This window comes from Lemur catta, chromosome 10 (assembly GCF_020740605.2).
Source record: "Lemur catta isolate mLemCat1 chromosome 10, mLemCat1.pri, whole genome shotgun sequence".
Classification (NCBI taxonomy): domain Eukaryota; kingdom Metazoa; phylum Chordata; class Mammalia; order Primates; family Lemuridae; genus Lemur; species Lemur catta.
The window spans coordinates 69699069-69843247 of NC_059137.1; the positions used below are offsets into that span (position 1 = coordinate 69699069).

Below are 144179 nucleotides of genomic sequence, written 5' to 3' on the forward strand. Positions count from 1 at the left end.
GACACACTCAAATAGGTTTGTGGAGGAGAGTTTAACAAAGGGACTTTTTACAAAGTTACGTAAAGCATTAAAAAAATCGATAAGAGATGGTGCAGTAGTCCATGGCTAGTAACATTAGGAAGACTTTGCCACTTACTTGGCAAACAGGGGCAAGAGGAGGGAGTAGTTACTGGACCCAGAATGCTTATCCATAAGAAAGGAGGTGGCAATTGGCAATTGCTAGACAGGAGCTGTGACCTTTAGCAGAGCAATGGAGCTAAGCCACAACAACCTGACAAGGAGAAATTCAGAGGAGGAAAACCACGATCCTGCATTTTCCCATCCTCCAAACACATGTTGGCCATATCCAGCTGGATGTTACAGGGCAAATGAGCCCTGTAATCCTGTCCATAAAGATCATCCTCCTGAGCACAAGGGAAGGGAGAGCAGAATACAAGGACAAATGCCAACTCTCCAGCATAACTGACCCTACGGAAGGAAATTAAAGATGAATATGGGGGCCATTTTGAAGCACTTATTCCACCTCAGAATGTGGATTAAGTCTGGGTAGGAAGTAGGACTGACGTATATAGGACTACTGGGGACAAAACGATCCTGAGTTCTCTCCTCCCCAAAACATAAAACAGAAAATCTTTCCTAATAGTGTTAATTCAAAAACTTAATCAATCCAATTTTAGAGTATATATTTTGGGCAAGACTTTGTATTTACATTCCAAGATTCATCTTTCCAGCATAGTGGTTTATTCCTGTTAAAATTTTAATAGCTCTGGTTGGACAACCTACTTAACATGGTTTAAATATTTTAAATCCCCACATGAAAGAAAAGTCTGAAGTGATGATGAGGACTAAGAGAAGAGAGGAAAGAGATATCTTCCCCAGGAAAGGGCATAAAAAGGTAAGTATAGAAAGACACTATACCTACTTCTCAGCCTCCATAGGGTCAGTTGATTTCTACACTAATAAAACCAACAAACAAAAACTCTTTACTTTATATTCACTATAAGTTATGCAATATATGATATGAAACGGACATCAGCTATGCCACTGAGTTGCTCACAGTCCTGCCAGGTAGATACACCCAAAGCTGGAATGAAACCCAAGCAAGAGTATCAAAGAGAGCAGCCTCTAGTTTGATTGTACTGATGCCTTCCTTCTCAGTTCTTGAATATATTCATTGGAATTTTTCTATCACATTTTTTAAGATAAACATGTTTCTAAGTATCTGCAATTTTTTCTGATGTATAACTTGTGTATACTTTCATTTTTATTAGTACTCTTTTGTTTTTCTTGATCTTGCTTTTTCTTAACCCTCTCACTTTTGAATTTACACTTTACATCATTACGCGCATTACTTCATTAATAACAACGACACTTAATGCTCTGAGTCCCCTCCCTGGACATATACATGCCCACATGCAGGGCATTCATTATTGCTATTTCTGAAGTTTGTTAAGCTTTACATTTTTATTTAAAATTTTACCCAACATTGAGTTAGACATTTTTAACTTCAAAGTAGTTGGATTTCTTCTTTTCTAAATGTATTTTTTTAACTAGTTGATAGTTTTATTACCCAGTAGTAATAAAATGAGGTCCATATAATTCCTGCTTTCCAGTTTACATATATCTGGTCTCAGAACTTCTTTACACTCTTAATCACTGAGAATTATATAAAGCTTTTATTCATATGGGTTATTATCTAGCAATATTTACTCGATTAAGAGTTAAAACAGAAAAAAAATAATAAATCTATTGCATGTTTTGCCAGCAATAACATTTTTTTTTGGAAAAAATTACTATATTTTCCAAGATTAAAAAATGGTAAGAGTGGAATTGTTTTACATTTTTTCAAATTTCTATAATGTCAAATATAATAGAAGATAACTGGATTCTCATCTCTGCTTTTGCTCTCAATCTATAGTGAGAGGTTGCTTGAGTTGAAGTATATGAAGAAAATTTGGTCTCATTCAGCTACTTTGTTAGAAAAGAAAGAAGTATTTTAACAGACTTTTCAGATGACTGTAGATATTTTTATCTGATAATACACTGAAACTTAACAAGAGGTTTTAAAGACAAATTTCTTAAAGTTTAGTTACAATGTGTATAATATGGAATCTAAAAATATATCAAGGAATCTTTCACACTCTGTTGTATTGAAATCCATGTATCTATCTTGCAGATTGACATTTTGTAACATCGTATATTGGTCACTTAGAAAATAAACAACCCATTGAGTTATGCATTTTTTGGTTATAAAAATACCAAAAAATAATATTTATTAATAACATCACTAATCTCATCAGAAAAATCTGCGAAGCTGTCAAGTGCCAGTACGGAGTACATGTTTTCTAAAATTCTAGTTTTTACTTCCAGCCTTAAAATTTACTTTGACAAAATTACCATCAGTTGTTTTCTAAACAGGTTCAGTTTGTTTATTTTCAAGGAAATGTCTAGTGAATGTTCAAGTCTGAAAGTCCATTGTTTAATGTCAGTCTTTCTTTCAAGCATGAATTATGTCCCACAAAAAAAGTGGCTAGTTCAGTTTGCAGCTCAAACAACGGCACAAGTGCTTGCAACAACTATTATTCTTCTATATTTAGCAGAAGTTCCTGATAAATATTTTCAATTTAATCACACAAAGCATTATAAAGATATGTTATTAAAGGTTGAGCGTTAATAAAATTAATAATTTTAACCACTTCGTCAGATACATTCTGAAATAAAATTGCGTTTTTTTCACTTTGAGTGCATAATGATAGGAATACAATGATTATTTTACAGTATGATGCCACTGTCTTGATTTATTTAAGGTGCCAACACTTTTACTAACCTAGTTTTTATAGGCATAATCTAAGATTTTTAGTAAGTTTATTGTTTCCAAGTTATCATTTCTAATATTCTACTTAAATATTTTATTTAAAGGACTATTTATGATATATAATTTTATGTTTAAACAAATTCAGTTCTTACTATATTCACTTCTATGTCATGGCTTTTTTATTTGAGAGTTTTTAATACTGATTTGTTAATCATTTGCCTAAATTAAGTCCTTGTGCACTTTCTTAATGGAAGGAAACATAAGCATGGTATTTATAGAGATTGTATGCCTAATTTTTTAAATTTTCTTACATATTAATATCAACCTTAATGAGAAAGAATATCTTTGCTTTCTTCATTGTCCTTTTGAAGCTGTGCAGATATTATTAGTCTTTTCTTCTTGCATTTAATGTTGAAGAAATGTTTGGAGCCCTAACTAATATTTATTTTTTTGTAGATAATTTGACTTTCCTCATGAATTCTTACAGAACTCTAACATTTCAAAATGCTACCAGGGTATGTTATTTCTTCACCTTCCCTTCCCCTGGCAAATATTTTAGAATATTCCTCTGAAATGAACTGGATAAGGTCACTTTTGATTACAGTCCAGTGATCCAGAAATCTGAGGGTCCCTAAAGCTGATGCAGTCCAGGAAAGGAAATGGCAACGCTGTGGTTCCTTCTTTGGATTTGTAGAAGCTATTGCTTCTTTAGGAAGCAGAAACTTCCTAAATCAAATTTGATATTTAGTCTGATGTACTCCAGATTTCAGATTTTCAGCCTCTTTTCTGATACTACAGAATTAAACACCTTCAGGTAAGAGTCCAGGAGAAAGAGAGAAACCATACCTCTCCCTGGGTTTCCATTTAGCATGGTTATGTTTGCCTCTCGACAAACGTTCTCAAGCATAGATGTAAAAATCATAGGGGACTTTCTGAAAATGTACCTTCTTAAGCCTTAGACCAGAACTTCTGCATCAGAATAGCTGGGTGGGACTTGAGGGTCTTGGATGGTTTTTGTGTAGGCAACCCTGGGACTAAGCAATGGAAAACATTGCCCTGGGACCTCATAACACAAACTATTTGGGGTGTCCGTATTCCAAAATATTCCTTTATTTCTATTCCTTTGTCTCACGGGACTACAATACTTAGAAGTGTTTGCCAAATTCTTATTAAGAACATCCCTCAGCACTGCACCATTTTCTCATGAAAGAGAAACTGTACATGAGTCCTTGGTATCACCCTTGTCCACACTCTGAAGCTGAGAAAGGATGGAAGGAAGACTTCCTTGCCAACAGCATTTCCAGTGACAAAACAGATTCTCTATTTTCTTACTCCTTTTGTCATTATTAGCCAAGGTATGCATGAATAGAACATTAGGAGGCTGAACATGCATTGAAATCGTATTCTAAAAACTTTTCTAATGCAATATGAAAATTTTAAAAGTCCATGTCAATTGATTCCTGAGTAAAGTGTATCTTCCAGGAAAAGATGCTGTTTATAATAATATAGAGCTCATTCTGCATGAGTCAAAATGCCAGCTCTTCTTACATTTATGTCAACTAAAAATCTAAAATAATTCCATTCCATCTCTTGCTTGCAACACCAAATACGGCCACATCTTACCTTAGCTAACTACTATCTGTCACATATTACACACCTCGAACATCAATTCTATTTAAGCATGAAAAGAACCCTTCAAAATTATCAACATTCTCAAGAAAAATAGGGCCCAATGACATCTTGATAAGAATAACAAGTTCTGGGTGTTGACATAATCAGATGTTTTATTGTCTTGTCCAGGCAATGATATGAATGGGATTTCTAGAACTCATCTGCAGTGTCACTACAATAAATGACCTTGCTGCTTATTATCACAGAGACAGTCACCCTATATAAATGATGTGGATATTATTATGGATGTAAAGAAGCTGGTCAGTGGTGGTGGGGGGAAGGGACACCGAGATTCAAAACCTATTTGTTCAGATAGTAAGACAAAAACAAGGCAAGTTCCAGGAACACTAACTACGTATGGCAAGAGGAATACAGTGGGGGGGGGGGAGGGGAAAGAAACATTGCAATAAAGGCAGGGCTCCAGTTATCCAGGTCTAAGGGTGATAATTTTATAATCACACCAAGTTGCAGGATACAATAGAAGCGTTAAACTAGGTACAGCATTAATTGAGAACATTTTAAGCCAAAGTTACTCCTTTAATTAGTATTGTCCAGAATAAAGTAATTGAGAAAGTATCTGCCCCCATAACATGAGAGACTTTTAGGGACTCCAATACAGGACAAATTACTTCTCTAGTAGAAAATTTTAGGGAGATATTTTGATGATCTATTTTTGTAGGACAAATTACCACAAAACATAAAGGTTTAAAGACTTATTAATGTAGGTAGGTCCCCTCAAAGCATAAAAATAAATAATACCAGGTCTTCTTAAGGCTTAGACATGGAACTGGCAAGCAGTTGTTTATGCCACATTGATTAAAGCACATTACAGGGCCAGCCCACAATCAAGCAGTGGGGACCATATGAGGGCATGACTACCCAGAGGCATAGTTTATTTGGACAGGACCCAACTAACAACCACAGAGGGAAAAATCTTCCTTTATATCTGGGCATGTATGGATGAATATCTAGCTGTCTAAAGAAATGTGTCTGTATTTTAAGTATTTCTTTAGAAAGTCCTATTTCTAGTACTCAGTGTCATTGAGCTAATATTTATGATTGGATACTAGCATAAATGTTCTGCAGAAAGAAAGTAACAATAAAAGTTTGAGATTGCATTATGCAAGTCAGAACAGCAAATAAAAAATTAAAGTAGTAAAAATTTCAACAAGGGTCATCTTAAATTTCATTCACAAGCCTCTCAGAGAACTGTAAAGAGAAATAAGTTGATGTAAATGGCTTTATATACTATAGTAACCTAAAGTAAAATGAAATCAAATCCATACAGTTAATCTTAAAAAAAAAAAAGCATGAGCATAATGCATCTCCTTTCTGTTCTTTTTCCTTTGACATGTGTGTCTTTGAGTAATGTGACTATTAGATTTAGCTCCCAGGAATATATTCCCAAATAGCATTAGGAGAGAGTATTTTTTTAAGCCAAGAAGGGAAAAGCCTAAACACACAGAATCTGTCAGGATCTTATGGAAAAGAGTCAAACAATTTTTAGGTATCTAAGAATAATCACTAAATTAAATATGTAGGCAAATAGCACTGGGACCAGGCTTATGTCGTGCTGTATTTAAGATAAAACAGTTTGAAGGCAATTTGTAAAGAAATATAAAATGAATTTTTAAAGAAGCAAAAGTATTAAGTATTATAAAACTTTACCCAAATTTGTTGGGGAATAGAGTTTTCTGTTCCACTGAATATTATGTTAATGTAACTTGAATGATTCAAAAGCTTATAAAGTCTTTAAATAATCATTACGAGCATTCATTCAAATTCAGTAACACTGTAAATATATTTGAAATGGTTTTGCTTTAATTTGCAAAACAATTTTGCTTACATTACTTACATAATCCTTACAACTACTCCGTAGCGGTAGATATTCTCATTTTAGTTTCAGTGATCAAATGATATACTCTCTTAACTGGCCAAAGTCTTATTTCTCCAATTTAGTGTTCATCCTTTGTTATGAAAGATCAGTGTATTATTGTTTGGTACAGTAGATTTAAAAGATACGTTTGTACTGAATGACTAATTTGATGTTATGTCAAGGTGCATAACGGCAGAGTTTACATGACATGATAAGAAGCTGTCAGCACACCAGCCAAATCTTACTCAAAGTTTCACACAACTGATCTAAGAGGCTTGGTCACTGTTCCTCCTCCTAGAGAGAGCAGGCACTCTCCGAAGGAGGACTTATGATCTCATGTTTGCTGTAATTCCACCACTATATTTCCAGGTATTTTGCCTCCTTTCTTCAAGTTGTATAGCTCCTGACCTACAGTGAAAATAGCAATTAGAAATTCATTTCTCAAAGTTAAAGTGTATAAAAGAGTTAGATTCTACAAATACTGAAATCAAATGTTTTGGACAGGGGGTTGGATGAATGTAGGTTCTAAACATAGACCAGCCTCTAAGGTCAGTAGGGCCTGGGTGGGATGTCCTGGTTCTGGGTAGGCTTCGGGGAAGGAGGAGACAGCATCAGGACACAAAGAAACCCGGAGAAGGAAGAGCTTCCGAAGTTGGAAAGAGACACGGAACAAATAGAAAGAAGGCGTTAGCTAATGTCAAAAGCCTTGCTGAGATTTGCTGGTATTTTAAGGGATTGTCTGAGCTAGGGATAAGATTGATACTGATTTCTCAAGATTTTCCATGATATAATCGCATGTTAAAGAGATCTGACAAAAAGTTATACATTTACATCACATCACTTTCTATATTATAATCATATTATTTTTTCCATTACAGCTGATAAAACTGTATATAAGAGTCAGTTTTAAATAGGGTCAGTTTTTAATCGAGTAGCATCTGAAAATCATTATATAAAGAATTTACCTGAATTATTTTTCCTCAGTCAAGGATATTTTATATTTGACCACATAATGTCCTTTATACAAAAACTCTCTGATAGGGCTGGGTGCAGTGGCTCACGCCTGTAATCCTAGCACTCTGGGATGCCGAGGCGGGAAGATTGCTTGAGCTCAGGAGTTCAAGACCAGCGTGAGCAAGAGTGAGACCCCCCATCTCTACAAAAAATAGAAAAAATTAGCCGGGCATGGTGATGCGTGCCTTTAATCCCAACTACTTGGGAGGCTGAGGCAGGAGGATCACTTGAGCCCAGGAGTTTGAGGTTGCTGTGAGCTAGGCTGACGCCACAGCACTCTAACCAGGGCAATGGAGTGAGACTCTGTCTCAAAAAAAATAAAAAAAACCTCTCTGATAAATTTCTGTCAGATCTCAAGACCAATAAAATATTTATAGTATATATTTCTGTCAAAAAGCTGACAATCTTCATTCTACTAATTTTCCAAACCTTTCATTTTTTTTCTTTCTCATGGTTTCTGGAAGCTTAGGGCAATTTTTTTTTTAAATGAAATTGCAGTAGGTTTTATGAGCATGGATTATTGAAATCTTTTTTATCCTTCCTTCACCCTTTGTTCACTGACTTGTCAACTTAAAGAAAAACAAGCCTTGTATTAATTTGTGTATCACAGAACTTTGGGGTTTTATTGGTTGTTAGTTGTCTTCTTGAAGTGTGAATAAATCATTTTTTATATATCTATTTCTAAATTTTCCCTAAAGATAGCATTGACCTCAAAGTAATGTGTTTGACTAATTCTTGATAATCACTTAACACATTTCTCAAATTCCTTTCTTCTGAGTTTTTGAGGCTCGGAGTTAAAAAAAGTAATTCTGTGTTAGTCCTCATTGAAAATTTACTTTGTGTTATTGGGTTAGTTGCTTATTTTTTCTCGTTTTTGTTTTATTTGTAATATAAAATCAAGGATGTCTATTTCTCTGGATTGTTAAGCATACCCAATGAGATAACATATGTGAAATCCTTTTGTAAGCTATAAAGTGCTAACCTAAATTGTTGTTATTATTCCTCATAAAATAAAACACAGGAAAGGTAACATTTTGGCAATTTATACTCAAGGTAAACTGGAATTTCCAAATGTATATATGGAACATATTGGGACCTCAGATATCTTCTTGAAATTAGTACACATAACACAATTACATTAAGTTGTTTAATGTTTGTCAGTCAATCAGAGGAATAGCAACCTTTGCGTAGGTTGTTCTATCCGGTCAGCCTCAAAGAGCAATGAATAACTGTTTATCAATTTAATTCATTTACTTGACTTTTACTTTTCTCTCTCCCCAAAACTACACTTCCTTAGGATGGCATTTTTTATATGTATTTTGTTTTCTATTTATATAATTACCACTGTTTTTCTAAATGTTCATCACCTTTGTCTGAATCAAAATTGTCTATCTTTAAATCACCAGCCCTTACAAGCAGAGAATCCATCTACACAATTGCCAAAAACGTCACTTCATAATGATCCAAGCATAAATTGACACGTTATAAACTCGATTTGTTAGTAATCATATAGAGGAATGAACATTTTAAAAATAAAATTAGATCCTTCCTCCTTGCTCCTCTCTGTAGTAGCAGAAACCCAGACCTAATCTACTGATCTAACTAAAATATATTCAAGTGGAAGCATATAAAGATTTTAATATATGTTTTTGCTATATTATTTTCAACTAGAAGTAATCTTTTAAAAATGCATTTTAGTTTCCCAGATGGGAAAGTAAAATGGAAAATAGGAAAGATATTTCACTTGGTTTTGGAAGGAAAGCACATCAATTAACAGATTTTAAATTATTGGCCTGCTTTCACAAATTAATGTATTTTGAGGCAGTGTGTATATGCAGAAAAGAAGTTTCATAGTATCTGTTACTATTCCTTTAAGAACTGTAACTTCAGTAAGAAAGTAATGAGTTGAAAGAATTAGAAAGACATCAGGAGCCTTCTAACAATTAGAAGAATCTGTTAATTAGCACAGAATATGAATTTTAAGCTGCCTTGCTCATCAAATCATTTATTTTAATGAAGCAATGTTGATCAGAAACCTTACTAACACAAAAAATAATTATAAGAAAAAAATTTAAATAAGCAAAAGGCTTCTGCAGAAATATGGCCCAAGACTACAAGATGTTGATTCACTTAAAATTGGGATTATCACATTTATGTACCTTCCTTTCGGTGGCTCTGTCAGAATTAATTAACTGGAACTTGCTTTATAAATACTAAGGAAAAGTGTGTCCACCATGCCAAAAAGGGGGAAAATGGCCCATTAGGCTTTGATTTTGTGACCTGGGGATTATTTTATTGCTATGTTCACTTTGGGATAATTTATTGAATTTATGGTTTATGCACTTTTACCAGATATATCATATTTCAGTAAAAAAATTCAAAATTCAAGGTAAAAATCCATGCTATTAAACTTCTTCATTGTACTTAAAACATTGTGCTAATACATCATGCAAATAAAATATGATAGAACTCTTCTTATGAGGCTTGCTAACTTGTGGAGGAAATTATCAAAAAGGAAGCAAGTGTGAATTATTCTGACAAGCTTTTGCAGGAATAACTCAGACAAAGTATAAGGGCAAACTTCTGAGATGATAAATGGTGATATAGGGAATTGATTTAATCGAGATGAGGATAAAATCAATGCAGTAGATTAACACATTTCCTAAATTGTAAAATCTATGTATTTCTCCCTTTAAAGATTTAGTTATCTATCCTGAAGTTGTGTTCTGATTTAATTATAGAATATTCCAAGTAGAAACTTACTAAATTGATGGTCACTAACTTTTTTTTTTTTTTAAATCATTGTGTGTTAAGGCTACAATATATGAGGGGAAAAGAAGCAGAGATTACAAAAATAATTTTAGAAGTTAAAAGGAGAGAGTGGCTTAAAGCTATAAAAATTATATTTGACAAATATTTATAGCTTGGTAACTCTAAATAGTTTAATGTCTTCTGTATTCTCTCTGACACATTTTGGTCTAAAATAGATTAAATAAATGATCAAATCCATGCTGGGCTCTGCTTTAGTCTGCATGCTGCTGAGCAATCATCAAAGTTAGCCAGTAATTTAAGGGATAGATCTATTATTATCTCCCAATGATTAGGTCAAATCAGTCAGGTTGGAACCCTCATTAGCGATGACAGGGGTCTCTGTGCCACTGCCCCATAATAACTTAACAATACAGCAATGCTGTGGATATTTAATCAACTTATGAGCTACACCTTTGTGGCAAGCCTCCTTCCTCTCCAGAATGAACAACCTGCTATGCTCAGCACAGCCCCTTTAAAAAGCCCCCTGCCTAGCAGCTATATCTCGGTTTTAAAAAGAGGACAGACTTTTTTTCTGATAGCATCTCATCACCACCTGGCCTAGAGGATTCACACAGAACTACTGAGAAATAAAAATAGAGAAGTATGATTAGCTTACAATTTAGGATAGACATTATTACCTTTTGGCTCCCAGATGACCTGTCTCTTCTGAGAAACTCCTGTATACAAGAAGACTCACAGCTAATCTTGCCAAATGCTAATCATGTTTGTGAAAAAAGTAGAGAAAAAAAGCCCAACTTTAAGTGCATAGCCTATCCACCTCCCAGCTCTTAGCTAAGGTCTTCATTCCCATTGTGGAATCTATTTCCATATCCCACAGAAACCCATTATCTCATCATTATTTATCATATCAAACACCTCCTTTTAATTTTAACTTCAATAGATTTCTTTTTTCTTTTTTTGGTAGGGAGGATGGTTAACCTCCCCTTCCACTTTCCCTCCATCTATTTTTATAAATATATTTACAACCTTTGGGAGAAAAGAAAATTGTTTACACATATAATTGCAGCTAAAAATCAGACTACTAATTCATGTAAACTGTTTGATCTAGAACATTGTTAGAAATTTAATTACTTGTCAAAAAAGTAAAAATACTTTTTCAGTTCTGAGTCCATTAAGCAAGCAAGGTCTGCTAGTAAGACATGAAAACTGAAGCTTTGATGGCAGTAGAATTTTGACTTATAAGATACTCAAAGGAAGAAAATGTGTGATGACCAATATGAATTCCAAATTGGATGATGTCTTTTTGTAAATTTTTTGAAAGAAAATCAGCGGCTAATTTGCATGGAGAAGGAAGATTATGTTTCTTTTTTTTTAAGATTAAGATCAAATTTTTTATATTAAATCCACTGTTTAAGAAAACATACCCTTCCTTACATGAGACAAAAAAACAAACACTGTATACACATAAAATGGATCATAGGTCTAAATGTAAGAGCTAAAACTATAAAACTCTTATAAGAAAACATAGTAGTAAATCTTAGTGATCTTGAGTCTGGTAAAGCCTTCTCAAGCATGACACCAAAAGCACAAGCACAAAAGAAAAAGTAAATTCTATTTCATTGAAATGAAAAACTTTTGTACTTGGAAATGACAACAAAAAAGTGAAAAGAAAACCCACAGAATCAAGAAAATAAATGCAAATCATGTATCTGATAAGGGATTTATTTTCAGAATATAAAGAATGCAAACTCAATAATAAAAAGATAAGTAAATCAAGTTTTAAATGGACAGGATATCTGAATAGACATTGCTTCAAAGAAGATATACAAATAGGCACATGAAAAGATGTCCAACATAATGAGCCATTAGGGAAATACATTGAGATACTACTTTGCACCAGCTAGGCTGGCTGTTAATATAACCAAAAAGAAAGGTAGTAACAAGTGGTCACGAGGACCTTTATACACTGCAGGTGGGAATGTAAACTGTTGCCGCTGCTGCAATGGATTATTTGATAGTTTCTTAAAATGTTAAACATAGACTTACCAAATGACCCAGCCATGCCACTCCTGAGGAAATATCCAAGAGAAATGGAAATATATGTGTACACAAAAACTCGAACACAAATGCTCACAGCAGCATTATTCACAATGGCAAAAAGTGGAAACAATCCCAATGTTGTCTACTGGTGAATGATAAATAAAATGTGAGCTATTCAGACAACAGAATCTTACTCAGCATTAAAGAGATAAATGAAGTACTGATGATGCTACAACATAAGTGATTCTTGAAAATATTATGCTAAGTGAAAAAGCCAGTCACACAAAACCATACATCATGTGATTCAATTTATATTAAATGTCCAAAATAGGCAAATCTTAGAGACAGAAAGTAGATTAGTGGTTGACTGGGGCTGGTGGGGGAAGGAAGGTGAGGGGGAAACATGAAGTGACTGCTAAGGGTATGAGGTTTCTTCTCCAAGTGATGAGAATGTTCTTAAATTGATTATGGTGATGGTTACACAACTCTGTGAATATACTAAAAACCATTAAATTATACACTTTAAATGGGAGAATTGTATGGTATGGAAATCATATCTCAAAAAAAGCTGTTAAAAAATAAAAGAAAATCCAGCTGGGTAGGCCTGTGTGGAAACCATAATACAAAGGATTGTAATAGACATTTATACAAGATGCTCTGGAAGCACAGCAAAGGAAAATTCTAACTTATTTGCTATGCCATTTTATTCTCATTTACTGCCTTGGGTCAGTATGTGTGTGAATGTGTATGTGTGTGTAACAGAGTGTCCTGGCTAGACTTGAGAATGTTTGTCCCATGGAGTATTGCAACACCTCAATCATCCAGATACCTACTTATATTCATGGTTTTGCATATGCTGTAAGCAGCAATATGCTGGAGCCAGCTGATATCGGTTCAAGAGAGCCAAATATAGGCATCACTTCCCAATTTTACATACACATTGGTTCCCTGAAACTGGCCTTGCTGGGAGTATTTACTCCATGAAAATCAGCAAATGCTACAAATCAGGGCTCTGCTCCCCCACCCCCATGTTGCTGGTTGTTAAACATTTGCCAGCTTACCACTGGGTCTAAAAGTCCTTTTGGAAAGCAGCTCACACAATATCATGCTTGGGATTCAGATATATTCATGAATGCCTACAAAATTGAAGAAGTCATTCAGAAGCCAAATCTCCAGGGTGCACTCTCAAGTCTCCGAGGAAGAATTTGTCATAAGGGAGTCCAGAATCCAGCATGATGAGCCCAATCAGAACAGAAGCTGAGAATCAGGAAGAATCAAGTTCTCAGGATGTAACTCAAAGGCACATCAGCACCTTGGAAGGAAACAGCTTTAGAGAAAACCAAAAAGTGCTAGACACAAAATTCTGGAATAACTCAGTGTTTACGTAATCCTGTTATGAGTCCTTTGTAAGATACAAAGAGAGTCACTTCAGGACGACAGCCCAGCACTCCAAGGGCAGCAGGGGCAGGGGTGGACTGCAGGGGAGGGTTCAGCAGCCTGGCAGTATAGGCTGCCCCTCCGCAGGACGGAAGAGTCTCTGAGCCGCATCAGGGCCACAATAGTGGCAAGTGGAGATTGCTCAGAATAAAGTGGCAAATATCAGGTCAATGTTTGGAGAAGAATGGTGGCACTTACCCAAGGAACGGCCACAATAGCAGTGTGGCACAGGAGAAACAGAAGAGAGAAGAGGAACCCTAACTTACAGGTGAATTCAGGAGTACTCCTCCTTGGAGACTCAAAGATATTTGAAAAAATGGAGGATCTCCAAAACAATCTAAACAAGCTGGGAGTTATGTGTGTGTGTGGTAGCTATCACCACAGTAACCTGATCACAGATCTAGCATAAAACTCAAACCGTATGTCAGAATTACCTACTTTCCTGTCTCTACCCTGTAATAGTGTCACCTCGTTAGGGCAGAAATTATTTTATTCCGTATTCCAACTCCCATGGCAATAACTATAGGCACGTTGTGAGCATGTGATGTGTATTAATAAGAGCTAATTACTACTCTGTATAGCATTTACTATGTGTCAGGCACTATTCAAAGAATTTTATATACACTCATTGGCAGTTTCTGAGAGGATATTAATATTTTCCCCATGTTCCACATTAAGAATATACTGAGCCACAGAAAAAATAAGTAATTTGCTCAAGGTTTTATATCTGCCAGGTAAATGATAGATTAGGTAGATAGATAATGATTGATTTATGTATCATCAGAGAACTTGGTTTTCTATTCCATTTTCGATGCTTTTTGATAATGTGCTATAGGTTTTTTCAAACTCTGAACAGAAGGCTTTTAGTAGGTCATGAAATCAGTTTAGTAGATTACAACTAGAATAGAATAGAATAGAATAGATCAAAGTGCATCATAAAAAGCAAAGGGAAGTTGTTCTATGGAACCTCTGTTTCGGTTGTGTGTAAGTATGGAAGAGTGTTTGTGTGCACTTGGTCACAATGTAAAATATATTTCCTACTGTGATTTTGTGGTCCAAATTTGAGAAACTCTGCTCTAGGTCATATTGTCTTAACAGCCTCTGGGCCTTAGTTTCTTCAAAGGTTATATATATGACCCCTATCATGAGTATGTAGTTTCCAGTGAAACAGGTATTCTAGAAAACACACAGTTAAATTCCAGTTTACAGGCTTGAAGTTTTCCTAATATAATTAAAATTTTGGAAAAATAATTTAAATTAATAAACTATAATATTATGCAAGTAATACCATGATCTGGTATGTCTTTTCAGAAGACATGTTATAGACATTATGACAAATGTTACATGTAAGATTTTTTAAATTACTATGAGAGAACTCCTTCCAGAAAACTGTGGCTCTGGTAAAAATTGCAGACAGGAAACTACCCATTAAGTCTACCTCAGAGGCATCATTGAAGTTCTGATTGAATCACAACACTGCTAGCATTTCTACATTGAGAATGGTATTATAATAATAATAGTGGCAATAACAAATGATTAAATCTTCTCCTCTCTGGATCTGGCAAAAAGATTCTTATCTACCTCCATCCAAGAAAACAGAAGATCCAGTACTGCTGAGATCGTCAGAAGGGAAAAATAAAGGAGAAGTCACCCAAGAAGAAGACTAAAACCAGTGCAAGCAGTATGTGACTGTTGTTTAATATTGCTTTGAATAAAAAGATGCAGAGGAATTATGTGATGGCCATTGTCACCTATTTTCCTGAAATTTTACACCCATAGCTTATTGTAAAAGAATAAGAATTATGCATAGCTCAAAAAAAGGAATCAGTTCTTATTTTTGCATGTTTTTCAAGAAATCATATACATTTAGATCTTTTGTAAGTTATAAACTTTAGGGAAATAATATTTACTTTATTACCTAACTAACAAGAAGGCCAAAAATGAGTATTATTACTTTTTGGGTTTTAATTTCCTTCAGAGGCTAGCAATAGATTCCTAATACAGCAAATGCAGTCTAGTAAAAAGTGTTGAAAGCAGGATTCTACATATTAATTGCATATCTTCGCTAAAAATTTTGTACACCTTATCTCACTTAAGTCTCATAAAAAGTCTATAAAATAAGAATTATTTTCCTGAATTGAGGAAACGAATGAAAAGTTGTTCGGCTAGTAAATTTCTAAGTCAAGATTCACACTGACGTTTTTATGTTTCCAATTCCCACACTCCCTCCATTACATATACAAGCAGTTAAACTATCACACTAAAGGGGAAAGACAAGCATATACACCATCCCTTCATAAAGCATAGCCTAGGGATATTTTGCTCTGTTTTCAGAAGCAATGTATTATCACAGTGAGAGGGACTGATCCATAAATAGGAGACATTTAGGCACTAGAGTGACATTTCTTTCATTATTTCATTTCATGTCATTTGCCACATGTTTGTCTCTAATCCCGTGCATGTTCCTGTACCTATGTAATATTCAGTGTGAAATTCTATGTCAGTATATTTAAACTTCCAAAAGTCAGTGGGTTCAGAGTTGTGATTCCCATAGCAACCATAATTCCACCCCTTTGTTTTTATATAGCATTTGTATAACTGGGGAAGTTGTTAAGTTTTATATCTTAATATAAATATGCAGTCATGTTGAGTGTCTTTTTATAGTTGCTCTGGGAACCACAATTTAGAATTTTCTGATTTTCTTTGCATTTAAATTTCCAATCAGATTATTGCAATCACCGGCATTCCTCTAATTTTATTGAAGAAGTGGAAATGGGGAAAAGGAATAGTAATTTTATTATAAATTCCCATAGTTTTTATTTTAAGATACTACTTAACTGCCAAGAGGGAAAAAGAAAATTTTAAAAATGGAAGGAAAGAGAACAGCATATTTTAAAATAAAATGGCAAAAGGAAGGAATACTATGACAAATAAATGTAAAGTATTTTTAAATATGTGCAATTCCCAAATATTTGGAAATGTTATGTTTTCTTATGGTCACAGAGCAGTAAGGATTAAAATAATAAAGACCTCTGAAGTGCTTAGATCTCTTGGCAGGGACTGGTGTTCATGTCACAGATGAGGAGTGATATGAGTGTATGTGGTTGTGTGGTGTGTGCAACGTTTTTCCTTTTCCACCCAAAGAAAGATTTCAATAGAATTAACCTCAATAGACACAACATTTGCAGAAGATTCAATAACTTTGTAATTCCTGCAGGACTATGATGTGAATAGGCGTTTAATTTTTTCTTTAACCCACATCCAGAGAACTGGGGCGAGTGAATGTGTGTTTAAAGCCCAGGAACCTTTTGTTTTATAAGTGCTCACAAAAGTGCCGTATACAAGTGCATGTATGTGCTCCGATTGAAGAAACGAGTCTGATGTCAGGATGAATACACAGACAAATGCAGTAACCAAACTTAGCTAATAACACTCCCCTCCCCTACAGCTGCCCCAGTGGATTACTCCATTTCTGAAACTCCACGAGCCACAATGTAAAAACCATTAGTGCAGACACACCCCCACAATATAAAATAAGCCACACTACATGACAAGGAGGTGTATTTCTGTAAAGTTGTCTAGACAGCATCTCTGAAGCCACATAGATGGTAATGTTTGTGATGATGGACCAGGTTTTATTTCTCAAAAATAAACATGAAGGAAGGGGGTGGTTTGAGAGGGATATCGTTTGCCTCACAGTTGATAAAAAAGATTTTGTGAGTTACAAAATCATATTCTTTCACTGTGAAATTGTCTTTATAAATATTTCCTACCAAACTGAACTGAAAAAAATGTTGTGACTCTGGTGAAATTAAAAACAGACAAAATACATAGCGCTTTCTGGGAGGAAGAGAGTAAGCCACTTGCTTATTAAGATTGACACAGGACAGGGTTTGTTCCCCAGGTCCATAGGTCCCAAAACTGGACTTTTTCTGGCCAGTCAGAGCTGAATGGACTCAAGGTGGCTAATTTATTCAGTCAAATTCATAGGAGACTGGGATATAAATCCTAATAAAAATTTATGAATTTTTTATTAAAGTGTGATTGCCAAGCTGTCTCTATCGCTAGTTTTCTTCATTAGCATATTCTCTCTATGTAAGTAAATCTTCCTGAGGAGGCTTGTTTGAATCAGGTGGTTGCTTGCAAACCCTGGCATCATAGTGTAAAAAGTCAGGTGAAGAATCTGAATGGCAATTGTCTTCTCCATTGGCATTATTTACTGTGAAGACGACTCAAAATTCAAATTGGTGGGTGTGACCTTTAAGGGATCAGAGCAGATGTGGGTGGGCAATGGGACCCAGATTCCAGAACTAGTCAGCATGGGACCCATCCTTCCTCTGACATCCATTGTAGCCCCAGAACCAAAATAGCCACCCTCAGGCCTTATGCTGAACTGGAAGAGCGAGACTTTATCCAGGTCATGAGGGACATTAAAGACATTCACAAGTATGGCCAATGTCAGTTGAGGAAGAGTTTCAGCTTCAGTCTCACAGCCTAGCTCATTCTAAGGACACATGTACGGACACAGACACATCACTTCAGACAACACTGACCTATTGGAGAAATACTGAACTCACCAGTAAAACAGACCAAAGAACATTCTGATTGCCCAAACTTGTCATCAGTTTGGACACATTGGCAATTCTGGATACATTAAGAGATAGAATATACTGTCTAATTCATAAATACATCTGACCATTCTATAATGGAAATATCAACCATCTCTCCCATACTCATACAGACTGCCATTAGAAGCACACTAACCAACCCTTCACACTTTAGGACCTACATAAAGAGAACTATACTGGAATTTCTAGATGTCATAATGGATCATATTCTATATTCTCTTTTATAAAATTCATAAATGTGATATGCTTTCCCATGATTCAGCTAAGCATAAAATTCTTAAATGCTCATTTAACCAGTGAACACAAAAGCATTCAAAGAACAGGTAAAAATTAAACCTGTTTTGTGAAAGTTGACCACTAAATGTGACATATATGTAGTCACAATTCATAAGAATTGTAGGTTTCTTCTTAAATGTATGATTTTCATATATGCACAAATACAAACATATAATTTTTATACTCTTCTCTAACAATCTATGGTCAAAGTTACAGTAGCACCATAGTGTCTGGGGCACTACTGGGCCTTGGAGCAAGATTATCTTGTGGATTCAGATGAAACATGACCATCCTTCTAGTTCCCTTATAGTGGTCTATTTGGATAAACATGGACATAGTAAGAATGTCAGAATTTCAAGAGAAAAATAATAAACACTATTTTTAATTCTTCTATACTATAATACCCAGGGACACGGAAAAGAAATGCCCAAGGCAGGGGAACCGTCACTGAACTAATCCTTGTTTCTTGACATGGTTACAATTGCTATTTCCAAAAGATGGAAATATCACTGCTGTCAAACAGAGCAGTCTGCTACAGGGATTGCTGGCCATTCAGAAGACTGCCATAGAAAGATGATTTTATATCACTTTATGAGAATTGTTGCTCTGAGGCAGAAGACCTTATTGCCATCAAAGCCTAGGCTTTCAGAGATGGTGCCGTTAGACCTTGGAGTGTGGTTTATCCCAGGGGCAGGTTGGTTTATATTGTAAACTTCTCTATTTTCATGCTTTGTATTCCATCTTGGAGAACAATGTAAACTGATTGATAGACACAGAAAAAATACTTTAATTCTGTGAAAGTTTAATAATGAAATCCCCCATCAATAGAATATCTACCGAAATGATAAGATGAACTCTATCAAACAGATGCTTTGTTGCTATCTCTCACTTAATCTATATTTTATTTCTCTGTCATTCTTGTACTTTTTATTCCTTCTTTGTACTTAAATCTCAGCTGAGGAATAAAGTTGAAGTAGCAAATTTTGCATATTGAAAGAAATGCTGTCAAATTTATTGGGATTTGGATCAACTATAGATTATCAGTAAATCCTTGAGGGTGGTAGGAGGCATCTCAGAATCAAAAGGTTTACTACCTTTCCCATCTATATCATTCTCTAGTCTAGTTTCCTAATTTTCTTCCCTTTGTTTTCTCTTCGGAACTTTTTTCCCTCTTCCATTGTGATCTCTGGTGTCTGCTCAGTCAGGACTATGTTTTGTTATATCTATTTCCAACAATTTCAATGTTGTCTGCTCTTGCCCAGTGATAAAAAAGAAAAACAAGGAGGGAGATAGAAAGAGAGAAGAGGAAAGCCATCAGAGCTAGAAGAAAACATCCACATTCATTAATTTCACCTTGGACATCCAAAGACTGTTTTGTGCTCTGACTTTCATGCTATTTGAAATTTTTGACTCAGGGACTAAGCTACTCTGGAAAGAAATACCATCCCAGGAAGATTACTTGATGTTTTCTATTATCAGTGACTATGCTCCCCTCTGTTACTTTAGGTAATTGGCAGTTGACTGCATAGCACTATCTTTACCTTTGTTGCCTAGCCTTTTCATTTATAAGAATGTAGTCCTTTAACATGTATTATGTCAACAAGAATCTGTAACTTTATTTATGCACCTCCTCTCAGTCTTTGGAACGACTAAAAAAGTTATTAACTAAATATGAAATGCATCGCTTCATTTATTCACTCATTTATTCAAAACATATTTACAGAGCTCATCTTACCAAAACTACTTAAAACCATAAAACATTTAACAAATGAGGGAGGCATGACTCTTGCCTTTGGGGTATTAGAGTCTACAGTACCTGAAATGAGTAAGATTAACAAATCTATATGCTTGATATACACAGGGAGTGAGGAGGTTAGAAAATATCTCCATCTGTGCCTTTAACTCCTTTTTAGCTGTCTTTCCAATAGGAAGAAATGATCAATGAAGTGGAAAGATTTAGAACATTCATTGAATCACTCTTTCTTTTCTGCCTCTTCCTGCAGTTGACATGAAGGTAGTGATTTCATTAAACATCTATTGCTGTATAACAAATTCCCAAAATTTAGCAGTTTAAAGCAACAAAAATTACTATCTCATAAAGTTTCTGAGAATGAGGAATCTGGGAGAAGCTTAGGTGAATGATTATGACTCACTTTCTCATGAAGTTGTAGACAAGATATAGACCAGAGCTTTAGTCATCTGAAGGCTTGACTTGGCTGGGGGGATCCTGCTTTAGTTTGTTTTTGTGCTGCTATAACAGAATATCAGAGACTGGATAATATATAAAAACAGAGATTTATTATGACTCATGGTTCTAGAAGCTGGGAAGTCCAATATCAAGGTGTCAGCTCTGGTGAGGGCTTTCTGACTGCATCATCCCATGACAGAAGGTGGAAGGACAAGAGAGTGCTCATGCCTAAGAGAGAGTGAAGGGGGTTGAACTTATGCTTTTATAAGGAATTCATTCCTGAGATAACTAACTCACTCACAGAGTAATGGCATTAATCCATTCATGATGGAAGAATTCTCATGACCTAATCAACTCTTAACCATTCCACTTCTCAACACTGTTGCATTGGGGATTATGTTTTCAACACATGAACTTTGGGGGACACATTCAAACTATGGCAGACCTGCTTCTAAGGTCTCTCGTATGGCTGTTGTCAGGAGGCCTGTGTTCCTTATCATGTGGGCCTCTCTGTAGGCCCACTCAGTATGACAACTGGGGTCCCCAAAGTGAGTGAAACAAGATAAAGAGCATGACCAAGATGGAAGCTTCAGCGTCTTTTACAACTTAATCATGAAAGTATCTCACCATCACTTCTGCTATATTTACTAGTTATACAAACCAATCTTTGTACAATGTGATAGGGAACTAAATGAGGACGAAAATTCTAGGAGGTTGGGATTAATAGAGGCCATCCTGAAGACTGACTGACTGACTACCATGGTTCTGTGCTCTCTCTCTCTTTCTCTCTCTAACCGCCTTTCTCCAATGTGTGAGAGGCAGTTGTTTCATGTTTCTACACCACACAGCTCAACCACAAGAGGTAAAATGCCAGGGATTAAATGTGGAGTTAGAGGAAGGAGGTTGTAATTCGAGGCTAATCTATATGCCTTAAACCAGCTTCAACAATGCTAGGTACTTTCATTATCATTTCTGTGCATAGCTACCTTGATGGAAGGTGATTTACAGGGAAGAAATGGGCAATTCTATATCCTTTATTTAAAACTCATCATAAACCATCAAAACTCTTGCCTTGTACTATAGATAGATAAATATATATAGATAGATTTAATTGTAGCCAGTATTCATTGACTCAATAATTATTCATTTGGTACTTATTCAGTACCAGCACTTTTCTAGGTGCCCATGATAAAGCAATGAATAAACACACAAAAATTACTGCTTTCCTAGTGCTTCCATCCTAGTGGAGAGAGATAAACAGCACAAGTAAATAAATCATACATTATGCTGGACAATGATAAGTGCTATGAAAAAATTGAACAGTGTAAGAAGGACTGTAAATGCTGGGGAAGAGGAATTGTGATTTTTAAACAAACAGGTAAGGATAGGCCAGGTTTAACAGGTCTCATTTGAGCAAGACCTGAAGGAAACAAGAAAGAAAGCTATGCTTGTATCTGGAAGAAGTATTTTCAGTAGAGGGATGAGCCAGGCCAATGGCATGAGTGGGAGCATCCTATGCACTTGACTAGAGTGGTGTGAGAAACAATAGAGAATAGTTGGGGATGAAATCTGGGAGGTTATGCAACAATGTGTTTTGAGGGGATTGTAGGCCATTGAAAATGCTGGCTTTTCATCTGGGTGAAATGAGGAGACACTGGATCGTTTAAACAGAGAATAGACAAAAATTAATCCAATAACGAAAAGAGGATATATGTCAACTATAAATAAGTAAGCATACGTGTATGTTTTCATTGTGTTTGTGTCTATTGGTGTGTCCATGTCCTACTGAATGACATCTAAGCACAATCAATACTACTTTGTCAATGCCACCCTCAACAATTCTCCCTTTAAATTTCAGCTGGTGCATCACCAACGGGCCCTCTGGGGAAAGGAAGCCCTGACTGGTAGTCTGTGCAATTTCTGTGATATAAATACTTCCCTCATGGCTGATTGCAAAGATAATTGCGGTTAACCAGTGGCTCCTAAAATTTTAACAGCTAGCCCCGACAGCCTGTATCAGAAAACTCCAACGTGCCTTTATTTGTAGTCCATAGAGCCAACACCAAACACAGTAACTTTTATAGTAGACATTAAACAAATGTTTAACATATTAATAACAATAATTATCAGTTTCTGAGCACCCACTATGTGCCAGGCACATACGTCATTCCTTATCAATCCTTTCTTCAAAAACTTTGTCAGTACACAAAAAAGATGTCATCATTTTTTTCTCTATTATAGAATAATATACTAATTCTTCTGGAGGTGAAATAACTTACTCAAGTTCACTAGCTAATGAGGCAACGTCATGATTTGAACCCCAAATTGTCTATGCTCTTTCCATTATGCTGAATGGATGATTTTAATCTGAAATTCTAAATATCAAAAGTGTTCATTGTTTACCTGTCATATCAATTTTTCATCATTTTGTAATGATTTATTGAAGAAATGTAGCACTGTTATAATTCATCTGATTTCCACTAGATAGCAAAGGTTCATTTTGTACCATTCTATAAATACAAGATGAGAGTCTATTCTTTTTAATAATTTTACCTTCCATTAGAATATTCACCATCTCGGCTCACATTTTCCTAAAGAATAACATCTAAGCCAAGTCAATACCACTGCTCCCCTAATTCCATCCATTCACATTGAAAATTTTAAAATTCAGCTCAAGCATCATCTATTCTGAGAAATTTATTTTTCCCCTCCACAGCCCTCCTCACACAGAAAAATAGAAGAAATAGTAAGTTACCAATAAATATTATCACCTCATTGTTAAAAAGACTAGTAAAAATAAAATATATTTAGTTGATTAAAGCATAATTTGCATTAATGGCTAGGCCAATTGTTAATTATTTTGCTTAATAGGAGATTATCATGAAATAGGTGCCCATAAGTTATGCCTCCGAACGTTCAGTGAATACATCCAGCATCACACCAAAACACATAGCTATATGCCATGTCTTCATTGTGTTTCACTTTTCTCCATTAGAATAAGAACATTTTTAAAAGGAAGGATTGTGTCTTATTCATCTTTATATCCCTAGTGCTTGGTATTAGATGAAAAAATATTTTTTTGATAAAATAAATGAAGATTAAACAAATGAATGCAGGATTTAGGGCAAACATCACCAATTTACAGTTTGATATTTATGTGTTTTGTGGGTTATTCTATAATGTCACAAGTGTATGATAATATCTCAACTATCATATATTTCAAAAACCAGAATGAAGTAGTGGTTAAATGCTTGGGTTCTATAGTGATACTGCCTGGGTTCAACTTTTCTTTTCATCTTTTACAGGTTGGGAAATTGATTTTATTTTTTAATCCTTCATTTTCCTCGTCTATAAAATGAACATGAATTTTATAAGAGTTAAATAAGTCAAGACATAAAAATACATAGAAGAAACAGAAGAAATAGTAAGCTCCCAATAAATATTAATTATCACCTCATTGTTAAATAGATGGGTAAACATAAAACATTTGTCGATGAGAGCATGATTTGCATTAATGGCCAGGGCAATTATCATTTATAATAATAAAAATAATAATTGCCACTACTACTTTCCCTACAAAGGCATATAACACCAAACGTAACTTTATACTCTATACCTATTTCCTCTAAGAAAGCTACCAAGTACAATTTAATGCTAATCACATGTTGAGCTTGTTCTCTTAACTGTCTATCCTTTTTAGGCATAGGAGATATATGAGAAATGGCATTTATTTTTAAGCCCTGGGTTATGCTATACTACCAGTGTCTGAAAGCCAAGGACTACATATCACAAACAATCTGGGAAAAAAGGGAATGTTTTAATGCAGAAAAATAAGCTAGTTATGTCCCCACCATATCTGACCTCTTGCTGAAATCATTAGGTGATAGCCATTGTTGACAAATATGATCTTTTCTAAACGTTATTATTTCTATGCCCTCCTTTATTTGGTCCCAGATAAACTTAAGTTTAAATATATAATTTTAAAGACTTTTATATAAATCCATTTCCCTAATTCTATAATCAATTTCCTTATTTTCACAGATAAAACTTACTTTATCAAATTTGGTTTGGTTTCCACATTTTGTTGTTTCAACTGGAACACAGCTTTGGCTCAGACATTTTTTCTTTTTTTTTTTTCTTTTACTTCCCTGAATGAAATTTCATGTTTTCTTGTGAATCATAGCTCCAAATTACAGTAATTGTACTTTATGTTCACAATTTTTGGGATTGTGTGCTGTGCACAAAATTTTCTGTGAGTAAATCTTCTGTAATACTTAGCAAAATTGGCTATACCGTGAGGGTTGGTAATTTGTTGAAAGCCCCTTAAAGATTACTCTGACAATTGTCATCACAAATTCTATATTACTTTTACCTTTGTGAGGATACATTTCCATGTGACCAACCAGATAATTAACCCAATTTTGTGTACACTCAAGAAAGTTGGGTTGGTGTAACATGAAGTTTCTATATTGAGAAATATAGCTCAAACATATTTATTAAGGTTTACCTACTTCTCCAGATATGCAGTTCTCCAGACCAGGTTTGATCACGATTTATTACAAAATATATCAAAAATCAGAAATACAAATTTGAGATTTAAAAAGCTCTGGGCTTTCACTTGGATATGGCTTTTTTCCTTCCCAGTTCTTCTTATGCTCCTTTTATAAAAACATTTAAATAAAACATAAGATTGCTTCTTGCCTGACCTGCAGGCCTCAAGCCGATTAATCCCATTCATATACTATTCCTCTTACAATAGGTAGTGTCAGCTCCTTTGTTAATGGCCAGCTGAAAGGGAGTGATGAGAAGTAGGAAAAGGGAAGATTTACTTTCATTCATCTCTGGAAAAGGAGCATTGTTTATACAGGAAAAAAATGATGGGCTCAGCAATTCTCCAGTTTCATTGGAATTCTATCATTAGGCCTACTTAAAACAAACACTATTTAATAGAATTTAGCTTTACGGAGACCTGTTTTTAAATGGGCAAACTGGTCTAGAGAGACACTTTTAGCACATGGCCCTAAAGAACGCCCCTGCCCTTTCTCCTATTCCGGACGCTGTGGCTTGCACTGGATGTGTGCTGTCACATTAATAGAGAACATCAAATGTAATAGAGACGTGCTGGGGTTCTGCAGAGTGTGAATTATTAACTCGGGTATATGGGAGAGTATTAAGTGAACCTGGGAGGCAGAAGGCATTGTTTAATGCTCTGTTTGTATCTGATTCTTTTCTGTTTTCATACACCGATGGAAACCAGGTAGGAATGCTAACAAAAAATTTCAAGTAGATAAGAGAGAATTTTAAACTGTTGCCATCAGTCTCGGCTTCTGTCGGTGCATGAAGTAAACAACTTCAAATGAATTAGACAACAATGAGAGAGACAAAGGATATGCAGAAAGGGAAGTCAGTATCAATGTTATTCCTCCACAGTCATTACCAAGGCTCAATCAACTAAGTCTTAAGTCCATGAGAAACAGGCCTAATGGCTCCCTTTTATTTCCGTACCACTTGATAAGAAATCTGAGGCCCTATTAGAGAAACCCACCAGAAAAATACTAACCACTTTTTTATCACATCACTTTGCTCCTGAAATACAGATTTCTTTATAAATATCTCATTCTGATGACAAAATTAGAGACTAAACTAGAACAACACAAAAAGAGCATTCTTACTGAGAAAATTAGGCCCAGTCTGGGTATTTTAATTGAAAATTTGCATAAAACAAGGATCGTAAAAGTAATTCACATATATCTTAAATATCTTAAACATTTTATCTTAAAACATGAAAAATGTACATGTGTCTTCCAGGCTTTTGATATAGAGCCAGGCCTTTTTTCTTCTTTTTCTTTTATGTTATGGGTCCACCCATAATGTATCTTCCATGATTTTTAGGATCCGAGATCAGCTTTTTAAAAGGGGACTAATGATAAAAAGGCACGTAAAGGAAAGTGGTTCATGGTCTTTACAATGAGTAAAGCAACTATTCTAATTGGCTACTACTCATGCCCTGCTAGTAGTTAAATATTTTTAACATCACCTTGCTTGTATAGTAATGTGAACAATTTCTCTAGATTTATAGGATTTTCTCAAATGTTTACTTTGTTTTATCTACATTTAATTTAACCACAGTGTTAGCAATTTAGCTTTATCAAGTCTCCAAAATGGTTACCTGTTTTTATAGAAGCAGCTCTCTCTCTCTCTCTTTCTATGCTTCCATTTAATCCTTTTATGAAATAGTTAAGTAATATGAGTACAATAATAAGTACAACTATCAGAAAAAGGTTGAGAATAAACCACTTGCTTTTGGTAAGGATGCAATTAAACTTTAGAAGTATGTTACTCTTCTACAAAGTGCCTATAAGATGCAAGCACTCAGTGAGTCATAGGCCGTGGTCAATATATGGAAGGTTGAGAAAATATAAATGAATCCAGAAGATCAGTTACCTGGAACTTAATTAAATCAGCATACATTTCATTGTCATATTCATAACTATAAAGACAAAAGTGCATATACATCTTATCATGTTTGGGCACATAATAAAAATATGTGTAATAAAAACCATTTATAATGGAAAAATTGAAGAATGTGCTTATCTTGCCCCCTTGACTCGAGGGTATTTTCTTCATAAACATGAAGAAACTAAATTACAATTTAATTACTACTTAAGATCAGACAGCAAATCCCTGTAGAAAAATAAAGATTCTGTATTTCATGCTCATTGAAACAAAGCTAGGGTGGTTCTTATGTTAAATGGGTTAATATATGTATTATATATTATGTTATGTATATATTATGTTAATATATGTATTTATATATATATATATATATATTCAGACCAGAGACAATATGAGCTATGGATATAGAGAACTAAAATGAAATGGTGATTTGGGTAATTCCTAGTGACTTCTTTGAGGATATCTGAGAAATCTTGATAAATCAAGATGCACTTGTAGTGGGAAGACTTCTAAGAAGCCTCCTGCCCCACCCAAATTCCCAGCCCCTGAGTTACTCACACTTTCCCCCAGTTATTCATTCAAGTGCTATCTCAGTACTGCTCTGAAGGCATTTTGCAACTGTGATTAAGTTCAAAATCAGTTGTCCTTAAAATGGAGAGAGAGTGTATTCAGCTGGGCCAAACCTAAACACATGAGTCCTGTAAAAGCAGTTTTCCTAGGAGAAGAAGTCACAGCTGCAATCCAGCAAGTCTGAAAAAAGCCAACATTCATGGTGTCAACTGTTTATGGTGACCACATGTCAAGGAACTGTGAGAGGCAACCGTGGGCTGATAGAAATCCCCAGCCAACCGCCGGCAAGAAAACAGGGACCTCAATCCTTACGGCTTCAAGCAATTGAGTTGCATCAGCAACTGGTGATCTTGGAAGAGGACTCTGAGATTCAGATGAGGAGCACAGGTCCACCAACACCTTGATTTCAGCCTGCATAATTAGTTTCCTAGGGCTGTTGTAACAAAGTACTGCAAACTCAGTAGCTTGGAAAAAACAGTAATTTATTCTCTTCTGGTTCTAGAGGCTAGCGACTGAAATCAAGGTGTCAGCTGGACCTTACTCCTTCCTAGAGTCTGTGTGGAATCCTGCCTTGGTGCTTCCTAGCTTTTGGTGGTGGCTATTACATATTGATATTCCTTGGCTTGCAGCTCCACCGCTCCAGTTTCTGCCTCTGTCATTACATGATGTTCTTCCTCTGTATTCCTGTCTTCACATGGCCTTTTCCTGTAAGGACCCCAGTCATGTTGGATTAGAGCTCACTCTAATGACCTCATCTTAACTTGATTACATGTGTGAAGACTCTATTTCCAAATAAGATCGCATTCATATTCACAGGGGGTTAGGATTTCAATATACATTTGGGGAAAACACAATTCCACCCATAACACATGCAGCAATCCTAAGCACAGAATCCAGCCACATCATGCCCAGATCTGACCTACAGAATCTATGAGATAATAAAAGTGTGTGATTTAATCTGTTAATTTTGCTGCAATATGTTACATAGCAATAGAAAAGTAATACAACACCCTAACTTTTCAAGATCTGAGATTTTCCCTATGCACAAAGGCGGATGGTATATGACTAGGAAAAATGTTATTTGCAGCAGAAATAAAAGTATTTATTTATAAATCCCACTTTTTCTGTAAAGAGCAGATCCTTGTAACTAGAGAGTTCTTTTTAGCAGGAGGCCATAGGTAGGAGAACACAGGACTTGAAGGCAACAGGGACAGAGAAAAATTGCTTTGTGTATGAAAAAAGAGAGACATATAGGGAGGCAGAGGACAGCTTCTTGAATGGTGTTGGGTAGGGGCAGTTTAGAGACCATATGTGAGAAGAGTTGAAAGAAGAAGAACCAGCAACTGGCAGCCAAAATGGGAAGTGATGGCCAAATAGGAATTTCATAAAGTTGTTTGTAAGATGTTAAACAAATTAAATTCTTCTCTTTTGTTTCCCATAAAATGGTCAGGAGAATCTACATCCATTGCCACAGAAGTTATCAGTGATTATCTCTAGGCGTCGGGTCATATGCTAGGTTTATTTTTATATTTGTTATTTCCTGCTGAAATTTTCTCTAGTAAACATGAATTACTTTCATAATCAGAAATTATAAAAAAATGTTTCATGAAAATGTACATTGTTTAATTATGGAGGAGTGCAATGCTTTACTGGTGATACGATGAAGAACTGAGTGCTGCTTTAAGGTAGCCCGGGAACAAACCAAAGGCTGCTCATGGATGGTTGGTCTCAAGTGGCTTACAGTTATACACAAACATAAAATTAGCTGAATTCCAAGTTTATCAGCTGAGTCTTTATTAATGGTTAATGACTGTTTTTCCTATACTCTATTGGTGTAGTTAACAGAAAATACAATTCGACGTCATAGCCAGTGATATATTCAGACAGACCTCACAGGGAGGTGATGCTCAAAGTGTAATCCCCAGACTAGCAGCAGCAGCATCACCTGGAAATTGTTAGAAATGAAGATGATAAGGCCCCAACCCAGACCTAGTGAATTAGAAACTCTGAGGGTGAAACATACCCAGAAATATGTGTTTTAACAAGTTCTCTAGGTGATTCTGATGCATGATAGAGTTTGACTACCACCACTAGAGAGGATCCTATCATTGCTATAACCTCAACGTCCGCTGCTGCTCATGTCCCATGAGGGCCATTGTAAACATTGTCTACTGCAATCTGAATCTTTATAGGTCCATTTTATATTACATACATTTCATGTCTTACGATCTTATATTTCCCTATAGGTTTTCTGTCTCAAGCACATCTATGTGATATTGTTTATACAATAAGCCTATTTAGAATACCATGTCTAAAGTGGTATTCCTACAAGAATCTTAATAAAATAACACCATATTTAAGATCCAGAATATCTGATCACCCTTCTGATTACAATAGTGTCTCATTCTGTTCTCTTACTATAAGAACATATACAACCAAGTGACTTTCAAGAAAATAACAGAAATATTTTCCTTAAGTAAATCCATGCATAAATAGCACAGGATTTCTAAAGCCATTTCACTTGTGCATTGGCACAGATTTGTTGCTATACTTCTGCATAGATGGAGGCTATTGCAATAAAATATATTATGCCCGAATCTAAAGCAGCTCATATCACCACAAGTGTCTTATGGACCCATTAATTATAAGGAAAAAAGGGGTATGGAAGATAAAATGTGTATGGACATAAATGTTTAACCACCAAATAGAGTTTGAATAATTAATGGAATGATACCCTTCGGTGCGGAGCCCCATATCTTTAAAATATAGGAGAATATAAGTGCACTATTTCAATATTTAAGCCAAAGTAAGTGATGTAGTTTCTGCATGTGAACTATATGTCTGGGCAATGGATTGAACAAATGCTTCATAATAATAAAATGGCTTTTAAATGTGAATTGGTTTCATAAGGTATAAGGATTTCCCTAACCAACACAATTTATTCAGAGTAAGATTAGTAAAGACAATTTTTGAAGCTATAATATTCACTACCTCTACATTTTATGATATTGCTAGTTCAGTCTATCTGAAGTGGTCCAGTGTGTTTAAGCTGAACTTTCATCACGTCTAAACAGCTTAACTGTTACTTGATAACTCTTTTATGAAGCAGTTTTTTAATAATGCTTTCATATTTCTGGTTTATGATGCCATTAAAGTCATCATTTGTCATATTAGTAATAGAGAGATTCTTAAAATATCCCTAGCAGCAATTCAGGATGGCTTTTAATGTCAGCATAAATTCCTGGATTACTAAACTAGCTATGTGAAATATTAACAGTGTTGTTTGCAATTTCAAAATATATATGACAGCATAAGCATATAACATAGATCCCTTAGGTTTGATGGAAACTAGGTAGAAAACTACAGAAATGACACTAAAATAGGTTGACTTGACCTTGTGAAATGACTTAACAGCAAAGAAAAAAAATCTCTATAGTTGTGAAATGGATCAGTGAAGTTTCTACCATTCAATTCTTTATTCTCCATACACTAAGCAATTTAAAATGGAAAAAGAAAGAGAAAAAAAAAATCTAAGTTGTCCATAATGTTATTTTATAGTGAATCTATCTGAGTTCAAACTCATGGAAATAGTCCTTGATTCTTTTTTGGAAATTACAACACTGCATGGCATGTTTCTGCCCCACCCCATCCCCAACTCACATTGCATCCCAACATGGGCAATTTTTCTAGAGGGCCATAGATAAGGCTCCAGAGCTCTAAAATTAGACTGAACCAGCTGTGCATAGTTGGTTTGCTGCCGCAGGCTTGTGTGCATATATAACACCATCCCATCACACTTCAGCTGCTCTGTTCTTAGAAGCAAATGGAGTATTAATGTCCATGAACCCCACTGTTGGTCTGCTTTGGAGGCAGGCTTCATACAATGTATGGCTCCACTCTGTGTCTGCTACATCGTTGAGATTAGAGGAGAAGCATTTCTTTTTTTCCTTCATGGGTGTGTGAAAACATATCTCATTTTCCAAGAAGAATTTCTCTTCATAGAGGTTTAGTTAGCTATTATGTTTGGTAGGTATAAAATAGAAGCTACCTCAGAGGCCAATCTTTGTGTTTATAACTATGAGATAGGATTGTTTGTAAAGTGGAGACACATAAAAAAGGGCTGTTTATTAAGAAAATGAACTCCACTCTTCTTTCTAGGACTGCAGAGTACTTTTTTACTCTTCTTGGAACTTCTATCATTCAATCACATAGGGCATCATGAGAATATAATAAAAAGAGCTCTGCAGTATAAATCAGAAAGCTCTTATTTCTAAACCCAGCCACGTCCCTTAGTAGTGATGTGTACATGGGCCAAATTTGTAATCTTGCTGAACCTCATTCTCCTCATTTCTATAATTGCCAATAATACTTGTTTTATCTCCTTCAAACAGTTGTAAAAATTAATTGGGGATAGGTGAAAACAAGACTATTAATTAAGCCATACTTGACATTTAGAAATGTTGGTTTATTAATGTAGTTATTTTGTCTTGAAATTATCTATTTTTCAATAGCAAAAAATTGATTAAGATACTAACATTACTAAAACTTTTTAAAGTGTTCTTCTGGATGTGATGTGAAGAGAGAAAAAGAGTGTCACATAATATGATCTTATATCTGCAGAAAACTAGACTTCACCAAAAAAATATTAGAACTGATAAAAACATTCATTAAAGTTGCAGGATACAAAATCAACATACAAAAAGCAGTAGCACTTCTATATGCAAACAGTGAACAATCTGAAAAAGAAAACAAAAAAGTAATCCCAGTTATAATACTTCTGAATAAAATAAAATACCTATGAATAAACTTAGCCAAAGAAGTGTAAGATCTCTACAATGAAAACTATAAAACATTGATAAAAAAAATTAAAGAGGACACAAAAAAATTGAAATATATTCCATACTCATGGATTGGAAGAATCAATATTGTTAAAATGTCCATACTACCCCAAACAACCTACATATTCAGTACAATTCCTATCAAAATACCAATGACATTCTTCACAGAGATAGAAAAAATAATCCTAAAATTTACTGATATATGGAATCACAAAAGACTCACAATAGCCAAAACCATCCTGAGGAAAAAGAACAAAACTAGACGAATTCTATTACCTGATGTCAAATTATACTACAAAGCTGTAGTAATCAAAACAGCATGATATTGCCATAAAAGCAGACACATAGACCAATGGAACAGAAGAACCCAGGAATAAATTGACACGTCTATAGTGAACTCATTTTTAACAAAGGTGCTGAGAACATACATTGGAGAAAGGACAGTCCTCTCAGTAAATAGCGCTGGGAAAACTGGATATCCGTATGCAGAAGAATAAAAATGAGACTCATGTCACATCATTTATAAAAATCAAATCAAAATGGATTAAAGACTTAAATCTAAGACCTGAAACTATAAAACTACTAACAGAAAAATTGGAGAAATGCTCCAGAACATTGATCTGCACAATGATTTCTTGAGTAATACCCCAAAAGTATAGGCAACTGAAACAAAATTGGACATATGAAGTAACATCAAGTTAAAAGTCTTCTGTATAGCAAAGGAAACAACCAACAAAGTGAAAAAACAACCCACAGAATGACAGAAAACAGTTGTAAACTATCTGTCTGACAAGGGATTAATAACTACCATATATAAGGAGCTCAAATAATTCAGTAGGGAAAAAAACAAATAATCCAATATATAAATAGAAAAAGGATCAGAATAAACATTTCTCAAAAGAAGATGTACAAATAGCTAATAGGTATATGAAAAAATGCTAAACCTCATTAGTCACCAGAGAAATGCAAATCAAAACTCCAGTGAGATGCCATCTCACCCCAGTTAAAAAGTCTTTTATCAAAAAGGCAATAACAAATGCTGGTAAGGATCTGGTGAAAGGGGAATCCTTTTACATTGTTGGTGGGAATTTAAATTAGTTCAGCCACTATGGAGAACAGTATGAAGGTTCCTCAGAAAACTAAAAATAGAACTACCACATGACCCAGAAATCCCACTGCTAGGTATATACACAAAAGAAAGAAAATCAGTATATTGAAAAGATATCTGCAATCCCATGTTTATTGTAGCACTATTCACAATAGTCAAGATTTGGAATCAAACTAAGTGTCCATGAACAGATGGATGGATAAAGAAAATATGGTACATATGCACAATGTAATACTAGCCACAAAGAAGAATGAAATCCTGCCATTTGCAACAACATGGATGGAACTGGAGAACATTATGTTAAGTGAAATAAGCCAAATACAGAATGACAAACCTCACATATTCTTACTCATATATGGGAGCTAAATATTAAAACAATTGATCTCTTGGAGAAAGAGATTGGAATGATGGCTACCAGAGCATGTGAAGGGTAGCAGGTATGGAGGGATAAATTGAGGATGGTTAATGGGTTTCAAAAATATGGTTAGATAGAATGAGCAATATTTGATAGCACAACAATGTGATTATAGTCAATAAGTTATGCCATACTTTAATATAACTAAAAGAATGAAATTGGAATGCTCTTAACCTAAAGAAATGATAAATGCTTGAGGTGATGGATATCCTAATTACCTAGATTTGCTTTTTTTAAATTTTAAAATATTAAAGGGTTACAAATGTTCTAGGTTACATGGATCATTTTTGTAATGCTTGAGTCCTGGACATAGGTATGCCCATCACTCAAGTAGTGTTCGTAGTACCCATTAGGTTGGTTTATTCCCCTCCCCTCATCCCCACTCCCCCCTGGTTGCTCTCCACTGAGTTTTACTTCCATTTGTGCACTTGTGTGCTCATTGGTTAGCTCCAATTTAATAGTGAATACATGTGGTGTTTGTTCTTCCATTCTTGTGATACTTCACTTAGGAGAATGTCTCCAATTTCATCCAAATTGTTACAAGAGGTATTAATTTATCTTTTTATATGTCTGAGTAGTACTTCATGGTGGTACCACATTTTATTAATCCACTCATGAATTGATAGGCACTTGGGTTTATTCCACATCTTTGCAATTGTGAATTGTGCTGCAATAAGCATTCAAGCATAGGTGTCTTTTTGATAAAATGACTTATTTTCCCATTGGTAAATGCCCAGTAGTGGGGTTGCTGGATCAAATGGTAGGCCTACTTTAGTTCTTTGAGGAATCTCTGTACTGTTTTCCATAGATGTAAGAATGCTCAGTTCCCCCCACAGTGTATAAACATTCCTTTCTCTCTGCATCCACACCAGCATCTATTGTTTTTGTACTTTTTAATAAAAGCCATTCTAAGTGGGGTAAGTTGACATCTCATTGTGGTTTTAATTTGCATTTCCCTGTTGATTAGTGGCATTAAGCATTTTTTCACATATTTCCTGGCCATTTGTCTTTCTTCTTTTAAGAAGCATCTTTTCATGTCTTTTGCCTACTTTTAATAGAGTTGATTGTTTTTTGCTTGCTAATTTGCTTGAGTTCTTTTAAAATTCTGGTAATTAGCCTTTTAGCAGATGTGTAGCTTGCTAATATTTTCTCCCATCCTGTTGGTTGCCTATTTTCTCTGTTGATTATTTCCTTAGCTGTGAAGAAGATTTTCATTTTAATCAAATCCCATTTATTAATCTTTGTTGTTGTTGCTATTGCCATTGAGGTCTTTATAAATTCTTTGCCTAGATCAATATCCAGAAGACTTTTTCCTGAATTTTCCTCCAGAATTTTTATGGTTACATTCCTCATATCTAAGTCTTTTGTCCATCTTGAATTAATTTTTGTGAGTGATGAGAGGTAGGAGTTCTGTTTCATTCTTCCACTTGTGGCTATGCAATTTTCCCAGCACCATTTATTGAATAGGGATTCTTTCCCCCAGTATACGTTGTTGTCTGCTTTGTCAAAGATCAGTTGTTTATAGGTAGATGGTTTTATTTCTGGGTTCTCCATTCTGTTCCATTGATCTATGTCTCTATTTTTCTACCAATACCATATTGTTTGAGTGACTACAGCCTTGTAGTATACTTTGAAGTCTGGTAATGTGATGCCTCCAGTTTTTTTGTTTGTTTGTTTGTTTATGTCCTTGCAGAAGTACTCTTGTGTGTGTGGGAGAGGGTGTATTTAAGATTTTTACAGCCTTTGTGCAAGCTTGTGGGTTTTGCAGAATCTTTTGTGATAGTTCTTATTATCAGGCATTTGTTCATTCATGGCCTTCCCTGGCTCCATTTATCAGGATTTTTTAACAGAAATGACTTCATTTGGATTCTGACAACTTTCACAAAATAATATAAACTCACTATACTACAGTTTTTAGGTAGGTCTAATATGGTTCTCACTGGGCTAAAATCAAGATATTGTCAGGGCTGCATTCATTTCAGGAGGCTGTAGGAGTCAATTTGTTTCCTTTCCTTTTTCCAGCTTCTAGTGGCCTCTTGCATTCCTTAGGTCTTGGACACTTTTCCCATCTTTAATGCCAGAAATGTGGCATCTTTCTGTTCCTTCTTCTATCCTAACATTCTCTGTTGGGAAAAAGTTATTCACTTTTAGGGACTCATGTGATTAGATTGACCTCCTCCCCCCAGATAATCCAAAATAATCTCTGCATCTCAAGGTCCATAACCATATTTACATCTGCAAAGTCCCTTTTGCCATGTAAGATAACATATTCACAGGTTCCTGGATTAAGATACAGACACATTTAAGGGCCATTATTCTGTCTACCACATGGTTCAAAATAACTCTAGAAATATATGTTGAAAGACAAATTCCTTTTATTTTTTCTTTTCTGCAGAGTAGGTTTTACAATATTAGCTCCTTTAATCAGGAAAAAATTAAAAAATTCTTTATGCTTTCGTATGATACTTGAAACCAACAATATATTCATGTTAAAAAAAATCCCAAGGTTATAGTATTAACTATATATTCTAATTAATATCCCTCCTTAATTACTAATAAAGTAGTCTGAATTGCCATTGCAATCAATTTGTCTTCATTTTAAAAAATATTTTCTGCACAGTTGTGGCTTGATAATGAAAACATTTGTGTCCAGGGACCATCTTCTTCTAAATCAGAGTCATTATTGTCTAGTGAAGTCATTAACTTGGATTAATTGGGTAAGAGTGGTATAATAATCATGGATGACTTCCAGCTTTTGGGAGAGCTCTTAGGAGAGAAGGAGTTTAGAAACTGTTTCCATTATCTTTAGAGTAATATATAAATTGAAGTTCCATGAAGTCAGGTGCTGTATCTCCTTTGGTTCACGTCGAGGGCAGTGCCTATGATGCAACAGATGTTAAATAAATATTTTTTAAAGGACAAAGAACAATTGAATGAGTCAATATATTGACCAAGAGGTATTGAAGTATAAGAGACTCTAGAAAAAGCTGAGAAGAAAGATAAGATATGGTTTGAATGGTTTCACATTAGTCTATTTTGCATTATGTTCTTTTTGTATTATCCTTAAATGAGAACATTATGGCCAGTTTGGAACAATTAATTTGCAGTACATTAGAATCTGCTGTGCACATAGAACTTCTAATTATTTTAGATCATTAATCCACTTTGTCTAGTGACTGAAGTTCAGATACACTAAGATATACTAAGTAAACAATTAGTGTATCTTAAGAGGCTTCAGAAATAATAAAGCAAACAAATGTGATCAGATTAAATCAAAAGTTATTCTAGTGCTCTTGTGGTAGAAGTTGCAAGAAACACAGTTTACCCTTTTTGAAATAAACGGGGAAAGAACATTCTCTGAAGTTCATTGAAGTCAAATGCTTGCTGACTTTAAAAAGCACTGAGTAGTAAAGTAGACCAGTCATACTCTTAAAATAGGCTTTCTAATGCCCAAAGTTGGCCTCACTCTCAACTTACAACACTATCTATCTTTCTCTGAAGCAGGTCTTATGAAGAACAAATTTTATCAAGGTCTATAAGAGAATGTGAGGTAGAAATGCCGTGCAAAGCATTTTGTTTGCTACCAGCTTATTTTGTAGCAGCAACTACAGTGATGTGGCCTTTCTCTTAGTAGGATTTTTTTTTTAATTTTCTTAATTAATTTCTGACTGAATAACATGCTTTAACATTGCATTGTCTTCAGAATTAATATGAATAGTTGTTTAACACTGTATCCCAATATGATTTATTTGTATCCTCATTTAATGTGAAATGCCATTAAGATATTAGGCACTTGATAAAATGTAGAAGCACTCATTCTCCTGGTTTTTGCTATGATCCCTACAGTTAAATGATTGATACGTCAAAATAAGAAGATAGTTGGAAAGGAGTGAAATAGTTTTGGTGAAAAGGATGTAGAAACCAGGAATGAACTCAAGCTTGAGGCCATTTCTTTAATCCAACTAAAAGTGCCCAAAAAAGAGGTTGGAAAAATGAATATTGCAGAGAAGAGGAAGAATGGTATCTGAGACGAGCATGATTTGTCCCATGTGCTTAATGCATTCGGAATCTCTAGACTCTTCATCATATTTGATATAAAGTGTGATTCATCCAAAAAAGAACTGAAATCCATTCTCCACTGCGTGCAGATTTCAGACAAGGTAGACAATATATTTTAACTTTGTTTTACCGAGACTTTTGTGTCTTCATATTAATTGAACCATAAGAATCCCAGAATGAAAAGATACAAGTACTTTTTAAATATCTTTTTTGTGTGTTTTTCTGCTAGACGAAAAATTGTTATTGTCAGCAGAGTAAATCCCTAATTTTGTTCCTCTCTTATAACCTTATAGAGACATAAATATGAGGAAGAAAATATGGTGGAAATATTGAAATCAATATAAAAAGATATGACTTCATGAAAATAACTATATGTGACTTTTTCTGCAACATCTTTTTTTCTGTGTTGCTTACATCTCTCTGTGATTTTCTCTAATATGCTTGTGGTATTCACTAACATTAGAGATGAAAGAATTAATACTTTCCCAAATATATCTTCCTTTATTCTGGATGCACCAATATGAAGCATTTGAAAAACTCAAAAGTCAGTTTCTACGAAAAATATTTGAAATGTTTCTGTAGTAGTAGAACAAAAGCATACTTCAAATTTTAGTAACATTCTACATTTTACCTCTGCTAAAACAAATAGTACTCCAAACATGTACTTTAAATTTAAAAAAGGTAATAGATATTCATTGAAGTGTTGATTGGGGGCAATGCTTTGAGAATGTTATTTAAACACGTGTATATAAATCACATTTTCAGTGGAATAGAAGATAAAAATATAATATTTTTTAAACTGTGCTTCTTTATCATGCTACCCATATAGTTGATAAGATTTATATCTACATTTTTTGTTTATTAGCAAAAAAAAAAAAAAAACCTCCTTCCAGTATCTAGCTGGATAGCTAGGATAATGCTTGACAAATAGAAGTTACTAAATATATACTTAAGTGACTAAGATGATTATTTCTTCCCAAACAGAATTGTCTTTTTGATTTCCAATAGTTTTAATATTTTAAAGACATACTTTGATATATTTTTCATCTCAGTATCTTCCTTTTTTTATCTTTCCTTCTACTCCTCTGCCATTAGTAGCAAACCAAATATTTTACTGTTCCAGTGAAGGAATGGACCATAATAGGTTAGAATAGAGTCCCAGTAATTCTATATGAAGATGCTAGTCTTACAACCCAATTAAAAATTGGGCAAAGGACTTGAACAGACATTTCTCCAAACATATATATACATATATATGTATATATATATATAGTCAATAAGTAAATGAGAAGATGCCCAACATCACCAATCATTAGGGAACTGCAAATCAAAACCACAAGGAGATACCACTTCACATCCATTAGAATGGCTATTTAAAAACAAACAACAAACAGAAAATAACAAGTGCTAGAAAGGATGTGGTGAAGAATGGAACCCTTGTACATTGCTAGTGGGAATGTAAAATGGTGCAGCCACTATAGAAAACAGTATGGTGGTTCTTCAAAAAATTTAAAATAGAATTACTATATGATCCAGCAATTTAACCTCTAGGTATATACATAAAGAATTGAAAGCAGGGACTTGAACAGATATGTGTATACCAATGTTCACAGGGGTTCACGTTCAAGTTATATACATACAATGAAATATTATTCAGCCTTAATAAAAAGGAATGAAATTATGCTACATGCTACAATATGGATGAACCTTGAAGACTTGTATTAAGTGACCTAAGCCAGTCACAAATAGACAAATATTGCATGATTCCACTTACGTGGAGTCTAGGAGTCAAGTTTATCTTACTTGATAAACAAAACAATATTCAGAGGAGAATTTGAGTATATAAAGGATTTTGATGGTAAAATATATCAGTTCCAGAGGGCACAGCAGAAGTATTTTAAGAATTGATAAGGGGTGAGAAATGCCATCAGAACAGGGGATATTATGAACTATATGTAAAAGAGAGTCTGGGTTATAAGAATTGCCTTCAGTGACATGAATTTCTGTTGACTGATGCAAACAGGGATATTAATCTTGGTTTCAGCAGATACCCAGTAAGTCAGGGAGTATTGGTGGGAAGAAAGAGCTATGAAACTTACCAGGAGCAAGTGGAGTGCTGAGGCCCCTTTTGTAATCATGTCTGTGAAGAAGATTTTTGCAAAGAGGAGGGGGCTGCAGACTTCAAGAGAGTGTGTATGAAAACACTCCCTATAGGGAGCTTGAATTTTGAATTGAGTGAATACTTATCTGAAAGCATCTTATAAAGCAGAAACTGAATTAAATGTATGCATTATTTGGCCATCCAGAGAAATGAGGGTACCTGAAAAGTTTATTTCAGTTATAATACAATATAGAGTGCTTCCTCTCTTAGTGAATACATGAAAAGTAATAAATATGTTTTGATCACTTTCATGTGGGGACTGTTTCCAAGATTCCTAAAATTCTATTTGCAGCAAATATTTGCATCTCACATGGTTACAAACATGGCGAGAATAGAAACACAGGATCTGTTAGGAGACCATGACATTAATCCAGGCAGGAGATTATGGTGGATCTGACTAGAAGTTTCACATCAGAAATAGTTGGATCAGATTCTGGCCATACATTGATGACAAAACCAATAAAATTTGCTGGTAGATGATATGAATGGGGTGCAATAATCAGAAACAGAGTCTGGATACACCAAAGTTTTTGCTCTGAGGCCATAGGTGGATGGACTTATCATGTATTGAGATAGAAAAGACTGCTGGAAGAACAAGTTTGGGGAAAGTTGGAGGTTGATCAGTTCAATTTTGAGCATGTTAAGTGTGAAGTGCTAATTAAATATCCAAGTGGAGATACTGAACTTGTAGTTGATACATAAATTTTAGAGAAAGGTAAGGCCTGAAGATAAAAATTGGAGTGTCATTGGCATGCATATATATATATAGAGAGAGAGAGAGGAGAGAAAGACAGTCATTTATATACACAGTCATAGGAAAATTGAGATAATGTAAACAGTGAGATAGAAAAGATAGAAGACCAAGTTCTTAGCTCAAGACATAGCCAGGGATTGAGTAATCTGCTCACCTCTCATTGATGAAAGACCTACCCAATGATCAGATTATTCCCTAGCTCTAAGGTAAATTACAGAGTGGAGATACAAAGTGAGAGATTATCATTTTTATATTAGGCAAAAAGAGAAATAACCTACATGGTACATTTATATAATACAAAGACCTTAAACATAAGCTTTTATAGAAGAAATCATTAGCCTGAGAAATTATCCTATCATAATGAGAAGATATAATATTAAGTGGAAAAAGTAGGGTAATGAATTATATGTATGTTATGACTGTTTATTATGTATGTGAGTTTCAGTATATATATATATATATATATATATATATATAAATATTATGACTAAGACACATCTAAATCAAATGTGTGGGAAATTGAATCTTAATTTTGCTATCAGAAATCAATTCCTTTTGAACACTCATTCTTGAATATTTGCAGAAAAGCATATGTTATTTTCTGATATTTTAGTCACTTCTAATTTAAAATGTTATCTATTTCAAATAAATCTCATACTATAACTCAAGTATTATCTCAGTCATCAGTCATTATTTGGTAGTCCTTCTTTAACCTTCCCCCCACTGCCAAAGATAATCTTCCCCAGTCTTTCTGAGAATTTTTTTCTGATATAATAGCATATAATTTTAATAATCAAAAACAATATTAAATGGGTCAGAATACTTGCCCTAACTATCTTACAAAGTTGTTATATGGATAACAAAATGTGATGAGTGTTAAAATTTTGGAAAACATAATGTATGCTATAAATATAGTCTCATCTTCTCTGCTCATTGGAATATACTAAACAAAATTGATTTTATAGGTCTTTTATCCATTGTAAGTTGATTTTTGTATATAGTACAAGGTAAGGGTCCAATTTCATTCTTTTGTGTATAGAAATCCAGTTTTCCCAGCACCATTTATTGAAGGGAATATCCCTCATTGTTTCCTCTTGGTGCCTTTGTCAAAAATTAGTTGACTATGTATGTTGAGATTTATTTCTAGGGTATCTATTCTATTCCATTGGTCTATATGTCTGTTTTTATGCTAGTACCATACTGTTTTGATTACTGTAGCTTTGTAGTATAATTTTAAATTAGGAGGTAAGATGCTTCCAACTTTACGCATGTGTATTTTTCTCAGAATTGCTTTGGCTATTCAGAGTCTTTTGTGATTCCCTATAAATTTTAGGCTTTTTTTTTTCCCTATTTCCATGAAGAAAGTGATTAGGATTTTCATAGGAATTACATTGAATCTATATATTGCTTTAGGTAGTATAGACATTTTAACAATATTAATTCTTTGAATCCATGAGAATGAAACATTTTTCCATTTGTGTTGTGTCCTCTTCAATTTTTCATCAATGTTTTATTGTTTTCAGTGTACAGATCTTCTCTCTTCTTGGTAAAATTTACTCCAAAGTATTTTTTATGCTATCATAAATGAGATGATTTTTCTCGATTTCATTTTTGGCTAGGTCATTATTTGTCTATAGAAATTCTATGGACTTTTTTTGTATATTGATTTTATATCCTGCAACTTCACTGAATTCATTTATTAGATCTAACAGTTTTTGGTGGAGTCTTTTTTTTTTTTTTACATAGGATTGTGTCATCTGAAAATAGAGATAATGTCACTTTTTCCTTTCTGATTTGGATAAATTTTATTTCTTTTTCTTGTCTTATTGATCTTGCTACCACTTCCAGTACTGTGTTTAAAAGAAGTGAAAAGAAGCAAGACTGGGTATCTGTGTTTTATACCAGATATTAGAGGAAAAACTTTCAGATTTTCCCCATCATTATGATGTTAGCTGTGGGATTTTTATAATGGCCTTTATTATGTTGAGGACTTTTCTTTCTATACCTAAACTGAGAAGAGTTTTTATCAAGAAAGGATATCGAACTTTGCCAAATGTTTTTTCTTCATCAATTGATATAATCATGTGGTTTTTGTCTTTCAGTCTGCTAATGTGATATATCATATTGATTGATTTGTGCATGTTAAATCAGCCTTGCCTGCTAGAAATAAATCACACTTGATGATTATAGATAAACTTTTTGAAATGTTGTTGAATTTGATCTGCTAATATTTAATTGAGGATTTTTACATCAATATTCATCAGAGATATTGGCCTGTAGTTTTCTTGTGATGTCTTTGGCTTCAGTACCAAGGCAACAATGGCGTTGTAAAATATGTTAGAAAGTATTCCCTCTAGCTATATTTTTTGAAAGACTTTAAGAAGTATTGGTATTAATTCTTCTTTAAAAGTTTGGTTGAATTCAACTATAAAGCCATCTGGTCCTCAGCTTTCCTTTGTTGAGAGGTTTTTAATCTCTTTGTTATTGGTCTGTTCAGGCTTTCTATTTCTTCCTGATTCAACATTGGTAGGGTGTATTTTTCTATAAATTTATCAATTCTTTTAGCTTATCAAATTTGTTGGAATATAATTGTTCATAATTGTCCCTTATGATCCTTTTTATTTCTGAGGCATCTGTTACAATTTATCTACTTTCATTTCTGGTTTTTTGATATTACAATTTTCTTGGGTTTGGTCTAATTGTTTTCTGAGTTTGGAAGATCCCTCTGACTGTCCTTAGTGAAATTAGTTTGTCTGCCATACCTGTGGCCTTAATGTGGAAATGGTCATTAATTGATCATTAATTAGTCCCTGTAAACTGTATTTCTAAAAGAGATTAAATCACTATTAGAAAATGATAGATATGCAGTGCTCACAAGTACACAACTCATGATAATGAACTCTAAAATATTGCAAAGACTTTATGCAAAACTCTAGTAATTAATAGATTTACAATAAACTCTCACCATGTTATCATGTTAATTTTGGACACAGCTTCTAGTTTCAAAAATTCTCAATGTCTTTTCCTTTCACTCCAGAACACCAAAGAGTCCTCTGGCCATTACAGTATATATTTTATTGATTTTTATTTTTTATGATAAATAAAACTTTGTAGGTTAGAATACTGCTAAAATTATTTATATAGTATACTTTGCCTTAAGAAAAAGAAAGTTTCTTCTTTTGTATTCCAGACCATTGGAAAAGAGGAAACCAAGGCAGTTAACACTATATATATTTAAAAATTGTCTATTTCTTATTTAAGGAAAATAGTGACAAGTTTTAGAGGTGGCATGGACACTGTCATTTTTAGCATGTTTTTTTTTAACAGATCTTATTGTTAATAGATAAAAGCCAAAAAGAGAAGTAGCAGCACTAGGACACAAGCAAATATTTGTTTTGAAAACAGAAAACTAACACAAAAAATTATTTTATAACCTTATGTACATACATATCTGGTTTTGTTTTAAAGTTTGGTAGGACTATTGTTACAATTACAGAATGCAGAAATAACTCAATGAAACTGCATAGGAAACCCTTATTCAACACTTTGCTTTGCTTTCCCCTTTCTTTGAGTAAATCTGACATTATAAGCATAACTGGTTCTCTGTGGACCTCTTAAATAATTTAAAGATGCTGAGCTTCATATTCTACAGCCCAAAGATGCTGACATTATTTTAAATTAGGTTTTTACACTTAAAACGTATTGAAGTGCATTTGGGGGAGATGAAGTTTTGCTACCTGTGCTTTTTTTCTATGAGAACAGTGTTCAGCAGACAGTCAGAATAAAATAATATCTGTATGGTTTGTTTTTAATTCTTTACCCCCGGCCAAATGACATGAGCTATAATAACACACATGGGACAACCTTGTAATTTCGGAATAAATTCTGAATGCAAAGTCACTTGTTCATATCAAGTGAAAATTAAAAATCCTAAATATTTTCTAAGAAGAGCAATGGAGTACTCCTATGATGTGCCACCCTGTTTGATGGATTTGGGTTTTGCAACAATTCAAGGGATGTTTGTGGTTCACAAAGCCACATATGAGAATCCCTGAAATGCTAAAATGTGGTCAGTACTTAACTCTATGTCACCAATTTTAGCGCAGGTCAGCACTGCCTGAAAAGTCTGAAACCTAAGAGGTGTACTCTTCTTTGTTGGCACCTTCATCTCTTTCTGCACGTAGGCAGAAAGTCAGTTTCATCCTGTCTCCACATGTAACTGCCACATGTGGTTTTAAAGTCCCTAGGTGTATGTATCTGGGTCAGAGGCAAAGCTCAAAGTTGAACTAGGGCTTACTACACTGCTTGGCCTCAATCAGAATTTTCTTTCTGTGATCAGGCATGTTCCCAGTTGCCATGCAATGAGAACTGGCAAGGGAGAAGGGAAGTAAAAAAAAAAAAAAATTCAAGACATGGGCAACTTGCCAAGTTTTCATAGAGTGAAAAATTGGAGCCCCTGAGAGAAGCAAATGTTTGGAACTGCTAACCCTTCTGCCCTATCACATTCCAAGTCAGTCAGATGGTCATAGCCATCTCTGCCAGGATATGCCATGTTACTGAGCACAGACAGGTTTCCAGGCTCACAGGATGTGGTATCTGGTGCTGGGGATTCATGAGTTCATATGAAAGATTTTTTTTTTTTTTTTTTTGCTTCTACCTGATTCCTTGGTTTCCAAAGTCTCCTTTTCCTTTTTCTTTTCCTGTCCCCTTTCTAGATTTAACTTTCTACTGCAATCCTAGATTCTATACTCTCCTGATTATAGTTATTATATCTTCCTTTCATGAGTCAAATTCACGGTCACTAATCGCAGGCTTAATATCCAAGAAGCAAAATTGTCTGAGTATAGAAAAGAGACATTCCTCTCAACAGAAGGAAAAAAAATTAAATCAGGAAAAGATCTCAAAACATGTTCAGATTAGGTGCTTTGGCTTTGGTGGATTAACTGGCAATAATTTGGGGGAAAATGCAAGTTAGCCAGAGTGGTGGACGAACGTTGAATTAAGATTTTTATTTAAACACAATCAGTATGTTTCAGAGATATCTGTATTCCCATGTTTATTACAGCATCATTCACAATAGCCAAGATATAGAATCAGCCTAAGTGTCCATCAATGGATGAATGCATTAAAAAATGTGGTGTATATATACAGTAGAATACTATTCAGCCTTAAAAAGGAAGGAAATCCTGTCATTTGCAATAACATCCATAAACCTGGAGGAAATTATGTTAACTGAAATAAGCCAGGGACAGATAAACAAATACCACATGATCTTACTTATACGAAGATTCTAATACATTCAATTCAAAGAAGCGGACAGTAGAATGGTACCAGGGGCTGGGGAGCAGGGACAACATTTGGGGAGATGTTGGTCAAAGGACACAAAATTTCACTTAGATAGTAGGTTGTAGATATCTATTGTACAACATGATGACTAAAGCTAATAACAATGTATTATATTTTTGGAAATTGCTAAAAGAGTAGATTTTAAGCGTTCACACCACCAAAAATAAGTATGTGAGGTAATTCATATGTTAATTAGCTATATTTAGCCATTTTACAAGGTATACATATTCCAAAACCTATGTTGTATGCAATAAATATACACAATTTTTATTTGTCAATTTAAAAAATTAGTTAATTAAAAAGTAAAGTCTGTGTCCTTTAAGAAGTGAAAAAAATGATTTTCCATTTGCTAGGGATATGATTTGAGGAAAATCACTTAATCTCTCAGAACCTCTTTTTACATATCTGCCAATGTGTACTTTACTGGTTGATATGTTAACATTATAAGGTTGTTGGAAGAATTGACTGAGACGGCCTATTTAAGAAAACATATTTTGGAAATACGGAACATTGTATGTAGGTAAAGAGCTACCATCTTTTTCCAACTGGCCCTCAAAAGGTGTGGAATTGCCATTCCTTCCAGGGGCAGTTCTCCATAGAGTAGTACATCTTTCGCTTGACTTAAATCCTTCAACACCAAGTGAGTTAAAGTGGTTTTTTTTCAACTCTGTTTTAATAGCTTTATTGATTGATATATATATATATATATATATATATATATACACACACACACACATACACCATACAACTCACCCATTTAAAATGTATAAGTCAATGTTTTTCACATATTCACAGGGTTGTGCAACCATCACCACCATCTAATTTTAGAACATTTTTGTTCACTGTTAAAAAAATGATCCATTTATAATCACTCCCCAATACCTCCCCAAAAACCTCGAACCTCCAACCATAGGCAACCCACTAATCAATTTTATGTCTTCATCAAGTTGCCCACTTTGGACCTTTCATACAGATGGAATCATACAATATATGATCTTTTGAGATTGGCTTCTTTTACTTAGAATAATATTTTTAAGGTTCTAACTTGTAACATGTATTAGTTCTTCATTCTTCTTTATGGATGGATAATATTTTGGTGTATGGATATTACACTTTTGTTTGTCCATTCATCGGTTGATGGGCATTTGGATTGTTTCAATGTTTTAGTTATTTTGAATAATTTTGCTATGAATATTCATGTTCAAGTTTGTGTGTGGACATATGTTTTTACTTCTCTTGAATATATAACTAGGAGCAGAAGTGCTGGGTCATATAGTAACTTATCTTTAAGTATTTGAGGGACTTCCAGACTGATACCAATCAGCTACATTTTACATTCCTACTACGTAATGCATACCACTATGTAAGCTATCATGAGCACTTCAATTCCTCCACATCCTCTGCAACACTTCTTATTGTCTTGTTCTTTTATTTTACACCCATTAGGTGTCATCATGATTTTGATTTGCATTTCCCTAGTAATGTTGGGCATCTTTTCTCATGCTTATTGGCAATTTGTAGATCATCTTTGGAGAAATGTCTATTCTGATCCTTTGGTCATTTGTTAATTGGATTGTCTTTTTTTTTTTATTTTGTTGTGAGCTCTTTATATATTTTGGGTGAAGTCCCTTACTACATGCATTGTTTGCAAATACATTCTTTCATTCTGTGGATTGTCCTTTCACTGTCTTCATGATATTTGCAGCACAAAAGTTGTCAATTTTAATGTAGTAGAAATCATTTTTTCTTTTGTTTCTTGTGCTTTTGGAATTGAGTCTAAGAAACCATTGCCTAACTCAAGGTCAAGGTTTACCATTATGTTTTCTTCTCAGAGTTTTATAGTTCCAGTCTTTACATTTAGGTCTATGATACATTTTGAGTTAATTTTTGTGTATGATTTGAGATAGGAATCCGATTTCATTGTTTTGCATATAGATATACAATTCTTGCTTTATTTGTTAGAAAGGCTATTTTTTCTCATTGAATTGTGTTGGCATCCTTGTGAACAAATCAATTGACTCTCAATTCTACTATAAAAATCTGTATGTCCCATTTTATGTCAGTGCAACACTGTGTTGATTACTATAGATTTGTAGTTGGTTTTGTAAGTCCTCCAACTGTGTTTTTCAGTTTCAAAATTGTTTGAGCTATTCTGACTCCTTTTTAAATTCCTACATGAATTTAGACCAGGTGCAGTGGATTATACCTATAATCCTAGCACTCTGGGAGGCCGAGGCAGGAGGATTGCTTGAGCTCAGGAGTTCCAGACTAGCTTGAGCAAAAGCGAGATCCCTTTTTACTTTAATAGAAAAATTAGCCAGGTGCCATGGTACGCTCCTATAGTCCCAGCTACTCTGGAGGCTGAGGCAAGAGGATTGCTTGAGCCTAGGAGTTTGAGGTTGCAGTGAGCTATGATGATGCCACTGCAACTTTACCCACGGTGACACTCAAAAAAAAAAAGGAAAAAAAAATTTCTATGTGAACTTTAGGACCAGTTTGTCAACTTCTGCAAGGAAACCAGTTGGGATTTTATTAGGATTTTTCATTGAATCTGTAGATCAATTTGGGGATATTGTTATTTTAACAATATTAAATCTTCCAACTCATAAACATGAAATGTCTGTCCATTTATTTAAAATATCCTTTAATTAATTTCAACAAAGTCTTATAGTTTTCAATATACAAGTCTTGCACTTTTTGTTAAATTTATACCTAAGTATTTTATTCTTTTAATGCTATTGTAAGTGGAATTGTTTGCTCAATTTCATTTTTAAAATGTTCACTGATAGAGTATAGAAATACAATTGATTTTTGTATGTTCATCTTGCATTCTACAACCTGGATGAGCTCATTTATTAGTTCTAATAGTTTTTAATGCATTCCTTCAGATTTTCTATGTAGAAATATATAGAAGATCGTGTCATCTACAAATAGAAATAGCTTTATTTCTTCCTTTCCAATCTAGATATCTTTCATTTCTTTTCTTCCCTAACTGAACTGGCTAAAACCTTCAACAATTGGTGTTTAATATAACTCAGAGGCTATAGCTACAGTTGGCTACTTTTGGGAGAGAAAATAGTCTGATAGAAAGGACAGTAATGTCAAATACAAAAAAATAAGTATTTTAATTTATTTTTGCATTTTTTATGATTAGTGGATTTTAGATGTTCATTTATTGTTGATTTATATTACATTTAAATATGCAATGTACCTGGAATTTATTTGAGTGTTTTTGTTGTTGTTGTTTTAGTTAGGTTGTTTATTTATACTTGACTTTGCTGCCATAGGGATTTTGGGGGACATAATAAACTAACTGTAGAAGAAAGGAAGCAATACTGCAGCCCCATCAGACTTCCAGTTTGTTTGTGTTGTCAAAACTGTGCTACGGCCACTCGTGTTTCATAGCTGGTTTAATTAAATGATCCACTAAAATCTGATGCCTAGAAAGATAAGTGTATTTTTCAACATAGAAACTGCATGAAGGAAACTAGATCCCAGTATTTTCACAAGTTTATGGAAATATGAATAAACATAAAAAATATTTAATCGAGTCTACTGACCTGAGTGATCACAATATTTAAAAATTGATAATGTCATGTATTAATCATTAATTATGAATGAACAAAAGAATCTAAATTCATTTAATATTTTGTTGCATATTTCATGTAGCACATTGCAGATTTTCACTTAACTGTCACTACTAGTTCAGTTGCGTGGATAATTCAACTGCATGTTTCACTCAAAGAAGTCCTTCAATTTGTCTTAATTTGCAAACTCAGTTTATTTGCAGTTAACTGATCAAACACCTCTAGAATAAGAGTCTTTGTTTATTTTTTTATTGGCATACATACATTAAGAATACAAATATATGATCATTGTAATAACACAAAACCAATATGTATGGAATGAAATTATTCTAGCCCTCCTCCTTCCAATGACTGACCTACTTGTCATGCCATTGTGACAAGTGATCTCTAATAGTAGCCTGGTGTGTAACCTTCTGCACGTCCATAAACTCTTACCAATATATATATCCATGCAGAAGTCTTTTAGTTTACAGATTTGAGTTTTTATGAACAAAATCGGAATCATCTAATAATGTGGTCCCCAACCCCTGGGCTGCAGACCAGTCAGTGTCCTGTTAGGAACCAGGCGTAGAGCAGGAAGTGAGCAACAGGGGAGTCAGGGAAGCTTCATCTGTATTTACAGCCAATCCCCATCGTTCACATCACTGCATAAGCTCCGTCTGTTGTAAGATCTGCAATGGCATTAGATTCTCATAGGAGCATGATCCCTACTATTAACTGCACATTCAAGGGATCTAGGCTATCTGCTCATTATGAGGATCTAATGCTTGATGATCTGTGGTGGAGCTGAAGTGGTGATGCTAGTGCTGGGGAGTGGCTGCAAATACAGATTATCATTAGCAGAGAGGTTTGACTGCACAATAAATGTAATGCGCTTGAATCATCGTGAAACCATTCCCCTCACCCCCCAGTCCATGGAAATATTGTCTTCCATGATACCAGTCCCTGGTGCCAAAACAGTTGGGGACCCCTGATCTAACACACATTATTCAAATTGTTTTTGTCATTTAACAGTATAACAGCCATATTCTTCTACTTCAAAACAGCTAGCTTTAACTCATTCTTTTCTTTCCTTTTTAAAGAAATAATTGTATATTTAATAACATACTATTCCCCAATGATCCCTATCCAAGTTGCTGACAGATTTTAGCCATTTCCAATGAGACTGTAAAGATCATCTTCAAATAACACTTCTAAAACTATCTTTATGAATACATCTCTTTTGAGTTTCTTTCATTTCTAAATTGTTTTGTCATATATTTTGTCGTCTATTTTGTTTTTTTCCTCCAATTATTACTTTGTAGCAATTCTTTGTATAATGAATATATTTACATTGTATCCGTCATATGCATTTCATTTTTCCTGTTTACTGGTTACCTTTTGGCATTTTCAAATGGTATCTTCATCCAGACAATTTTTAAAATTGTCTGCATATTCAATATATCTTTTCTTTTATGTTTTCTGTGTTCTTGGCTTTTATTAGAGACGTACGAATCAGGCAACATCTCATTGAAGGATTTAGACAAGGCACTCTGATGGGCATGGCAGAACAGTGTTTATAAGGTAGCTTGAGCAAGAATAAGGAAACAGCATAATACCAAAAGCAGATTGGTTGACATCTGGTTACTTAAGTTTACTTTTCTTGTAAAGGTTAACTCAAAGAGAACTTTCTCATTATGCCAGCTAAAACTGGCTTGTTTGGAGATTTGGCTATCACCTTTCTCCTGATTTCCTGGAAGGTCAGATAAACAACTTAGTTTCAGTTTGGAGACCTGGAACTTTAGCATGAGTGACTCCATGTTGGTTTGACCTCTTGGCCTAGTGCAACAGCTTAGTCCAAATTCATGGCCTCCAATAAATCCTATTTAACAAGACAGAAAGATGTATATTACTGAATTCAATTTGCTAACATTTTGTTTAGGATTTTTATATCTATGTTAATAAGTAAAGTTGATCTGGAATATTCTTTTCACAATTTGTTTTAAGATTTGGAATCCAGATTATGCTACCTTCAGAGTATCATAGGAGACTATAACAGAATGTAACTGCTTTCTTTCCTTTTTTTTTTTTTTTGGTTGGAAGAGTTTGTATAGGTTAGAATCTTTGCTTCATTGAATGTCTACTTGAACTCTTTGGTGAAACCATCTGAGCTTAGGATTTTTGTTGTGGATTATAGAAAGATTTTTCATTATTTTCTCAATTTCTTTAATGGTGACAGCTTTATTCAGTTTTTTAAAATATTTTTCTTGGAATTTTTTTAGGAATTCAACCATTTTATCTAAATTTTCAAAATGTATATATGATATAAAGTTGCTTCTAATATCTTTTAATTTTTTAATGTCTCTAGTTTCTGTAGTGATAACACTTTTTTGATATTGGTTATCTATGACATTTCTTTTTCATTGATCTGTCTCACCAAATATTTTTCCATATTTGAATCATTTCAAAGGACCATCTTTTCACATTGTGGTTCCTTTAATGTATTTTTTTTATTTAACAAATTGCTTTTCTTACTTTTATTATATCCTCCCTTCCATTGTTTGGGGCTTTATTTTGCTGATAATAGATACTTATTAAATTTCTGTCAGTCTTCATTTTTAATGTATACAATGAAGGCTATATATGTGTGTGTGTGTGTGTGTGTGTGTGTGTGTGTGTACATATATAAAATTTCAGCTGTATCCCACAAATTTTGAAATGTAGTATTTTCATTATATATCAGTTAGTATTTTCAAATTTTACTTATGATATTGTCTTTATTTCTGTGATTCCTGATAGATGTTAGACCTTCTCAGTCTATCTTGAATGTTTCTTATCTCTACTCTATACAGTCGTCCCTCAGCATCCATAGGAGATGGGTTCCAGGAGCCCCCTTGAGTAGAAAACTCCATAGATACACAAATTGTTTATATAAAATGGCATAGTATTTACATATAACCTATGCACATGCTCCTGTATAATTTAAACCATCTCTAGATTATTTATAATACCTAATACAATGTAAATACTATATAAATAGTTCTTATACTGCATGTATTGTTTAACGAATGATGACAAAACAGTAAATATATTTTTCAATCTCTCTGTACTGCATTTCTTATAATCAAATTTCTATTTAATCTAGTCTCTCTTCAGTTGTGCCAGAAGCTGCCTATCACATCCATTGAATTTTAAATTTCAGATATAATAATCTTCATTTCTAGAAGTCTTATTTAGTTTTTTATCAAATCAGCTATGTCCCTTTTTATAGGTTTCTCTTCTTTCTAGACATCTTCACACTTTTAGATCATTTCTTTAAACATGTTAAACAATATTTTTTATGGGCTACATTAGATGATTCTAATATCAGAAGTCTGAGAAGGCCTATTAGGCTGTTTATTGTTTTTAGTTGTTCTTGGTCATGGAACCTGTTTTCCTAACATGTCTGGTTATCTTCATGAGCAGATCAGTGCCTTTAAAAATTATTTTTAGAATCCTCCTCTCCTCCCAAAAAAAGAGCACTGACATTTGTTTCTCTCAGGAAAGTGAAACCAAGTTCATGGCTTCAGGTTCCCTGGACCACCATTGTTTATCAGTCTGCAAATGTGCAAAGAGCTGACTTGTGGCCACAGCTTCTCAGGGACTTTTTTGTTGTTCTTTTCCCACTCTCACCCCTTGGTCTGATCACCACCAAGGACATCTTTCCCAAAATCCAGAGGTGACAGGAGAAAAAGGACACATTGATTTTGGCATTCTCTTACCTTGAGGGTATCCTCCTCTGTAACAACAACTTAACATGTAGAGACAATCTTCAAAGAGACTCCTCAGTTTGTACAGGCTCTGGGCCTTGGAATCTGCCCCCTTAAAATGGCTATAAAACTGAAAACGAAGACTACCTAAAGTGGGAAAGTTCATTCAGGGTAATAGCAACTTTGGTGTTCAGGTATTCACTTACATCTGCAGCATTCAGAGTTTCCTCTAGAATTTTTCCTGAAAATTCACCACTCCCTTGGAATATGTTTAATGCTTTTAAGGTGATTTTTTAAATATTTTCTCTATCATATTATCATACTAGTTAGATATTTTATCCAAATAACCAAACTCACTATTATTTAAAAGTCCTGTTGCTGACTTGATTAGGAATGATTCCAGTGCTTTGAGAGTGAGCTTGATGCTGAATATCACACATACACACACACACACACACACACACACACACTCGCTCGCTCTCTCTCTCATTAAATGTCTAATTATTCACATTTTATTAAATGTTTTTTAAAAAAATAAATATTAAACTTAGCTCAAATCTATTCAGTATCCATGAAAATACTCATATCATAGAATCCTACTCCTTCAATTTATTCTTCTGCTTCATTATAGTAATGAATTTCATGTTACAGTCACACATTACTTAATGATGGGGATATGTTCTGAGAAATGCATTGTTAGGTGATTTTGTCATTATGCAAACACCACAGAGTAGACTTACACAAACCTGGATGGTGTAGCCCACAACACGCCAAGGCTATATGGTATAGCCCATTGCTCCTGTACTATAGGTTATTGTACTGAATGCTGTGGGCAGTTGGAACACAGTGGTATTTGTGTATCTACACATATAAAAGGTACAGTAAAAAATAAGATATAAAAGGTAAAAAATTGTACACCTAGAGTACTTACCATGAGTGGAGCTTGTAGGACTAGAATTTGCTTTGGGTGGGTCAGTGAGTGAGTGATGAGTGAATGTGAAGGCCTAGGACATTACTGAACATTAAGGGTGAGGATCCTCAATATCATTGTCCCACTGGAAGGTCTTCAGGGGCAGTAACCCACATGGACTTATCTCCTAGGATAATGTCTTCTTCTGGAATACCTCCTGAAAGACCTGCATGAGGCTGTTTTGAAGTTAATATTTTTTCTAATAAGTAGAAGGAGTACACTTTAAAATAATTATTAAAACTATAGTATAATAAATGCTAGGCAATAGGAATTTTTCAGCTCCATTATAATCTTACAGTACCGCCATCATATATGCTGTCTGTCATTGACCAAAACATAGTTAGATGGCACCTGACTGTATTTACCCAACTTTGGATTGTCTCACATGTCCATTTGCTAACATTTTATTTAGACATTTGTATTAACATTCATAAGTATGATTGGTCTATAGCTTTTATTGTCCCATTTCAGTTTTAAGGTTATGTTGACTTCATAAAAAGATTTTAAAAAATACAAAGCTTTTCAATCTTTTATTCATTTTTTATGCTCTAGAACAACTTTAATAGCATTAGAGTTTTCTATTTGTTAATGATTTGGTAGAATTCACCTATTGAACTTTCTGGTCCATTGCTTTATTGGAGGAGGTAGCCCTTGGAAAACTTTATCATTTTTTTCTTGTGGTAAGTGATTTGTTTTGATTTTGGGTTTCAAGTTTAGTTTTAGTAAATTAACCTATCATCATTATCAATTACTTTCATCATTAAGTTAAAAAATTGCATAGAATTAACTAAAATGTTATCTTACTCCATCTTTATCATTTCTTAAAAGTTTTTGCTACCTTCTTTCTGTTTTTGTCACCTAAAGCCAAATCTATTTATGTTTAACTTTTATAAAAGAAATGGTTCTTGGATTAACATAATTCTTTTTTTCTCTATTTTAGTCCATTGACTTCTACTTTCTAAATGCTTTTAACATGTTGATATGGATATAATTAATTTGTTTTTATTCTTTAGGTCTTAATAATATAGCTAGTTAAAAACTATGGGTTTAATTGAGCCCTATTTCAGGGATTCTTCCATAGGTTCTGATACATGATGCTTCATCATTTATTTTTCTAGATATCTTATAACTTGATTTTAATTTATTTGACATGAGTTGTTTAAAATGATATTTTTCATCCATTTTAAAATATATACAACATTATTGCTTTAGAAATTGATTTCATTTATTGTATTTATTGATACAACAGAAATCTTTGTTGTCAGTTCATGTCATCTCATTTTATTTTATTATTTCTCTTTGGAATGCAAATGAAATGGTGATCCAATTGACTGGAAGATTCCATCAGACAGAATGAGAGGGTATAAAGTTCCTTTAATGGCAAAGAATAAGAAAACTTTTGAACATAGTTACATAGAGCAGGAGCTACAGAAGGCCCCTTGTTTCCCAGGCTCCCATATTCCTGCAGGGACATAAAGTTGCTATGAATACCACCTACATGGCGTAAGCATTTCTCTTGAGATTTTGAGAGAGAATATTCCCTTTGCCCTGGCCACCCAGGCTTAGAAAACCTGGCTCCTTTCCTGACTGTTTGCCAGATACAAGAAACTGGTATAAAACAGCCTTAGCATATTCCTTAGCATGTAGAGAGAGTTAAGTAGAGCAAGATAGTTTCCCAGGTGTATCATCCCTCCACCAAATCAAACCTAAGGCCCACCTGAAATCTATTTCAGAAGTCCTCTTTAATGATTTTAACCTTGAATTCTGCTTTGTCTGAATTATTTTTCCTTCCTTTTTGGCTTCTGTCTTACATTTGCCTGTTCCATCTTTATCAGTTTTTTAATATTGTCTTTTCTTTGCCATGTTGTTTTATATGACACTGTTAAAAATAACAAAATATTGAATTTTCTTTGTTTTTTAACACTATTCTGATTATTTGATATAGAAATATATTCAAATTTGTTGAGATAACAGACCAGATATTATTCATTCCATCTTATTTACCATTTTACATTTGTTTATTGTTTAACATATTTTATTATTTTCTCTTCTTTACCTTTGAATAATTTTGCCAGCTTCATCAATTTTCTCTTCCTCCCCCTTCCTTGTCTTCCTGTTAATTTTATGGTACTTTTATGCATTTTAATTTTACTAACAGCCATAATTAAGCCAATATTACTGCATTATTTTATCAAAATTAAATAATAACTATGGTCTTTCTTTAATATCTTTTGCTTACTCTCCCTACCTCACATAATTTCACTGAGCCAAGTCTTTTAGAATCTAGATTTCCTGCTAATAAAGCAGTCTGAGATAGTAAGAAAGGATTCCCCCTCACCCTTCGCAAACGTGTAAATGCTAAAGAACAAAGTGATTAATTTTTAAAAATATCTAGAAATTTTTTATGTAAAGAAAGGTGCCAGAAGTGAAGAGAGAACACAATGTCAGATTCTTTTGTGTGACAAAGCCAAGGAGCTCACGGTAGTATAGAAACTGCTTATAGACCACAGGGCTGAGGTTTCAATGCCCAGCTGCGGAGGAATGTCCCGGGCACGGCTCACTGTGCCTGATGAGCTGCAATCACAAAGGCCAGCCCCGTCTCTGAAATAGGGAATCAAAAACTCTACCTACCTGCTTGAAGAAGGAAGCTGAATGCTGCTTTTTTCTCAGAGACATGGATAAAAATAGATTCATCTGTTAGAAATTGGAACCCAAGAAGATCCCTCTAGTATAGAGCTTCTTGAAATGGATATAAACCACCTGGGGATCTTGTTAATGTTTAGGCCCTGATTTAGTAGGGCTCAAGATTCTACATTTCTAACAGGACTCCCACTCTTCAAGGAGCAAGTGTGGGTCTGGGTGAACACTACCCTTAGGAGATGCGGACTTCAAGCTAAGGAATTGCTATGAAAGCTAACCCGTAACTGGTGAAACCTGTAGAAGCAAATGTCAAACCACCCTGGAGGGCACAAAAGACATCCATTGCAAACATCCTCCTCCTCCAAGTTGAATTCAGAGTCAAAAATAACAAATTACCGTAGGAAACCAGTGAGCAGGCCTAACAAATGAAGAATGGATATTTTAAGAACTTGGATAATAGAACAAACTGAAGGATATCTTATAAAAATGTATTTAAAAATTCAGAGAGCTAAAGGAAGGAAGAGAAATATAAGACAACTAAAAAGATGTATCATAAAAATAATTTATTTTGATATATTGATAAAAAGCAAGTGCAAGTTTCAGCAATGTCCAATATAATCACTCATAATGTGTGGGCTTTAGGCTTGGACTTTATGTCCTGATTTCAACAACTCAAATATAGAATTAAATTCATGAAATAATCAAGAAAATGTAACATGGACTGGTTAAGGAGTTGTTAAGTATGAGAATGGTGTTGTACATGTCAAAACCTTTTGAAATTTTTCAAAATATATTGTGAAATATTTATAAACAAACTTCTGTAATTTGGGGGTTTGCTTTAAAATACCCTACTGAGGAGGAAAAGGAAGTTTAGGATCACACATAGAAGGTCTTGAATGCAAGCTGAGCTGTGTTTAAAAATAAACCTTGAATAAAGGTCATAAAAGATAGAGGTGGGAAGGGCACAGTTTGGGTTCCTCTGGTTAGCAGTTAGTACTTCCCAAAGGTGAAAAGAGGGACTGTGTAGCTGAGATAAACATGTAGGGTTCCTCAGAAAAGTAAATCCAGGGTGGCATGGAGTAAGTCCACAAATTCCATGGGAGATGCTGTCCATATTAATTATAGCATCCAACAAGGGCAGCATAGTGACACATCACATGTAAGGACTGGTAATAATAGGCAAACTCAGAATCTTGTTTTTCCAAGTATTTTTCTCTGTGAAATAGTATGGGCAAGTAATACAGATAGTGAAAAATGTGCTTTGTGAGCATCTGTCATAAGACACAGTTGTCATTATTATGGCGGAAGGTTTGGTAAGTTGACAAAGAAGTTGGCTTGTGGATGTTTAAGTTCCTATATGCAATGGAGTCCCCTGTTCCACCATTTAAGCTGGGCCAACTAGAAAATCAAAGAGAGCTTATAAATCAATAAGGATACTTTTGGCTGGACGTAAAAGAAAAAAAAAAACAATGATTAGTAGCTTGAATAATCGGTGCAATGATTATTTTACATAAAGTTAAGTATAAGGTAGGTCCATGCAGGTTAGCTCAGCATCAAGGTGCCATTAGAGGTCTGGTGGTTTCCATTATCAGTGCTGCCGTCCTCAGCAAGTGGGCTTTTACCCTCCAAGTTTTCTTCTCAGGGCCACCAAATAACTACTACTATTCCAAGCAGCACATTCTTGCTTCACATGTACAAAAATGAAAAAGTAGGGGAGAGGACAATTCTTCTCACATGTCCCTCTCTTTTCATCAGAGAAGAAAATGTTTCCCAGAAGTCCCTGAAACTACCCTGTAAGTCTCATCAGATGGCACTACAGAACTGGTCCTACATCCATCTCTGCACCAATCACTGGCAAAGGATAATAGGATTAATCTGGTTGGCCTAAATTAGTTATGGTTCATCTCCAGGTTGGAGAGGTTGGCCTTCTGGGAACACACTTCTGAGTCCCTGATCCCTTGACATAACTGGCCTTCTGTTTACTAAAGAAAGAGGGAAATGGCTATTGGTTAGGAAACCAACATTGTCTGCTCCCATCTGATGCTCACTGAAACGTTTTCAATTTCTAATTTTCTCTGATAAGTCTATTTCACCTGCTTGGGGTAGGGGTGGGGATTGTATCAGGCTGACAGTGAGAATAAAACCTGGGATTTGTATGACAGGCATATTCCTATCTGATGTCCCAATATGCCTTATACCATCTCTTAAGTGAGATTTGCATATAATCAACTCACAGCATAGAAATGAAAAAGAATGTGTAAATTTTATATTTCTGAAATGACACAGACAAAATAGAAATATAATATGTTAGAAGTTTTTTTAGGACAAATGCCAAAGCATAGATGTGATATTGCCTAAATTTTGGACAATCCTTTTTATATATATGCATTATATGACTTCTTTGATCCTTCCAATGAGATAAATTTTTAAAAAATGAATTTAGTAAGAGTATTTCAAGCTTTGACAGCAACCCGATAGCTGTCCAAATCATAATGCTTGAGAGTTAATCTAACAAGAAATGAAATTCTGGTGACAAATCACGAGCCTACTAAAGATAATCACTTTATTAAAGTGATGTGTCAGACTAGGTTTTCTGTCTTCTCCTCTCCACATATAATCTATATGAAAGTATAATATTAAGAAACTTAATAAAGTCAATTTGACAGGTCATAGTTAGAGAGGTTTCAGTGTTTTTTGTTTTCTTTTTGTTTTTCAGAGAAAACTAGTTTTGAGAACTAGAATGTACAATCAAGGAAAAACAAAATGCTTCAAGGTGACTGCAATCCCTACCTCCTTAAGAAGGTGTGTGTGTGTGTGTGTGTGTGTGTGTGGTTTCCTTTCCTTCTGGGCTAACTCAGATGTTTCTTCTCAAAAGTCAGAGAGTCTCAGAGAGCAAAAGTAAAATATCCCCAACTTTGTCAATTCACTACTTCAATAAAAATGCCAGATAGTCCCTATCCCATCTCGATTTGATAACCTTATCCACAGTGAGATGATTAAGAACAATCACACAGGAAATTACTAAGAACAACCATTTGTTCTATCCCTCCCAAATGCTGCATGAATAAGTAAAGATAAAATTGCAGGCCTGACATTGGCATATTGTCTCCTTTAATTCTTATCACAAATTTAGAGTTGGCTCAATTTTCTTGCTATGTTGAGGTATGTAATAAGGAAATAAATGCTCAGATCTAGGGGAAAATAGAACAGGTGGCTGTTGTTTCTAAAGCTAGAATCTGTGTAGGCTGTAGATGGAGTTCAAGCAGAGGATGTCACTTGGAATTGAGGTAGGATTAGGGGAAAGCTGCAGGGTACCTACGCATATGGCAAATGGTCGGGAAACCCTACGGGGACCTATATCCACAATTACACTCTGTCAAGGTTTTGTGGGTTCAGCTCTGTGAAGATAGGAGATGAGGAACACATGTGAAAGACTCAAATTTGGATGTTTTCAATTATCACTGTGGTCAAACAACAATTGATTGTAAATTCGTTCTGAATGTGTGTGAGGACATCCATCACGTAAACACAAAAAGCTCCCTGACCATGCACAAATATTTGGAGAAATAAAAGAATGGTCCTTCATAGTTTTGGAAAGGGTTAAAAAATAAAGCAGAAAAAAAGGAGTTGTATGTCCGTTATTTTTGATCTTCACAACAGCCTTGTGAAAAAGAAGAAAGTGGGGTGTAGAGTGGTTAATTGACTTTTCCAAGGTTGTAGCTAAGACGTTTTTAAGTCAGAAACTAGAACTTCAGGCTACTCTTCAGTTTAAAGCTCTTCCAACCTCAGGTCCGATGCACTTTCTATGTTACATAACACTGTGGAGTTGGTATTTTGACATAATTCATTTTAGAAAAGTGCACTGGTTAAACAGAGAAGGGCCAGAAAAATGGCACCAGGAGTTTTCTTAGTTGAATTTCCCCATTCCCAGTTAAGTGAGCAAGTAGAAAGAGCCCCCCGCCCCATGTCCTATCTCCCTTTTGTTATTTATTTTAATTTTTCCCAGAAAAACATTCACATTTCACTGAATTTTCTCATGTGCATATAAATATTCAGGAAGATAATTACCTCTGTTCACTTTGAAGTAGTAACATTTGTTTCATTTCTTTGGAATGCCCATCCCCTTCCCTATCTCGTTAGAGTAAGCATAAGACTGAGGTCTTTGTGCCTTTGGAGACTTTTCTATAAATAATAATAAAAAAGAAAGCTATATGAAAAGTTCATGTTTCCATTTTAAAAAATACTCGAAGAAGTAAGAGTCTAAAACTCCAAAAGAAATGACAATCAGAGATTTCAAAACAGTATTGATGTTGAAGCTCTATTTTAGAGATAAACTGGCTGCTAAATGGTAAAACACTTGGAAAAGTTACAATCCCACTTTGGTCTTTTTTTTTTCATTTTTTTAAGGATTAGGTTTATTAATTGTTTCATACATTGATATAGGTTTTGTGCTCAAACAAAGGAGAATTTCATGGAAGAATGTGCTACAATCATGCAAATTTCCCGCTTTTCGTACAGAACATTTCACTGTGCCAGGGACACACCCCAAGGTTGTCTGGTAGGAAAAGGAGGTGACAGAGTCAGCAAACCTTCAAACTCAAATTTTAACATAGAATTAGGACACATCTTGAAATTATTTAGGAAGGCAAATTAGTCCTTCTAAGTGCACACAAGCAAAATTGCAGTATCTTCTCAGAGACTAGAGAGCATACCTCCCCTTGGTAGAGAGTGATGTAACCTGACCCCGGGGCCCAGAAAGACACTATTAGAAGGTGAATTCAGTCTTTCCTTGAAAGTTTCCTTTACCTTTATGAGGGGACAATATCTCTGTGTAGAGAACAGCAAGGTAAACACATGCTTCTCCAGGTGCAAGCAGGCAGGCACTTGTCCTTGGGTAAGGATGCTGAGATCTCAGGGAAACCTGGAGGATTGAGGACCAATTGCAGAGACTTCAAGGAGCAGAGGCAGGTAAGTGTAGGTAAGGGCACAGCAGAGCATGTTGAGGGCTGTGGTGAGATACGCCATGGGTTATTGATAACTAGAGGGAAATCATTTTCCTTCTTAAAATAAATTACAGAGCATTCAAGATTACTCCGATAAAAACGGTTTTCTCACCCTCTTTCATTTCGGTTTGCTTTCTGAACAGGCACAGAAATGGTTGGAAAACAGCTATAGCTAGCTCCCCGGGTGACATTTCTCTATCTGGGGAACTCTACTATTCCTGCAGCTGCAAGCACGCATGCCCACACACAAACACACAGAACATTCCACAGCCTAGGCCAAGCTCCTTGAGACAATGAAGCTCAAGGTATCCACCTGCAGAGCAGAAACTTTTAGTTAAAGAAGGAGAAAGAAGAAAAAAAGGTCTCAATAGTGTGATTTAATGAAAGCCAGGGGACAAACTGCCTCTAAGTATCTTCTATTGCCGCTCTCCACATGAAAGTACACAGCTTCAGTTCTAAAATTCTGATAAGTAATAAACAATCTTAGCACACCCTAGGACTTGAAGGTGGGTGGGGAGAGAATAAAGGTAAAAACATGCCAAAGATATCACAGGGCTGGGGCAGAGAGAAGAGGGGTAAAGGGATTTTATAGGCCTGACTCTACAGGAGGAAGAGGCTGGAGTAGCAAGGTGCTAGAGCATGGTGCTGGGGAAACAGAGTATGGATCTAGGGAATAGCAGGCATATTGTGCAGAACTTATAGTAGAATCATCTGCACCTCATTAAGAGAGCAGGGACAGTGGTGGTAACCATTATTAGAATGAAAATATATGGACGGTAGTCCCTCCGAATTAAAAAAAGGGAAAATTTGAACAAACAGCATCTTGAGCAAACCAATAATCAAGAAACACTAAGAGAATGAAATAGATGTGTGTATGCATTTTTAATCTAAATACAGTTAGGCTAAAAGGCACAAACTAGCTATATGCCACTTACAAGAAACACTTAAAACAACATTAAAAAAAAAAAAGGAATGGGAAAGAGATACTAGAAAAAAGTAAACCAAAAGAAAGTGTTCTGTTTACCTTAGGATTTTAAAATTAATTTTTCATTATTTTATAGGACATAATGTTTTCACTATATTTTGTTATAAATATTCTTATAATTGATTAAAATGGAAATTCTAGGGCAGTGGCTCTCAAAGTGTGATTCCTAGATCTGGGAACTTGTAAGAAATAGAACTTCTAGGACCCCACCCCAGACCTAAAATCATAGACTCTGGAGATGAGGCCAGTAATTTGCTTTTAACAAGCCCTCTTGGTGATTCTTTTTATTTTAGGATCTACATGAGTCTATGGATGTATTAGTGGTTTCAGTAGCCTGAAGGCAGCCCTCTGCCAAAGACATAGGGATGTTAGCTCTAGTAGAGGAAAACCTGCCAGGAGCTGGTGGGCAGGAAGGCCAGGGTGAAGAAATTTGAAGGGATATGGATGAGCCACTAACTATATCTGCAGATAGCTCCCAAAACAAACTAAGAGCTTTAGTGAGAGAGAGAGAAACACACACACCCAAACACAAAACATTGAAATATTCATCAGCTCAAGAAAGTTGCCTAAGGCTTTGGGTTCAAACAGTCTTGGATTTGAATCTGAGCTCTGTCATTTATAAGTTGAAATGACATTAGGCAAGTGATTTAATTCCTTTAAGCCTTAGTCCCTACATCTGTAAAATGGAGAAAATAATCTTATCTCAGAAAGTTTTTTTGAGAATTAAATGAGCTAAAGTAATAAAGTATTAAGTCATTAAATATGAAATGTCTGATTTTGAATCAAAAGTGTAGTTTATTATATCTCAAACAAGAAACAGTACAATTAATTAAAGAATGTTCCTAAACTATCAAACAGAGTTTTGCCATCTTAATAGTAGTTTGTTTATGCCAGCAGCAAAGAAGCCTAGAGAGTGAGTGGTGATGAAATTGCAAATGGTGTTTTCCACAGCTTGTTGTGAATTGAATACTTTTCCTTGCAAGAAATGGTCCAAAGCCTAGAAGAAATGGTAGTCAGTTGGTACAAGGTCTCGTGAATATGGTGGTTGACACAGAGTTTCCAAGTCCAGCTGCTGTAGTTTGAGCAGCATTGTTTGTGCGACATGTGATTGAGGCTTGTCTTGCAAGAGAATTGGCCTGTCTCTATTGACCAATCTCGGCTGCTTAATCACAAGCATCCTCATCATTTCATCCCATTGGTTGCAGCAGACATCGGCTGTAATGGATTGACCAGGTTTCATGAAGCTGTAATGGATAATACCAGCACTGGACCACCAAACAGACACCATTAGCTTTTTTTGATGAATATTAGGTTTTGGGCTGTGTTTCGGCACTTCATCTTTATCCAACCATTGGGCCGAATGCTTCTGATTGTCAAAAAGAATCCATTTTTCATTACACATAACAGTATGGTATAGAAATTGTTCGCCTTAATGTCATGACAGCAAAGAAAGACAAGCTTCGAGATGATTTCTCTTCTGGCGCTCATTTAATTCATGTGGAACTCATCTATCCAGCTCTTTTATCTTGCCCATTTGCTTCAAATGGTCCAATGTTGTTAGAATAGTAATGTCAAACCTTGCTGCTAATTCATACAGAGTTTGAGATAGATTCACTTCCACTACAGTTTTTAGGTCATGATTATCCACCTTGGCCTCAGGTTGCCCACATGGCTCATTTTCAAGACTAAAATCACCAGAATGGGACTTCTCAAACCATCCACATATTGTGCATTCATTAGCCACATCCTTCCCAAACACTGTTGATATTTGGAGCTGTCTGTGGCAGCACTGGTTCCATGATGGAACTCATTCAAAAATAACCCAAATTTTTGACTTATCCATAGTTTCAAAAAATTGCTCTAGAAAAAATGTGAAAGGTAATCACATGCCAAACCAGGCATTTGAAAGACTGAGGATGTAACCTTCACAACAAGCATAAAATAAGAAGGTCAAAGTGAAATGTCAGAGATATCAACAGTCAAATTTAGTACTTAAGGAAATTGGACATTTCATACTCAATAACCTAACATTTAGCATTTCACTAGCACTTAGGAGCCTCAACTTGGGTAGTTGTTATTACAATAATGAATATATGATGACAGCTATAGTCTAGACTTAGCTTCTTTATGTGCTTTACAGGTTTTGACTTTGTAATTCTCAGAACAATCTTACGAGGGATTTGCCATTATCATCCCCATGTTACAGATAAGTGAACTGAGGCATGGAAACACTGGCTGAAGGCCACCAACCAGTAAGTGGCAGAATCAAGATCTAACTCAAGCAGGCTGGCCCTGAAGCCTGTGCAGGAACCACTACACTATATGCCTTTCCAAGACTATGCTAATGATAATTATATGGCTCCTCTTATCATGACCATGCAAGACATTCAAACTCAATTTCTTTTTCCACTTTGCTTTCCACCCATAAATCCTTGGAGGTTTGTGTAGAAATAGTGGCCTGCCAAGCTACTGGAGAAATAACCCAGAGTCAAATCGTTTCTGTTAACACAAAAGATGACCCAAGATTTGGCCCCATAAATTGTCCTTTTGCCTATGGTCCATCCAGCTAATCCATCAGTGCAACTTTGTCCTTAGTTCTCAACAGTGCACACTCTTCTATACTCTCTGCCATTTAACTGAGGGGAATGTTCTCTAACCTCAACCTCTCCCACACCAGGATCTTCAATTCCCTTTTAGCGCTGATCTTCCATTGCCCTAAGCTGGCAAAAACTTACACTTAGGTAAATCCTTCTCGCTGCCTATACTAGTGCCACTGAGAATTGGTGGAAAATGACACACTATTACGTGGCAGTGCATAAAAAGCACTGAGAGCACTGGCAAGCACGTGGTGAATGCACAAAAGAAAATGCCAGCTATTATTATCACTAGGTAATTTCTCTCATTCTTAATAATGACTGTTATAGACATTCTCTGTTCTCCAAGCAAATGACCCCTGCAATCACCTTATAATTTCTTCAGCTCCTTGCCACTACACCAATAGGCTTGCTTGTGCCCACATCTGCAATTGTGATTTCTCTCCCAAAAGAGGAAGAGATGTTTCTTCTCCTATTGTTAACTCTCCATAGGCATCAGACATTCTGGACCCCAGACTTTCCTGCCTTCCCAGGACCTCATTAATTCAGTCACCTTGTTCCTATAGCTTCAATCTTTTTTCTTGAAAACATTTTCTACAATCAACAGAAAAAATATTCCAGGTCTTCACCCCCATTCACTTCTCAATGTATTGAAAACTGGCTTTTATTCCTCAATACCCCCAAGTAGTTGGCCTTTCCAAAGTTACCAATTTTTTTAAAAATGTCATTATGTAATCTGAAAATTTATCTTGAAAAAAATTACCCCCCAAAATCGGAAACACAATGATCACAAGATATTCATTGAAACCTCTTTTATTCAAAATGTTAACAAGTAAATCAGATGCCCAGAGGAAAGAGCCTGTTAAATAAATTACAGTGCAGCTACCTGATTGAAAACTATTCGACTTTTAAAATGGATAATTATGAATCAATATAACAACACATAAAAATCCTTCTTTAAGTTAACTTTAACAAGAAGGAACAAAGTTGCCATGAGTACATTATGATTGCAATAATGGATAACACCTTTGAATGAAAAGCAAAAGAGAGCCCATAAATATTGTACTTGGTTTAATGTTCAAATGTTGGATTATGATTGATATCCTCCCCTCTTTTTGCCAAACCTCTTGTAATGTTGTGACATTGTTTTCACAATTTTTAAAAATAATGTTTTTTTTTTCCCATAGACCAAACAATTCTTACATAAGTTATGCCATGTCAGTAAACTTGCCAGGTTTTTACAACCTTTCTCACATTTAACAAATATATTGAGGGACTGTTCATCTTTAGCCTGAAGATGGTTTGGGGGTAAATAATTTTTTTCATTTTCAGCTAACACCTCTTAAGCTTCTTCTGTTTGCAGAACCCTCTATTAAGCTTGGGACTAGTCAACAAGTGAATTGAAGTTGACTTTGATTGGCATAAATACCATATTTATCTTCTCAGATATGTAATCAGGAGACAGCTGTCTGGCCACACTTGATTACTAACATATCTAAGGCTAATGTAATATTCAAGTTTGTAATCTTGGGTATTAGAGATAAAATCTGAAGGCCCCAGAGAGAGCAGGCCTTATTTACTCTGCCCTCATCTTTCACAAAGAGGCTATAATGCATTTTGTTCATTAATTGATATCAGAGCAAATTTAAAGAAAAATAAAATGCATTTATCACTATAATTGAAGAAATTTTTTTTAAAAAAGAATACACACCACATGGTATTAGCAATATTCTAATCAATCAAGACCTTAAGAGGGGTCAAAATGATTGCCTACACTAAACGTCACACCATTAAAAATTAATACACACAAATAAATGAATTGGTCTCCTGTAACCCATCGCACTGCTTCACACAACATAACTTTTACACCTTCTTACCAAAACATTCAAGCTTTCTTTGTCTACAAATTTTTTTCATGTATTTTCCAAGGGTGGATTTATTATAGGACAAAGTCCCTCTCAGGGGGACTTCCCTCCCTGGAAGTTATGGTTCCTTTTTCTACATCTACCTATGAAAAGAAGAATATAAACATTATTCATTAGTAGCTAAGGCCCTTCATCCTGATTAGCTTTTACAAAACAAATATCTCAAGTCTAGACTAGCGTTGCTGGGGTGTAGGGGACAGAGTGAGGAGTAAATAGTGCAAAATCAGGTTTTGCTCTGGGATTTTTCAAATAACATCCACCCACTGGATTTTCTTATTTCCTCTAGTTTCTCCAGTTTCCAGCATTCCCGGTTCACTCCCACTCCCACAACACCCCATGCTGTAATGGCATGATTTAATATCTATCCAGTGTGTTAGCAGCAGATAAAATGCTGGGAACCCCCAACTTAAAAGATCAGAAGAGTGTATGTAACTCTGCACACAGCCTAGAGCTTTGTAGATACCAATGAGATGGCACTATGTGTGCAGGATGTGGTATCATAAAAGAAGCATCTAAAACAGTCTGAGGAGGATCAAGATCATATTAAGCTGCACCTGATATTAGAACATAGGTGCTTGTTTCTTTCCAAGCCTGCCCTGTTAAAATCATCTATTGTCTATTTGTTTCAATCAGGGAAGTAGGATGCTCATTAAGTAGACAAAGAAGTTTGTTGAAAGAATATTAGGAACTCACAGGGTAGATGAGAAGGATGAGGTTCCAAATTAGGTGTCAAGCTTACTAGACAGATATACAAATTGTCCAAAATTAGTTTTATGAGTCATCTGCCACTTCTGCCACCATGAACTAGATGCTGAAGTTTGCATGGCCACCGGGAATGTGGTTCTGCTCCCATCACCACAGTTACCAGCACCGGGAACACTTCTGTACCAGAGATTTGAAACTGTCCAAGAACACTGCATGGCTCTGCTGACCCTCACCTGGAAAGTGGATTAGCATTATTCACCTACCAACTCAAGTCTTGGTAAATGCACCTGATGTGTAGAGCCAAGGTGACATTCCGTGTCCTACTTGCTCACACTACCTTAGGGGGGACAAGTAGAGAAATACTCCAGTAATAGAAAAGGTGCTTAAAAGCTATTGGACAGCAGAGTACATAACAAATAATATTTTAACATTTTATTGTCATTTACCTGTTATAGTTATTTACTTAACGAAAGACTTGCTTTGTTTAAGTGATAAAAGGTGAGCAGAAAAGGGATATAGCTCTTTAAACTCACCTCCTTTGGAAGGTGCCAGTTGCCCTGAGAACAACTATTATTTATTCTATAGTATATATAAAGATTATACAGAACTCTTAAGAGTATGAAGAACTATATCGAGTTCTTTCTGCGGGCCAAATGGTGCAAAGCAATCCATAGACACGGTCTTACTGAACCCTTATGCAACCACATCAGTTGTTTACAGATGAGGCTCAGAGAAGTGGGGTGACTTGCCCAAGGTCACACACCTAGAGAGAAATAGAGCCGGGATTTTGGCCCAGGATGAGGCCTGGCAGATGTTTAGTATTACGCCTGAACCATCACTCCCCTCTAGAGGCCTTTTTGGGGTTAGCAACACTGCATCGAGGGGAACCGCCAGCCACAAACTCTGTCCTGCAGCCACACTGAGTTGCAAAGTGAGGACCAACAGGAAGAAACACAAATTCAGAAGAGCAGCATCCAAAGAGATGATTCCAAAATAGCTGCGAGAGGAAATTCCCATTTTCCAAATCACGTTGGAGCAGTGCTCTTCAAATTATTTTTTGCTCAAGTATTCCCTAAAATAATTTTGAATGACGATGTACCCCTCCCACATTTTCTAAATTGATATCTATATATTTTATTGTAAGTTTAAAAAGCTAAAGAGCATGCAATTTCTAGCATGTCATAAATATTGATATTTCAAAATAGAAACCCTATCTCTTTTAAATGTATCCAATGGAAACTACATACATACAATTTGATAAATCCCATCATCTATTTTAAAAGTACATGAACAAGCTACTCTTTACCATTTAAAGTTTTACCTTTTTTTCCTTCTTGAATTTGTATTTTACTTCCTTCAGACAATTTTATTCTAGTAAAATATATTTTATCCTTCATGGATCCTTTATGGATCTCGTATCATGTTTCTCTGCACCAAAAAGGTGGTGTGTTTATTAATTAAAACTTAAGTTTATTTTATTCCCTGTGATCCCAAGTCTCTAAAAAATCTGAAAAGTTATCATTTTAGTAGTAGCAAACAATTGATAGAAACTATGTAAATATACAAATAGATTTAAAATGTGGAAAAATCATTAAGTACATTTCAGATTTTATTGGAAATATATGCATCCTTAATGAGATAAATAGAAATTTTTTTAAAAGCTTGTTCATGCTCTCTACAACAGATTTCCAGAGTGACACTTGGCTGTCTCAAATTTAGTGGTTTAAAGTGAAACTTGACTTTCAAACTTATTCCTCTGTTCTTTACATTTCCTATTTCTTTTAATGGACTTTTCCATTACCCGCCTTAGAGTTACCCAAACTATGTATCCTCTCTCACCATTATCCACCCACATCAAATCAGTTTTCAAATTCCATCCATTTCCAGTCTATGCTGTCTTTTTTCTCTTCTGTTACCTCATCTCTGCCATTATCCTGAATTGCATGGGTAGCTTTTAACTGTCCTCCCTCTTTCCTGTTTCTTCCCCAGCTAATCTATCTTTAATATTGCTACCAAGTCAACCTGCTCACTCAAAGAAAGTTTGGGTCTTGTGACTGTCCTGCTTTAAAACCTTCTATCATCCCCAATTACCTAAAGAATTCCTTCCAAGTGCTTTAGCTTAGAACTGCTCACTGAAGGCCAACCACACTGGGCATTAATCTTCTTTTCTATACTTATTTTCTTCTGCTCATATATGAGCAAATATGTGCCCAGGCTTTTCCAACTCAGGTCTCATACATCCCGGGCTATGGGGCACTCACTGTGCCATAAGATTGTGGCATCTTCCTGAAAACAATGTAAGACATTTTTATATGAAAACAAATGTACTTGTATTATGGAATAAAATCCAAACTTTGTATGAATTATTAGGAAGAAAAAGGCCAGGCTTTAAAGAAATTTAAACCCCAAAACTGTTCTTTGGCTACACTACCTCTTGACTATTGGTACACTCCACAGGAAGTTTTGAGAATCATTGCTGTGTGTGAAAGTTCGTTGCTACACCAATATCAACTATGATAATATTATCGTTTCACTGCCTTTCATTTCTTCTGCAGCACTCACTCTCCCTGCATACACACTGTACCTTCCTGCCTCTTTTGAATCCACCTATGCTGCTGCTTCCCCTAAAATACCTGTCCTCCTACAGACACATAAAATCTTATCTGTCCTTTAAGACTCAGATTTAAGAGTTGACTCTTCCACAGAGGCTTTGGTGCTCCCCTTTCACCCTATTTAAGAAGTAGTCTTCTGGCTTCTTCCTCTCAGGGGACACATGTTATTTCATCGCATTAAGGGAATCTCAAGTATTAATGTACTTGAGGGCAAGATCTATATCTAAATAAAGTGTCCTTCCTTGCTCCTCCAATAGTGCCTAGCATAATAGGTGCTCGATGAATAAATAGTTGGATGACAGAATGATTGAGTAAAGCATCATTTTGTGTTCAGGTACCCTTATCAAGTTCCTATTGCTTTGTCTAACAAACCTGTGACCCCTTTTGTTTTGAAAGCATATAAAGTACATGCTTACCTCCCCTCAGAGCAGCAGCCCACTCTCAATCATTAAAAAATGACTCTCCTGGTATGATTGGATATGTAGTTCTAAACCAGAAAAATCTCTCAAATCTTCTCCTAGGTCAATCATACAGCTAAAAAACTCACTTCACTTGCCAATATGCCACCCTTCAAAGGAAAACACAGAGCTTTCAATGGCATTTTTTAAAGGCGACTATGTCTGATATAAATAAAATGCTAAAATATTTACTAAAGCTTGAGTCTTAGATATGTACAAAGGAGAATATTAGTGGAGGGTGTCTTTGCAGCACAACTGCTAGGTCATTTCAAAAAATATGGGTCTGACAGATGGAGAGAAACTAGAATTAAACCTGCAGGTATTTCACGTTCTTTCTCAAGTCATGTTTATTTTAATTAAATTAGGGAAAAAGAGAGTCTCATTTCTTAAAACGAGAAGTCTTAAAGGACTTTCATCTCCCTACTATTTCTTTCCCTAGAGAATTCTGAATGGGGGCAGGGTGAGGTGGGGGAGGAAAAAGCCTGTGGCGTTTTATGATTGGAATGAAGAACTTTCAAAGGGAATGATAGATTTCTTTTTCCCAAAATGTTTAACAGATTGTGCTGTATAAGCTGTTTAGGCAAAGAGTCTTCAATTTGGAGGTAAAACGCAGAGAGAAACATAAAACCAAATTAGGTATCAAGCTAATTAGAATCAATTAGTTCTCACCAATAAATCCTGCTTTTGTGTCTGATGCAGTATAACCACATGTTATTTTGAAAAGGGAATTATCTAATTATCATGGCAGAACATGAACTTACAGACACTTTGACCCACTTGTGAAAAACGGATTTATAGGTACCCATTTTCTCTGATATCAGGAAACTTAATCTTACCAATTCAAAGTAAATTTAGTTCCTTCTAGTTTGAATTCCATTCTATTTAGGTAAATATGCTATCAGTTCAGTATCTCTCCTCCCCATTATTCTTTGCTTCTTCCCAGGGGGAGGAGATGAGAAAGGGTGACCTACATATCTAATGCCCTAGTGTTTTCTTCAACAATAGTTGTCATAAATAATCACTTTTGTTATAGTAGTATATGTCAGGAACTCTTTTAAGTACTTTAAAAATTGCCTGCCCATTTTAAAGATTAGGAAATTAAAGGACAGACAGATTAAGTGCCATGCCAGACCTCACAACTGGTAATAATTTAAACCTAGGCTTTAGGAAAGAGGCCTTTGGTTCCCCATCATTGAGCATCCTTGTATCTGACTCCTGCTGAGACGAGCTATCTTTCCTCATTGGTACCCATGCCTGCCACACCTGCACTGGAGCTTCAGATGCTTTCTCTGCTGGCTGGTGACAAATTCTGTGCAGGGCACTCTGCATCCTCCCTTCTTTACCTAGGACCTCTCCTAGTCTACCTGTCCAAAACAAGAAAGCTTATCAATAAACAATTGCTAAGATTTGTGCTTGAATAGTAGTTTGAGTTATTAAAATCTATTTTTTTCCTTTTCCCCTCACTGTATTTTATTATTGTTATTCATTAAAGCAAGTCATCTGATCTCAAGGAAATTATAGGATTTCTGTATGTTGAGGGATGGTTGATGTAGAAAGTGCAAGTCTCTCTGAATTTTCCCCCCTTAAATGTCTATACCATTAAGGAATTTAGAAGTAATAGGAATAGAGGTGAGGATTTCAGAGGAAGCAAAGTATATGGGTTGCACGAGAAAGAGAATTTGAGGCTCTCTTAAGGAGGTGACAATATTTGAGAGAGGTGCTTCAAATTAGTGGGACCACAGCAGCCTTTCAGAGAGCTCTAGGTCGCATACATAGCAGAGAAGAAGCAAAAAATTATCAGGATTGAAGACGCCATGTGGATAGGAGCAAGGAACAATGCAGCAGTCACCTATGTAGACAAATAACTATCAGGACTACCAAGGACCCTTCCTTCTAATGTAATCTCTGCAAAAGGCCCCAGATCCATGGCCCCAGGGAGGAGATAGAAACCCCAGTAAAGAAAGAAAGAAGCCAAGCTTCCCATCATCACAGCAGAAGAAGTCCTCAGATGTTGGCTTTTGTTTCACTTCCTAAAAAATAAAGAGACAACATCATGTGGACACTTAAGCACGTAGATATGGGAGTCACTCTAGCTACCAATCATTACTATATTTGAATTTGAAGGTGAACGTTTGTGTATAACTGCCAAAATATATTTAAAAATCATGTGTAAAGGTGAATCATTTCCAGAGATAAAAACTCATTTTTTCAGTATTTACTAATCTTAGCCAACTAGGAAAAGATATCCAAAGAGTCTGATGGGCTTTTTCACATTATGCAGACATCACTTATTAGCTAGAGTCATGGTCTACCAGGTTCTGCATTAATGAGCTGAAGATATAATGGGAGAATTGGAAGTTATGACTCAATAATTAATATTTACACATTCTAGGAACATGTAGAAATTGTTTGGGATTTGGCAGAAATGGTCTCTTTATGAACATATCTGTATTTTGTGAATTCACTCCAATGTGAATGATAAGTAATTAAATCAAACTGGATCAGGCACCATGTGGCCTGAACACACAGATGCTAGAACTCCACTATGCCTGGCAGAGATGGCTGGATCACTCCTGTAGGATGAGCGCTACGTTGTTCTTTAGACAGGTGTTTCCTGAAAATTGACATGAAGACTGTCAAAACAGAACCACAATAACAGGTTTAATTAGCGACACCAAAACACACACAGAAAAACCAATGTGAGCTTACAAATGATAGAAATTCCGAAGCAAAACAGAAAATAACAAATTTAGTGAAATATTTTCAATATTGTCCTTCACACATAACAGAAATGACAAAACATTTCCAAACTCCTTACAGGATGACGTTTTCAACATCTGGGATCCAAAGAAACATTTTCTAGAAAACAGAATAAGGTGTATAACATTACTGATGTGTGAATTCAGTTACTCAAAGTATGGCGCTTAGCCCGAAAGATCATAGCAATGTCATTAGGTATGGATCTTGGCTTAAGTTCGCTTAAAATCATCTCACATGCTTTGGATCTGAATAAACAGTTTTGGTGGGGAAAGGAGGATGTTCTTCAGGGTAGTAAAAAAGGAATACATGAATGTTTCAGGAGTTTTTTTTATTATTAATGCAGAGGTTGATTTAGGATATATGGCTAGGTATAGTCAGAAAAATCCAGCCTTGGTATAAGGACCTAGTTGTCCTCCCAGGCTAGCTACCCGACCTGGGACATCCTGGGACATAAAAGCTGCTGGTAAACACCTATGGAAAGGAAAGGCAAGAAATAGGGCTGAGCAGAGGGAGAAGTTATCTGTGATGTGGTCTCTATGAGAGCCTTAGCCAGATTTGAGGAAGTTCTGAAAACGGAATTAATTTTGGAGCTGTCCCAAGTTAAAGTGAGTGGCCAGGCTTTTTTAAGTCCTCATTTCTTGCTCCCACTCATACTCACTCCTGGATAGGAGCATAACTTTGGACACATCAGCTTTCTTCAGCTGAGGCAAGGGCTCCTTTGAAGGGTTGTCACAGCAGAGGGCTGCTGCCCTGCCTGCCAACCCCAGAAGCACAACTCTTATCAGTGGTCATGAATGACTTTCTTAGTTCCTTCTCTTTTTCAAAAGAAACTTTATTTTCAAGGACTCAACTTTCAATTACACTTTTATAATCCAGTGTGAGTAGAGGCTTTACTGACGTAATTGAACCAATCGATCAACAGTCCTGCTTCAGTGAATTGGCCAATTGCAGTCTTTGAAGGTGCCCCTATAGCATCATCAATACAAGGAAAGCATCATTCCCAATCATCAGAAGTTCCACTCTTCACTGGAAGAGATCTAATACATACGTTTCATTGGTAGTCTTATGAAAAGATACGTCCGTATCATTGTCTATCAGAAGATTCACTAAAACCAAATTCAAACAACCCTCGCAAATACTTACCTAGACTCTAGGAGAATGAATTCAATATCTATAGACAGAGAGACCAAGGATCAAAAGATCAAACATTGTTCCAAATAGAATTTATTATAAATCAGAAGGCATGAGGATTCCTTACTTCCTATTTTGTGTCCAAAGTCATTATGTTCCCTTTGTGTAGAATTCCTATCCCATTTAGGGACAAAGAAAAATATAGACAGAAAGGATAAGAAAATATAAGTGTTAGAGGTTATATCTTTCGATTCCAGCTTTTTTACCATCAAAGGTTTGGTTTTTGTTACTTTGTTCTATGAACAATGAAATTCTAAATTATTATCCAAAGTCCAGGGTGATACAATTATAGAAAACAAGAAAAAAAATATTTAATTAGCCTTATGTTAGCAAATGTATGACTTCTATTAGGCTTTTGATATCTTAGGGGAAAGAAAGAGCAACTCTGGGTTTATCCTAGCTACTTCCAAGAGCCTTAGAATGAAAATCATTGGATCAGACACATCTAAGAAGGAAATATATTTTATGGAAAAATCATATCGGACTTGCCTATTCCCTTTTAGTTTATTTCAGTAACCCCATGAATCCTTCATAAATAACTTACCCTGTTTAGTTAACTGCTGTCAGAAAAAAATCTTTGAACATACATTAATTCAAGAATTTTCTTAGCCATTCCAGTTTTGAATTCAGTATTAGAGAATACTCATTAGATTAATAGTAAATTTTTAAATTAAAAAAAAATTAAGTTTCATTTTATTCATTGGTCCCCAGGCTCTAAATATTGCAACAAGTTCTGTGTATGTATGAAGGTTTAGGGTGGAGAGTTCATGCACCAGGCTGTAGATGAAATGAACAATGGGAACAAGCAGAGATGACATGTTTTGCTCGAATTGCTTCAATTAAAGTTAGACCCTATGCCCAGAGGTTCAGTGGCTTTGCTCACTGTTATAAAAATGTCCTTCTTTTGACATCAGCATTTTGTTTCTTTGCAGAAGCATTCCTCTGAGACTTGATGCATCTCATCAACACCATACCATCTCCTATGTTAAATGTGCTATTAGGAAAGGTCTGCAGTGTCTAGAAGCTGGAAGGGGCTGTGCCCAGTCTATTCCAGCAGCTTAACTATTGCATTGGCACATCTCCAGCTTCTCTGCTAAATACATAATTAAATCTCACGGTCGACATGGTGTGATTCATTCCCATAAAGTGTGAAAACAAACAACTGTGCATGCGCTGTCCCCAATTTCAAATTCAAAACAAAAATATCCTGGAATCTTCTATTTCCCTTAAGTTCCAAATGTAATTAGACCATTTTTAAAGACAAGTAGTCTTCCAGTTTCCATGTGTTAAATCCAATCTGTCAGTTACAAATGGGGGGGGAGGGGACAAATGACTGCAAAATGTTAACATCTTGGTTTCCTCTCTTTATAATCAAGTGCTCAAATTGACTTTTTTTTCCCCTAGAATTACCAAAATGTCATTGCTCTCTCATGCAGAGCCTTTGTTTACTTACCAGTTTACAGCCAAGAGCAAATGTTCACAAGTAAGTAATCAGACCCTCCAAGTGCTGTTGACTAATGCAAACTTACAAACTGCAGCAATGTGACTAAGGGCAGCCGTGACGCTGTTTTGGCTGGATTCCATAGCCCTAAGTCACAAGGAATTTAAACATGATGCCCAGCACCTCTCTGCAGACGTCACTACCAAGTTCTTCTGTAGGGCAACAATTATTTTCATTCTTCCAAATAAACTTCACATATAATGCACCAGATTCTGGCTGCTTCCTAGAAGAAATTCAGTATATAAGAGACTAGAGTAAAATTTTCAATCCACAAATAGATATTTCCAGTATATTTATTTGTATTTGTGGAATTCAAAATAAATCAGGAAAAATTACTGGAAGGGAAGAGACTCATAAAGTTACCTTTTTTCTTTTCAATAAATAGCAAAATTTGCGGGCACAAGTCTAAAATTAATAATCCAAATAACTGGTAGATTTTAGCTAATATACAAATATAAATACATAAAGGTTAAATATATTTCATGCAAATGTGTGTCATATATAAATGTAGCACATATATTCTACTATACTTCAATACTTCCTTATACCATACTATACTTGTATATATATACTTCCTTATACTAAACTTATATACTTCTACAATTTAGCCATACTTGGTAACTTATTTTTTCAAACGTGAGTTACGCATCCCTGCCTCTATAACTCTGCTACTTCTGTTCCCTCAGCTGAGAATTCTATTCCACAAACTGTAAAAACACCTCCCTGATATTTCACAGCCCAATTCAAATACTACCGACAGTTAAATATTTGTTTCCTTTTAACCTCTTATAATATTTTCCACTTCTCTAGCTACACCGGTAAAATTTTTTTTGTTATATTGGTATATGCACTGTTATATTTTTCTCCCTACCTATAAAATTGTGAAGATTAATTATAAGAATTATGTCTCACTCATTTTTTAATCTTTTTCAAAGCCAAGAGCAGAATTTTAAAGATAGTCCCTGCTCAAAAAAATATGTTGATGGAACAAAGAAATAAATGAGCTAATATCTCTAGCATGTTCATTGTATAGAAATCTTTTTAAAATGCAGAGGAGTAAAAATAAGAACCTTTTAAAGCATCCATAATCCATGCATATATCTTCTATATGCCTTCTATGTTCAAATATTAATAAAATAGTATTCCATGTTATATTAATAAAATAGATATGCATTTTGTATTTGATTTTTTCTCATTTTTCTGGCTTCATGTCTCCTACCATGTCCTAATATTTTAAGGAATATAAATAATTCTCCCTCTCCACTGTTAATTCTATTGCTTGAAATTGCAGAGTTCACCATGGCCTCTCACCTGGAGCTTGCTACTGGTCTGCCTGTTTGCACTCTCAATCTTCTCTAATCCATTCTCATCTTAGCACAGAGTGATTCCATCATCTGTCCAATCATGTCTCCCATTTACTTAAAATCTTCCAATGTCTTCTTGTTTTACTCAGAGTAAAAGCCAAAGTCCTAGAAACAGACTAGAAGATTCTATTTGCAATTCTACTCCAACCCTCCCCCCTCATCAGTTTTCTGGTGTGATGTCTTGTTTTTCTCCTCTCCCACCTGTTGTACTAGCTGATTAGCTGGTCCTCCTATCTCCATACACACCTAAATAAAAACTGTGTCCTTTGAACCACATTGCATTTTATTTGTGTTAAAGCCATTAAAGTATATTCACTCTCGCCCCGTTCCTTTACAGAAATATCAGCTCCTCAGTGAGGCCTTCAAATTGCAGTCCTTTCTCAAATGCCACTTTATCTTTTCCATAGACTTTTCACCATCTTATTACATATTTAATTTAATGCCTCTCTCCCCCAACTGTGGACTCTAACTTTCATAACAGTAGAGATTTCTATCTGTTTTGTTCATGCTGTATTGCCAGCTGCTAGAATTGTGGCTATGACACACAATTAGTACTTAACAAATATTAGTTGAATAAAGGGACATTCTGACAAATAGACTCTAGCTAAACGTTTGTCTGCATTCAAGATTACTGAGAAGAAAGTGTTCTTGTCTCAACCTAACTATTTGTAATCAAAAATAGATGTTCCCTTAACTAATAAATTGAGGATTGTTTTTCCATCTTTAAAAATCATCCACATTCTCTGGCACATTGAATGCGCATGGTCAGCTGACTACTTGCAAGTATATACCTCCACACATTTCTACTCCCACTAGTTGTGTTATATGTCTAAGAAGAATCAGTTGTGTTTGTTCCCAACTGTTTATGTCAGTTGCACTTGTCATATTATAATTGTACAGCTTGATTAAATATTAGTAAAACAATAAACTATGGATCTGAGAATAGAGTTGTATCACTATGAAAATGCCATTGAATGTTTTAGTAAGAACCAGTAAAGGCAACTTGCCAAAAAAAGTGAAATTTGATCACAATAAAATATTTGAAAAATAACTATAAAAATATAGAAAGAGGCTGCACCCATTGCTTTAAAAAGTATTTTTAAGTACTTAGACCCTCCCCCCCAATAAAACCCTAGAAATTATGGATGATTTGATATGGGTGTCATTTATGCAAAAAAAAAGTCATGAGGAACTTCAATCATCAAAAATATATGCAAACAAAATGCCTTAGCCCATGTCAGGATGTACATTTACATACTTAATGTTAAAGCACATAAATATGTGTATGCATGTATACACACACACACACACACACACACACCCCTTTTAAAATTTAATCAACTTTACTGTTTGACTCACCACCAATAATAATCACAATAATAGATTTATATAATCTTTCTTCCCCTCAGTTTTCTTATCAACAAGAAGAAAATACTAGTTGTGTTGCCTATAACAAATATCTATTGAGAATAAAATAAAGTTCTATATCACAAAGTGCCCTGAAAAGCTATTACAGATATAAGCTAGTGTCATAATTAAATGGATTTAAGGAAAAGCTGAAAGTAATAAAAGACACCTTTACTTCTTCATTCCCCTTAGACACATTCTTTTCTGGAATTATCGAGGCATTTTCACATAATACTGTTCTAAACTTGAAAATTCAAATGCATCAGGCATTCCAAGCATAACTGGAACAAATTCAAATGAACATCAGATTTCCATTTAAATCCAATTTTACTCACTTTCTCCTTCCACTGTTTCAAGTCTCAGAACACTCTCTCTTCTTATCACTGAGCTCATTTCTCAAGAGTCAAGGAACTCACTTGGGTCAGCTTCCTACCTGGGGCACCAGCCATCTTCGAGGGGCTTCATTGTGCCTGCATACCAAGGAGATGCCCACACTAGATCCTTGCCAATTTGCTGAAATGAGTCCTGAAGTGCTTCGTGAATGTAAATGACCTGAAACAGGGGGAAACTGCAGATCAGCAAGGGGGCCCAGGTTTCTAGGAGTCCAACCCTTCCATCTATCTCCTGAAACCGACACGGAGGGCAACCAGAGCCGACCTGGCGGTGTGGCCGCTTTGGTGTCCTTCCCGTCTGAAAGCTATTTCGTCAGTAGTTGGACAATGAAGCCATAGATGTACATAGGCTCTAGTTGGAGAAAGTGGAAAGAGTTCACAAAGGCTGCAACAGGAGAGGCAATAGGAATTGGCGGGCAGGGCATGGGCTTTGGATTTAACTCTTTACTACTCAGCATAGTGTGATTTTGTACAAGTTATTTAAAGTCTCTTAGCCTCAGTTTCCACGTTGCTAAAAAGGGCACAAAAATGCCTACCTCAGAGTTGAGGATTTTTTTTTAATAATGACAAATAAAATAATTAAAGAACCCATTTTCCGGGACATGCAAAGTGGGTAGCTATTAATATTATTATTACTATATTTTAAAACTATATTATTTAGAGGTAAGACAGAACTCTGTTATTTCAGACTTAATATGGAGAAGTTTCTCTTCTTCCTCTTGCAAATAAGGAGAAAGTATATTCAAGTAATATGGAGAAATCTTTGTGCATTTTCTTTCACACTCTGTTCCATGCAGGGGCTCACTTACACACGGCTATACTCCTTCCAGTCAAGGTCAGGTAAGCAGAATCCAGCTGTTAACAGAAATATTGTTAATAGAAGAGCAATAAACATGAGTGTTAGACACACAAATTTCATTTTTTTTTACCTTAATTAGGTCCTTGGTATTCCACAAACTTCAGATGTTCAATAGTCTCAGAGGGATTAGCTTCCTAGTTCTTTCTTTGGACTAAAGACATTTAAATAAAGGTTTGAATAAAACAACCTCCCAAAAATATTTCATCATATTTCAAGATCCCTGATTTATTTTGTGTATTGTAAATAACATACTTCTTAATAACTACAATGAAATATTTTCTAAATGTGTCTGTTTTTAAATTATCTCTAAGTAGATGCCAATGAAATTATCTTTAAAAGACAGCAACAAACCATTGTAACAATATATAGTAAGCATTTACAATACCATAATTGTATACACAATCTTGATAGATATGTCTTCAAAGTTGCTTTAAATAGATATCTGTTAAGAAAACAGACATTCACCTTCTATTTTTAAGTGACTGATTGAATTAAAAAAAAAAAAAAACTTATCACATTACCTCTTCCCAAAGAGACAAAAACTGTTACCAAAAATGTTTTCCAAGAAGAAGAGAAACTTTTCTTGGAGTAGAAGTCTAATTAAAAAAAAAGAAAGACTCAAGCAAATTATATGTCAAGTGAGAAAAAAATGGTGGATTCAAAGGATTTTTATGTTTTGCATCTGATATCTAATAGACTTTTGTACCACAGCTAAGCTGAGGATAATCATTTCTCATCATCTTTATCAGAAACTCCGGAAGCCCACCTACATGCAGACTTGGTAATTAAGCTGTTCAATTGGGAGGTGGTCAGCCCTTCAGGTGAATTCACCTATTGTCAAATTCTCCAATCCTTTTCTCCCTCTAGGTTCCTGAATTTTCTCTAACATGTTCCTTATTTGTAACTAGTATGTTGAGAATCATAAGAGCAGCTCTGGTTTTTCAAAAAGCTATAAACTGCATTATACCCTTGGATAGACACAAAAGGATAGTCTATAAATATAAGTGATATACAAGAAGAAACTAAAGAGTTTAGGGAAATAAACTTGTAGAACTCCTATCAAAACATGTTTCTGTTCTTCACAAGGAAGAATTCAAATGCCAGGTAACGTTAACTAGTAAGCTAATAAGAAGAGCATTCATCTTCTCAAAAAAATGTATAGCTACATTCCAGCTCTAACCATTAAAACTCATTTCAATCATTTTGCATAATTATTTATATAAAATTTGAGTCTTTCTTTTATCACATTAACAGCTACAAGCATTTCTTCGGAGTAAAGGTACAATCAGCCTCAAATCTTGAAAAGGGAAAATCTAGAAATTGATTGTTTGAACTGCTGCTTTCTAGACAACACTGAGTAAAAGAGTGACTGGTTTAAGTGATTGCAGCCATGACCTTAAAGGCCACCACATCATCACTGAGCAGTAAGATACTTCACACAACGGGCTTAGAGAAAATTATTGTATTCCTTCAGTTTATTCAGATCAAAAACAGAGAACTCGACCCAGCTAAATGTATGATTATTAGCTCCTAGCCTCAGCAGTCAACATTGCATGGCAGATTTTTAGGGTTCATTTATAGGTAAACACAAGTGCAAGTATGACGAATGCTACTCAATTTTGTTTTACTACATAAAGCCCTTTATTTTAAGGACATGATGTGTGCAAAATTTCTTCATTTAGATGTGATCTGAGTGATGCTTAGAATATTATCCATTCTTTCAAGGTCAAGCTAAAATGCCACTCCCTCCAAAAAGCTTCTGTTAAGAGAAGCCATCTCTAACCCCAAACAATATTTTAGATATCCCTTCCTGTCTTTTTAATACTATTACTTATTGATCACTTGCTAAGTGGGTGATTACATAGGACCTGCTGCCTATTAAAAATTCAAAAGTGAAACATACATGAAGATAAAGCATTAATGAAATTATAAGGGAAATACACACTTCAGTTTATACATATTTTTTTTGAGACAAGGGTCTTGCTATTTTGTCCAGGCTGGCCTCAAACTCCTGGGCTCAAGCAATCCTCCTGCCTTAGTCTACCAAGTAGCTGAACCTATAGGTATGCACCTGGCCTGCATACACATTTTTAGACATACAGAGAGAAAACATTATACATCATATGCAACAGCAAACATTAGGTGCTTTCTCTTATCTCAAAATAGAGATGTACAGTTGTTTGTTAAGGGACCAAGGGAAAAGTTGACAACTTTGAAGTGAAAGTATTCAATTTCTTAGCAAGTTTCTCTGAGTGCTCAAAGACTCACAAGAGTCTTGTGAGTGGCGTGAGGAACCTGCGGCCTTGGGGCTACATGTGGCCTTCTGGATCCTTGAGACTCAGCCTTTTGACTGAATCCAAATTTTACAGAATAAATCCATTTAATAAAGGACACCTTGAGGCTGCAGGTGTCCCACCCTCTGTTAGATCTTCAATATCTGGTACAGAGCCAAGTGATATGTTTTCAGTGGATATTTATTCAAATATTAACATAATATATTATCTCATTTAAACTTTAAAACCACACAAAAAGAAGAAATTATTTCCATTACCATTTTATAGATTAAGCAACAGAAATAAAGAGGTTAATTTGTTCAAGAAAATATAGTTAGGAATTGAGGAGATTAAACATGAATCTTCCTGGTTTCAAACCCTCTTAATAACTACTCTATTATGCTTCCTATTAGTAAACTTAGCATTTTCTTCTTTGTATTAGAATTACGTGAGAGCAGGAGTCCTGTCTTTATAACCCTAATCTATGAGATCTTACATGTTATAAACATCAGTAAATATTTGCTAAATTAAAATTGGAATTAATGAATCAATCTATGGTAAGGCATTCAATAAAAATGTGCTAGCATCATAAAACAAATAATATTAAAAATAATATTTTATAACCTCAAACTCTGTACCAGTTTTCTTTTTAAAGTATATTTCTTATTTTGAGATCATTATCGATCTACCTGCAGTTGTAAGAAACAATACAGAGAGATCCTATGTAGCCATTACCCAGTTTCCCACAATAGTAACATCTTGTAAACTGTAGTTCAACGTTACAACCAGGATATTGCCATTGATCCAGCCAAGGTTCAGAGCAATCCCAGGGACATGAGGATTCCACCTGCTACCCTCTTACTGCCACACATACCATCACCATCACCATCACCACCACCCTCACCCCGTCCCATGTGCCAAGATTCATCCAAGTTGTTGCATATATCAATAGTTCATTCCTTTATAGTGATGATTATTAATAGTATTCTGCAGTATAGATATATCACAGTTTCTTTAAGCATCTGAGTTTGTATTAAGTTTGTCTTTTTATCATGATGTTTTCACACCTGGGGCTTTACTGATCCTGGGGAAACTGGCCCGTAGCCCCCAAAGCTAGCCAATTTCTAAAGAAAGTAAGTAACTCACTTGCAAGTACACCTTTCCTATGCAAATTACCAATCTAGAGCCCACACCCTGCAACACACCTCCGTTATTAGACTTTTACCCTCCAAGCCAATATTCTTCTACCCTAATCACCCAGGGCCAGGTACCAGACAACACAACGCCTCCACCCCACAGTCTGCTGAAATTATTCCAACTAGCCAATCCTAAACGTGCTTGCCCTACCTTGTTCACTCCTTCCTGTGGAAATCACAATAAAGTCTCTTGCCCATATTTTCCTCCCACTCCCTCTGCCTCCTGATTAACATTAGTGCTTCCCCATGTAGCTCTGTGCAGCATGTTGTGCTGCTCCTCTTGGAACTGTGAGTAACTAAACTGTCTTTTGAATGGCAGTCATCTTCTGATCTATTGGCTTCGTCATACTTGAATAATAATAAAATCTACATTTTAAAACAAGATTTAAATTTGGGACCATTATAGACAAAGCCGCTATGAACATTGATGTACACATTTCCTTATAAATATAACTATCATTTCTCTGGAATAAATGTGTAGGAGTGTAAATGCTGGCTCACATGGTAGTTGCATGTCCGGTGCTTACATAATCCTCACAGCAACTCTGTGGTCTTTGTGCCATTAGTATTCCTATTCTGCAATGATGGAATTGAAGCACAGAGAAATTCAGTAACTTTCTTAAGACCTATAACCAGCAATTAACAGAGTAAGGACCCAAACTCTCAGAGTATGTATATATTCTAATGCTAACCAATAAGAATAAATATTTTACTTTGTGATATAATGTGCTAATTGTTACCACTATGGGAATACTACATTTCTTTCCAAAATCTCTGGATTAACATGGAAAAAAAAAAAAAAAACCTTGAGTTTCTTAGGAATACTTAAGGCTCTAATTCAGTCCATTTGTGTCTTGGGACATATGATAGTTTAGAGAGTAAATTTCAACAAAGTTCATGTAGATATTATACCCCTTCTCCTTACTGCAGAATTGTTCAAATTCCCCTGCCATGTCCATAATAGCACATATTCTATAATAAATAAGAGTATATTATCCTGAAAGAATTGAGAAGTGAATGTGTAAGTGCAGTATTTTCTACCCTAGTTGGAGAGGTTTGTCCTCGAGGTCTCATGGAGTGGCCTTATCAGGGTCTCTTGGTTCCATATCTTAGGCAGCACTGAAAGTGTTCCCAGCTGGATCCAAGTAAGAAGTTGGCAGCCGGGCCAGCACTTAAATTCATACTTGTTCTTCCCAGTGTCCAGAACAAATAGCTGAAAGATGGGGGATTTCCACTCTTTCCCAAACTGCACAAATGTTACAAAAGGGTATGTAGGATATCACCAGATGGCAATATCCATTGATAATTAAGAAGGATGTTAGAGGGCTGTAATAACATTTTCTGTGGGCAAAAAAGTAAAGACAAAACAGCTCAAGACCAATTTGAAATTCTGAACAGAGGCCATGCTCCTTTTTTTTTTTTTTTTTTTGGTAGGTTGGTTAACACTTCTCCTGCCCTTGAATTTTTTTTTAATTATCAACTATTTCAGGCAACTAAAAATTTTTAGGTAACAATATAATGAAAACTCTTGTGTTCTCCACCATCTCAAACCATACATCATTAGACTTTCAACTGAAGCCTTGTGTGGATTCGAAAACAATCTCACTCTCCTTCTTCTCTAGAGATAACTACTCTCCTGAATGTTGATTTATAATTCTCATGTGTGTTTTTATTTTTACTATGTATATGTATGTATCCTTAAACAATCAAAGTGTTATGTAGGTATTAGTTTTTGTATACATGGCTTCCTTCTGAACACATTCTTCTATAAATTACTTTTTTTCACTGGAAAGTATATTTTTGAGTTTTATCCATATTGATATAATGGCTCTATTTTATTTTCACTACTGAATAATATTACTTACCTCAATGTATTGATTCATTATCCAGTATCTGGACCCTCAGATTGGTTTTGATTTTTGATATTACAAATAGCATTTCAATAAACATTCATGTATAGGTGATTGAGCAAATGTATCTCAAGGATATATACCTCATAATCATTATTACTGAGTCACAGGCATACACTTATGCAACTTTATCAGGGATTTCTTTTGATACCCTAGCAAGAATCATATGGCACATTCAAACTGGAAATTTTAATAAAAACTCAATATGCATTGTCAATATTTAGAGAACTGACAATTAGTGCAATACTCTGGTGTTAGCAGGAGGAACAAGGAAACATTACCACTCTTAAACCTCAAGTAGCCAGGGGAGTAAGCAGTTATAAGGATCTGAAGAACATAACTCTATGGGGAAAACTGTCTGACAGAATCTGTGGTTTAAGGGATAGGATACAGCAAACACATGTGAGAGGGGCAAGAAAATAAACCCTATGGCCCCACTTCCTTTTCACTTTCCCATCTATAGTTGAACCCAACTGGAGGCAGAGAACCAGGGAGCCTGTGGATGTAAGGTCAACCTCCTAGGGCAAAAAGCTGGGCAAAGGAAGATGGAGAGTGGATCTAGAGGAATAGGCAGAAAGTACCCAGCATACTAAGTGCAGCAAAACCTCTTTGCAGAGTGATTACATCATTTTACATTCCCCCCAGGAATATACAGGAGTTCTAAATCCTCATTAATGTGTTACTTTAAGGCATTTTACTCTTTGCTAATCTCATGGGTATCAAACAGTAGATCATTTAAACATGCATTGCCCTTAGGTCTATTGTAGGTGAGTATCTTTTCTTATGTTTATTAGTTATGTCTTCCTCTATGAATTCTTTCCTCAAATCTTTTGCCCATTATTTTCCTTGGATTTAACTGTTCTTTTTTTTTTTAACATACCTCCAATAACTTTTTCCAAGTTTTTCTCCACTTCAATTTAAATGAACAGCAGCCTGCTCCTTAGTCTCTCATTTGCACTTGATTCAGCCTCCTCTGGCATTTCCTGTGGTAATTGCACAACTTCCACATATCATCCATTTTTCCTGACTCTCACGGCAGGATCTGAGCACTACATGTTAGTTAGCTAAAGTCTCACCATTGACATTAGCAATGTATTCTAGTCAATGCCCCAACTCAATTATGCAAAAATGAGAACTAATGTGTACTTTTTCTCATATGCATACTCTCTCCAGGAAAGTACACTCTTTTCCATGAAGGAAATAAGAATCTAGTTTGAACTAAGAATGGAGGAGGAGGAGAAGGAAGAAGAGGGAGAAGAAAGAGAAAGAAAAGGAAGGAAAAGGAGAAATGAGAACCTTAAACACTTCCATTAAGATGGAAAGACATATATTATTTATAACTGGCCTCAACTCTGTTGGTACTCTCTAAATAGGGATCAGTTGTCTGTCTTTTTTTCTTTCTTTCTTTTTTTGTTACATCCTCAGATAAAGGACATATCAGATATTAAACTGATAAGAACAGATTCTATACTTGATCTTAGCTGAAAGGCCAAGTAGAGATCAGTTGTCTTTCTTTAGAGTCTTACATCAAAAGATCAAGTATATAAACACTAAAGTACAGAGACATGGAAAGGAATAGTTAATATATTACATGAGGAGTCCTCAACTAGCAATATAAGAAATTGCTTTGGTTACATTAAAAATGTCAACAGAAATTTTTCAAAAGAAGACAGAAGAATGGGCCAACAAACATCTGAAAAAATCAGGGAAATGCAAATCAGGGAAATGCAAATCAAAACCACAATGAGATATCACTTAACTCCAGTGAGAATGGCCTTTATCAAAAAGTCCCATAACAACAAATGTTGGTGTGGATGCAGAGAGACAGGAACACTCATACACTGCTGGTGGGATTGCAAACTAGTGCAGCCTCTGTGGAAAGCAATATGGAGATACCTTAAACAGATACAAGTAGACCTACCATTTGATCCAGCAATCCCATTATTGGGCATCTACCCAAAAGAACAAAAGACATTTTATAATAAAGACATCTGCACCCAAATGTTTATAGCAGCAGAATTCACAATTGCAAAGATGTGGAAACAACCCAAGTGCCCTCAATACATGAGTGGATTAATAAAATGTGGTATACGTATACCATGGAGTACTATTCAGCTATAAGAAACAGTGGTGATATAGCACCTCTTATATTTTCCTGGATAGAGTTGGAACCCATCCTACTAAGTGAAGTATCCCAAGAATGGAAAAATAAGCACCACATGTACTCACCATCAAAGTAGTTTCACTGATCATCACCTAAGAGCACATTTAGGAATAACATTGATCCGGTGTTGGGCAGATGTGGGTGGGGGAGGGGATGGATGTATACATACATAATGAGTGCGATGCACACTGTCTAGGGGATGGACACGTTTGAAGCTCTGACTGGGGCGGGGGGGCCACAAGGGCAATATACGTAACCTAAACTTTTGTACCCCCACAATATGCTGAAATAAAAATAAAAAATAATGTTCCTGCTTGTTTGGCAAGTAAGCAGTGATTCAGGTCCTATACAGCTACTAGAGTTACAATGATAAACCAACAATCCTGCCATCCAGCTATGGATTAACACTATTCAGTCAGGTTTAGAGATACTAGAAATTTGTTCATGTCTTATTTGGTAACTTCAAAATAGGCAGTTTACATTATTTGTGGTCATCTAAATCTCAAGTTATCTCCTAGTATGTGCCATATCAAGTTGAAAATTGACAATTGTCATTTATTTCCCCTTCCACTGATGGAGTGAATAATAAAAATGGGGAAACCATTTCTGAATCTGTTTGTAATTCACAAAATCAGTATAGTAGTTTGTATTTCTTTTGTTGAATTGAACCCTACATCAGACAGTATGTGGATGATTTATAGGAGCATAATTGAATAACAACTGTGAAATAATTGAAGAAAATGTTTGAAAACAAAAACTATCTTACATTTCAGTATGGAGCAATTGAAATAAATATATTAATGTTTTTAAAAGATGTTGCTCATAGAAAAGTTTGATAAAAAAATTGACTAACATTAAAAGATAGACTTTAAAATTAATTTTGACTCAGTTTTTTGCTCTTTCTAGTTGAATGTTGTAAACTATTTTAATGAAGAGTAGGCAGCTCAACAAGAAAAATTATAATAGTTCATAAAGTTGACACGTAAGTTGGTAACTTGTTATATTTAAATAAGGGTTGTTTCTTTAAAGTAACCTAAAAAGCATATCATTTTCTGACAGTGAAAGCTTCTTTACCGGAAAAATATGCTATGTGTTTCAGATTATTTTAAAAGAGCTATTTGCCAATGCCTTGAAAGCATTGTCATTTTATATATTTAAAATATCAATGTGATAATTAAAGCCATAAAGTGAAATATTTTATCAGTAAATCCAATAATATAGCTGTGCTAAAAACAAAAGCTATGAAAATAATACAACAGATAGAGCTGAAGCATTCTTAGAGAGAAATTTATATCTTCTTGCCTTTAGAAGAAAAGAAGAAAGATATAAAATCAGTGATCTATGCTTATATCTTAAGAATTGAGAAAAATAAAAACAAATTAAATCCAAAGCAAACAGACTGAACTGGGAGAAAATAAAAATAAATACAGAAATCAGTGAGATGAGGAACAAACTACAGAAAACCAATAAATTAAACAGTTGGTTCCTTGAAAAAATTAATAAAATTGATAAAATTTTCACAAGATTTATCAAAGAAAAGAAAAAAAAATCACAAATTTCCAATACCAACATTGAATGAAAGGTTGTAACAAGAGATTTTACAGACCTTAAGATTACAAAAGATTATTGTGAACACTTTACGCTGATAAATTCAGCAATATAGATGAAATGCACAAATTTCTTAAAAAATACAATTTACTAAAACTCGCAATAAGAATTAGATTACAGAATAGATCTATATGATTGAATAAGCCAAATTTATAATTTAAACATTTCAAAGCCCAGATGGCTCATTGGTGAGTTCTATCAAACACTTAAGGGAAGAAATACCAATCCGTAAGGATTCCTGCAGAAAGTAGAAGAGGAGAGAACATTTACTAACTCATTTTATGAAGGCAGAATAATTCTGATATGAAAGTCAAACATAGACATCACCAGAAAAGAAACTTATAGACTGGTATTCCCATGAACATAGGCTTAAAACTCGTTAATTAAATATTGAGAAATCAAATCCAGAAATAAGCTTAAAAGAATAATATATAATGGTAAAATGGCATTTATCCTAAAACTGGTGATTGGTTTAACATTTGAAAATTAATAAATACAATTCATGACATCTACATATTAAAAGAGAAAAATAATATAAAATACTAATAGATGCTAAAATGCATTTGACAAAATTCAACTTTCATTTACAATTAGGGAAAAAAAACTCAGAAAACTAGGGATAGAAGAAAACCTGATAAAAGTCATCTATATAGAACATACAGCCAATGTTATATTTAATGGTTAAATATTAAAAGGCTTTCCCCCTTTTTTTTCCAAGACAGCTGATCAGAGACATACATCAGGTGCCAGATCGTCTCGGAAGCAAGGAAAAGTTTTAGATGAAAAAGCAAGCAAACAAACAAACAAAAAAACATAAATTGGGTGTAATTCTGAGGGAAAAGTGCCAGAACCTACCAGAGATTCTATGGGAAGAAGTTGCAGACCAAAACAAGAAGAACCAAAATATCAGCAAAGATCAATCACTGAGAAGCTTGGACCCCAGAAAAAGGATAAGTGTGGGTTTTGTTTCTCCCTCCCTCACATCTCTGGCAGCCAGCAGGCTCCAAAGCTACTGGAGAGTCGTTCTACCCTTACAAGCCCAAAATCTGTTGCCACTAGTGAAGCGGGAACTTCTTGAGGACAAAACACCAGGCTGCCAGCCCCCAAGGGTCACTTCCCATCACAACAAACCCAAGCCAAGATGGTGGGTGTCATACTGCTTCTCCACCCATTGTGCACCTTTGCCCTCCCCAGGGGGCTTTCAGCCCTTCAGTTTTCATCTCACTCCTTCCCACAGCGAAGCCATGTTTCTTCTGCGCTATGGAGGACAGGTAAGCAGAACATGTTAAAAAATCCTTTTGGTCCAATTTCTATATTCATAGGATTAACCCTTTTTCCTGAAGCATATGTAATATATGTGTGTGTGTATACATATATGTGTGTGTGGGTATGTGTATATATGTGTGTGGGAAACAATGAGGAAGGGAGGAGGGGGTAGGGTGTTGGGTCAGGAATAAAGGGCTTATAGTTTAAAAAGAAAATCACCAAATTGTTTGCATATGCATCTCTAGTAAATATCCAGAGAACTATATTAGTGGTTTGCAAATTTGATATATCTGATTCGTCTGGAGAGCTTGTTCACGTTTAGATCCAATAATGAACCAGAATTTGCGACCCAGAAATCTACAAGCTTAGTGAGCACCCCAGGTGATTGTGATGTAAGTGGTAGCAAGACCACACTTAGAACAAGAACAACTTAGGTTAGAGAGTCACAAGTTCAAGTGATATAGGAGCCAGGAAGCTCATGCCAAATGAATGAAGCAGTTCTCACAAGACAATCGAGAGTTGGGGGTGGAGAGCAAAGGAACTATGACCTGAAGTACATATGACTCCAGTAAGGAGAGCAGACACTGAGCACCAATAGCTGAATGCACAGAGTGTAGGTCTAGTGTGCTGGAGCTTCCTAATTTCAAAGACACACCTAAATATGGACTTTTATGCAAAAGTTCTGACTTTTTTTTTAAACGTGTGACTAATGTATTTAAGGCAAAACCAAACATGTGAGTGTGGCCAAAACACAACTCTTTACCAAATATGGCTTATATTTGGGCCATCAGTTTGCAAACTCTGGTCTTGACATGGGTCAGGTTCCAGAGAGTCTGGCTAAATCACAGTCAGTAAGATTTTCCTTTCTGGTGACAGGAAAATTACCACTGTACTTAATGGAGAAGAGCCCTAGCCATTCTATGCCTGATCATTTAGTGGCATGTCTGACTTTTTTAATATACAGATTTTGATCCTCACTAAGGTAGCATGGGCACCAAGGCAGGGCCAATTTTTCCAAAAGTAATAGAAAGTAAAGAAAATCTGCTTAAATGTGTAAGCAAGGATTTGGTGGGAACCCAAGTCTTCTATTGCGCAGAGTTTGAAAGAGAGGATTTGACTGAGAAAAATTTCAGGGCAGTGAAGGTATTTATATTCAACCAACTAGTACTTGAAGAAAGTTCAATATGAATGCATAGAATGCCTGACTTTGGGTAAACTGTCTCCTACTGAGCTCCTGTGCCTGATTAGAGGTAAAATTGTAGTCTTGCTACCTCTTCTAATGTTGACAGGAATATTTTAGTGTAAACTTTTAGAAAGTCTAATAACTTAGGCTTTGTCTACAAATGATAGAAAAAATATGACACAAAAATTCTATTGCTCTTAATCTCACAATAAAATAAAACAAAATATGTAATTACCACAATGAAATGCTTGTTTATAAAAACCGCTGTCTAAAAATGGGCTATAAATTCTATCAACAGTGGCTAAAACCAAAAACTAAAGACCAATTTTGCAGCATGAATGATGTCACTATCAAAAATTCATCATCAAAGAAATGTAAAAATAAAAGTCAAAATATTGAAGCTTATTATTATTAATATATTTTTCTTACTACAAACTAAGAGTTTTTCAAGAGTTGGTTGATTAAAACTGTCTTCCACGCAGCCTATATAGTTTGAAGAAATACAGACAAGTGATTTATTCATTTAAAAGTTGTTTTGTCCTTATATCAAGTGCCAGTTGCCAATAATCCATAATTATATTAATTTTTCCTTCTATCCAGTATCTAGTATTTCTGTTTCACTTGATGTGGTGATGAGAGTAGGTTATATTCTTGGCTAGCGAGTGATCTATTAAACCTGAAAGCTCAACAATATAGAACCTTCATGTAGTGGTCAATATAAATCTAAGAATCTCAGATGAAAACCTCTATGTAAGGATTTTAGACACTAACAGAAGGTCGAGTCATGCAAAGGAGGTTTCAATGTGGAGATTCAATCTATAAGACAGCTGCCTTCTACCAGGTTAAAACAAAAATAGTTTTGCTCTTCTCTAAGATCAAACAATATCTTTAAGGTTATAGTTACCCTCTCAAGAGAAATAATCTCATTTTTTAAAAATATAAATGTCTACCCTCATTATCTTACAAGGATGCAAACAAGTATGCATTTTAATTATTTTACCTGTTTACAAAGAGCTTTCAAAATGAAATGTTGGTTCTATTCTTTGAAAAATAATTATATAAGCATGGACAATCCGATACAGCTTGTCCACCTTAGAATTTCATAAAGAGACAATAACATGGTTTAGCTGTTTTGGTCTGTAATATACTCTTATGGGAATTATCTTGATATATATATATTCTATAAAATTTACAGAGTTTAGGATAAGAGAAATTGAGAGGATTTGCAACACATCGGTAAAATTAGCTTTTTAATTTTTTTAATTTTTTTCTTTATCTCCTCATGGATTTAACTAACTGACACGTTTATTACCCGACTTTGAATCTTCTAATGTCCATTACTAGTATAAAATATCATTGCAATATTAGTATTAAAGAATATTCCTATATTCTAGGCTTTCAATAATACAGGGTCACCTTCACCATACATCAATAGTAAAAAGAGAAAATATTTTAAGTGGACCATAAATTCATTTATATAATAGAATAAAAAGGCAGTTTTATAATTTATATGTAAAAAATTATTAAGCTCTTAAAATATTGTGGAAAAGATCAGCAACGCTTGCCAGATATTTCAGGTGGTCTCTTATGTTTCCTGTTCACCAACACACTTAATTTGGATCAATAAACTAGGTTTAACCAGAACATATGTCACTTTTGAGTTAAAGCAGTTAAGGCTTCAGCATGTCTCCACCATCCTCTTTTCCCCTGGAGACCTTGGACACCAGCTGCTCCTTTAGCAGGACTAAAGGGGTGGGGGTAGTGTTGTGTTAAAACACTGAAATTTCAGTCTTACCCATTACCATTGCATAAACTACTCAATTCTCATTAACACATGTATAATATAAACTGAGGAATATACAGGGAATAAAAAGATACATGAGACTAGAAGCAGAAAATAAAGAGAAGAATAAACAAGCTGTAGTCTATGAAGGACTCAAGGTTAAAATGAGAGAATCCAAAATTTATCACCAAGTTTATGATGTAAGCATGATGTTAGCATCATGCTAGGAAGTCAGGACCTAACTAGTGGAAAAAAGAAAGTGAAGAAGTGAGATAATAAATAGAAGAACCAAAGAAATTTTCTGAAAATTGCCTGTAATGATGGAATTTTTCATTGGAGCAGCTTTTGGGTTATGAGAATGGATTGCGCTCCTTTCAAGACACAAGATTTGAAAAATTCAATCATGAGCGGAAGAAGAGGGATTAGGATATTATTCTGTTATGGAAGCCAGAAAACATGCCCAAATATGTGGGAAATACATCATTTGGAGGACACATAGACACACAGAGCATGCAACAAGGTGGTACACACAGTGGAGCAGATAGGAGCATGGACTCTGGTGCACATTACCCAGGTTTGAATCCCTGCGCCTTTATTAATGCTCTGTGTGACCTTGGACAAGTTGTTTAAACTCTCTGAGCCTCATATTCATCACATATAAAATGATATTTCTAATAGGACTTGCATTATAAGGCTGTCATAGGGATTAAATGAATTAATTTGCATAGAGCACTAGCACTGTGCCTAGCACACCTCAAGTGCTGTGCAAGTATTTCCTTTTATACACTATCAATCTTGATAACAAAATTGCTTTTAAAAAGCCACAAAATTCAACATAATAAAAATACTGAACATCAAGTTTTATGACATCCAATACAAGTATAGAATTAAAATGTAAAAACAATTCACTGCATTTAAGTCATGATTTAGTATTTTGAGTGAAATAGTTTTGTAGGCCCTGAGGCCCCAGAACATTTCATGTTCTTCATTCAGTTACTTACAGAAGTCTTTTGTTTTTTAAATGGGAGAGAAAGAAGAATGTCTAATTCATTCTCACTTCATAGCTTAAATATCTTAAGATCAAAATTTAAATCATTGTATTATAGTGGCAATTACTTAGAATGAAATATCTCAGGTTTGGGAACTATTACTCAACCTGAGCTCAGTGACGTTAGATGTTTTCATTCCAAATATGGAAAATATTTAAGACAGTGATAGATGATTATCTGATCTGATTTCCATGCGGAATTTGTAAAATAATTTGACAACGATGAGTCCAACACAAATAAAGCATACATCAAAATAAGGAAGTCTACAATATATATTCCATTTTTCATGCACATCAAATTATCTTTGATATAAGAAACTTGAGTTCGATATTGTTTTCCTTCTTTCATGGTGATTATTCTATTTTGGCACTGTCTTAAAAATAATAACTTCCAGATATTTCAAAAAGCTAAAGAAGGTGGAGAGGCAAGTATTCTCTCAGTTATTATAGATTTTATCGCTCTTTCCATTAATTGACAATATGATGTTTAAGCTCCCAGTTAACAATCACTAGAAACTGCAGTACTTTATTTAGAAGAGGCATCATTCAAATTACAAATTGATATAATGAATTCTAATGAATAGTTTCCTCCTACATTGAAGCTTAATCCCTATTCAAAGTAGATTAGTTAGTATTTAAATTTATCATGGGATCAAGAGTGATTAGTGGCCTATCATAAGAAAGAATCCCATGAAATTCATGGTTCTTTATCACATGTAAGACTGAGGGGGAGCTATTTGAAAAGTTGTGAGGATGGTGTATTCTACTGAAAATCTTGCAAATGATGTCTGTTCCTGAGGTGTTGTGCAGTAAGATGCAGCCCAGAAAGAATGAAGTCCATTTTTACAAAAAATTATTCTTTAAGGAATGAAGCAGCTGCAATGCTAATGGTTTGGCTAAGTTCTTATTATCTGCATTCCTATTGACTGTTCAGCTTCACAATGTGTGACTCTAAGTTTCCTTTGCTTGAAAGATTCTCTAAGGAGCTTTTGAAAACATTAAAGCTCCTGAAAGACTTAGCTAAGTTTGAAGTTTGACTAAAATGAATGTATCAGAGATACATTTTAGTAATGGTAATTGTCCTTTTCCTGTGACCATGTTTGTGTCCTCCTCAGGATAGGTGTAGGAGTGAATTAGATTTGAGGGTACATATTGCAGACTCAGAGATACCAGGATAATCAGACTGATAATGACATCCAAGTGCCATACTTGCTTAGAACTACATTCTGTTTTGGGGAATGTAACTGAAAAAAATATTGAGATAGACCATAGTTGATTTTCAAAGTAGCTAATAAAAAGTCAAAAGTACCATCCAAAGCATCCTTGGTTTTTCTTAATAAACAGAAAAGGAAATATATTCCCTTGGATTCACAAAAACCCATCTCCATACTACTTTTAGGTTCAAGTAATTCACTAGTTTTTTAAACTATATCCTTTTTTTTCCCTGAAAAACACAAAATGTTAATATGTCGTTATTTTCAGGAAGTGTGATTGGTGGGATGATATGGTAGGAGTAATCTTTCTCAATACCTTCCCTATTGTGTTTGCTATAGATGGTGGCTCATTTGTCTTTTTTCTTTTCACATTTACACTTTTATTTATTTATTTTAAATTTCAGAATATTATGGGGGTATAAACATTTTACATCTAATGCCTTTGCCTCACCCCAGCCAGAGCTACAAGTGTGCCCATCCCCCATACAGTGCCTATGCACCCATTAGTTGTGAGTTTACCATCACCCACCACCACCTATCCAGCAAGACAGAATAACAGCCAGCAAACATATAAAAAAGTGCTCAAGATTTCTAATCATCAGGGAAATGCAAATCAAAACCACAATGAGATATCATTTAACTCCAGTGAGAATGGCCTTTATCAAAAAGTCCCAAAACAACAAATGCTGGCATGAATGTGGAGAGATTGGAACACTCTTACACTGCTGGTGGAACTGCAAATTAGTACAACCCCAGTAGAAAGTAATTTGGAGATATCTCAAAGAACTAAAAGTAGAAATACCATTTGATCCAGCAATCCCACTACTAGGCATCTACCCAAAGGAAAAAATGACATTCTGTAATAAAGACATCTGCACTCAAATGTTTATAGCAGTACAACTCACAATTGCAAAGATGTGGAAACAACCCATCAATACATGAGTGGATTAACAAAATGTGGTGTATGTATACCATAGAATACTACTCAACCACAAAAAATAATGATGAACTATCATCTCTTATATTATCCTGGAGAGAGCTGGAGCCCATCCTTCAAAGTGAAGTATCACAAGAATGGGAACACAAGCACCACATGTACTTGCCATCAAGTTGGTACTAACTGACCAACACTACGGTGCTCACATGGAAATAATTTTAATTTGTCTTTTGAACTAGTCAAGCTGAACTACTCTTTAGGTTGCCAAAACACCTATCTTCTTCTTTATAATTGAATCCCTTGATTTGAGCTGAAAATTCTTCCTCTGTCTAAACAAATAAGTTTTATATTTTTCTAATGTATTTGTTAATTTTTAATTTTTGCTTATAATTTTGTACATATTTTTATTATGAAAATGTAAATTTAAGCCTTCTTTTTTACCATGTTTTTTACTATTACTACACCATTTTTGTGGAAAAATGGGGACCTGGAATATTTATTTTGCACCCAACTTTTTAAAAATATGATTACAAGTATAATGTCAAACCCACTCAGTTTACATTTTTTTCACCTTACTTTTTCTAGATCCAACAGATACATCCTTGTTTAAGACATTCATGAATTGAAACTAAGCTTAACTCCCCTTTATCCAGGCTCACCATGATTTTATAAACACTATATATATATATATATATATATACATATATATATATATATATCCTCTTAGCCCTTATTCTGCAACTGCTGCATCACCCATATATAGTATGGGGTTCCTTACCATTGGCACTATTGATGTTTTGGACCAAATAATATTATGCTGTAGAGGTCTGTCCTATGACTTACAGGATATTTATCAGCATCCCTGGCCTCTACCCACTAGATTCTGCTAACAACACTTTTCTAGTTGTGATAATCAAAAACATCTTCAGACATTACCAAATGTTACATAAAAGATCTATAAATTCATATTATGCTATTAAAACAGAATATCTGAGAATGGTTAATTCATAAAGAACAGAAATTTATTGGCTCATGGTTCTGGAGACTGGAAAGTCCAAGATTAAGCAGCCACATCTGATGAGAGCCTTTTTGCTGTATCATAACATCCAGAAGACATCACATGTCAAGAGAGAGCAAGAGAGGGGGCCAAACTCATCCTTTAAAGGGACTCCACTCTCTTCATAATGAACCCACCCCCACAATAACAGCATGAATTCATTTATAATAGCAGAGCCCTTGTGACATATTCACCTCTTAAAGGCCCCACTTCTCCACACTATTGCATTGGGGATTAAATTTCCAACATAGGAACTTTGGGCAGATATCCAAACCATAGCAGAAAAAAAATAAATAACCCTCACTTGAAAGCCACCAATATAGCAGTTTATGTATTTACCAAATGGTCTTATATGTATTATCAGGTGCAATCAAAATGTCACTCATTTAAAATAAGTGGTGTAAAGATTAATATTTCATTTTGAAAATGAGCAACTAAAGCTAACAGACATCTATGGCACACTCCACCCAACAACAGAGTGTGCTTTTGTCTCAAGAGCACATGAAACATTCTCCAGGTCAGACCATATGCTAGGCTATAAAACAAACTTTAATTAATTTACAAGAGTAGAAATAATACAAACTATGCTCTCTAATCACAATGGAATAAAATTAGAAACAAATAGCAGGAAAAATTTGAGAAAATAACAAATATGTGGAAATTGAACAACACATTAAAAAAACAATGGGTCAAGAAAGAAATCAAAAGGAAAATCAGAAAATATTTTGAGATGAGTGAACATGAAAACAAAGCATACCAAAAGTTATGAGATGCAGCTAAAGCAAGGTTTAGAGGAAAATTTCTAGCTATACATGCCTATACTAAGAAGGGAGAAAGTCAAATCAAAAATCTAAGCCAGATATGAAACCATCTTCATATAGCCATCTAATCTTTGACAAAGTAGACAAAAACATACACTGATGAAAAAATCCTTATTCAATAAATGGTGCTGGGAAAACTGGATAGCCACATGTAGAAGACTGAAACAGGATCCACACCTGATCTAATGTGTAGGGCCCACTTGACCATGGAATCCAAGGATGTATGATGGCACTAATCTTTGTAGTTTTGTGACTTTCACAGACACTACGAGTCAGCTCTGGAAGAATAAAAAGATTATAGCCATTTGGATTGAGTGAGAGTTTCACTCACACACACCTGGGAGATGCTCCTAGAGTTTACACCCATAGAGTATTGCAATAGTTTAATCGACTCAAAACTGCATTCCAAAGCCCACTCTGCCATGAGAACAAAAGCACTCCCTTCCCAAGATATATCAAAAGAATAAAGGAATATAAATCCCTCACAGAGATCATGTTTACTACAGGTAGGAGCTCTGGAAAAATATTTGACATAAGTTGAACATACAATCAAAAATGAATTATGGGTACCATTAAACCTCCACTAAGAAAAATTTACCTCCACTGAGAAAAAGCAACAACATGGTCCTACTCACAATAGTAGGTACTTTGGGAAAGTATGAATCAAAAACAATTGCATTTTTAAATCAGATTAACAAACTTGTCTCATTCTACATTTGTTTGCTGCAACATGCATTGAAAGAAACCTGCAGCACAGCATCATAAAAAGTTCTGGCAGCAGATGCTATAGGTGACACACTTATATTCACACACCCCCACCAATTCAATCCAACCTACCAATGCCAGCACCTGAATTTCTTTTCCAAAAGAGCTTTCTCTGGCTGCTGAAGTCTTTTGTATTGCCCCTCTCAGTAGGCCAGAAGCAACACGCACCTCCAGCAACCCTCAAACAATGAGTAATGTGGGTTGGCATTCCAACATCCAGCATGCTCTATTCGCTTTATTTTCTTCCCTCTCATCTACCAGTATTTCCTGCACTTTCTGAATAGGCTACTTGCACTTGATTTAGAGGTTTGGTTTCAAACCCAAACTAAAACAGTTATGCTTTACAAGACAACTTAGAGCAGTGCTTAACTAAAAACAAAGCAAAACAAGTAAACAAACAAGCACAATCTTCTAGGGTTAATAAAGTGCTATAAATTACGGAATCTTCTCTGGCAGTTTTGCCAGCACACTATTTTGGGAAGCACATGGGGAGTCCGAGTAAGTCATGCTAAAAGAAGCAGCACAGGAATGGTCTCGCCCGAGGTCCCTGCCGCGCTGCAGAGAAGAGCAAACCACAAGGAGCAAGTGGGAAACCAGAGAACTCAGGCAGCCCTACTGCTTCTTCCTGAAACTCACTTCTCTTCATTGAAATAAAACAGCCCCAAATCTCTAATACTGATGGGCTTCAGAGGAGGTACATGCCGCTGGAATTATATGTAAAATCGTGTGCTGGTGAATATATGCATTTTTATGGGACTAACATTCATAATTTCTATAAGACATATAGATTGCCCTGTAAAGCAAAAAAACAAAAACTATGGATCCTTGATTCTATGAGCTACGAGTTGGAGGAGACAGTTTTACCCTAGATAAAAATGGCATAAACATCTAATACGTCCTTCTGTTGGCAGACTTGCCGAAATACTATTCTGTGCTAATGACAGTCGCAGCTATGGCCTCTAGAGATGTGTCCATAAGAAAATAGACACAACAATGCCAGAAATATGAATAATGGACTAGAATGTCAATGTAGACCATTAAGCCACCTTCTGCAGAATGAGGGCTTCAACCCATGACTCCCTCTTAAATCACAGAATCATAAATTGTAGAAGTTGGAAGGGCCCTTGAAAACTACCCACTCCCCACATATACCTTCCTTCTCCAGCATCTAGACAGAGGCCTGCACTCACTCTCCCCCACTCCTCCCCTCTAAACTCCCCCCCAAAAACTTCAAAAATCAGGAAGTCAGTACCTTCTCTTTTTGTTAGTTTCTTTCAAAATCTAAGTAGTATAAATCTTTCTTTTTTTAAAATTTTTACCTTCATTTTTAATATAGTTTGTTTACTTGTAGGTTTATAACATTTATTTTGTGTTAATTTTTAAAGTTTTGTTTTTAATTGACAAATAATAATTGTATATATTAATGGGAGACAATGTGATGTTTTGATATGTGTATACATTGTGGAATGATTAAGCTAAAATATGCCTTTCTAAACTTACTGAAACTCACTCAAGACAGTTATTCTGATTCTTAAATGTTACTATTAGATTCTTTCTTCCAAGATAAAACATTCCAATTCCCTAAACCATTGTTTCTATGGCACAGTTTCTGGGTTCATCATATACCCTTCCTCTATATGCTTTCATTTATCATTCCTGTGCAAGTTTGACAGATAAGCCTGAAGTGTAATGTGACATTAATCACTATTGGTCACTGTGCATCTAAATAATGTGTAAGATGTCATCCAATTATAAAGTGTGTTGCAAACTGCTCTCTATTATAGAGGTTCTTCCACCTAAACCAGGTTAGTTATAAATTCAATGTAATCAGCTACTATGTGCATCATCCTCAATAAAATTCTGTAAAACTTAGAGATGCATAAAATACGTTTAAGGAAGGTGAGGGGTCTGTGGTCTTGTAAATAAACAAACTGACTCCTATACTATCTGGCAACTAAATGCAACATGCAGCCAGATCACTTCAGGGTGCTAGGCTTTGGTCTGTTGCTATATCCTAGTTATTAGGAGCCACTGGAAAAGTTTAATTGAGGGCTATGGCCTGAACTGCATTAACAGCTCTGTGTTGCATTCTAAAATATAAGCAGATATGGTATTATAATTTTATTTTGCCCCAAAAAGTTCATAGCAAAAAACAAAGTAATATGCTAAGTTTTCCTTAAATTTCTGGTTACTTTAATTAACATGAGAAACTGATCTTTTCTCATTTGTCCAAATTCCTCCGTGGGGGTTGGAGGTGGGGCCATTTATGGGAGACAGAGTCATGGTAGGAAGCCCTCAGACCACTGAACGTCCACATGCAGGAAAGTCATAAAATCACAAAAAAAAAAGTGATCTTTTTAACATAGAAAACTATAAAATGTCAAGTCTGAGGGATAATAGTCATATATTTACTGTAGAAAGAATAAAGAAATCCAAATCAGGTGAATCCAGGACAACGCAGAATAGAGTGGAATCAGGACTTCAAAGGCAGGGAAAGTATCAGAGACCCACTTCTATGCATCTCTGGTTATGAAATCATGGGTCAATTTAATAGCTGAAGAAAATCTTCAGCACTGTCTTGTTTATATGCAACTTAATCTATACCCATTTTTCGTTGCACTCTAGTAACTCACAAAAATAGATGACACTTGCAGGAGGAGTTCTTAATCTGAGACAAAATGTATAATAGAAGGTCTGAATTCTTAGCTGGGGAAAATAATTGCACCTTTAGTTTCCTACCCTCTAAAAGTTATCACTTCCTTCCATAATGCCTGTGACAAACAATAATTCAGAGTGGTGTTGGAGGATGTCTGGACTTCACCAGACACACTGAAGTTTAAGCACATATGGTAAATTTCAGTGGGAAACCATGTCGCCAGTCCTTAGGCTAGATGCAGATTTTAGAACAAATTTGCTATAGTATAGCTTTAATAGGAGGAACTACAGAAACACTAATTCCAGACAGTATTTAGCAGAATTATTTCTTCTGACTTTCTAACCATATAATAATCATATTCAAATTTTAGTTAAAAATTAACTGTATATCATAATATATACGGCTCTGGAATTTGCTCCAACTGGCCTCTAGCTGCTTTACCCCACACAATTCAATGTTAAATAAACAAACAAAAAACATTGAACAAAAAAATTTCCCTAAAGTCTTTAAACATCAGGCTTTCCAAGCTTTCTTCTGAACAGTAGACATTAATCCTTGTGAGTCTCTGTACTTAATACTTACAATTCCTTTAGTAATAACATAAAGCATTATTTGTCCAACTTTCCAAAATGGAAGCCCTTCATTGCTAGAGATACATATTGGGCTCCTGGCGGGTGTGAAGCCTGCGCCATCTAAGCTACAAGCTACCATCTACTCCAGAGATGCATGAAACTAGTCATAGGAATCCCCAAGCTATTATAAGCATCTCAGAAAGATCTAGTGTGTGCCTTCTATTTCCCCCTGAGAAATCAGTAAAATGTCAGGGTCCTTTGCTTTTGGCTAGAATTATATCAACTCAGTGTATTGATCTCCTTCATCAGATAATCAGTTTAACAGTTATGTCTGTGGTTTTTTTAAATGATAAAACACATTAGTTAACACTCAATATATCCAGCTTTTTGTTGGGTCATGGAAGATGTGGTTGATGAAATGGTTGAAAAGCAGTAGCCTATGTAGATTTTCAAGGGTTTCAATTAACACTAATATAATTTCACCTTCAAATTTCAGCATTTTAACTCAAAATTTAGGCATAGTGAAAAAATGTAGGTGTGATACTTAAAAAAAAAAAAAAAGTCCATATCAAAAATTTGAGAGCAGTTAGTGGGATAGGGACAGGATAGAGCAGAGTTCTGGAAGGACCCTGGGACTGTGGGAAGAAGTAGGGAGGAGAGAAGATACGTAGCAGAAATGTCAAGTGCACAAAAGGCAGCTTTGATCAAGTTGCAGTGCTGCAGAGGAACAACCGTGCAGGTGAGGGTTAAAGCAATCATCTTGCTCCTGGTTTGAGCAAGCAGGTTTCTTCTGCAGATGCATCAAGTTAGTTTGCATAAATTACTTCGGCCTGGTTACATAGTAACACCTTGGCTCCACAGCTGGCTTTGCTGCTGCTAGAAAGATGTTATGGATTATGCTGTCTTTTGACCAGGTATTAATAGAGCTCTCCTCAGCAACCCACAAGTGATTAATGAGATGAGCAGATAAAATGCCCCACCTGCTCCAGCAGCCCAGAAACAGAATTAATGAGAGAGAGAGAGAGAAAGAGAGAGAGAGAGGGAAAGAAAGAGAGAGAGGAGTCCTGAAGCCCTGAAGCCGCTTTGGTATACTGTACGAGGCAGATCAACTGTCTGTTTGGCTTGGCTTCTAATGATGCTGTTTGCGAATGAGTTAGTGCCTTCTGAATTAGTGCACTAGCAGCAGCCAATTTATGAGAAATTACATATTCCTAAAATAATTACCATATACACCAAGAAATTTTTACCTAACTATAGGACTGTAATCTTTGGAGGGACAAAAACTTTACCCTCATTAATTCATATTTAAGCAAAATAAATTGACTATAAAAATTAAAAAGCAGAATCACAGCTGTGATGGTGCACTGAAGGGAGATTCTCTTGGTGCGGAACACAGCCAAGCTATCCTAGGCTGTGGGCATTCATATTTAGGTTTTGTGATACTTCCAGAGAATGAAGCCAATGAATGCTACAGGAATATATTTACTGATTTCATGTCAGCGAAGGAGTGCAGCCCAAATAGGAGCAATTCTTCTGTGTAACATGGATAGGAAATCTTTTCATGAGAACAGCAATGCATTATTTCCTGGGTGGCAGCGGTGGGGGAAGATTGCTCTGTCCATATTACTTCTAACTTCGAAAGTGTCTTCCTCTCCAATACATGGAATCTATCTCAAGAAAGAGTTGAAAATTTGATTGGTCCAATTGTGACATCACACAATCATGTGTAACGATGGGCAAGATCACTGTCCTAAAACCTCTCTCTGCTTTTCCTCTCACCTGTATTGTGGGTAGGGCATACTCGCCACTGGGAACACAGTGGTCAGCTGGGGTACAATAAAGATAAAGATAAAAGGAGAGCTTCTTCATGAGGTTTGAGCCTAGGCCACATACTCCAGGACAGCTCTGACATACATGTCTGCTTTGGGATATTAAGAAATAGTCTAGGTTTTTGTAAAAATTCAATCTGACACGTTCTGTGTTTTATTTACTTGCTTACTAGACTATAAACTCTATAACTAAGCATTTCTCTCTATTTTGTTCACTGCAAATATCCCAAGCACCTGGGACAATGCCTGGCATGAAGTGGATACTTGAAAAATTTTGAGTAAATATTACTTTGATTTCCATTCACATTATACCTTATATGCATTATACAACTGCCTTACAAACATCATAGAAAGTGGAGTATAAACACCTCCTTCAAGCCCAGCACCTTTTGGCAGAAGTTCTGCAGAGACTTTTCCTCTAACTGATTCCTACAAACTTAATGTAGCCAGCTCATTTTCATGATCTTTAAGGGGATGTGGGATTTATGGAGACTAAAACATGTGTTTCCATTATAAAAGAGAAAATGGATGATGGAGCCTTAGCTATATTTTATACCTAATGGGAATTATGTCCTTTACCAAAAATACACGGGGGAAAAAATTCTTTCCTTTTATAAAATGCCACTTGTTTAAACTGTAAGTCTAATTCCTTTGATTATGATCTAAAAGTAAAATATTCAGCACCATCAATTAGTGGCTGTGTGTGTGTGTACATACATGTGTGTGTTGTGTTTTGAAATACATTGCTTTTGAAATGAGAAAATGGTCCTTCTAGTGATGTTTCTATTTGTTGGCTTAATTAAGCCAATTATGAACTAATTTTACAATACAAAACACTTATATTTTAATTAGTTTCTCAAACAAGGAGGCGTCAATATTGCCCCAATTTCACCAACAAAATGGCTGAAAATTTAATCTATGTTTGTATTTAAACATCTTCTATTAAAATACAAGAGAATTACTTTCTCTTTCCAGTACTATTTCATAGTTTTTCTGAGATATGACATACTTTCCTAGGTATTCTACATTTTTATTATTGGATCAATCCAGAGTATTGCTAGGACCACGTTCTTCGTCCCTTTATATACTTACCAATACTGAATCATACTTTAGCTTGATATAGCCAAACTTGATGTATTGAAGGATTATTATAAGATTTAGTATACAAAATCCACTGCTGGATTTATTATAGAGAAGGTATTGAAGATATATTTCTACTACAGAGTGTCTACTTTGTGTAAAAATCCTTATACAGTGCTCTCAGTATCAATGAAAGCTATACTTCTTCCTAAGCAACTCACTTTAATATTTAGAACTCTGTGTCATTTAATGCCAGTAACACCATTTTCCTGAATGCTAAGGAACTCAGACTAAATTTTGGCTACATGAGTACAGGATTTTGTAGTCTGCATTTAATGTACTGACCCTAGCTCTGTCTTCTACACAGTACTGTGGGGGGGAAAGGGACTCAAAATTAGTAATTGGAATGAAAAATTCTATGTTTAAAATAATTGAGATAATCCTCCAATCATTCCTTCTTGGTTATAATTTAGTAATTATAAAAGTTTCACCACAACACAATGATCCTTAACTTCCACTGTCAATAAGGAACCTCAATTAGAGAAATGGAAATAGATGAGTAAAAAAAATAATGAAAAATAGATAAACTGTATTTTGATAATTTGAAAAACAGGACTAAGGATTGTTTAACTTTCTCGCTTCTGTAATAGCCATTTTCTTTAAAGTGATAACTTTTAGAGTTTTCAGGCTAACGTTTTGCAAAATTTCTCAAAAAAAAAAACCATAAAAGTTACAACATAAAGACAAAGTTCAATAAATAATAGAGAACTCAATGGGTCTTATGGTGTTTATACCTCTAGGGTCACTTCTCCATCCATTCTCTGCTCATACTTTCTTCCTGCAACACCGCTGAGTTTCCCCAAATTTGACCATCTTTTTCATCATCCAAACTATCATTTCTATGTCTTGGAAGGGGAATGGTAGGAGCGTTTCTTGTCACCCTAAAACTGCAAAGTGTGAATAAATATCCCAAATTCTTTACCCTTTTCCTCACAGTCCCCAAAAGAAAGCACCCGGGAAGCCCTTTTTGTTAAGGGATAGAGTGTAGATATACAGAGTCAGGTAAAGGATGTACAAATTATAATCAAGGAGAGATCTTGCATAATTTTTATTCTTATAGTTTAGCTCCTATTTCTCTCTTTTTAATGTTACTGAGCAAAATGCACCACTAAAAATATAAAACTTTGGGAATAAAAGTTAAATCTTCTTAAATTGATAGGTGACTCTACCTACAAGCTCTTGACTGAAATTAGCCACAGTGTGCCAGTGAGAATTCACTATCTATGGCTGCCTGTCAATGGCTTTTCTCCTCTTATTCCCATGGAAACTGAAGGAGTTTTAATAGAATAAAGCAAGGGAAACTTTTCATAACATCCTTTTCTCCTCGTGTTAATGAAAGAACTGTACCCAAACTCTGCCTGGCTCCAAGAATTTTCAGGCCAAGGAAAACAAAATATTTTGTTACCTTTTAGGCATACATTTTTCTATGGACTTTCTACTTCATAAGAAAGAGAAACAGAAAATTTAAAATGGAATTTGTCTTAGTTTCTACCCAGTGCTTTTAATATCAAAAGTTCTATCCCTCTGTTACATGACAAAGTGATGCAAACCCCAGAATTCTGGGTTTATAAATAAAACCCATACAAAAACCAAGGCATTTTAAGAGAAACTGGTAATCGCAGTAGACATCTGCCAACAGCTTCATAATGGTGTTTTCTTGGGAGCTGTCATATTCTGTTTTCTGCTGCTAATAGCAGAACACTTGAAATTTGGTAATTAATAAAGAAAGGAAATTTATTTGGCTTAAAATTCTGAAGATTGGGAAGTCCAAGATCAAGGGGCCTTGTGTGGCAAGGATGTCCTTGTTATAACATCCCATGGCAGAAGAAGACAGGGCAAGAGAGCATGAGAGAGAAAGAGATTCAAGTTACAGCCTTAAACCCTTTTACAATTAGCATTAATCCATTCACGAGGATGGAGTCCTTTTCTTTATTTCAGCATATTACAGGGGTACAAATGTTTAGGTTACATATATTGCCTTTGCCCCATCCAAGTCGAGCCTCAAGTGTGTTCATCCCCCAGACAGTGTTCACCACACCCATTAGGTGTATATATAACCATCCCCTTCTCCCCCTCCCACCTGCCCAACACCTGGTGAATGTTATACTGTATGTGCACACAGCTATTGATCAATTAATACCAATTTCGTGGTGAGTACATATGGTGCTTGTTTTTCCATTCTTGGGATACTTCACTTAGCAGAATGGTCTCCAGCACTATCCAGCATAATACAAGAGGTGCTAGATCACCATTGTTTTTTGTGGCTGAGTAGAACTCCATGGTATACATATATGACATTTTATTTATCCACTCATGTTTTGATGAGCACTTGCATTGTTTTCCCATCTTTGCAATTGTGAATTGTGCTGCTATAAACATTTGAGTGCAGATGACTTTTTTATAGAACATCTTCTGTTTCTTTGGGTAGATGCCCAGAAATGGGATTTGTGGGTCAAATGGTAGTTCTACTTGTAGCTCTTTGAGGTATCTCAATATTACTTTCCACAGAGGTTGTACTACTTTGCAGTCCCACCAGCAGTGTATGAGTGTTCCTATTTCTCTGCATCCATGCAAATATTTATTGTTTTGGGACTTTTTGATAAAGACCATTCTCACTGGAGTTCAGTCACATTTCATTGTGGTTTTGATTTGCATTTCCCTCATGACTAGAGATGCTGAGCATTTTTTCCTATTTTTGGGCCATTAGTCTTTTTTAGAAAGTTTCTGTTCATGTCCTTTGCCCACTTTTTGATGGGGTTGTTTGATTTTTTTCTTCCTGATTTTCCTGAGTTCTATGTAGATTCTAGTTATCAGCCCTTTATTGGATATGTACCATGTGAATATTTTCTCCCATTCTGTAGTTTGTCTCCTTGCTCTCATGAAGGTTTCCTTGGCTGTGCAAAAGCTTTTTAATTTAATCAGGTCCCATTTATTTATTTTTGTTGTTGCTGTGATTGCCTTTGGGGTCTTCTTCATAAATTCTTTTCCTATGCCAATGTCTATAAGAGTTTTTCCAACATTTGCTTCTAGGATTCTTATAGTTTCATGCCTTAAGTTTAAGTCTTTTATCTACCACGAGTTGATTTTTGTGAGAGGTAAAAGGTACAGATCCTGGTTCAGTCTTCTACATGTGGCTATACAATTTTCCCAGCACCATTTATTGAATAAGGATTATTTTCCCCAGTGTATGTTTTTGTCTGCTTTGTCAAATATCAGATGGCTATATGAGGATAGTTTTACATCTGGGTTCTCAGTTCTGTTCCATTGGTCTATGTCTCTGTTCTTGAGCCAGTACCATGCTGTTTTAGTTACTATAGCCTTTTAGTATAGCTTGAAGTCTGATAAATTGATGCCTCCCAATTTGTTCTTTTTGCTTCAGATTGCTTTTGCTATATGGAGTCTTCTCTGGTTCCATACAAAGCATAGAATTATTTTTTCTAGATCTGCAAACAATGGATGACATTTTAATAAGGATTGCATTGAATCTGTAGATCCTTTTGGGTAGTATAGGCATTTTAACAATTTCAATTCTGCCAACCCATGAGCATGGTATGGTTTTCCACCTGTTTACATCTTCTGCTATTTCCTTCCTCAGTGTTTCATAGTTTTCCCTTAGAGGTCTTTTACCTCCTTAGTTAAATATATTCTTAGGTATTTTATTTTCTTTGTTGCTATTGTGAAGGGTATGGAGTCTTTTATTTGGTTCTCAGTTTGAATGCTGTTGTCATATGTGAATGCTACTCATTTGTGTACATTGATTTTGTAACCTGAGACTTTGCTGAATTTGTTTATCAATTCCAGTAGTCTCATGGCAGAATCTTTGGAGATTTCTAGAAATAAGATCATATCGTCAACAAAGAGCAATACTTTGACCTCTTCTGCCCCATTTGGATGCCCTGATTTCCTTCTCTTGTCTGATTGCTCTTGCTAGAACTTCCAGTACTAAGTTGAATAGAAGCAGTGATAGAGAGCAATCTTGTCTGCTTTCAGTGTTAAGCAGGAATGCTTTCAATTTTTCCCCATTCAGTATGATGTTGGTTGTGGGTTTGTCATATATGGCTTTTATCATTTTGTCGTAAGTCCTGTCTATGACTATTTTGTTAAGCATTCATATCATAAAAGGGTGGTAAATTTTGTCGAATGCTTTTTCTGTGTTTATTGAGAGGATCATGTGGTCTTTGTTTTTGCTCCTATTTATGTGGTGAATTACATTTATAAATTTGCATATGTTGAACCATCCCTGCATCTCTGGGATGAAGCCCACTTGGTCGTGATAGATTAGTTTTTTCATAAGCACATGAATTCGGATTGCTAGGATTTTATTGAGAATTTTTGCATCTATATTCATAAGGGATATTGGTCTATAGTTTTCTTTTTTGTTGTGTCCTTTCCTGGTTTTAGTATCAGGGCGATGTTGACTTCATAAAATATGTTGGGGAGGATTCCCTCCTTCTCAATGTTGTGGAATAATTTCTGCAGGATAGACACCAGTTCTTCTTTGTAGGTTTGGTAAAATTCAGGTATGAAACTATCCTTTTAAGAAGGTTTTTTATTGCTGCTTCTATTTTGGTACTTCATATTGGTCTGTTCAGGAATTTTATTTCTTCCTGATTGAGCCTAAGGAGGCCATGTCTTTCTAAGAATTTGTCCATTTCCACCATATTTTCAAGTTTATGTGCATAGAGGTTTTTGTAGTATTCATAGATGATGTTTTGTATTTCCATAGTATCAGTTGTAATTTCTCCTTTTTCATGCCTGGTGGAGCTTATTACAGTCCTTTCTTTTCTACTTCTCATTAATCTAGCCAGGGACATGTCAATTTTGTTTATTTTTTCAAAGAACCAACTTTTTTTTGTTTATTAATCTTTCATATAGTTTTTTATTATCGATTTCATTTGGTTCTACTCTGATCTTTTTTTTTTCTTTTCTTCTGCTGGGTTTGGGGTTGGTTTGCTCATCCTTTTCCAGTTCTTTGAGATGATTCATTAGGTTGTTTACTTGTGATCTTTCTGTCTTTTTAATGTAGGCATTTATGGATATAAATTTGCCTCTCAGGACTGCTTTAGCTGTGTTCCACAGATTTTGATAATTTGTGTCACCTTTATCATTTAGTTCAAAGAATCTTTTGATTTCCATCTTAATTTCCTCCTTAACACAATAATGGTTCAGCATAATGTTGTTTAGTTTCCATGACTTTGTGTAGATATGATTGGGCCCCATTCTCACTGTTCTCAAACAGAATAATGCCCAGCCTAGAATCTTGTACCCTGCAAAACTAAGTTTCTTACATGAAGTAGAAACAAAGACCTTCTCAGATAAGCAAAGACTGAGGAATTCATCAAGACAAGACCTGCCCTCCAGGATGTACTCAGAACAGCATTACAAACAGATCAGCACAATAAACACTCACCAGTGTAAAATTATCCAAAAGCTAAAGGTCAAAGGCCAGATACCACAATGGCTCAAGAGAGAAAACAAAGCAACAAAGTTCAACTCAAGACGATGAACAGAAATCTGCCACTTATCAATTTTTTCAATAAATTTGAATGGCTTGAACTGCCCACGGAAGAGGCATAAGCTGGTCAAATGGATAAATATGCACAAGCCAAGTATCTGCTGTCTTCAGGAAACATATCTAACCCACAAGGATGCATTCAGACACAAGGTAAAGGGATGGAAAACAATATTTCATATAAACAGAGCCAAAGGAAAGCTGGTGTAGCAGTTCTGATTTCAGATAACTTAGTCTTCAAATTAATAAAAGTAATGAAAAACAGAGATGATCACTATATAACGGTGAATGGTACAATTCAAAAGGAAGACATAACAATTCTAAATATTTCATGCACATAACTTAGGTGTACCCAGATTCATAAAGCAAATCTTACCTAATCTAAACAAAATGATAAACAGCAACACTATAATAACTGAGGACTTCAGCACCCCTCTGAGAATGGAGTCCTTATAACCTAAACATTTCCGATTAGGCATCACCTCCGAATACTGTTGCATGGTGGATTAAGTTTTCAATAACTGATTTTTTTGTTTTGTTTGGAGAGGCACATTCAAACCATAGCAGAAGACTTAGTCTGAAATTATTTTCAGAGCCTCTTCATTATTTGGCTGACAAAGAGCTTCTTTTATGAGGATAGCCTCAATATTGGCTGCAGATGGTTGATGTCCAAATTCAAGTGGGATAGTCTTACTTCCCTGTATTTAATTCTCCAAACCAAACAATTTTCTATCTAGATTTCTTGTTAGAGCACAATGGATGAAATTTAAACAACCATACTCCTCTATGGGGTTCCTCCTACAATTCCATTTAAAACAACTCTTCATGCTTCCATTCTTTCAGCAAATATTGTTGAGTATCTACTATATGTCAGGCACTGGAACTACTACTCTTATAATGACTACTAAATAGAATTGACCAAGTTCCTGCCTTATAGAGCTTACAACCTATAAAGGGATCCACAAAATCAATCAATAAAACAAAAATTATATAGAGAGAATCATGAATTGAAATCATTTCTAAGATGAAAATAAAATAAATATTGTAGGAGAATAATGGGAGAAAGGAAGTAAGGCAATGAAGGTAAATATCTTTGACAAGTTATGAAGGATGAGCAAATGCCAGAATTTGAAGATCTGGAGGAAGAAAGTTACAGGAATGGAATAAAGGATGACAAAAGATCCTAAATAAAGGAATAAACTTGATTTATTTGAAGAACTGAAAGGAATCCCTGGGTGCTTAAAGGGAGTAAATGAGGATAAAAGACTGGAGATGAAGTCAGAGAGGTAGACCAAGGTCAAGTTATGTACTGCCTTGTAGAACATGATAAGAGCATGAAATTTAGTCTAATTGTGAGTAGATGGAGCCCTAGACAAGTTGGTAGCAGTGAAGATGGAGAGAAATAATTTTCTATGAAATCTACAGGTATACTGATTAAATGAATGAGGAAGATAAAAGAAAGAATAAATAAAGATGATTACCAAATATCTGCTTTTGTAAATGGATAGGACTATTTTCTGAAATGAGGGACACCATGAAATAAATAGGTTTGAAAGAGAAAGCCACAGGTTAAATTTTAGAGATTTGTAGATGCCTGAGAGATATTTAAGTGGAGTTATAAAGAATTTAGTTTTGTATTCCAGACTGGATCTCAGAGGCATGCTTTTGGCTGGAGATGGGGATTTTAGAGTTATCAATAGTCTTGAGAATTAATGGAAACTTTTAGGGACAGTATGGAGAAAGAGAATATCTCCTTAAGATATTAACCTAAAGAATATTAACATATAGGAGTACTTTTTTCATAGTGGAGCTATATTAAGAAATAAACACCAAAATGAGAGTAAACTTTCAGGAAAAGAAAGAAGTCAACCATGCCAAGATGAGCATGAAAGTATCTGTCTACTGGATTTCCTTTAAAAGGGTTTGTTGGTTACTTGCCATGAGTAGTCTTAGTGGAGAGTTGGTGGCAGAACACAAACTTGGAATCAGAGAAGAATAATTGAAAAACGAGGAAGCAGAGGCAGTGCAGTTAGACAACTTCTGAAATGTAACAGAAAAATAAAGTAGCTAAAAGATAATGAAATACAATAGAGGGTTGTTTTATTTTATGGGTTAAAATTCTAGCACATGTTTATCTGATCATGGGAATAATGCAGAGTTAGTGATTGACAATGATGGTGTGAATTTTTTCTTTTTTAGCAGAAATCTTGAGGAGCTGAGAGATGTTGGATTCCAGAAGGCATTAGCCTTTAGGAGAATGATGAACAGCTTCCTTCTTGTGGCACATGGACTAAAGGAAGATTAGATATAGATGTGGATTTATGGAAGACTTTCTCTTGGAAAGATGGCAGAGCTTAGAGATATTGGTTTCTTTTTTTCCAGTGTTATTGAATGTGGGGAAGTGAGCAGGGACGTTGAAATAATCATTGCACAGGGTAGAGGACAAACTTAGTAGACAAATGCTGGGCAGCTGGGCAATACTGAATGCTCACTTGAGGTTGGTGATTTTAACTTATTCTGATACAAGTCTTCTACATGGTTTTCTCCAGTAATACTTGCCTGCAAAGGGAGCAGGTATAGAACAAAATAGCTGATCGGGGTTGATTTGGAATTGAAGTTTGTCAAGTAGAATAAAAAAGACTGAAAAGTGGAGAAAATTTGTAAGGGAGTGACTATAACAATGAACCTTAGCATGTAAACTGCATAAAGAAGCAAATGTAGATCAATACAGGCTTTTACACAGAAGATCCATATCATGGGCAATTTTATAGTCAAAAAATTTTACCAATGGTTTAATTGAGTGTCTCTATTTATAAAAGTGATAGTACAGCTTGTTAAGGAGAAATTCAATGCCTCTTATTCTTGTATAAAAGCTTAAGCATGAACAGAAAGGTGCTTATGGATGCAGAGTACCTAAGAAGTAGACTATGCCCAAGACTGTCTATTGCTTTCATCTCTACACTTGCCTTTCTATAATCTACACACCATCAGGGCGGGAGGCTTGCATGCCACATTTCTAAACCCACCTTGCCAGTTGAGTTCCTAATGAGTTCTGTTGATGGAAGACAATAGTAGGAGATAAGTGAGATGACATTTTATTTTTCCTTTTGGCCAACTCTTCATCAGTAGCAGCCATGAGGGCAACTACAAGTGACTGTGGGCTCTAGCTGAGTGAGTGGCAGTTTCAGCAGCATCAGTGAGAGTTCAGCCTTCTGGATGAATCCAACTCAGTGGCATAGGTACGGGTCCAACTACAGCAGAGGCAGCAGCAGTGCCTCAAGGGCAACTCAGTGTGAGACTAGAGTGGCTCAAGCCTAGGGGTATTTAGCAGCTTCAGGATCATGAATTTAAAAAACAACCCCCCAAATTTCCTTTTGTTTTTTCCAGTCCCCTTCTACCTTTTACTATTTTCTTTCTAAGACTTTCTAATTAATACCTCTTAAACAATCCCCTGAATCAAATCTTGTTGGCTTAAAATATCTTGAGATGATTCTGATCTCCTAATTGGATGCTGCCTGGAAAAGATAAGGAACCAAGAAGATGAGTGATTACTACCTGGTGATTACTACCCTGGGCAGAAGCCAGGTATCAAATAAAATCCAGAAACATAAATACATGTATATCAGAGTTCAGGACAAACTGAGATCTCAGAAATATGTTATACCTACAAGAACCTATGAATTCCCAAAACATGGCATAACCAGTAGGCTGCCCTTCAATTGCCATGTAATAATCCAGCAATTTCTCAAGGTTTTATAGGACCAACTGTCTTTGGAGATGCTTTACAAATTAGAATTTTCATTACAAAAAATAAATGTGAGAAGTGCCCAAGTTAATTTCCGTTTCATGTTCATTTTCAAAGCATGTTGGTGAATTAAAGATTCTGAAAAATCTTGAAATAATAAATCTGTTTAACTTCATTTAATTCAAGTGTTTCTCATATGTGCATATGATATGAGTATATAAATCTCTCTGTCTGTCTTTATCTCTATCTCTGTTTCTTTTCTCATAACACCTAGTAACATCCCATTTAACACCCCGCAAAACAAGTATTCTGCTGAATGCACTTTGGGAAACTCTACTGTGAGGGAAGCTGCCCATCTGGTCCGTCTATTCTGGACTCTCAAATCTCAACTGCAGTTGGCAGTGCAGCACACTTTGACCAGATATCTATATATAAAAATGTTCTGGAAACTTTGAAGGCAACAAAAAGATTAGTGGGAATGATTAAACCAACATTGTGAAACAAATAATTTCCAGTTTAAAACTTTATTTCAGTCTAAATAAGCATGTGTGGATTTACACACATACACAAAAGACAAACTCTATACAGGAAGCAGTGAGTTCTGATTTTATCAACCTCTTCAGTGAAATAATTAGTGAAACTGTTGGCGCATCAATGACCAAATATATAAATGACCTAGAAATTGAGGCAGTTCTCAACCTAACCAGATAGGCTGTTCATTAACTCATGCTTTATTGCACTTTCATTCATCTTTTTTACTCAGTAAACATCGAATTATGTCCTTATTATGTACCAGGTCCAGCTAGACATTGAGAGCATAGAGATAAAAAGGACAGAGCCCCCTACCCTCAGAAGTTCAGGCTCAGTAAATGGGGAAAACAAACATGTAAAGAGGTGACTGTAAAAGCAGTGTGCTTAGGAAAGTGCATTTTGCATGGTGGCAGGGAACAATGGTAACAGGAAAGCCAGACGCCTAACACAGCTTTGTGTATAGTTGTGTGCGCACGAGTGTGAAAGGGAGGGAGAGCAGTGGAGGACGTAAGCACAGGCAGGGGTGTAGGAACAGGGGACAGCTCTCTGTCAATGTTGTTTGCAGTGGAAACAGTCAAACCAGGTAGGAGCAAGGAAACTATCTCAGGGAGTTGCTGTGTTAGTTTATCACGTTGGAATAAGAACTAGGAGGTTACAATAAAAAAGGGGCCTGAGCATTATACAAAGGTGACTGTGAGTTATGAAAGGGGCAGATTTCCTGTGCGATCCCCACCTTTAATGCAGGGCACAGCTTGATCCGGAGAAATAGATCCTTTACAAAAAAATTTCAGATTTCAGACACAGGCACTCCACCACCTGTCTCCACCCCACCCAAGACACACCAGGTAAGCCCTGACTTACATCTTGTGCTTCCTGTTGAGCATGATTGTCATATTTGGGGTTCCCCAGGGTAAGAACAGGACACTAAAAAGGACGAGGATCCTCTGAGAAAGAAGGAAGACCATAGTGTCAATTATTCTCTGAAAGCCACGGTTTCCTTTTGTGATTTTCCTGTAAAACTTCCTTCCTTCTTTGCCCCCACACCCCAACCAGATAGTTCAGATATTTCTGATGTCATCTGACGGTCCCCCCTCACTTCGTGATCGTGAAAAGGAAAGCATTTCCTGTGCTACTTAAGGAATCAAAAAGGGAATTTAGAGGTTTATAAAAACTCATTTTAACAGACAAAATTTAATATGAATGTCGACACTCATATTAAATATTATGATAAGTACACACTGACAAAAGTTTTCATCAGTGGATAAAGATCTCTGGGTTTCCTAAATCCTGATCACACTCTAGAATCATGTCTCCAGAAACTGATTCGTCTCCAGGAGAGCAGAGGCAGGTGGCCAAAAGCTTTGCTTGTATCTCTATTACCAGTGTAATGTCTCAGATGTTAAACTTCTAACAAAGATCATAGACACAGAGATGAATAAACACACATATTTCATAAAAGTAACTCAACAGAATCTTTGTGTAACAACCATGGTGACCTTCCTTAATAGCAACCAAAGAAGTCTTGTCAAGTGAAGCATTGCTCTAAAAAGGAGCAATTATCTATATTATGGCACCTATTAAAATTGCAGTAATTAACCATAAGCAGCCACGAGTATAGATTGTGATTTGTAGTATGTAAAGTACAAATGTAAATTCTGGAAGAGGTTTTAAAAATTACCTAATTCAATTTTTTTATTTGACGTATGTGCTACTGAAGGCTAAAGAGATGAGTCTTCTGCTGAAAGTCATTGGCAGTATACAAATTAGAACCCATGTTTCAGTCTCTCGATGGATTATAGTGGGCTGCCTCACATATTCTTTGGAGGTGTCATACTGTTGATAGGACATATCACTTCTCAGTACAAAGCAACAATCAGACCTCCTAATCCCACTTCTCTTTTACACAGACATTATCATTTCAATGTGTGGCTTCTCATTTTGCTGAGAAGTTTTTTCTTCTTCACCCACCCCCTCCTTAAATCAGGCAAAGAGACAAGTAACTGACTTCGGTTTTCAAAAATGTAACCCGCAAGTGCATAATTCTTCCTGTCAGATTTCCTTTTCTGTAAGTTGGTGAGTTTATTGTGGTAGCACTCAAAAGGCTGAGCCTGAAAAGTTCTATAACATATGGCATACATTTAACATGGCTTGTGAATTAAAAATAACAGCCTGCCATCTGCCTCTGCAAGTTGATTTTATCAAAGTCTAAATGAGAAGCTCAAAGATGTGAATGTTGTCAATTAAAATAAGAAATACTCAAGTTCAATACAGAGTGACCAATCCATGCTTTTTCCCCCCACACTGGACTAAAGTTATCCATTCCCTCCATTCCTCCAAATTGCAAGAGCTGCCCAATTTTCAATCTACAGAACCATTTTGTTACCATTACATCTCATTTCTTTCCTATCTTCCCCTCAAAAAAAAAAACATTGTCACAAATTTAGCTTACAAAGTTACCTTCCTCGAGGAATATGTTATGTGTATTTCTTTTTGAGGTTAGAAGACTTCTAAACAATCAATTACAGTTTATAAAATCTTTCCCCCTATAATATTTAATTTATTTTCTCCGAAACTTGAGAATCAATTAAGTAATAGATGTCACAGGGAAGGGTTTGGTGATTTTTCGTCATCATACATTCTTACATCCTGTGGAAATTTCTAGAAATGATCTAAAGTACTGAAGTCTGAGCCAGAAGCCCACACATCAATTTAGTTGGATTAGCATTTTTTGAGCTACTACACCAGAAACATCCCTGGAGAGTGATGGCTATGTGAAGGGCTTAAGGCAATTGCTGCTTTCAGAAAACTTGTGCCATAGTTGTGAAGATAAGATTTATACCCAAGAAATGATTTCACATGAAGCCCATCTTTGTATAGCCAAGTGTTCACCTGAATATACTGACAACAAGTTCAGTAAGAGTTCTGAGAAGAAAGAGATCTCTCCAGAGTCCCTGTTATTCTTTATCTAAGGGCAGGAGGCTTAACCTTTATATGTTCCCACTTTATTATTGTGTAAACAGTTTGTGTGCATGACAATAAAAAAGACAATTATATAAAGTGCTAAATTTGTAAACATTTTATAAAAGCTAAAGGGATAACTATAAAAACCATAAAGTGAGCTCTTAGGTAATCTAAATAAAATGTCCAAGTCACAATGCTAACTTGATTAAAATTTAACTAGGAAAGCTTTATGGGAATGTATAATTTCTTGACTATGATTAAAAAATAAGTAAATCAAAGTATAATACAGACAGTCCATAAATCACATGTCATGGATACCATACCAGCATCAAGTAGTAAATTTTGCAATGGATAAGTGGATGTTTTCTAAACAGGAAGGTCAGGATTACCTAGGCAAGTCATGCAGGTGTCATATAGGACAAATTTAGAGAAACCCATTCACATGGACTATAGTATGAGCATTGTGTTAGTTGCCTGGGGATGCTGCAACAAATTGCCAAAAACTTGGTGACTGAAGACAACAGAAATTTATTCTCTCACAGTTGTGGATGCCATAAATCCAAAGCCAAGGTATCAGCAGGGCCATGCTCCATTTGAACGCATTAGGGGAGAATTCTTCCTTGCCTCTTCCAGCCACTGGTGGCTCCAGCATTCTGGTTCTGGTTTGTGGCAGCATATCTCAATCTCTGCTTCCATCTGCATGTTGCCTTCTTCCCTATGTGTGGCAAGTCTCCCTCTCCTTTCTCTTATAAAGACACCAGTCACTGGACATAGGGCCTTTTTAAATCCAGAATGATCTCGTCTCTAGATCCTTAACTTAGTTATATCTGCAAAGACCTTATTTCCCAAACAAAGGCATATTCACAAGTATTTGGGTTAAGATGTGAACATATCTTTTAGGGGAATACGATACAACTCACTATAAGAATATAAGTATCTTTTGCTTTCAAATTATGGATTCTAGGAATCTGTACTAAGCAGTGGGAAACTTATTTCCCATAACTTTTTCTCCAAAACTTTCAATAAGTACACATGGACACATGGTGGACTACATTTCTCTTTCCTTCTGTACCAAACCACTCATATTTATATATATATATACACACACACACACATACACACACACATATATACATATATGATACATACATTCATATTTGTTTGTGTGCATGTTTTTCTTGAATCAGATTTCCTAGTAAGCACGGATTCACTTAGTTCACTTTCACAGATTGATAATTAAAAAGGAGTTTTAAAATGTAATCCAGAGCCTAGAAAGAACCAGTATGAGTTGGTTCTACTCTTTTTAGTGTTAAACCTTGAACATCTCTTTGATTATAAATCTGAATCCAACACTAACAATAGAGGTCTGAATAAACTGACAATCACTGATATCAAGTACAAGAGACATCTAAATGCTAAAAATTAATAATGTTCAATAAGCATTCCCCCTAAACCCAGAAAAAGCATTTAGCAATTTCTTATTTCTTCAAGAATAATAAATTTTTACTTAATCAAGGATAGACCTTTGGAAGAATACATGCTCAAAATCCCATTAATGGCAATGCAAGAGAAGAGCCCAAATGATGAACTGTGTACATTTTAAAGTGAAAACTCACGCTACAGGAATGCCTACATATCAAATAAATCAATGGAAGCAATCAATCATCCTAATGAAAGCTTATCATTAGCAGGTGTAAATGCCACTGTGATCTCTTACAATTACAAGAAAAAAACCCTGATTCTGGACATAAACAACTCATGGTGGTTACATACAAATCAACCTCAATAGCATGAACTAAATGGAAACATAATTGGAGTTAAACATCAACAGTCTCCTCATTTATCTTTCAAAAATAGAGGAAAGCTAGAGGGATTTCCCCACCAGTAATTAGATGCTTTTCCCCTAAAAACCCATCAATAGCTGTTTCAAAAAAATACTGCCTTCCATTCAAATTGCTGCAGTTGAGTGAAAAGGGAAAACAGAATGAGTGACAAAATGGTTCTTGAAATAGTAAAACATCCAAGTTTAAGCCCAAATTCTAAATCTTCCACAGCTAATAGAAATAAGAATTCATTGAATGTTTAAGAGGAAATTGTCAATTGCATCGAATTTCATGTCTCCTGTCAACACTGATGGGTCATACCTGATTCTATTATTTATGGAGACACCAGGTTGTAGCTAGGGCTACACTGGATTAACCAGAGTGGTGATCTCCATTATAGAAGTGTTCACCCCTCTACTTGGGTTTTCTGTGAAATAGCATGACCAAATTCAGCTAGGCTAAAGTGCTATCATCCATAAGCCCTTCAGTTAGCCCGAATCTGTTGTTTCGCAAACTGAGGAAAAGTGTTGGCAATAATATCAATTAAAATTTCAACTGGTTAATCACACTTGATGTCGCCAATATGACCTGGTAAATTCACTCACAAGGAAACATCAGGAGATATACACACAACCATCTATATATGTTGGGTTTATGAGGTGGAAGACTCGCAAGAATTGACAAAAACTTTTCATCTGTATAATATAATTTAAGCAATCAGCTTAGCTAAATAGTGGCGGAATCCATAAGACTATAATTTGATGTTATACTGATGAAAAAAAATATTGACAGATTTTACTTTTATCCAGCTACCTCAAATGTGTTATTTCACTCACCCCTACCTTAAAAATGAGTTTTTCACCTTTGGTTTCTAGTGCTCCACCCATTCATGTATTTTCATGTCATTTGAGGAACTTTAGGGTGGGTATAAAACATGGATGGAAGCATGAAATGAATTCATGCTCTATCTCTTTAAGAGTGGCATTAGTGCTTCAGAAATATATTCTGTAAATCTACGTTCTACATTTCCAAGACAATTTTTTAGCTCTTCAATCTCAGTCCAGAGACTTTCTATTTATTCCAAGAATAATGGAACTCTGTCAACCAATTATCTTCTGTTAATGGCTGTTCAATTACTTACACAAAGAGCCAAAATAAGTACAAGTTACTACAAAACACTTGTGTGTAATTCAAATCAGAGAGAAAGAGACTTTCAAAAGTCTCAATATGGCAGTGGCAGGGGAAGTTGTGACCACACTGAAGGAACATCATAGAAATGACCAGGAAGGGAAAGAAGATACAAGCAGAAAGGAAAGAATAAGATTGCAAAAAGATGTCTTCCTTGAGAAATCTAAGCTGACAAATATGTGAAGATTGCAGTTGTCTCTTCTGAGCCCTGGGTCTCCCTTGGGAATGCTTCACTTGGCCCAATATTCCCTAAGGGATGGTCCTTGAGAAGTAAACTGCCTCAACGGATGTCTAGAGACAAGAAAAGTGACTGTTTTCCCCTATTGAACTTCATGGCTTTAAAATTGGCAACAGTTCAAAACATTTTTGTGTGTGTGTGCAGTCATAATCTCAGCCAGAGAAATTTTGTCCACGCTAAGAAAAGATGCAACAACCAATAGCACAAGAATTTTGCATAGGAGATAGAAGACCATGTCAGTTGCAAACAGAAAGTTAAACTTATAGGTTCAGTGTAAACAACAGTAATAATTGAAGATTTCAACCACAGAAACAAAGTCCTCAGACCTGAACCACCAAAGACAGTTTTAAAAAGCCACAAAATAAATAAGTGGCTTAATTCTTGGAGATCTTTTGGAATTTTCCATTAACTAAAAAATGATGGCCCGAAACAATGCCAAAACTACAAAAAGTGTTGGCAAACTATTTCTGTAACACAATAGTTTAATAAATACATTTGGCTTTGCAGGCCATACAATCTCTGTTGCAACTACTCTGCTTTTGTAGCAGTATATAAAGGAATGAATGTGGTTGTATTCCAATAAAATTGTATTTACAGAAATACCCTATAGACCAGATTTGGTCGTTTAGCTAGTATACCAACTCCTGAACTAGAATGTAAACTCACTTTTTTATGTCTCTTTATACTCTTAACATTTTCTCTGATAACTCAGTGAGTTAGTTTTGAGTTTCCAATGAAATTATAAGCTTTATCAAAGACTATATTTTGCCTTTTATTATCAATACTATAAGTAATTATTATAATTACTGTATCATCTAAAGCATTGTTCTACCCTTTATTCATAGTAAGTACTCTATAAATATTTTATTTAACTTCCATTTTCATCAATAAAATATTGCTATATTTAACTTCTAGTGACTTTCTTCATTAATTGAGTCTTGTAGCAATGATTTAATATAATATTAATTTTCTAGTGGAGAGGGGGATTTTATCTCCAGAAGAGATATAGTAGCTTTTGGAAGACCAATATTTTCATTAAAAATGTTTTTTAAATCTAGACAAAAAACAAAACAAAACCTCTTTGTTAGCATCAGACAGCTGTTCAGAAAGCCTGTACTTAAGGGGCACACATTTCAGAGAGAAGGAAATAAGAGAGAAGTGAGCTGATGTGCTCTATGAACTACTTTTCTGCTCAAGGGATTTCTGTATTTTTGGTGCAGATGAGAGGCTGAGAATCTGGGAAGAAAGACACTGCTAAGAGGCAGAAAAGCCAGAAGAGCTTTTGAAATTCTCACAAGGCTAAGGAAATAAAGTTCAGGGTTTTCACTGAAGCTAAGATGCAAGAAGCAATAATTCAAAAGAAAAGGGTGGTGCTGTGAATTGAGCCTAATATTCAATAGTGTCTCACTTGAGTATTTGTTGAACTCTTTAGTTACATGAGGAAAGAAGCTAAGAAGCCAAATGGAAAGGCTCTGAAAAAGCAAAGATAATTTTCAGCAATCTTAGGGATAAGAAATATTAAGAACAGAAAGAAAACTAAAACTAGAGTTAAGAGTAGAGACAATATTAAACATGCCAGTCCCAAGATTTAGAATTCAAGACGACTATATCCTAGGAGTAAAGACAAACCAGAGGTAGATTATACAGACCATAACTGAGCCTCTACTCAGCTCAATCTCTGAATGATCTCATTGAGGCTCTCTATGATAGGACAGAATGAATGCTCTGTAGTGAAAAATAGCATCATTTAGAACTATAAATTTTAGGCAAAATATATAATAATGAATAAAAAATTAGGCATTTCAAGACGAAGGGCCAAGAGAAAAACCAGACAATAGAAACAGACCCATACACAATTCAAATATTAAAGTTATAAAACATGGACCTTAAATGTGATTAATATGTATAGGAACATAAAAACAAGATGTAAAAATTCATAAGCAACTATAAACTATACACAGGAATCAAATATAAACCCAGTGACTGAATTTAAGAAATAAATAAAGGCGCTTAATAACAGAAGGGACACATCAGAAAATAATGTTTGTATGCCAAAAGATGGGATAGTATAAAATAAACAAGGGTAAAATATAGAGAACAAAAGATTTAGAAAATATGTAAAATGAATGCAAATGACATATGAGATATTAAGATACATGTAATTGGAAACACAGAATATGAGAAGAAAGGATAAGAGGCAAAAGCAGTATTTGAAGAAATAATGAACCAGAATACACCAGATTTATGGGAGAATCAAGGCACACATTTGAAAAATAAAATTCTAAGAAGGATAAATGAAAAGAAAATCACAACTATGGACAACATAATAAAACTCCTAAACACAAGGAAAAACATTGCCAAAGTAAAAGGAAGCATTACCTAAAAGGAAAAATAAATAAATAAAATTGACAACTGACCTCTCAACAGAAACAGTGGAAACAGCATATAAGTGAATGGTACCTTTTAAGTGTTGAGAGAAAATAACTGCAAACATAGAGCCCTACACCCTGTAAAAATACCATTCAAATGTGAAGTGAATAAAAAAAATTGTGGAAAGTATAGCAAGGAAGCAAATAGTAAGATATTTGATATAATCCTGTATCTACCAATAATCACTTTTATAATTATGCTTGTAAATTAGACATTTCAATTAGAAGATTTAGATTGTAAGACTGAAGTGAAAACAAAACCTGATTATATGCAGTTTACAATAGGCAAACCTTAAATATATGAACACAGAAAAGCTGAAAGTAAAACACTGAAAAAAAGTATACCACTACACAAAAGAAAGTCAGTATAACTATACCAACATCAGTTAAAGTAGACTTTGATGCAAGATGCATTACCAGAGAAAAATAAAAGTATTTCGTATGATTAACATTAGTTAAAGTAGGCTTTGATGCAAGCAGCATTACTAGGAAAAAAAAAAAGTATTTCATAGTGCTGCAAAGGTCAATTCTGAGGAAGATTTAAAAATGCTACATTTCATGAGGACTATAGTTAATAATAACATATTGTATACTGAAAATTTACTAAGAGAAATTTTAGATGTTCTTAACACTCTGTGAACAAAAGTTCTCTGAAAAGGAATTTGGAGGTGAGACATTATTCCCCCATTTGTAAACCAGGAAGACTCAGCCTTTGGTAGAAGATAAAGATGTGTTCTAGAGAACAAAGAGAGGGTTGGAGGAGTATAGCAAAAGCTTTTGCCCAGGTTCTCAATCAGGTCTGTTTATGCAAATGAAGAATTGAAACTCACTTAATTTCAATAGGTTGATACAGCTGAGCTCTGATTTGGTCAAGGAAGATGAGCTCTGATTGGTTGGTTCAGGTGCATTCTGGCAGTCCCAAAGTTAAATAGAGGTAAGGTTATTCCCGGAACTCCGAGTATGTGTGTGATCTCTAGTCAGCAAGTGGCCACTTGGGATCCATCTGGAAGGACTGGCTTTTTCAGGTTCACATTTGTTCACAACCCACAAGACTTCTCAATAAACGCAAAAAAAGTATGTGATAAAATTCAACACCCATACATAATTTACAACTTAGCAAACTAAAAATAGAAGGGAGCTTTTAAAATCTGATGTTGAAATTTTTATACCTAATGTAAACATTGTAAATAATTATGAAATATTAAAAGATCTCCCAAGATTAGGATAGAAGCAAAAATGATCTCTGCTACTACTTTTAGTCAAGATTTTACTGCAGAAGGTCCTCAACCCCCATTCTACTACCTGGAATTCAGATGTAATGACTGGAACTCTGGAAGCTGTTTTAGACAAAGACCAAACTGCAGTGATAGTAGAACAGAAACACTGAAGAAGTCATAGAGTTATCACACAGGACTGGACTGCATAATCCTGGACTTGTTTTACATAAGAAAAAATTAAAATTAAGTGTCTCTCTTGTTTAAGCCATGTTTCTTGGGGCTTACTAGCATTTTTGGCAAGCATAATATTAATACTAACTGATCCATCATCCATTTGTGAAAATACAGTTCTGGATTTCTACAATCAAGCTTTAAAAAATACTCTCTAACCAAGATTGGTGGCCAGCACCAGTTGTTTACTACATGGTTTTTTATAGTGCTAAACCCCAGAGAAGAGACATAGAGAAATTTTCCCATCTAATTTTTCCCGAGTATTAAGCCACTAGGTTAAGAACATCAAGAATGGAACTGAAATTATTTCATTTGAATGAATATATTTATCTTTAAAAGTCTTCCTGCATGGAAGCAATCTTCTTCTTTATTTTTTCAGAGGCTCCAGATGGGACCCTTCCCTGGCATTCAAGTCCCACAAGTGATTAGCTCTGCCATAGGGTATGTAGAATACATAAAGGTTAAAAGATCATAGAAATGAGACCATATGTCCAAACATACTGCATACATGTTGGCAGGGAGAATATAAGTGTTAAGACAGATCATTTTCTGCTTGCCAGGAAATTATATAAAAAACAGAATAAAATAGCTCTTATCATTTGAGTTGGCCAGCTTGACAGCAGTTCCCCTGAAGCTTAAAAAGTAAATTTGGCCAATACATCAAAGTACCTTCTTACCCCTACATGTACCCTTTTACACTCCAATAGCCAGAAAGAGAAAAGTCCTAAAATCTTGAAAACAAGAAACTCATATTCATTTACAAGCATAGAATTCTAAAATCTCTTAAAAAATACCATACATAGAATTTCTTTCCTTTTATCCCAATGCGCCATTTTTCTAAAATAATCCTTGGTTACTGTGGCGCATGATCCAAGGGATCTTATCAGATCTAAAAATATTCTTTCATAGCTTTTATCATCTAGCTCATCAGTCACGGTTATTCCTTCCCACTGTGTGGTATATCCCAATGGGCCAAAACAGAGCTTAATCAACTAGTTTGTCCTAACAGATGAATTTACCCAAACTAAGGCTTGCTAAACCAAGGCATTTGCAGTGGAGCTATAAATGAGAAAATGTAGAATTCTCAAGGATTTTCAGTAAATAAAGAGGTGTTAGGAGATGACTAGATCAAGAATTGGAGTTTGTGGGAGGTAGAATGTCACTTTGAGATCTTACTTTTCAATGATTAAAGAACCAGAAAAGAAACTACTTTTAAAAACAGGTGGGTGTGCAGCCTAACTGATTTCTCCATAGGGCAATAGTATTCCAAAAAAAATAATTCACGCTCAGTAATAACCCATAGTGGAGCAAATAAGAGGAAATTGGCATAATATCAGGATAATTAATCAAGGTAGCCTTGAAGCTTCAACAACTCACCTTTTCTGAGATTCTACTCATCCCCAGGATGGCATTTGCATGACAAACAAAAGATATTCATGGATCGATCTTAACATTTCCATAATTCAGACTTTCTTGGGAAAAGTAAAGCTGATTTGAAAGGAGTACCACCTCTTTAACTGCCCAAAACCTGGTCTTCTAAGAAAGTCAAATATTCTAAGCAGAAAACCTAACATATTAAAACTAGCCTCTTGGCCGGGCGTGGTGGCTCACGCCTGTAATCCTAGCCCTCTGGGAGGCCGAGGCGGGTGGATCACTTGAGGTCAGGAGTTCGAGACCAGCCTGAGTGAGACCCCATCTCTACTAAAAATAGAAAGAAATTATCTGGACAACTAAAAAAATATATAGAGAAAAAATTGGCCAGGCATGGTGGCGCATGCCTGTAGTCCCAGCTACTCGGGAGGCTGAGGCAGGAGGATTGCTCGACCCAGGAGTTTGAGGTTGCTGTGAGCTAGGCTGACGCCACGGCACTCACTCTAGCCCGGGCAACAAAGTGAGACTCTGTCTCAAAAAAAAAAAAAAAAAAAAAAAAAACTAGCCTCTTTAAAAATAAAGTCTTATTAAAGAATACCCAACTCTAACCAGCTTTTGCTCAGCCCTCATAATCAGAAAAAAAGCCATATATCCAGAGAAACTTCTTTTTATCATACCAGAAAATGAGATGAACTATCCTAGTAATAAATAGTATGGAAATTGGCTCTTTTGAAATTAGTGCTAGGACTTTGGCTGTTAATTATTTATAGAGGTATTCTTCTTGGATTACCCTCTGAGGTCCAAGAACTCTTGACTACTCAAAACAGTCAAAAAGGGAACTTAATCTAGAGTCCCAGAACAGCCCTGCCTTGTGGCATACAATTGCCATAACTGGCATACTTTATCCAAAATCCAGTTATATACTATGGAGACAATTGACATTCTAAATTATTTTTATTGTAAAAGTAATATATGCAGTGGTTTAAAATACAAATTAAAATCGCTTTTGCAAGCTCCATCTAGTTCATTCTCTAGAAATAATTTGCTATTAACAAATTCTATTTCTAGATATTCTGGCAGTTACTAATGTAACAAGTAATACAGAGGTGCCCCTGTATCTTGAGGTGGCCACTTTGGATACTATCTATTAATAGTCCTTTGAAAGATAAAACATCTAGAACATTTACACTATTCCTTCTCCACTTCTTTCCCTACCTCCCAATTTTTGTTTATACTTAAACTAATAAATTTAGACTTCCACTACGTTATTTAGTAAGCTTAGACAGAATCTACTGGCTCCCTATTTGGAAAAATAAGTATTTTATAACACCCTTAAGTTTCCTTCCACCAGTCTTCCTTTCACCAAAAGTGTTATTTATAATATTATTTTTAATTGTCAACATTCATAATGTTCACAGTCTTTTCTAAATAATAATTGTCTTCATTTCCTGCATATTGTAAATCTAAAAAGTAAAAACTGATATTAATTACAATACTATGATTATATAAATTTTTGAATATATGTGTACAATGAAACATGAATATAATAAAGCTATAATAATTATATAAAAAGGTAAAATAATTGAATTAATGTGGCAGTGCCACTGAACTCGAGATATAGATCAATAGAACAGAAGAGAAAATCAAAAAATATATACAACATTTTATATATTTTAAATATAATTAAGAACATATGTATATAAGTATAGTAGAATATAAAATGGCATAATTTCAAATCTATAAGAAAAATGGTGATTATATTATAAATACGGTTTTGGAATAACCAGCTAACTATTTGGGAAAAAAAACATTAATTATATCTCTACATCATATTTCATAGCAAAATAAAATCTAGATAGGTTAGAGATATATAAGGGCTGCCTGGAAAGTATCCAGCTGTGTAATATGAAAAATATATTAACAATGGCTGGATACTTTTCAGACAGCCCTCATAAGTGTGAAACATGGAAATGTAAAATTATTCTAACATGTAAAACATAGATAAATTTCAACTATACTGTATTGACTAAGAAATACAAGTTCTATAATAATGCAGTGTGCCATTTATATAAAATTTAAAATTTAAAAACTATATATTTTTATAAGCATTAAAATATATAATACCACTTTACTACACTGATAAGAAAAATGCACATGAATTTCAGTTAAGTGATTATACATAGATTGGGGAAAGACTAGAAACAAGGATTACCAAAAGGAATATAATTCTATCCATAGTTCTTAATGTTTGAACATCTGAAACAAATTTGGCAGAACATTAAGATTTGAGAAAACGGAGTAGTGGGTACACAGGTGCTCATTATAATCTCTATACTTCCTTAATAGTTGTAGTAGTTCAAATAATAAAAGAAAATCCTAAGAAAGTGTAATAATAAGCATAGCTGGTGTTAAGCTTTTTAATGCACTTATTAGTATTCTAACTACTTTGCCTGCATTTTGTCATTGTCTACTATTAAGGTAGAAGCTGTAATTACCCACAGATTTAAAAATGAAGAAATTACAGAACAGATAGATTAAATAACCTGCCCAAGTATAAATATTATCTTGATGGCTATCTGATGCCAAAATCTGCATTATAAAACATTCTGTTAGATGGCCTTTCGATGAAATGTGCAGGGAAAGCTTTTATAGATATGACACAAAATTCAAAAGCTGTGAAGAGAAAGATTGATATATTTTGACTGTGTAAAAATTTAAATTTCTGTATGTCAAAATTACTGCAAACAAATGATTAAAGGAAAAAGATTATCCTTTAAAAATAAGCTTTATTGAGGTAGAAACTACGTCCTTTAAAATGCTCCAATTGTAAGTGTATCATCAGTTATAAACCTTACAACCACCCCTACATTCAAGATATATTCCCATCAGTCCAAAAAGTTCCTTTGTGCCCATTTCCAGTTAATCATTCCCAGAGCCTGATGTCATCCCTCCACCTTGGCCCCTAGCAACTACTAATCTACTTTCTGTTATTGTAAATGAGAGTGATCTTTTCTAGATGTTCATTTATGGAATCCCATAGTATATGCTCTTTTATGGCATCTGAACATTTTATGGCATGTGAATAATACACACCTCCATGTTGTGTGTACCAGTAGGTTCATATCTTTCTATTGCAGATAGTACTTTACTATTATATCACGACTTGTTTATCATTCACCTGATGATGGACATCAGGGTTGTTTAAAGTTTTCAGCCATTATAAGTAAAACTGTTAGAAACATACGCTGTACAAATCTTTGTGTGAATATATATTTTCATCTATTTTAGGCAAACATCTGGAAAGAGGAATGACTGGGTCATAAATTAGGAGTATGTTCAACTTTATAAGAAATGTCCAAAATATTTAACTAAGTTATTGCACAACTGGACATTTGCACCAGCAATGTATGAGAGTTCCAGTTATTACAGAAACTAGCTAACACTTGATATTATCAGTTTTTCCAATTTTAGTCATGTTAATATGTGATCAGAAATATCTCAGTGTGGTTTTATTTTGCATTTACCTGATGGCTAATAATGTGGAACATAATTTCACGTGCTTATTGACCATTAATGTATCTCCTTTGTAAAGTACTGGTTCTTTAATTTCACTCAGCAATGCTTTCTAGTTTTCAGTGTACAGGTATTGAACATATTTGATTAAATATATTCTTATGAATTTTATGTTTTGTATCATGAATAATATTTTTTTGAATTTCAATTTTCCAATTGTTTGTTGCTAGTATGCAACTTATTTTTATATATTGATCTAGTGTCTACAAACTTGCCTGTTCACTTACAGTTTCAGTAGTTTGCTTATAGATTTCTTAGACTGACCTTCAGGACAAAGTTGTAGAGAAGAGTAGTCATCTTAGCCTCATTCCCAATCTTAGGGAGAAAGTGTTCAATATCTTACCATTAAGCATGATATTAGCTGTAGGTTTTTATAGATGCCCCTTATAAATTTGAGGAAATTCACCTCTCATCCTAGTTTGCAGAGAATTTTTATTGGTTAAGTTTTACCAAATGCTTTTCTTTCACCTATTGGAATAAATGTACGGTTTTTATTCCTTTTTCATTAACATGGTGAATTAAATTTATTTTTTGAATGTTAAAACAATATTACATTCCTGGGATAAACCCTACCTAGTTACTGCATTAAGAATTAAGCAGTTAATGATCTTAGAAATATTTTAAAATGAGAAAAAAGTCTTTCCCTATTTTGTTTACCCATTTATTTCCACATAAAGTGTTCTTCATTTCTTTCTATCTATCCAAATTTCAATCTGGTATCATTTAACATTTACTGTAGCTTGGGTACTAGCAAGAAATTTGCTCAGCTCTTGTTTTGCTGAAAAGCCTTTTTGTTGTCATCATTTCTGAATAATATTCTCCTTGTATATAGAATTCTAGGTTGAAATTTTTTTCTTTAAGAAATTTAAAAGTGCCTTTTTATATTCTTCTGGAATCCAGAGCTTCTGAAAAGAAATATGCTGTCATTCTTAGGTTCATTCCTCTGTACACAATGTTTTTGTTTTTGTTTCTTCCTGGATGATTTTCCCTTCATTGTTGGCTCTTAGCAGCTTGATTTTGATGTGCCTCAGCATGTGTTTTCTTTTTATCTTACCTATGATTTGTTGTTTTTAGATTTGTTGATTTATAGTTTTCATCAAATTTAAAAAAAATTTTAGCCATATTTACTCAAGCATTTTTTCTGCTTTTATCTTTCTCTCTCCTCTCCTTCTAAGATTCAAACGCAAGTGCGTCTTCTAGATGTCATCCAGGAGGTTAATGAGGCTCTGTCAAATATTTTTATTCTTTTTCTTTATGTACTTCAGTTAACATAGTTTCCAGTCTGCCCTCAAATGTGTGGATGTTTGTTTTTCTTTAGTATCTAACCTGTTGTTATCCTAATCTAGTAAATTTTCATTTCAATTTTTTTTGTAATTTCTAGAGGCTTCATTGAGTTCTTATTTATGTATTCCATTTTGTTTACATTTTCCTTTAAATGTTTGACATATTTTAAGTAGATGTTTTAAGGTCTTTGTCTACAAATTCCATCATTTCTGTTATTTCTAAATCTCTTTCTACTGGCCAATTTTTTAGTTATCTATTAGACTTGTGTTCTCCATGTATAATAAGTTTGTCTCAGATGATGGTATTTTCCGTCATATGTTGCTGTGAGTTTGGATTTTGTTATCTTTCTGTGAATGCCATTAAAATTTGTTTTGGTAGGTAGATAAATCACTTACAGTTCAATTTGACCTTTCCAAGGCTTGTTTTTAAATTCTGTTAGAGTGGTCTGAAGTAGCCTATATTTTAGGGGTAATCTATCCCTACCACTAATATGTGACTCTACTGGGGTCATTACTCAATTTTCTGGTTATGGAATGAGGACTCTCTACTCCGGGTAACTGGAAATTAATCATTTCTGCATTTTGTCTGAGTTCTGAAAATTGTTGAACTTTTAGTTCCCCAGACATCCTTTGCTCAGCTTCATAAAGTTTCGTGTTAGGATTTGGCAAAGACTGAAAAAAGACATCCCTATCCATATCACTGAAGCTCTTTTTCTCAGTAGCTTCTTCCTCTCCAAAACATCAATTTTCAATGTTTCAGCCTTTCTCAGTTTCAATCTCTGCCTCTTCAACTCAACTAGACTGCCATGCTTGAGAATCCCTTCCCTAAAAATGGTTATAGATTGTGCCACCAGACTGAAAGTAGGGGTGATCATAGGCTCACCTCACTTGTTTCTCTTCTCCTAAGGATAACAACTATTCAGTGCAAATAGTTGTTTCATGTACTTTGTCCAATTGTCTAGTTGTTTATGGAGGAAGGGTAAGTCAATATCTTGTTATTCCTTTATGGCTAGGAACTTATATCTTTTTTAATCAATCAACAATAAAACGATGACCATCCCAAAAAGAAAATGAGCCATGTAGATGAACAAGCAATAGCTTTATTTCTTCTCAATAGAAGCAAATGGCCAGTAGATTTATGATCTCATTAGTAATGAAGGAAATTAAATAATGAGCAATATAATCTTTCCACTTATCAGATTACCAAGGATTTTAAATATACTACCTACTATTCTGCAAGCATCAAAAACCAAGTATTTACAATCTCGTTAACTTGCAATCATAAAAACTTTTTTGTCTTCTTTAAAAGTCATATTGCCATTTGGCACAATTCTCTCAAATTCCTATTCTCTACTACTTGAAAAGATTAAAATTTGAAAATACAATATCGCTATGTATTTATGTTGCTGCATCTTTGTGGTGGTCTGTTACTTTTAACTCAGGATTTTGGTCATTACTGGAAGTTAGCAAGAATGCAGCATTACTGTGCAAACTGTAGTGGTCATACTAATCTGGATTTTGTTCTTATTTATGAAAACCACAAGTCCAGAGACAGCTAATGACTGGTGGGCTAAGAAAGCGTCTCTTCTTCATTATTTAGCACTTGAAGGATGTTTTATGTTCCACTGAACCTCTTTCCAACAGAGACCAGATTTCAAGTGTTACTTCTTCCTTTCCTTCTCCTCTATCCTTCAGACAAATATGTTGAAATCATCTACACTGCTGAAACATAAGTTACTGTGGTTTCTCCACCTGTCTTACTCTCCTGAACAAATCTATCAAAAAAATTTACCACATTAGGTTTGGGACAGGGATTGTAAAGCAACCCAAACCATAACACAATTGTTCCAATTTGGGATTTTGATGATAAGCAGGTCTTCTTGTTCTTCTCATCTGAGCCTTCCTTTGTTCCCTACATTATTTGTGAGCATTCATATTTCTCCTATTAGGTTATAAGTTCCTTTAAGTTCAGGGAAAGTATCTTAGTTTTCACATTCCTAAGGTATATAATCTCCTCTAAAAGGAAATATGAAAAATAGGAGCCTATAAACAAGTTTATCCTGCCAATGATTTTTTTTTTAAAGTTAATGAAATTTACAGGGAAGCCAAGATTATCTTTGTTTTTTTGTTTTGTTTTGTTTTGTTTTGTTTTTTGAGACAGAGTCTTACTCTGTTGCCCGGGCTAGAGTGCTGTGGCGTCAGCCTAGCTCACAGCAACCTCAAACTCCTGGGCTCAAGCGATCCTCCTGCCTCAGCCTCCTGAGTAGCTGGGACTACAGGCATGCGCCACCATGCCCGGCTAATTTTTTTTTCCTATATATTTTTAGTTGTCCAGCTAATTTCTTTCTATTTTTCTTTCTATTTTTTTAGTAGAGATGGGGTCTCACTCTTGTTCAGGCTGGTCTCGAACTCCTGAGCTCAACAATCCGTCCGCCTCAGCCTCCCAGAGTGCTAGGATTATAAGCGTGAGCCACCACACCCGGCTCAAGATTATCTTTGATCCATAAATAATATACATCAGAAAATCCCGGTGCTAGTTTGCCTGTAAAATTGCAAATCACAATAACCAAGATATGCAAAATTAAACAACCAGCAAACTTTCAGCTTAAAATAAATGTAAACTTCCAAACATAAAAAGAAAGAATAGTGAAAATTGGAATATCCCATTAAAGTCATGTATTCATGGATATAAAATATATCTGTGTGAAGTATTTTTTTACTACATCTAGTTTTACAAGCATTAAAATTAATTAAATTTTGGTTCTGATCTATTTTGTAAAGAAAAAACATTTGCACATGATAATTCAATTCTTCTTTAAGTCTTATACAGTATCACCTGATTGAATAATATGTAGTAATTGGTTTTGGACTAGGCATACTTGCTAAAATGATAGATCAGTCTAAATACCATATTCCTATCTTCATATCAATTATAGCCAAAGTGTAAATTTTTTTCTCAGAACTAACACCCTGCAACTTGAGGTGATTATAAAATATCCTGGTATAATGAATACTAGATTGTTTCTATTTCTTTAAGTTCTCTCATGCCTCCTGGAGTTCCAGGGATATTCACAATATGAATCTGGTAGAATACAACAAAAATAATTTTCATCATATCAAAGAGTTATTAAACCACTTAGTATTAAGATTTAATATATGTCCACTCATCCCATCCTGTCTTTGGAAGATGCTAAAAACTGAGAATTACCAGGGACCCTTAATTTTTATAGGGAAGAGCCTTAAGTAGATCAACCCAAGTCTTTTCCTAACTGTTTGAAATAAAACCAGACTGTACATTAATAAGTTAAATTAGTTTAGTTATGTGTATTGTCCTAAAATCCCATTAAATCTGTTGATATCCCTTGCAATTGAGAAGTCCTCACTAGGACAATGCACAATCACTGGTTTCAGAGGAGAAAGCCTATGTTCTGTATAGCTATGTAATGAGCCAGAGGAGGGTTTATGACTCCCACAACACATGGGACCAAGATATTCTCATAAAGGAGAAGACTGGTAAGTAAGGAGGGTCCATAATACAGAATAAAACTAATTTTATGAAGTTCCTAGAAATTTTCTGTTTCTGAATTTAAGATGCTGCTGTGTCTTTGTAAAGATAATTATGATCCCATTTCTAAGCAGTTTAAAGGGGCAAGGTTTCTAAAAGATGAGCGGAATTATAGAGTCAGATTAAAAACAACATACAAATACAGAAGATGATAACTAAGGATAAGAGTAGACTGTGAGGATAAACAAAGGCCTGGGGAAAAAAAATCACCTAAGGCAACAGGTATGATGAAAGCAAAAGACAGGGCCATAAAGATATGATATTAATGAATAATAGAATTAATTACCCATCTCCTGTTGTGATTCTGCCTTTCCTATCAAGGAGAAATACCTTCAAACTGAAAAGTATAGAGCATGTTTGCATTTCCTAACCAACGCTCCTGCTGAAAATGACATGTTGGATAAGACTTAAAACACACACACGTATGCACACAAACACACGTATACAAACGCGCGTGCACGCACGCACACACACACACACACACACACACATATATAAACACTGAACAGCAAGAAAGAGCTACACAAAGGTCAAAAACTAAGGGCAAACAGAAACACAGAGAGATTAGCAAAACCTAAAGAAGTCCACCTACTGGCTGAAATGAGGGCACCTGTTGAACTCAGATGAACTTTTCACAGTCTTCAAGGCAGGGGGAGGAAGTATACACCTCAGGACACCAAGGTGAGACACAAATAGGTCTCATAGACACATTTAAATTCAAATATAAATTTGAATTCCTCAAAGTGCAAAGCCTTCAATAAAACTGTAAATAAAAACTATGACCATTGGCACTGTACCTAATGGAGGTCTATAAGGAAAACTGCATATCTTGGTGTTGAGTGAAGAGGAGAAATGCCATGAGTGAGAGCTAGTGAAAATAAAGAATAATACCTCCAAGCAAGAAGTTAGTATAGCAGGGTTTTTTTTCTGATGGGGAAAGAAAAGAGATAGAATTGGTAAGGGCACCCAAAGGACTTCATGGTTAATGAAAATGTTCTCACGATCAAACTGTGTTTATGTACGTGAGTATTTTTATATCATTTTCTCTATAACTAACACATATTTTATAAGTTCTTTTTATTTACTTAGTATTTAATTTTTTAAATACTCTTTAAAAAGGCATACTTTCATCAATAAAAGGAAGCTGAAACCAAGGATTACTTTTTAACAGAGCACAAACAAGTTTAAATATACTTAAAGTAAGGCCCATTACATTTGTATGCCAAGCTATTAAGCATTTGCACATATTATTTCCAAAATACTATAATATTTTGAGAATTCATGAACAGGTGAGATCCAAGAAAAGTCCTAATTTTCAAAAATATTATAAGCAAAAGCTACCAATAATTTATAATTGTTTTCATCAATTCTTGGCAAAATCCTAGACTATTACTAAACAGAAGATTTGTGAGCTCATAAAAAAGAAAGAAATCTTTTTCTTTCACTAAGAATAAATTCTTTCACAAAAATCTTTCCTTTTTCAACAGAGTTACCAAATCTTAAACAATGTCAATTTCAGTAAGGCATTTGCAAAAAGATCTTCACAGAATGCTTACAGGCAAGGAGGAAAACCCAACATGGGTGACTATACAATTCAGCATAAACATGCGTGTTTCAATAATGGCTCCAAAATGTCTTGAGTAATGAATTTTCAATCTAAAACTAGATCCCAATACTGATGGCACAGGTTTGTTTGCTGTTGCTGTTTCTGTTTTGGTTTTGCCCCTGTCCTGTTGAATATTTCTAGCGATAATCCACATGAGGACAGAGAAAGCATTCTGACAATTGACAGTTGCACAAGTCAAAAAGGGATAGATAGCGTTTGTATGGAATGAAAGAATTGGGACTCAAAAATATTTTGAGAAGCTTGCACCATGGTTAAACCCCACAAGAGAAAATGTAAGAGAAAATATAATTGTATAATACCTGGCTTAATTACATTTCATGTAAGTAATATAAAACAAACAACCAAATAATATAGTTGCTAATAAAGTAAATGCATATGATCCCCAGGTCTGGGCTGATCAGATAACACCTGCAGTATCCTATCTAGTTAATAAGCAGTTCAGTTTAGAAAGCAGCGGTACTAACATTTGTTTGGAGAGAGGAGACCATTTGTGTGACATTGGACAGTTCACCTAACTTCCCCGGGTCCCTACTTCTACATCTGTAAAATGTGAATGGTCCTTTCATTTCTAAAATCCTATACTTCTATCAGCTGTGTTATGTTCTATTCTGCATGTAACACACTTTAACAAGACCTAGATACCCTAGGTTGTGTCCACAGACAGAAAGGCAGGACAGAGAGGGAGCTGGAAACCTCACCTGAGAAGGATTTCATGCCTGAGAGTCCTGAAAAGATGACTCGGATGTGGAAAGGGTGCAATAGTTAAGTTTTGCTTGTTTTGTTTTGTTTTTCTCCACTTATCTGAAGGGATGTTCTATAGAACAGCGACTCATTTTTTTTCTTTTACTGCAGCAACTACCTAGAGGCATATTTTGGCTTTTCACTACTGTCACTGTTGAAAAGCTTATACACAATGCCTAGAAATATACAAGCAGGAATGGTGATTCCTGCCAAGAATGTTGTAAAAAGGAGTCTCAGATGGAATGGTAGGTTGGACTCAGTGACCTCTAAGGTCCCTTCAAATGCGTTGATTCTACTCTAGGATTAAATAACATAACCAAACCTAAAATATTGGGTCAGAAAATATAGTTCCCAGGTTAGCTATGAGTATCAACAGAAAGGTATTTTTACTTTATTGCTTTACCTTAAATGGCAACACACTGAAAATAAAGTGAACTGCTTTGGATCACAGCAAATAGAATAGCCCTGAAATCTCCAAGGCTATGACATATAAGTCATATTCTATCAAGTCAATGGCCTGAGCCAGAGGTTTAAGGGCAAGGACCCTTAGTTTCTAAAGGATGGTTATTCCCTGTCCCCCTGTCCCTCCACTTCACAAAGACAGTTTGGCCAGAAAGCTGGTATCTGCCATCCTATAATCTAAACAAGCAGCTGGTACAATCACAGTAAAGGTGGACTTGCTGAAAAGAGAAAAGAGATGATTCCCTAAATTGACAAATCTAAGCTGAAATAAAGGCACGCCAGAGCATTACTCTTCCAGAGCGGATGCCAAACAAATCAGATCGCCTTCATCTCGCTTGATTGATCTGATGTTCTTCCTTGTTCTATGTGTTATTTTACCTTGTCTTAGCAAATTGCATTTAAAACAAAAAGGTAAAATATAATTCTGGCATTCAGTCTGTGTGATATTGTCAAAAAGGGCTTCTCGAGAAAAACTCGTGTTGTTCCAACAGCCTGCAGTCATTTTGATGTGAATAGCTCATGATTAAGAGGTCATTTCTTACCAACAGCAGCAGATGTTGGCGTTATCTGGGCAGACTGTTCACTGTCTGCAAACAAAGTTCCCATTAAGAGAAAAATTCTAAGTGTATCTTTCCTAGAGGATTACACTCATTTAAATTTTTCTCCTGGCTTGTTTCCACAAGATTGGGGGTTGTTACAAAGATGTGCCATGGAAATTTTCTCCTCCCAGTAGATGCCATCATTAAGTTGGATAAGAATTTCTAGATTTAAGGAGAGATTGGATCACGGCACACAATCGAGTCTTGTTACTTGACTCTGTAAACAATCAGCCTTCTTTATTATTTAACCATCAAGAGGAGTTTTTCCCTTTCGTGTAAATGAAGATGAACCTTAGAATAAAACATTGCACCTTTAATAAGACTGAAAATGGCACACTTTTATCCTTTGCAAAATGTAACTGAAAGAAACCTTAACACAACCTCTTCAGCCTAAACAGCAGGAACCAGAAAATTAAAATATTGTGGTTTTGTAACACATGGACCTTAATGAAAGTGTGTACTGCATGCTTGATTACTTACTAGTCTCCGTCCCCTGATTATGCTCTCTGACCTCTTCTGGAAATAAATGCCTCCCTCTGCTCCTTCAGTTTTCCGCACGACATGAATGTCAAGATAGCTAGAAAAATTAAAAACAATTAATGTGATGTGAGGGAAAATGGAATAGTCTCATTAAGCATCGCATATTTGGAAAAACTCTTTTTCTTCCCTCTCTCTCTGTCTCTTCCCTAAAATGCACCAAAGTGGTAAAATAAAATTGTTGGGCCTGGAAGTTTAAGGTGTCTCTCTAAAGATGTCTTGGCAATGTTTACTTTTACAATGTGTGGAATTAATCCGGCAGAAAAGCCACTGCAGTGGATGCACTGAGGACGAGAGGGTTAGGACAGCAAACTAGCATGGGATCAGGTGGAATGAAGAAGAATATTCTTAAAGTTGTTGTTTTAAAATATGAAAGTGAGGAAATGAAAGATTATTATTCAGTAAGTGGTTTTGTGGCAATTTTCCCCCATGCCCTTTTCTCTTTACCTGTAAGAAATAATGAAAATGCAATCAGGTTTTACAGGAAAAACTTATAGGTTAGGTTTTTAGCCCTTAGTCAAGTTTAATGCTAAAATTTAAATTTGGAAATTGACTGGGCCAACACCTGATTTATATGAGGAAACTGAGGCCCACAGAAGTGAAGAGGTTTTCTTGGCTCATGCAATTGATTGAATCAGTTCTCTGGAGCAAGCATTTCAAATTTAATTTAAATTATTTAGCAAGTGGACATATTATTAATAATCAAAAGAAATTTATTGGCTACTTAATAAAATTGACCTCGACCAACACAAGTTAAACTGAATCTCATCTTCCCCATCAAACTCCTCATCCAGAGCAGTAAACACTCTGATAAGGACCTCGGTTATCCATTCAAAGCTCTTTTTTAAGAGGTAAAAATGAAACAGTAAAGTGCCTATTATTTAATTGTAGTAGATAATATCTTTGTAGCCTGAGTTCACCATTCTACAGTTCTGAAAGCTTATGCCACAACACTGATGCCTTCTCCCTTATGTTTGGGGTAAATGAAAACTATATTGTTCCAGAAAGTCCCCAGAGATCTTAATCAGTAAGGATAATCTTATTCTTAAGCATTTATATAATCCAGCTCCTATCACACTCTCTGCTGAAGTCATTAATAATATTTTTCACTGTCTTTGCATAGGGTATAAATTAGGATGCTGATTTCTTATTTAAAATTTTTTGCTATTAAGAGCCCAAGTCTGATGGTGAAGAGGCTCCAATCTGATACTAATTAGTTATGTGACTTTAAGCAAATTATTTAATGGCTATGTGCCTTGATTTCCTCATCTATAAAATGAACCATAGAAATACCCACCTACTTATCTGTGAGCATCAAAGACATCATTAATATGAAACTGCTTTGTAGAGTTAATAGCACTTTTTGATTGTAAAATGGTGGTGGTGATGATGATGATTAGTGTAGCATGGGTATTTGGGCTCTGTGATCAGACACTCAGCAAGAACTACCAGATTTCAGAATTATGCTATTTCTCTAGTGAGGTAAGAGTGATCTGCTGTTATCACTGCCTGAGTCACATTTGACTCACAACTAGGATTTATATGTTGCTTCCTGGTTGTTAAGGGCTAAAATCTTCCTTAACTATTGGATTTCTGTTATCACTGACTTATACCTCTCTACCCACCCACCCTCCAAAAAATGTGAACCCTTTCACCTGCTTTAGCCTTAGCAAAACCTAGAAATGACAGTCTAGAAAATTTCCATGAATACAAACACATCAGCCTACTCCATTGAAGTTTCTCCGTTGGGCTAAGAATCACACAGGATTGGCAAGGATGAGTGCCAACCTTCTTTCCTAACCCTTCCCCCACAGAGGGTCTTGAGGTAAGAGATGACATTAAAACAGGATTTTGTTCTTCAGGACTCTCCAATGTGCTTTGTGAAGAGGCTGAGTCACCTATTATATTTGCTAAAGTGACTAAAATGACAAACAAAAGTCTTAGCCACTTACAAGTTAGTAATGTTTGTAGGAGTAAAAGCTCTGGAAGACAGGAACTGTCTTGTAACATGAAACACCTTATGAGCAAAAACGAATTTGGGATCATGAGTCCACAGATTAAGGGCTAAAAGAAAATCCATCAAGTCTTGACACTTAAATATATGTTTTCTATTTTCCTCACCCTTAATTTTATATCCACGTAAGGTGGCAATAACCATTTATTCAAATTCTTAATGTATCATTAAATATAAAACAAAGATTTGCTGGAGGGGTCAAATGACATTAGAATCACAATATGAGCTTCTTCCCCAAAATCACTGGTGAATTCATGGTTGAATTTGGCTAAATAATTAGCCTCTTTTCCTTCCGCAAATAAGTTCTGCACTTCAAAAGTCCAAAGTGATTTGATGAGGCAGTCTTTTCTCCAAGGATCTCCAGATAAGGGTATCTATCAGCTGGGAGTGAGCTGGGAGCGCTGTCCAGCACAGCTGTCAAAATCAGCCTGTCTACAGCTTGATTTCCTTGCCAGTTTGCCCTGTAAATCTTGATCACTGTAAAAGGTAAATGTGCTTTTCTGTGGCTCCTGCCCCATCCCTCAGGACTATGAAACTGAGAGGCCATACTTTGCAGGTTTTCGACTGGTGCAATGCAGGAAGCTGAGCAGTTCTACCCGGAGCCCATCATGCTTCCCAGGGTAATTTCTACCATCTTTAGGCCCCTGAGCAATTCGTAAATTCTGTCCCAGTAACTAGCCCATTACAGATTACAGTAATATCTCTGAAGCAAGACAAGATTTTCGGTTTGCTACTTTGCTCCTACCCACTAAAAAATAATCTTTCTCTCATATTTTCTCCAAAATACACTGAGGATGGCTTAAATTTGCATTAACCCTCTAAATACATTTAAACAGACACAAATTATATTCTATTTAAACAATGATTTCCCCACTTGCATTTATTATTTTTTAGTTCTACATTGAATGTTTCTTTTTTTGGCTTGCCTTCTCCCCACCCCATCTCATGATTGTCAGCCTTTCTAGGAGAGAGAATTGCTCCTGTCTCCTCTGCATCCCCCCATCTTTACTATTTCCCACTACCAAAAATTCCTGGATTGAAAAAACTCATCAACAATTGGACAGGAAAGTAAATCCTACTTGGCAAAGGCACCAAATAGTTTTTCTTCGCAAGTACAATGAATTTCCACACTGCAGAGACGAATATAGACACATACAGCAGTGGCTTTACTTATAAATGGAGGGCCGTGCTTTACTTATAAATGGAGGGCCATGCTTATATTGGTTCTGAGTTTTCTTACAGATAATTAACTGTATCATTGTCTCGTTAAGTAAATGTACTGCATCAGCTAATACTATTCACTCCAGGAACTAAAATGCTTCATGGATATGAACTTCACCATATAAGAGGGGCATACAATACTGGTTAAATTAAAATTTTAACCAAGGAGAGAAAAAAAATTTTAATGTATAAAAAGCAGAGGACTAGTGTATGCTATTATAGCCCTGTGGTTAAAAATAGTTCATAAAATTGCTACATAAAATGCTTAAACATTTTACATTAGTTAGTAAAATAGCTGAAGCTTGTGGGCAGAGAAGTAGGTGGATAATAAAGTTTTAAAAAATCATTCTTTACATAAACGAAGGGTGAAGTCTATTAATTGTTGCACATGACAACTTTTGTGTGTCCATCTAATTAAATATAAATGACTCGCCCTCCTGAGCTACTATTAAATAATATTTAATATATTATTTGCACTCAATTAAGTGAATTTTGACCAAATGAGTTATAATTACAACAGCCATACTAAATACAATAGTAAACATTTCTTTTCACTTATTTTTAGAAGAACATAGTGATTACCTTATGTGATCATGTATTTGTGTTTCTCTTAGTACAGAAATTATGAAAGACAACAATATCGCTGGTTCTCAGATCCTGCCTGGCCCTATGGAATTTGTTATAATTCTATCAACTAAGTCACTTGAAATTCAAATTTCAATCTTGGAAGCTCTTCCCCTTTTTGTTTCAATCATATCAGAGATAAGATTTCTTGATACATAAA

The 144179-nt window shown here is 35.2% G+C and overlaps 1 pseudogene; it reads right to left on the bottom strand.

Annotated features, from left to right (window-relative positions):
* Window positions 1-87854: 87854 nt before the first annotated feature.
* On the bottom strand, window positions 87855-87985 carry LOC123646825 (annotated as a pseudogene).
* Window positions 87986-144179: the final 56194 nt, after the last annotated feature.